This window comes from Bubalus kerabau, chromosome 2, assembly GCF_029407905.1.
Source record: "Bubalus kerabau isolate K-KA32 ecotype Philippines breed swamp buffalo chromosome 2, PCC_UOA_SB_1v2, whole genome shotgun sequence".
NCBI lineage: Eukaryota > Metazoa > Chordata > Mammalia > Artiodactyla > Bovidae > Bubalus > Bubalus kerabau.
This window is the reverse complement of record NC_073625.1, coordinates 25,423,502-25,564,129: the sequence shown is the minus strand read 5'-3', so window position 1 is coordinate 25,564,129 and position 140,628 is coordinate 25,423,502. Positions and strand designations below refer to the sequence as shown.

At 38.0% G+C, this 140,628-nt stretch overlaps 2 protein-coding genes and 1 long non-coding RNA gene across 8 annotated transcripts; 2 read left to right on the top strand and 1 right to left on the bottom strand.

The window, feature by feature from the left end:
* Positions 1-23,001: 23,001 nt before the first annotated feature.
* MICU3 (mitochondrial calcium uptake family member 3) lies at positions 23,002-118,551 on the bottom strand. Of its 5 annotated transcripts, XM_055567262.1 has the most exons (16): positions 117,990-118,551; positions 104,307-104,412; positions 74,499-74,652; positions 70,714-70,745; positions 61,519-61,597; positions 57,987-58,034; positions 54,641-54,723; positions 51,162-51,233; positions 47,973-48,011; positions 39,146-39,241; positions 34,359-34,459; positions 33,684-33,855; positions 30,194-30,302; positions 27,282-27,439; positions 26,176-26,244; positions 23,002-23,882 (listed from the first exon to the last, which is right to left on the bottom strand). In XM_055567262.1, exons 2-15 carry the CDS (start codon positions 104,367-104,369, stop codon positions 26,176-26,178), a joined length of 1,275 nt encoding a protein of 424 aa, XP_055423237.1. In that variant the 5' UTR covers positions 104,370-104,412; positions 117,990-118,551; the 3' UTR covers positions 23,002-23,882. The 5 variants fall into 5 exon arrangements, with proteins under 5 accessions (XP_055423237.1, XP_055423234.1, XP_055423236.1 ...); XM_055567259.1 differs by lacking the exons at positions 104,307-104,412; positions 117,990-118,551 and adding an exon at positions 102,848-103,480; XM_055567261.1 differs by lacking the exons at positions 104,307-104,412; positions 117,990-118,551 and adding an exon at positions 89,302-89,630.
* On the top strand, positions 112,727-117,216 carry LOC129643122 (uncharacterized). Its single transcript, XR_008710098.1, has 3 exons — positions 112,727-112,960; positions 115,628-115,803; positions 116,963-117,216. It is a non-coding gene; the product is annotated as an uncharacterized LOC129643122 (long non-coding RNA).
* A 12,489-nt stretch (positions 118,552-131,040) lies between the features above and the next one.
* On the top strand, positions 131,041-140,474 carry FGF20 (fibroblast growth factor 20). Of its 2 annotated transcripts, XM_055570161.1 has the most exons (4): positions 131,041-131,335; positions 137,097-137,200; positions 139,339-139,439; positions 139,656-140,474. In XM_055570161.1, exons 1-4 carry the CDS (start codon positions 131,050-131,052, stop codon positions 139,708-139,710), a joined length of 546 nt encoding a protein of 181 aa, XP_055426136.1. In that variant the 5' UTR covers positions 131,041-131,049; the 3' UTR covers positions 139,711-140,474. The 2 variants fall into 2 exon arrangements, with proteins under 2 accessions (XP_055426136.1, XP_055426135.1); XM_055570160.1 differs by having other exon boundaries at positions 139,339-140,474.
* Positions 140,475-140,628: the final 154 nt, after the last annotated feature.

Below are 140,628 nucleotides of genomic sequence, written 5' to 3'. Positions count from 1 at the left end.
AAAGTCTGTCACTGTTTCCACTGTTTCCCCATCTATCTGCCATGAAGTGATGGGACCAGATGCCATGATCTTAGTTTTCTGAATGTATCACTCTTACCTAAAAAAGAAAATCTAGTTCATGAATACTTGTTTCTAAAGACACACAAAGACAGGATTTAGCTCTGCCTGGGCACCTCCAGGTGGCTCAGTGGTTAAGAATCCCCCTGCCAATGCAGGAGATGAGACATAGGTTCAATCCCTGAGGCAGAAGGTCTGTCTGAGAAGGAAATGGCAAACCACTCCAGTATTCTTGCCTGGAAAATCCCATGGACAGAGGAGCCTGGTGGGCTACATACAGTCCATGGGGTCACAAAAAATGGGACATGATTAGCAACTAAACAACAACCAGGCACTAATTAGACAGGCACAAGCATGCATGCACAACTGTAAGCTCTTTGGTGAGTGGTCAACCTCTAGATAATAGTCTCTGATGAGAATGAGGAGGATAACTTAGGTTTTAGGACTAGAGAGCTCCCCCCACCGTTTTTCTTTTTATTTAGAGCTGTGCATCGATGGGAAAACAATCTGAAGGTCATCGACAGTTATGAAGAAACTTCACTGGAGATTTACTCCTGAGAGAGAAGTACAGAAGGTTCAACTCACCAATTTTAGATATTCACTAATTATATCAAATTATGAATTCCATGTAATAACTTTGATAAAACTGCTACTGCCATTTATGAAAAGGCAAGTCAACCATGGCAAAGGAGAGAGTAACACAAAAGGAAAGAAGAAGGGGATGACCTGGCAAGCAGGAGGGCAGGAGAGAGTCCCTGGGAGAAGATAATAGCAAATGAAGCAACTGACAAACAACTAATCTCGAGAATATACAAGCAACTCCTACAGCTCAACTCCAGAAAAATAAATGACCCAATCAAAAAATGGGCCAAAGAACTAAATAGACATTTCTCCAAAGAAGACATACAGATGGCTAACAAATACATGAAAAGATGCTCAACATCACTCATTATCAGAGAAATGCAAATCAAAACCACTATGAGGTACCATTTCACACCAGTCAGAATGGCTGCGATCCAAAAGTCTACAAGTAATAAATGCTGGAGAGGGTGTGGAGAAAAGGGAACCCTCTTACACTGTTTGTGGGAATGCAAACTAGTACAGCCACTATGGAGAACAGTGTGGAGATTCCTTAAAAAACTGGAAATAGAACTGCCTTATGATCCAGCAATCCCACTGCTGGGCATACACACTGAGGAAACCAGAAGGGAAAGAGACACGTGTACCCCAATGTTCATTGCAGCACTCTTTATAATAGCCAGGACATGGAAGCAACCTAGATGTCCATCAGCAGATGAATGGATAAGAAAGCAGTGGTACATATACACAATGGAGTATTACTCAGCCATTCAAAAGAATACATTTGAATCAGTTCTAATGAGGTGGATGAAACTGGAGTCTATTATACAGAGTGAAGTAAGCCAGAAAGAAAAACACCAATACAGTATACTAACGCATATATATGGAATTTAGAAAGATGGTAACAATAACCCCGTGTACGAGACAGCAAAAGAGACACTGATGTATAGAACAGTCTTATGGACTCTGTGAGAGAGGAAGAGGGTGGGAAGATTTGGGAGAATGGCATTGAAACATGTAAAATATCATGTATGAAACAAGTTGCCAGTCCAGGTTCGATGCACGATACTGGATGCGTGGGGCTGGTGCACTGTGACGACCCAGAGGGATGGAATGGGGAGGGAGGAGGGAGGAGGGTTCAGGATGGGGAACACATGTATACCTGTGGCGGATTCATTTTGATATTTGGCAAAACTAATACAATTATGTAAAGTTTAAAAATAAAAAAAAAAAAAAAAAAAAAAAAAAGAACTGTAGCTCTATCCTTACCAGGCCTCTCTGTCTCCATGCTCCACCCACTTAGTAGTTTATGGAAATCATTTGCTTTTCAAAACTCCTATTATGACACCCTGCCCCCACCGAGAAAATGATTTATTTTGTCTCCTCCAGTCAAGATCTAATTGGAAACAATCCCCAGATTCTTCAGTCCCCAGACTTCAAATCCATCTTGTCATCCTGGTTAATACTCCAAATCTTCCTCCTGCTTCCAGATCCAGATTAAAATATATGCTTATTGCCTTTCATAGTATGAATCAAGCACAGCCTGAACCAAGCCCAGGGAGCCCTGGACCCAGGCTGTCTCTAGGGAGCATGACTCTCCGCTCCTGCTGCCTATCGCAACCTCATCTCATCTTTTCAGCCAAACCACCTTAGAGCGGTCTGAAAACAATACTGATAGATCATCTTTCATTGTTTTCTTAAACTAAGCTTATCATTCTTTGGGGGGAAAAATCCCTTTAGAAGTCAGAGAACTATGACATCAATGACTCCAGTGATAATTTGCACTTTTGTAATAGTAGCCAAGATATTCTCTGTGGGACATTAATAGCATGCCCAAACCACGTGTCGTCTCCGGACACAAGTAACATAAAAGCAGTCTTAGAAAGGGAACTTGGTTTAGGGGATGCGGTTCAAAGTGCTGCTCAGATATTCTTTGGTTCTCAGAGATTTATAGTGTACAATTAACCTGGAGTGGAATAGATTGGAATATAATGGGAGAGAATTGCAAAGGCCTAACGAGTGTCTGGTGGATTGGGTCAAAACATTGAGAAAATTGTAGAGTGGGAAAAACTCTGGCTTGACTTGCAAGCCCTGTGGGATGTCTGTTCAGTCACTGAGCCATGTCCAACTCTTTGCGACCCCATGGACTGCAGCAACCAGGTTTCCCTGTCCTTCACCATCTCCCGGAGTTTACTCACTCATGTTCATTGAGTCGGTGATGCCATCCAACCATCTCATCCTCTGTCGTCCCCTTCTCCTGCCTTCAATCTTTCCCAGCATCAGGGTCTTTTCCAGTGTGGGATCTCTAAGATAGTGTTAATAGCATCTTGCCACTAGATGGCAGGCGCGCGCCATGCAGTGCAGCTCTACTGACATGGTTTCATAGAGATTTCAATGGCATCAGCCATTAGTTTAACCATGCCAATTACAAATTATGAATTATAACTTCACGACCAATTATATATACTTGTAACTAATTATAATTATATTATAATTATACAATTTTATGCTATAATTTAGTGGCTAATGATTAATAAAAGCCATATTCAGAAAATTGAAAACAATTAAGAGACCAATTTTTCAGTTTAGCAAATCGTTCTGTTTCTGCTTCCACTTCTTTTCAGGTGGCTAAGGTTAATGTCTTTAGAAATAAAGTTGGAACTTTTCCTTTAAATGAATGCTTTTGTCTACACCGACCCTCATCCCTTGCCCCTTAAACAGGGTTAGAAAGCTGTATCTATGAACCCAAAAGGTGAGCAGATATTTCCTCTTCATGGACTGGCAGGATCTTAGAGTGGGGACACAATGGCAAAAAGTTCAATTAGAAGTGATGAGACGTGGCCACTGTGGAGTTGAGAGTTCAGTGGCCAGCAGAGAGTGACCAGGGGAGGCAGTGAGGTGGCAAGTGTCCAGCGGTGGCAAGGCCAGCAGTGGTATCCTCTGAGATTGCCAGTTCAAGTTCGATTCTCCAGGCGTCCAGCTGATTCTGTGGGGTGTATACACACCTACAGAAACATTTTTTGTGTGTGTAAGTCCACGAGCATTGACTTGTATTTGCAACAAGAACTGTGCCTGGAGCATAGTTTTAACCTCATTCAGCATCCTGTTTCTTAAAGGGTCATGGAGGCTGAGGTGCTATGAGAAATAGAGACACAGGAACGGGAGCACAGAGGTTCCTACTTGGTGCTTTCAAATCAGTCTCCAGACCTGCACTGTCCAGTAAGTAGCCACCAGTCATGTGGCTAGTCAACGTTAAATTAAAATCAGTTAAAGTAAAATACCATAATCCCATTTCCTTAGTTGGAATAACCATGCATCAAGGGCTCATAGCCAGATGGCAATAGTGGCCACTGTAATGGACCGTGAAAGTCTAGAACATTTCCATCATCACAGAGGGTTCCATTCAACAGGGCTGCTTAGACATCTACTCTTGTCTGAATATTCATGAGGCAAGCCATATGTTTATAACTGCAAGGGAAAAATTATCTCTAATTATAGCTCTACTGTTTTATAGAAACAAAAAACTCAGAGCTAATAGGAAGTTAACAGAGAAGTCTGGTGTGCTGCAGTACATGGGACCGCAAAAAGTCGGAAACAACTTAGCAACTGAACAACAATGGGGAAGTTGAAGACACTTTAGGTTAATAGTATTAGGAGCTTTCTTCTCTTGAAGATGTGAATCTAAAGAGCCAAGAGCTAGCTGTACCACACCAGAGGGACAAGAGGTCACACTCTAGATTCTTCCACTTGAGGTTTATGTACAAATAATCACTACCAACAGCTAATAGAGGTGATGGAATTCCAGCTGAGCTATTTCAAATCCTAAAAGATGATGCTGTGAAAGTGCTGCAGTCAATCAGCAGCAGCCACAGGACTGGAAAAGATCAGTTTTCATTCCAATCCCAAACAAGGGCAATGCCAAAGAATGTTCAAACTACTGCACAATTGCACTCATTTCACATGCTAGCAAAGTAGTGCTTAAAATTCCCCAAGCCAGGCTTGAACAGTACCTGAACTGAGAAATTCCAGATGTTAAAGCTGGATTAAGAAAAGGCAGAGGAACCAGATATCAAAGTGCCAACATCTGTTGGATCATAGAAAAAGCAAAAGAATTCCAGAAAAACACATGCCTCATTGACTACACCAAAGCCTTTGACTGTGTGGATCACAACAAACTGTGGAAAATTCTTAAAGAGATGGGAATACCAGACCACCTTACCTGCCTCCTGAGAAACTGTATGCAGGTCAAGAAGAGAGTATTTGAACTGGACATGGAAAAACAAACTGGTTCCAAATTGGGAAAGGAGTACATCAAGGCTGTATGTTGTCACCATGCTTATTTAACTTTTATGCAGAGGACATCATGCGAAATGCTGGGCTGGAGGAAGCACAAGCTGGAATCAAGATTGCAGGGAGAAATATCAATGACCTCAGACATGCAGATAACACCACCCTAATAGCAGAAAGTGAAGAGGAACTTAAGAGCCTTTTGATGAAAGTGAAAGAGGAGAGTGAAAAAGCTGGCTTAAAACAACACTCATAAAATGAAAATTGTGGTATCCGGTCCCATTACTTCATGGCAAATAGATGGGGAAATAATGGAAACAGTGACAGACTTTATTTTCTTGGGCTCCAAAACCACTGCAGGTGGTGACTGCAGCCATGAAATTAAAATATGCTTGCTGCTTGGAAGAAAAGCTATGACCAATCTTGACAGCATTTTAAAAAGCAGAGACATTACTTTGCTGACACAGGTCTGTCTAATCACAGCTATGGTTTTTGCAGTATTCACGTATGGAAGTGAGAGTTGGACCATAAAGAAGGCTGAGTGCTGAAGAATTGATGCTTTTGAATTGTGGTGTTGGAGAAGACTCTTGAGAGTCCCTTGGACTGCAAGGAGATCAAAACAGTCAATCCTAAAGCAAATTAATCCTGAATATTCCTTAGAAGGACTGATGCTAAAACAAGCTCTAATACTCTGGCCACCTGATGTGAAGAACTGACTCACTGGAAAAGACCCTGTTCTGGGAAGTACTGCAGATAGGAGAAGGGGTCAACAGAGGGCGAGATGGTTGGATGGTATCACCGTTACAATGGGCATGAGTTTGAGCAAGTTCTGGGAGAAGGCGAAGGACAGGAAAGCCTGGTGTGCTGCAGTGCATGGGGTCACAGAGTCGGACACCACTGAGTGACTGAACAACAACTACTACTTTCAAAGGATACGCAGGGGAAAATGTATTACAATGCTACACTCAAATTCCTACCCATAAAGCTACATCTTGGGTTTAGTCTTTCATCCCAAAGTGCTTGACACAGCCTTATTTGGGGATAACTCCAGCCTTCAAGCACAGAATCATGTGTCTTCATCCAGCAGCCATCAAGACCCTTTCTGTTCTTTTGGTTGAGCAGATAATAAGCAAGGGGACCCAAAGAACAGTTGGTTATATTCAGCATTATTTCTGGCAAGCTTTAGGCTAGATTGGTCATGCTGGATTTTCTGTATGGCAGATGTGGGAGGAGGTGGAATGTCTTGCCCAGCGGTCTGTACAAACTCACACTGGCTCTGGCTCAAGACATGCTTTTGTCCTGCTATATATATTATATATATTCAGTGGTTAATATTAATAAGTATTTCAAGTGTTGTCAAAGATTTTAAATGAAACTTAAGAGATCAAGCTCACATTGCAATTTTTTACCATGGAAGGAAAAAAATCTAACCAGAGTTTTCCCAGGTCTTTTAAAAAATGGAGAATAAATATTTAATGATATTTAACAAAAAAGGCATGTTGGCTTTGAATGTGTAGTAGAAAAAATTTTGATTATTGGGAATTCTTCCATCAGCTAGAATTTACTCAGTGTCCAAGTTATGGTTTATACCTTAGACTTTTTGCATGAATGCTAAGTTGCTTCAGTAGTGTCTGACTCTTTTGTGACTCTATGGACTGTAGCCTGGCAGGCTCCTCTGTTCGTGGGATACTCCAGGCAAGAATACTGGAGTGGGTTGCCATGCTTCCAGACTCAAGGATCGAACCCCTGTCTGAGTCTTCTGCCTTGGCCGGTAGATTCTCTACCACTGGCGTCACCTGGGAAGCCCTAGACTCTTTGAGTCTACGATGTGATGCTTGGACACTCCAAATTCTGAATTTCTCTGGACGGTATCACTGGTTGATAAAACCTTTCTCCATTTGCTTATATTTCAGTCTTTTTGATAATCAGTCATGCTATGAAATGCTATAATAGATTGGCAGTGGAATATCAATAACTTTTATATGAGACAACATGGATGTTTCATTTTTCAAGCACTCTGTATAGTGGTTGAAAGTTCAAAATCCCAATGATTAATGTTCTGGATTTTATGCTTTAAACCAAGTAATGGGTTTGGGTAATACATTTTCATTCTTTTAAGCTTTCTCTTAAACTCTATAAAATAGTGAAGATAACATTTTTAATTCCCAAGTGGAAAAGATTCAACAACTTGCATGGTCATCTTGTACATTGTTCAAAATATTAATTTAATCATAATGTAGAAATTATACAATTGAAAAATATTTTCGATGGATATAAGGTAAATTGGACTTTATATACAATGTGATAATGAAACTTTCACAGCGGTAAAGATGGTCACCTATAGAAATTTATAATTACTCTTTAATTAGCAGGAATATGAACACACATACGTGAATGCAAATTCCAGTGACTTAAGCTAATGTTAAAAGCATCAGTATTCTATTATTTTGTTACATATAGAACACTGCAGTGACTTATACTGCCTGCAATACTGGAATAAAATATCTAGTTTAACTAAGAGTAGTAATTAACTTTGTTTATAAAAAGATCAGTTGTAACTATAATCATTACAAAAAAGCTGAAGTTTCCAACATGTTTATAAACTATAAAAATCATGGTTCTATTGAGGCTGCTTTACTGTCAGTAGGGGCTTTAAAAGATAAAGTCTTAATAAATCCATTCAACAAATTTTGATGGCTTCCTGTTGAGGTATTATGATGGGTGGAGATTACATGGTGAGCAGCAAAGCAAAGCAAACCAAATCAAATGAAACTCAACCCAACAAGGAGCTTACCTTGGTGAGATTCATGGTTCAGCTAAAGGATATGTCCACTTCTACATCTCTTATTTCAAAAGAAATAACTTTACCAGGGGGGTCACTGGTGTGCATTTTATTGAAAATGTTCTGGCTTGTGTACATATTGTCTAAACTAATATAAAACCTGGTATAAGACATGCATGAACAGATGCAAGAATCAGTATGAATTGCAGTGATCTAAAATGCAGGCAGTGTGTGTGTGTGTCTAAGGGTGAAAATGTCCATAACCAGTGTGATATCTGCACATGTTTATGTGAACAGTTTGATTGCCAAAATATATAGTCCTCAAACATTGTTGATATACATTTTTAGTACAGAGGTATAATTGTAAAATCTTTAGAATCTTCTCATCAGAGCATCTCCCAGCTAATTTAAATAATCTCCATATGCTAGGCATTTCCACTTACTCTTTCAGATCCAATTTCTTCCCTTCTTTGTGTTATGTATAGGCTCACCTTTTATCAGAGAAGTCCTTCCACTCTGGAGTCTGGTTGGTTCCATCAGTGGGAGGTGGGCAGGTGATCTAGAGAGTCAGAGAATAGTATGGGGTTGTTTGTTTCACTTCCTGGAGCCCGATCACTGAAGATCACAGCTTCCATGAGCTAGTCTCTCCTCTGCCTCTTCAAGATAAAGCAGGGTGAGTATCTAACCCCTAGAGTGTTCAACCATACTCTGTCTCCGTTAATTAAATTCTCAACTAATTCCCACTTTTCTTTGAGTGTGTCACCACTTTCCTACTCTTCCATCACTAACATAATTGCTCTGACTCTTTTGCAACCCCGTGGACTGCCAGGCTCCTCTGTACATGGAATTCTCCAGGCAAGAATACTGGAGTGGGTTGCGATTCCTTTCTCCAGGGGATATTCCTGACCCAGGGATTGAACCCAGGTCTCCTGCATTGCAGGCAGATTTTTTTTTTACCATCTAAGCCACCAGAGACTTAACCCCTTAGAAGTCTACCTAAAATCTGAGCACAGTCTGTTTTTTGCTACATAGGAAAAAAAATACAAAAATGCCTATTGAATCCTTATTTAGAAAGTCAGTATTATCTTAAATTATCTTTTAAAATAAAAAATAATCATAACAAAATTACACATTACAGAACAATACAAAACAGAAGTCTTGGAAACAGCTACACCACAGAAAATGTGGAAGCAGAAAGACAAACCTCCCATGATTTCACCATTGTTGTTATTTTGGTATGTTCCCATCTGATCTATTTTTTATGCATATTTTTTCAATGTACAATTTACTGTTCTTTCCTATAAATATTTCATCATAAATGTTTTTCATGTTAATATACAGGCTTCTGAGTGATTTTAAATAGTTGCACAATATTCTCTTCCATAGAGGTACTGTAATTCATCAAACCATTCTTCCATTGCTGTATAGTTAGGTGTGTTTTCTAATTTTTCTGGTAAAACATAATGTAAATAGCTTAGCTCGTATAGCATTCTCTTGTATCTTATTGTTTTCTTTGAATAAAATCAAATATTTTGAATAAATCAAGGAGTCAGAATTTGAAAAAAAAATTATGCAGTTGTACTGATTTTTAAGTATGTCTACAAATTCTTTGATACTCCTCCTTTCAAGAAGTAGAGGTTAATTCTCTTCCTTTTGAGTGTGGACCAGACTGAGTGACTTACTTTTAATGAACAGAATAAAGCAGAATCGATGGTGGATGGCTTAAAAATCTAGGTTAAAAAAGACACTGTGACTTCCTCTTCTCTCTTCCAGATCACTTTCTCTGGGAGAAGTTAGCTGCTATGTCAGGAGCAGACCTCTGGAAGGGCCATAGCAAGGGACACAAGCCTCCCGTCAACAGTCATGTGAGTGAATCTTCCTGGAAGTGGATATTCAAGCTCTGGTCAAGTCCTCAGTGTCTCTACCATAGAATGCAGTAGAAGTGAGAGAGGGAAACTTCAGAAACTAGGTCCTAAGACACTGTGCCTCTCCCCTCTCTCTTGGATCATTCATTCTGGAAGAAGTGATCTGTCATGTCGTGAGCAGCTCTGTGGGTTGGCCTAAGTGGCAAGGAACAGAGTGCTCCAACCAAGAGCCACGTGGGTAAGCTTGCTCAGAAGTCGATCCTCCAGTTCCAGCCATACTTTTCAGATGACTGTAGTCTTAGCTGTCAGTTTGACTGCTCATCATGAGGGACCCTGAGCCAGAATCACCCAGCTAAGCTACCCTTGAATTCCTCTCAGTAATTGTGTAAGATAATACACATTTTCCTAGACCACTGTATTTTGGGGTAATTTGTTACACAGCAGTAACTAACAGAGCAGCAAAGGAAATGCTGTTTTGCAGCATTTGTCTAAATAAGTTCAAATATGGGACACTTAGTGAGGATCCCAATTCGTGATAATCATGGCAAATTATTGCCACTAAAGGTATACGGAAAAAAGCTGGTGAGAGCCATGGGGAGAACAAATGAGGAGAGAAAAGAAGAGGGAAGAGGGGAAAAAAGAAAGAAGGAATAAAAGAGAAAAAGCAAGAGAGGGACATGGGAAAGGTGACTATATGTCTTAGTTTTCCCAGGACAGTCCCCGCTTGTGGTGCGATCCTGGTGTCATTATGAATGAGTTCCCTTTCATTTTCAAACATTTCCTGGTTTGCATGATCAATTATCTGACTCTAGATACAGGCCAGCTTTCTGTCTTGCTGTTCCTTTCCCCCATGCCTCATTGATCCCTTCTCAGCAGTCTGCTCAGAAGCCTGTTTCTCACCCAACCATAGCTGCCACTGACACCTCTTCTAGGTGTCCTCTTCCTAGAGGAAGTCTCTCTTCTGCTTCCCAGTAATCAAGTGTCACAGGAAGGAATTTATCACAGCAGTTAAGAGACTGACTCAGGAATTAGGCAAACTGGGGTCTGACTCTTGATTTGATACTTAATGGCTATTTGACTTTAGGGGAATTACTTAAATTTTTTAAGCCTCAGATATAAGCTGGGAAATATATTAGAATCTAGTACCTCATAGGGTTGTTGAGGATATTAATGAGATTATGTAAGAAATTCTCAGCCTCATGCCCAGCCTATAGGGAGATGTTATATACACAGAGCATGTGTATATGTGTATACTGTTCTTAAGTATTTTATATGCATAAGATATATGATGAATATATGTTAGCTACTGTCAGCATTTACTGTCACAGAAGGCAAATTCATTTCATTGTGGCAGAAGCAACTTAGTTATGTGTTTTACTAGGAAACTCTCAAGTATGTAAGTAATTGTATTTATTAGTTTTAATATTGGAAAGAAGAGGCACAGTTTAGGAAATGTGTTAAGGAGTAAAAGTAGAAGTCAGGCAAAGACTGTGTTCTTCAGGCTTGATATGCCTTACTTTATTTATTCACATATTCCATAGGTTTACCCACTTATTCTTTCAACAAGTGTGTACTGATAATTCACCAGATCCCAGGTACTATGCTAAGGGCAGGATTGAGCAATGCTTTTCAACAAGAATAAAGCTTCATTCCCATTTCTTGAATATTACATTAAAAAGATATAAAAGATGTTTGTGTGGGACTATGAGTGACAAGGGATCTGCAGGCAAATTTTAAATATATACACATTTTATGTTTTTCAGGTTGAGTGGGTTTTATTCTAAATTAGCTTTGAGCAATTTAAGCTATTTTCTGCTATAAAAAGCAATGCATTTTAGTTTTTGACTTCATGTTGTTTTTTTAAAAAGAGTCAGAAAAACCAAATTATGTGAATATATAATTTGGAGTCCTGAAATATCAACAGAAGGAACTGACGAGAGATAGAATTTTCTTTTTAGCCGTAGGCATTCCGCTTTTTTGTTTTTAGAAGCAAGAAAAACTAGTAGACAGAAACAGTCCTAGGTACATGGACTATATATTTCACATGCACAGCATAAAATATTCAGTAAAGTTAAGAAGGTGCCTGGAAACCAAGAGGATTCAGTAGACGAAGATAGTGTCAACAACTACAACAGGAACTACGTACAGGATCGGTTTAAAGTGCTTCGCTATATTTATCAAAAGAAATTTTTAAAAGATACTTTCTTTTTGCTATTTTTAGTCCACTTTAATAATGAATACCACTTCATATTTTTCAGTAGCACATGAATTTTTACCTTTGTGTTCATCCTCATGGCTAAGTTGATGAACCTGATTACAAATAAGCAAATTTTAAATGAATAGAGACATCATTAGGAATAATAATAACTAACATTCATTGTCTGTTTGCTAAAGTCAGCTCTCTACAGGCAATTTCTCATTTAATTTTCACAACTATCCTAAGACTCAGCTGCCATTGTCACCTCATCTTACATACAAAAAAGTTTAGATATGTAAAAGGCAGTAAGAGCTTTGCTTAACTACAAAGGTAGAACATGACAGGATCTGAACCACTGAAGCTGACTCAAGACCTCACCATTCTGAACGGATGGGCTAACTGTATCTCACCTGTTCATGGATATTTTCCAGTAAGTCCTTTTTGAAATAGCTATGTCATCTTGAATTCTGCCTTAAGTCTTTTCTCATTTTCTCAATTCTATTCAAGCATCATTTAACTTTATAATTATGCAGGTCCACACCTGTCTGAATGATACACTGACTCATACATTTAGTTGAAAGGTTGAAACCAAATTGACTTTTAAAAATACCATAGGAACCTAATTGAAAAATTGCATGAATCATCTTAATGAGAAAATGGCACCAGGATATCAAGCACAGACAACCTCAGACAATTGCTTTTTGAAAAGTGCTAATCAACCACCTATTCACCTTGAATGAAAAATGCCTCTCTAGCAAGACACTGACAACAGTGATTACTGAAGCACTGGATGTGAGAACCATTGCAATGGCTTTTAAAGAATTGTTCCTTATTCTTTTCTTCTGTTTGGAGAAGATTTGTCTATTTATTACTGAGGTGACCAGAATTCTTTCCAGTATTGGGTACATTACAAAGTTGACTTCATTATTTGCTAGTTCTTGCTTTTTTTCTTTCTTTTCTTTTCAGCTGTCATACATTTCCTTCCTTAGTTTGTTCCAAGGTTAGGTTATCTACTGGGGCTTTCCTGGTGGCTCAGATGGTAAAGAATCTGCCTGCAAGGCAGGAAACTCAGGTTCAATCCCTGGGTTGGGAAGATCCCCTGGAGGAAGAAATGGCAACCCATTCCAGAATTCTTGCCTGGAGAATTCCATGGACAGAGGAGCATGGCGGGCTACACTCCATGGAGTTGCAAAACGTCAGACACGACTGAGCAACTAACGCTCACTCACTAGGGTATCTGTTACAGTTGTTTGCCCAGAGCCCACAGCTCAAACTCACAGTTGAAGGTATGTTCTGTGGGTCTTTTAAACCCCTTTTTACCGAAATCCCTTCCGCCTTGTGAAATTTAAATGTTATAACATATTGCTATGATTTATTCTTTATAAATTTACATTCTGCTTTAGTTATAAACTTAACTTCATACATTTTCTAAAAAGTGAACCCAGTTGGAATTTTTTTTGTTAAGTAGGGTCCCTAAGTCACATAGTCAATACTCAAGTGGTCAGTTCAGACCATTCATCAAAACTGCTCTCTGGACATCAAGTTCTCCTAAGGCCTTAATGCTGTGCTGTTGCCATACACCTTGGGTGTCATGAGCAGCACACTTACCACCTTAGCCTTCTTTTCTCTTGTTTTTTTTCTAACACAGAAACCATTTTCTTCATTAGTGTTTTGAGAAACTCAAAGTCCACTCCCAAGTAGCATAAAATATTATTCTTTTGTTTTTTTTACCATCCTGGATCTCATCAAACCCACAGACACCCCTGTACAGTGGCCCCAGTGTCCACATTCCAGGGAAGGACTGGCTACATAATTTTTGGAGCCTTGTGCAAAATGAAAATGCAGGGCTCTTTGTTCAACAAAGCAGAAAAAAGGGCTAAGGTATTAAAATATAAAGCTTTTTCTTCCTTCCATAGTCTCTCAGAATGTCATGATGTTTTTAATTGGCTATTTAATGTCATCTTAAGTAAATAAAAATTTAAAATTTTAAGTTATTTGCATGACTCTTACCATTCACCTTTATATTATGCAGTGCATTTAAGGTGCAAATATCAGAGCGTTTACCTTCTAAGTGAAATCACTGAAATAATATAATTCATATTTAATGGCACAGCTTCTGAGAATGCTTCTGAGGCATCCCGAGTCAGACTCAGGAAGGCTGGGAGGAGGAAGAGAAGCTTCATCCAGCATGAAGCAAGCCAAGGGCATGCTCCTTCCAGTACGGGGATGCTTCCAAAGTGAGTGCGCGCCTCACAGGTGTCCTGGGCCCCCATCCTGTGACTCAGGGTACACACGTACCTGCTCATGCTGGCTTCTGGAAAGATGCACCAGGCTTCAGCTCGGGGAGCACCTTGGAGAAGTTCAGACAGTTATTTCTTCTTCCTATAGGCGTGGTACCCCAACCCATAGTGGATAAGCCACCCTCAGGGTATTGAGATGTCAAAATTAAAAAGCTCCCAGTCCTCAGGTTAGGGGCAGGTTCATCTAATCAAACCATGCCCTTTGGCTGGCTGCCTGCTGAGGCACCATGGCACCGCTAGTCCAGGGCACGATGGTCTCCACCATACTCTGCCCCAAGGCTCTGACTGGTTGTGGGTGCCCTTCCCCATTCCTACCCATACCTACACACAGACCCCTGCCAAAGCACTGGATTCTGGAGGCAGTTGCTGCTCAGGGTGGGGAAGGTGAAGCTGGGCAAAGGAGAGGGTGGCCAAGAACCCATCCTGGGGAGTGGGAAGGAGGACTGGGTGTGAGCAGAGGCTCTAAGCCCCTGAACAAGCTCCAATGTCTCACTGACTTCACTCACAAAACAAAAATCCAAGGGTAACATTATTAATTTCAAGATGGTGACTGCAGGGCTAAGCATTTTATATAAATTTACTTTCTATGAATTATCTCATCTCATCCTTATAACATGGGGCAGACACAATTTTTAGCTCTAATTTAAGAGATAAGGAACCTGATATAGGAAAGGCAACCTGTCTAAGACCAGGAAATGAAAGAATGGTCTACTGTGATCAGAGTTTATTATGACAGTGTAAGATCATTTAATACTAGGAAGGCTACAAAGCAGATATATTGCATGTGGAGATCAAACTGGAAAAATGTTTAATTATCTCAGTTGAAGCTGAAAGGCATTTGAGATGATTCAACACTCATTCCTTTTTTCAAACTCATCCAAAATAAGGAAATAAAGGATAGTTTAACATGATAAACTATTTGTCTCAGATTGACAGGAAAATATTATGCTTAATTTGAAACATTAGATATAATCCTATTGAAACAGGAAATCAAAAGATTCCTGCTATTGCTATTAGTACTTTACATTCTTCTGAAAGCTATACTCAATGCAATAATAAAGGAAATAGAAATATGAGCAGTAAGATAGGAATGGCAAAGACAGTACTATCATTTGCATATAATATGACTGACCAACAGAAAACTCAAGAGAATCAATAGAAAAAAAAATGTCAGAACTAGTAGGAGTTAAGTGGCTGAATAAATCAAATTGCTTTTCCATATACCAACAGTAATCAGATAGAAAATCTACTGGGAAAAATTCCAACTCTTAAAAGCAACTGTAAGTATGCAGTAATCTAGAAACTAGTAATCTAGATCTAGTAATCTAGATCCGTAAGTATGCAGGATCTAGAAAAAGACCTTCTAAGTATGACTTAGATAGCAAAAGCCATAAATCTTAAGAATAAATAACTGAAATAATTGTTCCTGGGTGGGACAAAAGTATTGTAAAGGCATTGTAATGTTCCCAAGTCTCAGGAAGTCCTGAGAACCAAGAGAGCTGAGGGTTTAGTTCCAGTCCAAAGGCTGGCAGGCTCAAGAGCCAGTGTTTCAGGTCCAAGGGAGGCAGGCAGGAGGAATTCTGTTTTACTTGGGGGAGAATCAGCCTTTTTGTTTTATTTAGACCCTTGACTGCTTGGATGATGCCCACTCACACTAGAGAAGCAATCTGCTTTACTCAGTCTACTGATTTAAATGTTCAGTTCAGTCGCTCAGTTGTGTCCGACTCTTTGCGACCCCATGAACCGCAGCACGCCAGGCCTCCTGTCCATCACCAACTCCCGGAGTTCACCCAAACCCATGTCCTTTGAGTCGATGATGCCATTCAACCATCTCATCCTCTGTCATCACCTTCTCTTCCTGGCCTCAATCTTTCCCAGCATCAGGGTCTTTTCCAATGAGTCAGCTCTTCGCATCAGGTGGCCAAAGTATCGGACTTTCAGCTTCAACATCAATCTCATGCAAAAAAAACACTGTCCCAGAAACACCCAGAATACTGTTCGACCAAGTATCTGGGTACTCCATGACCCAGTCAAGATGAAACCAAAAAAATTAACATTACACCTCTATAAGCTGAGTTTTCTGTTGGTCAGTCATGTTATATGCAAATGATAGTAACTGTCTTTGCCATTCCTGTATTATTGTTCATATTTCTATTTCCTTTATTATTGCATTGACTATAACTTTCAGAAGAATGTGAAATACTAATAGTGATAGCAGGAACCTTTTGATTGCCTCAGTAACTTTTCCTTTTTGTGTATCAGTTTGGATAGTCTGTATTTCTCTGCCTTCATGTTTACTCATCCTTTCTTTCTCTGTCTCAAATCTTCTATTATGTCCATGTGATGAATTTTTATTGTAAATGTTATCTATTTCAATCTTGGAGTTTCCATTTGGTTATTTTTCATAGTTTTAACTTTACTGTATGTAATTCCCACTTCTCCCATTATGCTCATCCTGTCCTTTAAACCTTTTAATACATTGGGTTCGCCAAAAATTTCGTTTGGGTTTTTCCATAACATCTTACAGAAAACCCAATACTTATAAGAAATTTTTTAAAGTTCGTATCTACTAACTCAAACATTTGTTTCCATTGACTGCTTTTTCCCCTGGTTAAGGGTCACATTTTCTTGCTTAGCATATATACTTGTTTACTTTACAGCAGGTATTATGGATATTTTTTCTTTTACTTTTTTGTTTTTGTGAGTATATGTACTGTCTTTTTTTTTTTAAATATTTATTTGCTAATTTATTTCTGGCTGTGCTGGGTCTTTGTTGCTGCACACAGGCTTTCTCCAGTTGTGGCGACCAGAGGCTACTCTTCAATGGGGTGCACGGGCTTCTCATTGCAGTGGTTTCTCTTGTTGCAGCATCGGCTCCAGGTATGTGGTCTTCAGTAGATGCACTTGGGTTCAGTAGTTGTGGCTCACAGGCTCTAGAGTGCTGGCTTAGTAGTTATGGCACATGTGCTTAGTTGCTCCGTAGCATGTGGGAACTTCCCAGACCAGGAATCAAATCTATGTTCCCTGCATTGGCAAGTGGATTCTTAATCAGCAGACCATCGGGGAAGTCCTGTTGTGGATATTATTGAAAATACGGATTTTTGCTATTTTCCTTTAAAGAGTACTGAATTTTGTTTTGGTGGGTAGTTACTATACTGGCAGATCAGCTTGCTCCTATTGAGGATTAATTTTAGGTTTTATTATGGTCTAGAGTAGTCTTACTCCTAAGGCATGTCCTTACTTTAATTCTTGGGTTGTTTGGTGAGGACTTTACACGCTCGATGATTTGAATTCCAGCGTCTCCCAGCCCTGTGTGACCTCCAGGAGCTGTTTTCACATCTCATTTCTTCCATCTTCTGTTTTCTGTTTGGGCTTCATTTCTCTCTGTTGCAATTTGGAAAGTGCTTCCAGGCAGCAAGCCAGAGTGAACGTAGAGGTCGCTGCATGAATGTCCTTCCTCTCAAGGATCAAAGCCTTGAAGTATTTGCTGCACAATGTTATAGTTTCTGCTGCTGCTGCTGCTAAGTCGCTTCAGTCGTGTCCAACTCTGTGCGACCCCAAAGATGGCAGCCCACCAGGCTCCCCCGTCCCTGGGATTCTTCAGGCAAGAACACTGGAGTGGGTTGCCATTTCCTTCTCCGATGCATGAAAGTGCAAAGTGAAAGTGAAGTCACTTAGTCGTGTCCAACTCTTCGCGACCCCATGGACTGCAGCCCACCAGGCTCCTCCGTCCATGGGATTTTCCAGGCAAGAGTACTGGAGTGGGGTGCCATTGCCTTCTCCGACAGTTTCTGACAGAACACTAACTCTAATACCAGTTAATCACAACTGGACCCACAACTCTTGATTGAGTTTTTGATTTAATGCCTGCAGGTTCCCTATCATTCTAGTTTCAAGCACCTGTGAACTTTGTTGCTCTGGCCTGAGATCCTCACCTATGTTCCTGGTTATTTCCAGGGAGTCCAATTTAGGCTACGAGCTACCTTAATCTACCTAGTTAATTGGGCTTGGCTCGTGGATTATTTAAAATTTTACTTTTACTTTTTTGGGGGAGGGGAGTCTAGTTATTGTGGAGGAAAAGTTAACTTCTTCTGAGTCTCTTAAAATATTAGGGAGCAAAAACACAAGCATTAACATTATCATCAGAAAAATAACAGAAAAGGACAACAGGTATCTGTATGAATTAGTAATGTACATATTTATGTGGTAATTAATCACTATGAGAAATTGAGTTATTAGTATAATCTACTCAGCATTTTGTGCTGCTCAATTTATTTCTCAAGTTCAGATACTAGCTAAAGGACACTTTCCATAGACTTGAATTTTTGTAAATTTTAGGAAAACATATTTAAGTTGACAAATGAAGACTGACATTTGGCCATGCTTTAATAGGCTGAACACCAAGCAAATCCTATTCCTTTATTTGTTCATTTTGCAATAAGTCTTGACATCACCTTCTCTACTTTCTTAAATTTGCTTACTTAGCAGGGCACAATGCAGTTCTAATGTGCAATCTGATTTCAAAAGAATCTTTGAGACAGCTAATCTTCTGTACACTCACTGTAATTAAATATTACAGCACAAATGGTATATAAGATACTCACCTTCTTGAGAACCTCTTAGCACCAAAGAGCAATGACATAAAAAAAAGTATAGATTTTCAGCGTGTTTTTTGGGTAGATTTTTCAGCTTGAACTTTTAACTCTTATAGCACCTAGAGCTTACAAGGAATAAAGCATTATATACCATGGATTAGAAATATCTTTATTAGTTGTCTTTCCTTCTGTCCGAAACTCTCATTTTACCACATTTTAAAATCTGCTAGAAGATGAATCTCCTCAACTGTCAAGCTGCCTGCTCCATCCTTGAAAATATGCAATAGGAAATGCTGTACTGAATTAGACTAGTGGTCCAGTTCAGTTCTTTGTCTCTTCTGTAAACATCACCAAAATACATTTTGTAAGAGAGTACGGCTGCTATCTTTAACTTTCAAATCCAATAACTGATATCCACTGGCTTTCCTTTATCAATTAATGTCTTTCTCATCCCTGCCATCCAAGCTTAAATATGCGGTGGTTCCATAAGTCCACAATCACCATTATACTTTAATTTTTCTTAAAACTGTTATTATCTGGTTCAAGAAGAGGTAACTTAACTCTGGATTTGGTAAATAAATCCATCTAGCACATGACTTTCATGATTTAGTTTCATTTTTTTCCAGTCTGAGGTCCTAAGTTTTTAAAATATGCTTTTCTCGAAAAAGTAAACAAAGACATGGTGAAAACATTCAAATTGCTCAATAACAGCTCATTACATATATGAGCTTATGGCTCCCTTCATTAAATATACCTATGGCTCCATCTTCAAAGGGCCTTCTGAAAAAAACAGTAGCCAGGCTGCGGACTACCAGGTAGGAGAAATCTGACCAGGCAAAGAGAAAAAGACCTAGCAATACTGATAGTCAAGGTGCCTCGCCTGAAACGGCCCTGCCAAAACAGCAGTGAGCAGAACCCATCAACCAAAACTCATTCCGTGCACACAGCTTCCAATTTGTTTTAAAATACAAACATACAGCAAAATAAGACCAGAGATTTGAGAAAAACCTTTAATATGAGACACCCAAAACACAAATAGGATAACAGAATGAGGCAATGAAGAGAGAAGAAAACTTCAAATAAACTGAAATTAAATAACCAGAGAGAATAAAAGCTAGGAATATACAAAACATGAACAGCAGACAATAAAAAGTAAATTCAGAGAAAAAAAGTTTTCCTATACATACATACTTATGATACAGATGAATTTACAAATTAGGTACAGAAACTAATAATAAAATAGAACAACTGTAACAATATACTATGATAACAGTTACATGAACATAGCCTCTCTCTCTCTCAAAATATCTTCTTATACAAATTAAATGACTTTCCCATCTTAATTGGGCACTTACCATGCTCTGTAACTTTTGCAGCTTGAGGTGTGACAGTAAAACTGGCATGAATTTCTTTTTCCTTCTTCACAATTTCAGGAAAGGAAGATTTGTTCTTAGAATGGTAGATCTTAGCAACCTCAGCGAATGATTTGTATTCTTTTCCTTATTAAGTTGAAAACTTTCACCTCACTTAAAAGAAGCACGGTACAGCTTCTTGGGCTTCCCTAGTGGCTCAGATGATAAAGAGTCTGCCTGCAGTGCAGGAGACCTGAGTTCAATCCCTGGGTCGGGAAGATCCTCTGGAGAAGGAAATGGCAACCCACTCCAGTACTCTTGCCTGGAGAATCCTATGGACAGAGGAGGCTATACAGTTCATAGGGTTGCAAAGAGCTGGACGCGACTGAGCGACTAATACATTCATGTTCATGGCTTCTCCTTAACATATCCAAATTGCCAGCATCACTAATCTTGTGCTTTGGGGCCATTATTAAGTAAAACAATGGTCACTTGAACTTAAGCACCATGATACTATGACAATCGATCTGATAACTAACAGGCAAGAGATGCTGACCAAAGGGCTGATTCACAACTCAGGAAGGACACAGTGGGATTTCATCCTGCTACTATGAATGGCATACAGTTTAAAACTTATGGATTATTTATTTCTGGAATTTTCGTTTAATATATTTGGACCCAAGTTAACCACAGGTAACTGAAATCATAGAACGTGAAGCCGTGGATAAAGGAGGACTACTGCAGTTTATTTTGGGAACTGGTAGATTTCTAGGAGTTGTCTTGGTAAGATGATGCCTACAAGATACCAACACTAATCAAAAGGGCTGCTGTAGTGCTGGTATTGGAGAAGGCAATGGCAGCCCACTCCAGTACTCTCGCCTGGAAAATCCCATGGATGGAGGAGCCTGGTAGGCTGCAGTCCATGGGATCACTAAGAGTCAGACACGACTGGGTGACTTTACTTTCACTTTTCACTTCTCACTTCCATGCATTGGAGAAGGAAATGGCAACCCACTCCAGCGTTCTTGCCTGGAGAATCCCAGGGACGGGGGAGCCTGGTGGGCTGCAGTCTATGGGGTTGCACAGAGTCGGACACGACTGAAGTGACTTAGCAGCAGCAGCAGCAGCAGTGTTGGTATAATTATTTTAAGCCATTTAAATGGCCTACCTACAAAGCAAAGTTGATATTCCATTCACACGTAAACTTTCTGAAAGTTTTCCAGTACCAATGATAATTCTATAATGTATGACTCCTATTAGGCACTTTGAGAGGTTTTATGGCTCTGTGATTTATTTACTTATGGAAGTGTTGAGGAGATTAATTTCTTGGCCTGTACTGATATAGCAGACGGCATAAGATCAATGGAGGTTTGGTAACCAGCAAAGATTTTCAAGGTTTATATGTGACATTTTTCAGAAAGACGTTATTTAGTTCACAAATATACATAGAAGCAAAGTACTACATTTCTTGATTTGAGAGCAAGTATATTTATTTTATGATAACATAAGAATGTAAGACAGGTCACTTTACAGTTATTTTTTATAATAAGAACAACAGACTACAACTTAAGTTAAATGAAATTCTTAGTATGAAACGATTTTTAGCAGACCATTAACCTTTTATCATAGTCTCCTGTAAACAGTATGATACTAAAATTTTATGAATAGCTTCATCTTTCCAAAGAATAATTTGCAGAAGATACTGAGAACTGCATACATGTACTTACTTAGTACAGTACTATTTTCAAAGCATTTAAAATTTCTTAAATTGATGTAAACAACAGTCCAGTGAGATATTTTTACCTCCCATTTTATAGATGATAAAGTTCAAGAGTGATAACATGGAGAATCACCATAGTTTACTACTCTTTCCCATTTCAATTGATCAGAATACTTTATTTATTTGCAGTTTAATATTATGCTGCAGTTTTAGATGAATATCATTGTGATAAGCAATAATGAGTAAAGTTTGCACAGGTAGTATTCCTTGGGAGAATGGCAGAATTATTAATAATCATTAATAATCTTAATGAGCTAATTCAGTTTTAATCTTTATTGATAGGACTGTTCTAAATATCAATTTTTCCATGTATGCAAGGTAACTTAGGTTATAATCAAAGATAAAAATAAGTTGCATTATTTCCATTATTATAATTTTCCATTAGTTCCATAAATTCTTTGCATATTTTCCATTATTTCTCCATTATTTTTGATAGTAAATAATATTGAGGACATTCAGTGTAAGGTAAAATAAAGCTGGGCATGTTAAATGAGAAGGTATTTTCATGTAGTCAATCACAACCTTCAAAGCAGGTGAAATTAAATTATACTATATGAAATCCTAACACTTATGAGTCATATATTTCTATATCAATATAATAAATAAGTCAGATAAAGAATATAAAAAGTCTACCAAATGCACTGTCAATGCTAACAGCGTTTTCTTGGAAATAATAATACTTTTATAAATAGGCTGATGCAGAACTATCAATTTCACATTTAATAACTTACAAAACCAAAGTCAGTATTTCTTATTTTCCTGTGCAAAGCAAGGTAATAGTTGGAGTGTGTGCAATTTATATTTAATACATTCTAGAAAAGAAGATAAATTAACCTATCTTCCACATACAGTATATAAATTAAATCCATTGTTCTATTTTTGTATAGTATCCTTTTATAAACTACACTCTTTAAATTGAACAAATTTCCAATAAATAGTATTGAGTTATTTTCTCCATGTGAATATTGAATTTTTTTCTTTTTCAAAAGAAAGTTTTTCTTTTATTTTTAAAGACATTTAAAAATAATGAATTATATTTAAATTATTCATCATTACTGCCTGTTGGGCTCACTATTCCATGTGGTCCTTTCACAAGAAACAAAACATTAACTTCTACCTAATATATACATCAGTCTTCTAAACCATTTTATATTAGCCTTTATAGTATTCATTTTGACACTACAGACATATAATAACAATATGCAATAAGTTACAGTGCCATAAGATACTAATTTTATTAGTGTAATTAACATGTACCATCTGCTGTCGGAGCTGCACCGTGTTTAAAACAATAATGGCAATAACAGTGACTACTGCTACAAGAACTACCACTGTTTCCACCATCAATGTATGACTTTTTTTGAGAAAAAAAGATCTACATTTTAAATTTCTTTACTGTACACATAAAAGAATACCAGATAGTCTGTTGACCTTGGTAAATGAACAAAAACTTAAAAAAAAACTTTATATGATTCAAACAATAACACTAATTAAGTACTTTTAAAAGTTAAAAGTACAATGTAAACCATCATATTGTACAGTAGCTTAACTTCTACTTGTGTTTCAAAATTATTTCAGTGTAATTAAAAACGTGGTAAGTAATGGAGATCTATTAATGATTCTAAGGGCCCTAAGATAAATCTCAAGGAATATTCACTTTCTGAAAATAAGTTCACAGTCCAAAACCAAAGGGAATATGTTGCTGTTCATTTTTAAGTTATCTAGATCCCAGGAGTCATACATTATTCAAAAATGAGACAAATTTCTAATAAATTAAAAAAACATTTAAAATACATTCTTATATAGTCACTGGAGGAATCTATACATTTATGAAGGGAATGAAAAAGTGCAGAGTTCAGTAAATCAACACAAAAGCTCAACATAACACTCAACATCTGTAATTAGTAAGAAGATGCATCTTATCTGTCTTATGTTCAAGAATTCAGTTCAAGAAAAAATTATAATTAGCGTTTCACCTTTTCCTTCATTTCTACAAGTTCTGATTTCAGGTTTGCTTCCGCACCTGAAATGTTTGCTTCTTGCATTTTCAAGTAGATAATAATCCTTTAAACTCTGCTGTAGCAGTACCTAATTAAAAAAATATGTAATAACATAAAAGTAACATTTATTTAGGATGAAATTCGGACATGATGGCATTGATCAGTTATTATAATAATGACAAGAAACAGTAAGGGGCATAATAAAAACACCCAACAATACAAGAATACAAGATAATACAAGAATCAGACTTATGAACTATTTCCTTTAACTTAAAAGTTGAATGTTTTACTAACTTATCTAATCCTCAATCTTACAAAGTTCTAGAATCTATGTAGTCATTTTTAGCTATGGTTCTATATTCTACTACACAGAATCAATGATGTTAATGGGACATTATTTTAAGTTGGTTAGATACACTATCTATAGGAACATATAAATAGTACAATCCTGCTGCTGTTGCTGCTAAGTCGCTTCAGTCGTGTCAGACTCTGTGCGACCCCACAGACTGCAGCCCACCAGGCCCCGCCGTCCCTGGGATTCTCCTGGCAAGAACACTGGAGTGGGTTGCCATTTCCTCCTCCAATGCATGAAAGTGAAAAGTGAAGTCGCTCAGTCATGTCCAACTCTTAGCGACCCCATGGACTACAGCCTACCAGGCTCCTCCGTCCATGGGATTTTCCAGGCAAGAGTACTGGAGTGGGGTGCCATTGCCTTCTCCGAGTACAATCCTACTGCTTTTTAAAAAAATGTTTAGTTTAAGTTTTTATAGTAAGGGTGATATAAAGTTCCCAGAGATTAGGAAGACCTGACTTCTGTTAGCTCAATCATGACAGTTACCACCTTAGCTAAGTAAATAAGCCTGGTGGTGGTGCTGCTGCTGCTAAGTCACTTCAGTCGTGTCCGACTCTGTGTGACCCCATAGACTGCAGCCCACCAGGCTCCCCCGTCCCTGGGATTCTCCAAGCAAGAATACTGGAGTGGGTTGCCATTTCCTTCTCTGATGCATGAAAATGAAAAGTGAAAGTGAAGTTGCTCAGTCGTGTCTGACTCTTAGCGACCCCATGGACTGCAGCCTACCAAGCTCCTCTGTCCATGGGATTTTCCAGGCAAGAGTACTGGAGTGGGGTGCCATTGCCTTCTCTGAAGTAAATAAGCCTACTTATCACTAAACATTTTAGACCAGCAATCCCCTAATTGAGTTCCATAAAACATTAGGCTTCAAAGCTTTGTGAAATATCGAATACTGCTGTTTTCTTTTAGGGAGACAAATCAATAGTGGCATGTTAAGATCTTAGTCCTATTTAAGTAACATTTAATCATGTTTATTATGATTGTTTATGTTTCTCATAGTTATTTCTAAATAGCTTTTGGTCTTCTAAGTAACATATACTGATATTATATGCATATGGACCTCATTGGTAATGATGCTATAGACAAATATAAATGCTTTAAGCTTGAGAAAAATAGGAAAAAACAGATATTTGCAAGCATGTAAATGAGCAAAACTTTCATTTTCCAGAACTAATCAGCACTCACAACTGACCAAAATTTTATAGTTGACTTTTTAAAGAAAAAAGAAAAAAACTGAAAGAAAAAAGGAAAATCAAATCTCTCATTTTGGAGATCATCAACAAGTTTAAGGTATTTCTTTGGGTTGATACAAACTGAACAAGTCTCCTGTATATTTCTCAACTATTTCATTCTCTGGTGATAGTGCAGTAAATAATAGCTAGGATGGTTTCGTCATCACATAGAATGAGGTTCAAATCCTGTTTTGCAGCTGAGTAGCAAGTTATCTTGGGTAATTGACTCACCAAGTCTCTCTTTTCTCTGCTGTTAAATGGGATTTCTATTTGTAAGGAAGAAATGAGATATTGCATGTAGAAGAACACCTAGAATAGCGCCAGGCACCCAAAGTAACTCAACAAAAATCAGTTGTTATTATTGTAGATGTTTGGACTCATGATTCTAAAAAACAGTAAAAGATATCCCTTAGAGGCTGATGATCCTTGATTATACGAATGCAATCTGGATTCATTCTACTGTACCTGCTCAGATACAGAACTGCAGGTTAAACAGAAAACTTTTCAGTCAAGACACTCCATGAGAATTTCAGCTGGATGAGTATTCCAGTTCATTTTTAGATCACAACTTAATAGTGGCAAACTAATGCTTTGTTATAACAACTATTCTTGAATTATAGTCCAAAATGAAATCCTTAAAAGACTGACTCTGAAATTGAGTCAGTGACCTAAGATTTAAAAAGAAATTATAATTCCATTTCTTTTAGCTATTACCTAAATGTTATAATAGAAAAACAAATGACCCCTTTCTTTTATTGTTACTGAGCAAATTTTGACAAATAGAGGTGCTAACATACTTATCTACTATGAAGTTCCTTCTTCAGACAGGATTTGAAAGTGGGGTACTTCTGAACTGTTTTATAACCCTGTAGAACAGAGGATTAAAAGTAAAGTATAAATAAAATATGGAGTCATAGATATGCAATAAATAAAGCAAAAATAAAAATGCATAACACCTGAGAGAGGAAGACAGTACCAGGGGTTTATAGCATATACATAATTTATGTGTTAATTTGATCTTGCTACTCTAAAATATTTGAGGAAAAAAATGATTTTCACTTGACTTGTGCCACCAATGCGAATGTTAACAACTAACCACTAGGTGGCAGTTAAATACACAGTATCTTTATCAAGGCAGTTTGGACGAAAACATTGTCTATGATGAATCTTGATTTTTTGTACATATATTTTTTTCTCTTTTTAAATGTATAATACTCAGAGGTATTCTTACCAAAGAAGGAAGACTGAATATTCTAGCTGAATAGACAACAGTTTTTTTTCTTTTTCTATTTGTGGCATATCAAAATAAATGTGTAAACATGCACTGATTTATGCACCATTTCACTCTTTAAAATATATTTTTGACATAAAAATCATTGAATTTCTTGAAATTATTTCACAGTGTGAGATGTGAACAGGAACGAACAGTTCAACAAACAAAAAAACACTTTTTACCTATTTTCCATATAAAAAGTACTGAATATGCAGTGACTTAAGAACCTCATGTTGCCTAGTGGAAATCTGCATCATATAAAATAAGAAATGGTAATATTTCTTTGTATATTAACAAGTCTTAAACAGTCAGTGTTCAGACTGAAGTAATAAAAATGTTTGGCAACACTTCCCCCCTCCCACCCCAAACTGGGATAAATACATTAAACTAACTGAATATGAAAACAAGTTTTTGAAATTTAAACTGATTTTATATTTTAAAAAGTATGACCTTTTATCACCTCAAATTATTTTTGAAAGTAAGTAGGACTTTATGTTTTACTTTTCAAATATATAACATTTCATGTTTATATACTTAAATGTTCATATAAACTATTTCTGAAACTTAGATGGATTTCCCCCCCCCCAGTTTTTAAAAGGAGAGCAATAGGCTTGAAATGTATAGGTTTACCCGGAATCCTCTATGGAGTCTGTCTTTCATAATTCCAATAAATTCTTTATAGCTTAATTGATCATCTTTGTCAACATCAAAAATCTTGAAGACTGTGTTCACTAAATGTGGTGAAAGTTTGAGGCCAGTGGCTACATAGACAGCACGCTTAAATTCATCTAGATAAATGACACAGAAAAGGGGTAAACCATTAATATTATTTTTATAATATGTGTTAGTTATCAGCAAAGTTACAATGGAAGTTTTTTTTCTTTCCCCATAAACGTGGGTCATGATCATATGTTAATGCAACTCTTTTCATTAATCATCCTATCTTTTAGAGAGCAAAAAATTTTTGTGGTTTTGGTTAAAAGGGCCTGGTATCAACCACAGATACTTTAGAGGTTATTAAAGTGAATAAGTTCTCAAGGAACTTACATTTCAGATGGGAGATGAGACACCTGCCCAAATAATCACTGCACAGGATCATGCAGAAAGCAGCAACAGAGCACCATGGAAATTTGGAAATGTATGGTGAGTGTCCTGTAGTGTGGAGCCAGGGAAGGATAGAGAAGAGAGCCATCAGGGAAGCCTGCCAGTTTGTACATGAGCTGAGCCCTGAATAGAGGACTTCATCTTGCAGAGATGAGAGGAAATGGCAGATGAAGACATGGAAGAACACAGGTGGGGACGGGGCTTTGGGGATGAACAGGAGCAGAACGCACGTTCAGAGCATGCGCAGTCTGTACACACAGAGGTTGGGACGCTCTGACTTTGAGGCTCTGACTTTGAAGAACCTGTGTGTTCTTCAACAGACAACTGGGGAACTGAGGAGTTTTCGGTGTGTCAAGAGTTGACAAATCTGTTTTATAGGAAGGTTATTCTGTGCGTTGTCCAGGAAACATGGAAGAGGAGAGTGGATAATGGCGGGAGTACCACTGATCTGGCTACAGCAATAGTTCTTTTTAAGTGGTAATAACCTGAATTAAGGTGCTAGAAGTTGCAACAGAAAAAGAAAAAGAAAAAAAAAAAGGCAGATCTATTCCTAAGCACCTGCCAAGAATGATGTTTTTCATTTCCTAGTTCCACAAAGTAAGAGCAGCCTTCCATTCTGAACCAGGTAAGTAGGTAGGCTCTTTCTTTTTTTTTTTACTGAGTAAGTAATTTTATTGATATTTTCCCTTATCTTCTTTTTTTTTTAAATTTTATTTTATTTTTAAACTTTACATAATTGTATTAGTTTTGCCAAATATCAAAATGAATCCGCCACAGGTATACATGTCTCTTTCTCTTTTTAAGGTTTACTCTCTTCCCTGACTCATTGGAAAAGACTCTGATGCTGGGGGGGATTGGGGGCAGGAGGAGAAGGAGACGACAGAGGATGAGATGGCTGGATGGCATCACTGACTCGATGGACGTGAGTCTCAGTGAACTCCGGGAGTTGGTGATGGACAGGGAGGCCTGGCGTGCTGCGATTCATGGGGTCGCAAAGAGTTGGACACGACTGAGCAACTGATCTGATCTGATCTGAGTAGATTTATTGGGCTTCCCTGGTGGCTCAGATGGTAAAGAATCCGCCTGCAATGCAAGATACCCGGGTTCAACCCCTGGGTTGGGAAGACCCCCTGGAGAAGGGAAAGGCTGCCTAATTCAGTATTCTTGCCTGGAGAATTCCATGGACAGAGGAGCCTGGCAGACTACTTGTGCAGATTTATCATGGTAATAAAACACTGGTGTGTTAAGGCAGGGCTCCCAAAGGTTTTGGTTTTAATTTTTGATAAAAAGGTTTTTTGGCTGCACTGCATGTGAGATCCTAGTTCCCCAATCAGGGATCGAACCCATGTCCCCTGCAGTGAAAGCATGGAGCTTAACCACTGGCCTGCCAGGGAAGTTCCAGGTTTTGGTTTTAAAACACTAAAATGTGTTAAGAACATCGAGATCAGTCAAAGGGTGAAATATGAAAATTTTTCAGGTTTCTTTTTACTCAGTGAAAAAGTGAATAAAGCTATGGAAGGGATTCACTGTGTTTTGGAGAAAGAATTGTCATGTAGGGGCTCCAGTGTGCCCTCTCCCTGGAACTTGGTAATAAAATAATGAGACTGTCCTCTGAAATTAAACTGGGGGATTAGCACTTACTAGGTATAACATAGGTAAAATCACTGTAAAGATATAACCAAAAAGTCCTTATATGGCAAGAATATTTAAAAATGATATGACCACAAGGGAAGGGAAAATGGCCACAGAATCCTGGGAAAGGACTTGACTTGTAAAGCCTCCCCACAGGGAAGGAAGGAGCTGGCCCTGAGGACAACAGCATTCTGAATTCTAGGGCAGCTGTAGTTTTTAGTAAATTAAGTAAAACTGTCATTTTTATATAACATTCTTTTTTTTTCTTTTTTTAATGTTTTATTTATTTTTTTATATGATATTATACATGTTTTAATGCCATTCTCCCAAGTCATCCCTCCCCCCTTTATATAACATTCTTAAAACTTGGTTAATTTAAGTCCATCTCTAAGAGGTGGCATTGCTGACAAAATTTAGGTTTCTGAGCCAGCAGAGAGTACGGGTCAAGTCAGTAATACAAACAAATAATATGAATGTCAACTTGTGATGATGTGTGTGGCATGGCTGGCTGGCCCTTCTATAGGGAGACACATACCCCTCTATGTTACTGAGCAGCCATGAGGTTTTTTCCTCTTTGAACCTTTACAAACATCATTAGCTTTTCCCCATAATGTGCGATGAAAGGCAATAATAAGTTTAATACCAAAATTTAGACTGTGCTTAGGGAAAATGAATTTCCCATTGAAGTATACACCAAACTTTCAGGCAAATGGATGATGAATATGACAGACATATCTGTTAACTTGTTGTCAAAGGTTGCTAAAGAATTGTGGTATGCTTTTAATTTTTGGAAGTTTATTACTTACCTTGTCCTATAGAACGACTTGCAAAATTATACATATTCAAAGCTATTGCAAAGTCTTCTAGGTTGTTCAAAAACTGGAAAAATGACCTGAATTCATCAAATGTAATGCCCTATATTGGGAAAAATACATGTAAATATATTTAGCATTGTCAAATTAATTAAAATAAATATCCACACTTACTAGAAATAAATACAGTAAGCCTCAGCAATATATCTTCTAAGTAAATATTTCCAGGGTACTTTCTGAAACCTTCTTTCTCCAAATGGAATGTAAAATTCCACTCAATTTTTTCCCATGGGTAATGTTACTACTATTAGCAATGATAGGTGAAAACACTGTCATATCAGCACAGAGTTTAAAAAAATGCTACAATAAAAATAAAGTTTCAATTTTATTTCAAGCCTGGGTTTTTTAAGCCTTAAAAGTAAATATGATCATTAAGAAAAAAAATTTACAAACTTTCTCCTGTACATGTATTATTTAAACATATTTTGGCATTAGGTCATTAATGCCTTTATAATGACAATGCAAAATAAAAATGTCCAAAAACCCACAGGAGTGTGTTTTTACTTGTTCCTGCTATGATAAGGCTGCCAGGACAGTGGAAGGAGGTACAATGCCAAGTAGAGCTCTGGGAGGCCCAGCATGGGGCTTGGGGTAGGATCATGGATAGGATTCAGTAATGTTATTTACATAAAATGAAATTATTACCACTGTTATAGCTTCAGTTAAACAGGAGAGTTACTTAAGGTAAGCACAATGTATCTCTGATAATACAAATTTGGACACGAAGAGGTGTATTTAATTAATGTGTTGTTCTTAGCAAAATGAACAAAACTGAGAGAGAAAAATAAACTGAGAAAGGAGCAGAGGGCCAAGAGCTTAGGCTTAACAAATTCTGATCTTCCTGCTGGGGTAGCAAGGGAGGGGAAACTTATATAAATAATATTTATATAATAGGTAAGTATGTATTAGGTTGGAAGGATAGACTTCATTGAGAAGTAATGTAGTGAGCCATGTGTGTATCTAAGAGAAGAGCTTCAGGGACTGTCTATCTCCTTTTCTAGTCCTCATGACCTTTGGTCCTCTTCATAATATTTACCATTATCTGAAAAGATATCATTTACTATTTTTCCTTTACTTCTTTGTTGTATCTCTCCAATGAAATGTATTCCATGAGAGAAGGATTTTGTTGATCTTATCACTTTATCCAAAGTGGCTAGAATAAGGCCTAGTAAACAGTAGACTAAAACCTGCTGCTGCTGCTGCTGCTAAGTCGCTTCAGTCGTGTCTGACTCTCTGTGACCCCATAGACGGTAGCCCACCAGGCTCCCCCGTCCCTGGGATTCTCCAGGCAAGAACACTGGAGTGGGTTGCCATTTCCTTCTCCAATACATGAAAGTGAAAAGTGAAAGGGAAGTTGCTCAGTCGTGTCCGACTCTTTACGACCCCATGGACTGCAGCCCACCAGGCTCCTCCGTCCATGGGATTTTCCAGGCAAGAGTACTGCAGTGGGGTGCCATAATACTATAAATAATAGCTTAATATCTCCTAGACAAATGAGTGGAAATGAAAAAGCATTTTAGAAATGTAAAGTGCTATTGAAATACTATTAGTTGTTATTCTTTTGGAGAGATGGAAATGACAGGAGAAAGGAAAGGCAGAAGTAAGATGTGGTAGAAACAACACTGGCTGAGAGTCTTGGGTTTGAATCCTTGGCAAGTGTCTTAAGTGCCTGAGAGCCTCAGGTTTCCATTTTCTAAAAGAAAGTTGTCAATATCTGGAAGGCTGCTTTAAGGATTGATGAGATAATGCAGAAAAAAAGAGAAAAAATCAGTAAGAATCAATGCTGGTTCACCTGCCATATTTTCCTTTTCTCATTGTAATGATTTGTTATGTCTAAGATGTGCTATGCTTAGTCGCTCAGTCATGTCTGACTCTTTGTGACTCCATGGACTGTAACCCACCAAGCTCCTCTGTCCATGGGATTCTCCAGGCAAAAATACTGGAGTGGGTTGCCTTGCCTTCCTTCAGGGGATCTTCCCGATCCAGGGATTGAACCCAGGTCTCCTGCACTGAAGGTGGATTCCTTACTGTCTGAGCCTCCAGGGAAGTCCAAGAAAACTGTATGTTTAAGATATCTCTATCAATTAAAAGTTTTCAGAAGCTGAATTTAACTTGAAACTTTGTTTTTTATTTTTTTGGCTATCCCACGTAGTTTGCAAGATCAGAGTTCCCTGACCAGGCCATGGCAGTGAAAGCACTGAGTCCTAACCACTGGAATGCCAGGGAATTACCCAAAGAAAATTTCTTATTTTGAAATAATTTGATATAAAAAAATAGTTACAAAGAGTTCACATGTAAAAATGTATATGTAAAAAACAGTACAGAGAGTTCCCTACACACTTCACCCTATAACTGAGTTTTTTGAATTATTTTTATAATTTTCCACTGGATAAAAGAGAAAAAGCAGATACCTCAAGGCCCTAAATAATACACCAGTAGCTTGAGAAAATAGTACAGTTTCCAATATTTATTCTTAGGGAAGTGTCTATGAATTGGAAGAAATTTAGTTCAACATGTAAAACAGATTAAAAAAAAAAAAACAAACCTAAGAGATTATATAAACTAATAGTCAAAAACATCAAATCCTTTTTTCCTCATTCCATGGGGCCTGCAGAATTGTTAGCACCGTCACAGTGTATTCATTTTAAACAAAGTCAAACTGTTTGCAAGTTTTCCTTGGATAGATTAACTTGATCCTTCTACAAACACAAATAGAAGGCAATACATCCCAAACATCCCATGCGTTGAGAGGTGCTTGTAACACCAGTTCTATTCAGTTGCAGCGATGCATTCAAATACCACTAGATAATGTAACTGCTCAGAACTGCTGACAAAATATGTGCCACTAAACAAACAGACACTCAGTTGTCCCAGGTTCTTAATCATCATGCCGTCCAAACTCTTTGAAAAACCTCACTTCAACTACTGATAAAATCATTCACTCATCAATAGCTGTCTTCCAGTGACCTTTTATTAAGGGTATTAGGGAAGTGAATAAAGTGTGACTGAAATGATGTCAATATAAACTATTTTATATGAGGTGATGCTTACATAGTAGCCAAAGCATATAGCTCAGCAGAATTCTCTTGTGATATTCATAATGTGATATTCATAATGTGAATAAAACAACTGTTGATAACATTAAAGGTTTTCAACATGTCTAAGAAAAATAAGGGTAAAAATAAATAAAAAATTTAATAATTTTTAAAAAAGAAAAATAAGGATATGTACCCAGAATTTTAAATTCATCAATTTTTAAAATTTAGCAGAGCACTTAAGACACACAGGAACAAAGAGTGGAATATATTCAAAGTATGTATGAATCCATAGGGGAGCAGAACTAACAGGACAATATATTTTACAGACCTATATAATTACAAGCTAATAACACACTGTTAACAAAATAAAAATGAGGATCAGATACCTTTTCTTCAGGTATACTGTAACGCACATTCTCCAAAAATACTGATGTATTTTCCACATTTGTATATCGCAAAAGAATATGAGCAAAGTCTTCTTCACTGATAGTATTCATCCCATTAGAGTAGGAAAGGAATTCTATTTCTAAAACTTCTGTTTGGAGGTTATCCATGAACCTATGACAAAAAATACATAAGCAATGAATAAGATAAGTGAAGAGTGATGGTAACAGATGGTACTTGGCCTCTGAAGACTTTTGCTCCTTACTCTGTAAAATGGGCATAACAACAATACCTTGCAGGGTAGTGATCAGACTTAAAGGAGTTCATGTGTCCTGCCTAGTACTTACTATCATAAACACTGTATACATGCTTATTACTAGTTATTGTTACTGTGGCTTACTCAGACTAAGGAATTGGTAATATTCTTTCATCTGAACACATAGGGAATAATCCAGATATCTAGACTTTTTTTTTTTTATCATTCAGTGACTTCCTATTATATTTATCAATATGACTACTGGTACACAGGCACTGATGGAAGTGGATATTTGTTGTTACAGAGAGTATCTTTAGCTAAAATGAAAGCAGCAAAGAGGTGAGTGTCACTGCATTAGATGACTCCTTTCTGACTTTAGCATGTTAACATTTTTCAATATGAGTATAAAAATTAGGCTCACCTATAAAAATCTTCAAAGTTGAGCTCAGCTTTTCCTTTCTTCCCAAAAAAGTGTACAAGAAGTGTAGTATCTGTTACTAAGTTTGTAATGTCATCAGCACGCTTAAAAAAAAATCACAATTTGAAAGTTAGTTATAGCAAAACAGAATAGGAATATCCAATATTCCCCAAAGAATGTAAATATATTAAAATTAGAGTAAAAAGCATAAATATGTATCAACGCATGCCATTACAATTAATAAGAAGTTCAAAATGTGAAGACAGAATTATAGATGAAATGATGTTTATCTTCAAAAAGCTTAAAGCTCTGATTAGATAAGAAGTATTCAACCTCACATTGTGGTTTGAGTCTTTCAAGGCCCTTTATGTGACAATACAGATACTAACGTGTTAGTTGCTCAGTTGTGTCTGACTGTTTGCAACCCCATTGACTGTAGCCCACCACACTCCTCTGTCCATGGGATTCTCCAGGGCAAGAAGACTGGAGTGGGTTGCCATGTGCTCCTCCAGAGGATCTTTTTGATCCAGGGATCGAACCCAGGTCTCCAGCATTGCAGGCAGATTCTTTACTGTCTGTCACCAGGGAAGCCCCTATGTGACACTAGATTAGTACAATTTTTGAGTAGTGCTTGAAAGGCACTACTACTTTTACCCATAACTTTAGGTTGAGGAGATAGACTGATGTAATGGGAAGAGGACAGGATTTGAAATCAGAAGACCTGAGCTTACTGACTTTTTTGATCATCGGCTTCCTTACCTGTAAAGTGGGAAAAACCCTATCTGTAATAACCATTTTGAGGATAAAACTAGAATGTGAGTGTAAATGAAATATACAAATGTCCTTATTGGTAGTCATAAGATGTTTTGGCAAAAGCATTACAACTTTTGGAGGGGGAGAGAAGATATCTCCTGTTAATTACAGACATTCTTCTCTGATTGTGTATAATCAACTCTAGTCAGTTTATTATCCAAGGAACAGCTTAACTTAGTAGGGGGAGGAAATATCAAGATATTGAGAAGCATGCCTAAATGGAGCATAAGAGTGGAGGCTCAAGCTGATCAGAAGTCAGCAAGAAGGACTGGAGTATCCATCTGCAGGCCAGAGGGATGGGATGTGGAAGGGGTCAGGATGGCTAAGAAGAGGAGCAGGGGACAGGTTTTAGAACAAGTTGCTACTTCACAAATAAGCAGTAGTGTGATGAGCAAACAGGAACAATGAACTCAAGAGTCAGATTTCTGAGCTTTAAATCCTGACTTTTCCCCTCATTGGTTAAGTGGCCTTGGGGAAGTTAATCTCACTGAGGATATTATTATCCTCAGGAATAACAACAGTACTTACCTTAAAGGGTTGTCATGAGGATTAGATAACCCCTGTTAGTCAGCACTATCACTGGCATATTATAAATGCTCAATAAATGTTAGCTATTATTATTCATTTCTGTCAAATCTGTATATTCCAAGAAGTTGAAAAAGGACTAGATAATACAGGAAATAATGTTGGAACTTAATGCAAAAAAATATTTTTACATGGTATACTCTTACTTCTTTTGTGTTACTGAAACTACATATATTATACAGATCTAACTAACAAACTGCCTTACAATGAGAGGATATAGGAACACTAAAAGTTAGTGAACTCAGATAACATAATTACAAATGTTTTCCTCTGGTGTTGTCATGTTCCTGACCTCGAGACATAATACGCTGAAATGAGATGGCTTTGTTTCACACAGCTTCTAAATAATGACCTCATTCGGCCAGTTTTTCTCATGCCCATTGAGCAGAGCAAATCTTCATTTACAGTCTTTCATCATCAAAATCTTATTAGACTTAGGTTGCACTTATCCAGATAATCCAGATCCACAGAGGCATAAATAACAGTTGGACATTAGAGAGAAAAATTAGAAAATGGAAATGGTGAAAACCTTTTCCCCTCATTCAGTGAAACAGAGTACTGTTGGCAGTCATTGAAAACTATACCAGTGTCCTTGGTATCCTAACAGTGTTATATAACTTAAATCAAAGGAGTACTGAGACAAAAATAGACACTTTATCCCTTTGATTCTTGTGCTTATTGTTAAAATAAAATGAATTCAGGTGTTTCATAACAAAGCAAAAAAAGAACCCCATGGGCCATTTACATGAAGAGCCATTATCTAACTCTGTTTTGACTAAAAATTACTTTAAATGACTTCATCAAAAATGAAATAAATTAAAAAAACCTGCATAAAATAAAAATATGTCAAATTATTAAAGAGTTTTAAGAAATTCTTTCAATGTATTTTTATTGATTACTATGTGATAATAATCTTATCAAGCTCTATTCAAGGGCTGGAAGAAACCTTCAAACTCTTGATATGTTAGTGAAGATTTTAAATAACCTACTAAAACTTACTAAGGGTTAGTAATGTTTTAAGTAAATAAGAAAAAAATCTAAATTTCATCTGTAAAGCTCAAAACAGTTTGTATAATTCCAGTACTCACAGACTGTACTCAACAGTTGCACAATAGACATATTGTACTATGAATTTATTATCTATTATTTTGGTTAGAAAGTGGTATAATTTTTCTGAAAGCAGCATATTCAGATTTTCATTATCACAGGGTTTTACTATCATTGAAAAAAATCTATGGTTAGAAACAGCTCTGAAATAAGCATATGAGAGGCCAATCTCAAGTTTACCTACCTTATGTAAAGAGACCTGCTTTACTCTCAATATTTACATTTTAAAAATAAAAGAAACAAAGAAATACAAATATATACAGATCTAAGCTTTCTTTCTGAACTAATTTGAATCCTGAAATACTGATACTATTAACAATTCAGTGGCATCAGTAATAACTGATAAGGAATTATAATGGGTTGGAATTTATTGGAATTTAACTACAGCTAATTCTCTATTATCCTCTCTAATGTTAGGAAGGTAGTAACAGAGATAATCCCTCAATAATTATTTTACCTGAAAACACAAGTTTTGTTTTCTTTTCATTTTTCTTCATACTTCCCTCCATCCAATTTATTTTCATGATGTTTTAATTAAATTAGCCAGCTTATGATTATAGCTGTGGATTGATTACAGTCAATGGTATGCTAGTAAACTAACTTGCAAAGTGGAAAAAAAAGCCAGATTTGTGGTGTTTCCAATGTCTAATACACTCCTATCATGGCCATTTTGAAGGTACCCAATGGGATGTCACAGAATGCTGAGTTGGGAAGAGATGTGCTGTAAAAGCCAGCCCTAGCACAGGTCTGAAAGAGTGATAAACATCTTCAAGAGATCCTATGTGAATCTTATATATAAGATCTTTGAGTATATGTATGAGCCAACTGGTCTTCTGATATTAAACCTCACAAGATTTAAATTAAAGCAGATTGTGTCTAACTGTGAGAATTTCTTTCTAGCAGAGCTAAATGAGATTAAAGATAGGCTGGAGGCTGAGAGGCGAACAGTCTGTGCTGGAGAGAGATAGCAAGACAGAACTGCTAATTTGAAGCTGGGCACAGCTGGCTTGTAGGGACTCTGAGGACTAGTGTCCCCAGTTGCTCTTACTTTTAGGCACTGACTACTATGTGCCTACATAAATGATTATAGAATTAAGCACTTCTAAAATATGTGTAAGTGGAATATCCATTAGCACTTTATGACCCCAAATAGCTAGAATTTAAAAAGGTGATTTTTAAATATTAATTACTAGCCATAATCACATCATATTTATATATCACATACAGACTAAATATAGGGCAAAATGCTTTATTTACTTGTTTTAGGATTTTAAAATTGAGCACAAGTGGCAAAATTAGCATTTCTAAGTGTCTACCATGCTCTCGAGATGTCAGTTGAGTAACACTGTATATATGGGTAACAGAAGTCATATCTGATCCAGTTTACTTCTCTAGATATTTTTAAGTGTAATTTTTAAAAACAAAACTTTAGAAAAAGAAATGAGAAGCCAACTTTAAAGACAAAAAGATAACGAAAAATACATTTCTTAGTATTTACTGAAAAAGTCCTTTACGATAAGCCAGCCAGCCATCTCTAATACAGTTCTTAAAAATTCTTAATAGGAAACATAGAACAGTATTCAACCTATAACACATAGCCCATCTTTTAAAATAACAAATTCCTATTAACGGGCAAAAAGAGAGTGGGGTGGTGGGAGCCGTCTGCCTGAGTGCAGCAAAAAGGTACATGTCTCTATGGAATTCAAAAACAATAATGAGTGATGTAATGGTCGGTCTGCTTTTAATTTTCCATGCACTGGCAATCCTAACCAATATCAAGGAAAAATGTTCCTCCCTTCCTGGACGGACTGCTCTTAGCACAATTTCCCCATGCCCACCCTTGGTAAGCTGCTCACTATGAATAGTGGGAAACTGGATTGTTTACATATATTGTAACTCTAAAGCATTAGATATCTTATACTAAGTTCATGTAACATTGAAGTTTATAAGGTTAAAAGAGTCAGTGAAACTATAAATAGTATTTTCAAATTTCCTAAAAGTGATCCTAAAGTGAAAAATAATATTTCCCTTTAATTAGGTTGGAAAGTCAAGTTTTCTACAACAAGCAGGTAGATTTAGACAATTAAAGGTGACCTTGCAGCCCCTGCCAGCACAGCTGACATATTCAAATATACCAATTTACATATAGGAATTATTGCTTTCCTAGAGAAAAGGGAAAATACAAAATACATTTTTGGTTTCATCACTGTGACTCTAAAATGAAACAAGGACCAGATTAAGAAAGTGGCATGTGGTACAAGGACCTGGTTGAGGTCCGATTATACCTCTGCAAGATCTGAGAAGAGTGCTTGGCTTGTGTTACGTCTCAGTGTATCCCAGTAGCTTCTGGAGACGAGTTCCTCAGCATCAGTTTTAAGTACCTGTGGAAGTTTTTAAGAAGCACAACTGAAATCTAAAGAACAGTCCCAAACAATGATAATTTATACACTCTAATCTCTTCTAGCCAAACTTGAAAGAAAACACACTAGCTTACCTTTTTTGTTTTCTGCTGCACACAACAGTATTGTATTACATCGCTGGTAAACCCAGGCCATTTTCAAAGCGGTAACGTATATAACCACTATTTCTAAGTACAATGTGGCTTTGTCAAAAAATCACCTTCTTCACTCCCGGGCCCCATGCCCTTCTACTGAGACACACATCACTTCTAAGAAAGTGTGAAATAAAAATTTTATTCACACCTGTGTAAAGTAAATTCATTTGGAGGAGATTTTGGTAATTTTATAGCAACCTAGGAAAATTCTGCTTAACTTAAAAATGAATTGTTAGCTAGCATATGTTAGTGCATCAAAGAATCAAAATGACCACATCCATACGTTAGAGAAAATTTAGATTAATCCAAAACTTGTCAGAAAGAAGTACGTGAGTTTCAGGCAAACCACTCAGAGCTAACCAAGGATTTGGTAAGTGTGTCTATGGTAAATAGATCAGGTACTTTCTGGTTTATCCCAGGGGCACAGCACCAGCTTCCACCTCAGCACAGGCTAGTCTGAAGGTGATAATCAAGATGAAGAAGTGTTGTCTAATCTTCATATGAACTGTAGAACTTCAAGCTTAACTTGGGCTGTATAAACAAAAGTAATTAAATCTGGTTTCTGTCAGAATTTATCAGGGAAGATTTCACCGATTCTCAGGCTTGGTCTTCTTTGGGTTACTGTGAGAAGAAAAATGCTGCATAATGAACGTAGGGGTGAGTGGCTGACGATGAGAGAATTCTCATTTCTTGTGTTTGTTAATTTTCAAAAGTCCAGGGCCCCTAATGAATTATAAGCATCTGGGAATTATTTCAAAGACCTATATTTTAATTCATAATTATGAACTAGAAAACACTGCCTACTGCCCATATTTTAATAAACTCTTAATAAAATGTTTATAATAAGGTATCATTAAGCAGGAGTCACTTATATAACATAGATGTATTTACTACCATAACAGTAAACATAGTAATATGGCAAGAGAGTGTGCTCATCACCCCCTTTAGTAACTAAATAAGCTTTCACCAAGTAAAATTAGCTGAGTGGAGAGCTAACACAGTTCTTTCTCTTTTCCATAGATATAATAGAACTTTGATAAATGGTTACTAGATTAAATACTCTGCCAAGTTATCTAAATATTTTGACCGTGGATATATTTTTAAACTGTAACTAGAAAGTTGGTATACCATAAAGAAAAGGATTGTTAAACCTAAGAAACTAGAAAATAAGGCTTACTGCACAATTATTAGGAGGATAAAAGGAGATTTGTTCTATGAAGCCAGGCCTCTCCCCTACTTTCAAACACTGGTCACCATCACCCCTTCCAGCCATCACACACAGACTTTGATGACATTAAAAATATTTACAACATATGAAGGGATAAAATTAGTTTGACAACCTATACTGACATGGATCGCTATAGGAAAAAATGTATGTTCTAAGAATAGAAAAGAGAGAGAAGAGGAAGAAAGGAAGGAAAAGAGGAAGAGAGAGAGGAAGGAAGAAGCTAGAATGTGAAGAATTCAGGTACTGGAACCCTAATCCCCAAGGTGATGGCATCAGGAGGAGGTGGGGCCTTTGGGAGGTGATTAGGTCATGAGGCCAGAGCCTGCAAAGATGGGATTGGTGTCCTTAGCAAAGGGGCCTGAAAGACCTCCCTTCCCCTTCCCACCACCTGAGGATGCAGTGAGAAGGTGCCAGGAAGTACGCCCTCAGCAACTACCGCACTGAGGCTGCTGGCTTGCTGACCTTGGACCTCCAGCTCTCAGAACTATGAAAACATGATCATTCATCATAAGTCATCCACTTTATGGTATTTTTTATATTGCAGCTCAAGCAAACATAGAAGGAAAGAAGCAAAGAAATCAAATAAGGGAGAATGGGAGGATAGAAGAAAGGAAGAAAAAAGGTGGTTAGAGGGAAAAAAGACTGATTTAGAGATGGGAATATACCACTGTGGGAAGCAGAACAGTGGTGTCCTAAGGTTGTTTATGTCCAGACAGGCAAATAAATTATATATATAGTATATTTGAGAAAGGTTATACCCAGAGATTAGGCAAACTAGAGGGAAAAAAATCCCCAAATAGCAGCCCATAGAATTGGGCAGGAAACTGTCTTTGCTATTAGTGATATTTAATAACACACAGAAACATAGAACACACAGAAAACACACAGAAAAATAGAAACAAAGAAAAGAAAATTACATCTTTATAATTTGGGCCAATACAACAACTGTGCCCTGAGACACCATAATCTGAGAATTGTAATTTAAAGTCACACGGGACTGCAGGTCTCTGCAGTGTATCACAGAAATACACCCACACACAAGTCTTCCTGGAAAACACACACCCTTAACCCAGGCCTTCAAGAATCACCACAGACACATTCCAACAAATACATGCTCATAATATGAGATCGTGTGTGTGTGCTAAGTCACTTCAGTCATATCGGACTCTCTGCAACACCATGGACTTGTAGCCTGCCAGGCTCCTCTGTCTGTAGGATTCTCCAGGCAAGAATACTGGATTGGGTTGCCATGCCCTTCCATGAAAGAACGTAAGTCACCACAAGTAGGAACTAGCAGAAAAAAACAAACAATAGAACCAGAGCTGCAGATTTCAGATGTTGAAATGATTAAATATGGAATACAAAATAAGCTTAATAAATTTAAAGAATATGAAGTTGCATGTGACAGGATTTTTTAGGAAAAACATACTACTGGAAATTATTAGGCTGATTAGAAAAAGTAAAACTTCTAGAAATGAAAAATGAATCACTGAAATTTAACTGAACTGAACTATCTACAGCTAGAGAGAAAATCTAGCTGTAAAGGTAATATGAATAAACTATACAGAATGCAGTGTGAAAAGAAACAATGTGGCAAATTAAAGAGGAGTTGACAGACATAAAACATGAATATCTATGAAAGCTCTAGAAAGTCACAGTTGAGAAAATGGGAGGGAGGAAACATTCAGAGAGACACTGGCAGTAAACATTCAAGAAATAATGAAAGCAAACAATCCTCATATTTGAGAAGCCCAATAAATTTCATGATAAGTAAAAGCAGAAAGATAGAGTGTAAGAAAATTGTAGAATAGCAAAGGCAAAGAGAACCTTAAAAGCACTCAGAAAGAAAATAGATTAACTACAAAAGAATAATTAGATCCAGAGCGGACTTTTCAATTTCAACAACAGAAGCCAGAAGACTAGAATGACATCACAATTTGCTGAGAACACATGCCAATCTATAATAATATACCTAGTAAAATTATCTTTCAAAATAATGGCATGTATACATATATTAAATAATTATACACCTGAAGCTAATATAATACTATATGCAAATTATGTCTCAATTAAACAAACAAATCCACAGAAATGGAAGAGACTGGTGGTTGCCAGAGGCAAGTGGCTGGAGGTGGCAGGGAACTGGGTGACGGTGGTGAAAAGGTGCAAACTACCAGGAATAAGGTAAGTCAGTCTTGGGGATGTAATCAACATACAGCCTGGTAACTACAGTTAACAGTACTCTACAGTGTACGGGAAGCTGCTAAGACAATACATCTTAGTTTTCATCACAAGGAAAAAAAATTGTAACTATGTGATGGGACAGATGTCAACTAGACTTACTATGGTGATTATTTTGTGATAAATACATATATCAAATTATGTTGTACATCGGAAACTGATATCATGTTATATGTCAATTATATCTCAATAAACTGGAAAAAAAATAAGGGCGGAATAAAGAGATTTCCTGAGAGAGGGTTTTAAAAAAATTATCAGAAGATCATCACTTGGGGATATACTTTGTGAGTATAAGATTATGAGATTTAAGAAGGGGAGAAATTAAAGAGGTAATTACTGAGAAAAGAATAGCAAATATATAAGTAATTTGAAACAAATATGGCTGATACATATTTTAAAAGTCTAACTTGGTGGATTAAAAAATACAAGGGTAGACATTATTGTTTTAAGTATACATGCCAGGAGCAGAAAGAATGGTACTAAAGAAATTTTAAACTCTACTTTTGAGAAAGAGAATAAAGTTTAAAAATAAAATAAAATTTAAAAAAATAAATAAAAAAATTTTTAAAAAAGAGAATAAAGATACGGTCCAATCTAAGACTTTATTATTTTAAGTATATTTACTAAAACTTCAAGAATAACTACATAAAGAAAAGAAATACAGTGAATGTCTTCTAAACTAAAAATAAATCCAGTTTGTATAAATACAAATGAAGAAAGGAGGAAAAAAACAGTATATAGAATGGCAAAAGTAAATCCAAATAAGTTAGTCATCACAGTAATATAAACTGAATTTCCAATTATAAAGCCCATGTCATCCACCCAGAAAAAAGAAACCGATAAAGTACACAAGATACACTTAAAAAAAGACATATCCAAAATATAAGGGAAAAAATAGGTTGAAAATGATAAACCACGCTTCTAGTAATGAAAAGCAAGAAAACAATGCCAATCTCCTCACTGAGAACAATTGAAAGAACTAGACAAAATATGATACAGATGTATCTTAAAGCATCTTAAAGACACTATCTGCCTTTTGTACTATATTTTCAGGTACAAAAGCAGTGGTGGGTAAAATTTCTGAAGCCTTAGGACAATGACAGCAGTGGGACCAAAGGCCAAAGTCATTACATTTTTCAGAAACTGTCACATTCTTCAGTTTCATATACTCACATGAAAATAAAATTCACTTAAGAATATACTTGCTGAAGAATAGAATTCATAATTTTGTTAATTTGATCTTTGAGCACACATCTTTTTAACATTCAGTGTGAAGGGAAGCAAGCATAAAGCACTTCTGCTAATGAAGTACTATGGTTGTCTTGAGAAAAAACATCCAGGTGGTGATTTGTGTTGCAAGGTAAATTAGCCACTTTTTTCATGAACCATCATTTTTACTTGAAAGAACACCTGATAAGACAAACTATGGTTATTTAGACCTTGGTATATGGCACACATCTTTTTGGAAAATGAACCCAGTGAGCCTGTCGCTTCAAGGGAAACAACTGATAGTATTTGTTGCCCAATTTACTGAACAGATTGAATACAGAAGCATCTAAGAGAAACTGGCTGTCTTCTATGAAGTCAGGTGTTAAAGAGGTTTGAAACAAATGTAAAAATACTACTTTTCTCATTACATTTTTGAAGTTATTTTTCATAAAAAATGTTTAGGATAACACGTGTTTATTATTTTTAAATATATGAATAACTACCTTAAAATTTCTGAGTTTTAATTTCTAATATGGTAAATATATCCAAAATATGAACAAAACTTCTTTGGATTCTCAATAATCTTCAACAATGTAGAGGGGTCCTGAGACCAAAACATTTGAGCACTGTTGCTTATAGTAATTGGAGAAGGCAATGGCACACCCCACTCCAGTACTCTTGCCTGGAAAATCCCATGGACGGAGAAGCCTGGTGGGCTGCAGTCCATGGGGTCGCTAAGAGTTGGACACGACTGAGTGACTTCACTTTCACTTTTCACTTTCATGCATTGGAAAACGAAATGGCAACCCACTCCAGTGTTCTTGCCTAGAGAATCCCAGGGATGGGGGAGCCTGGTGGGCTGCCGTCTATGGGGTTGCACAGAGTCGGACACGACTGAAGTGACTTAGCAGCTTATAGTAATAAAAATGAACGAACTAGGACCATTCATTAGATTCAATTACGTAGATGAAGCTGACAATCATGATAATGAGTCAAAGAAGCAAGACACAGAAAAACTCATATAATACGATCTCATTTAATTGAAGATCAAAAGTGGGCAAAACCAAACTGTATCATTTAAGATACATAAAAAGGCTGTAAAATGACAAAGCAGTGACTGACATAAAGGTCATGATTGTGATTATCTTTTCCAGGAGAAGGATTATGACTGGAGATATATGGAGGGGCTTCTTGGGGCATGTTTAATTTCTTGATCTATATTATATAGTAAACTTCTATTATTTTTTATTTCATATTTACATTCTATCAGCAGTAAATTTCCAAACTAAAATATATGTTTTAAAAAAAATCAAGGAAAGCTTCATCATTACTATAGGCAAAAATAGATAGTAAAAAACACAAAAAGGGAAAAGTCATATATTAACAAAAATAAAAGGTAGTATATTTGACAACTAAAATAGATTTTTAACACAAACACATTTCTAGAGATCTAGGGATAGTATTTAATCAAAGATTTAATTTGCTAAGATGATTTAAGTGATCTAAATATGTTCCTATAGAGGCAATAACAAGGCTTAGAAATATATAAAATAAAACTGGAATTACAGGTATAAATTATTAAGTCTAACATAGGAATGTATAATTTAACACACTATTTGACCAAACAAGTGGACAAAAAATTAGTAATGATAGAGATTTAAAACACATACTTAATATGTTTGATCATACATATATTATAACCCTGTACCCCAAGTTGGAGAATATACATTATTTTCAAACAGAGATCATTTATGAATATTGGCATTGTTTTAGTTCATAAAACAAGTTCAATGCGTGTTAAAAAATTATAACTGGTACATTTTTGGACTCCAATGAAATCTGGATAATAATCTTTAAAAATTTGCCAAATATAAGGCATGTCAAAGTCATGCCTTGACTTTGCATTATTGACCTCATGTTTGCCTTACTTGTTCTTCTGGATGTTTTACATTTCTTTTCACCATAATAAGATAATCAAGAGTTGACTATATAAGAAATATGAAAAGAAGTAGGGTTGTTTGGAACAAAAAAGGCTATAATGTAACTGTCTTCTAGAAAATAAAGGAGCATGTTCAATCTTACACTGTAGTAACGGATAATCTGACAGAGTAGAGGCAAAATCTACCATAAGAATGACTGAATTTTGGAACTGGCTACTGCAGACACCACAGAACTTCAATCTGTAATAGTAAAATCCAGAGGTACTGCATTTCCTGAAAGAACCTATTCCTAAAGGCAGAATCTGAGGTTATAATTAGTTCCATGAACTATACTCAAATTAGATACTTTATCACTCCAGTTGATCTACAATTCTGGAAACTAGCAAATAATTGCCAGCTAATTCATAACATTATACTATTTTTCTCTTAATGTCTAAGTAACTACAATTTGTTTATGTAGCTTAAACTAGAACCATATTAGTACCTGTTTCCTTTTAACAATACTACTCTGAAATGTATTATTTTAAAAAAATGCTTGTCTCTTATATGAAAATTATTTATGAGTTTAAAGGAAGTATATAAATTGCCACAGTTGGAAACATGGCTCATGCAAGGACAGATTAGAAAAATAAATAACGAAGTCATAATTATTATTAACAAATTTTAAGCTTCATAGGGCATGTGGCATTAGAATCTCTGAGATTTCCATCTTTCACATTCTTATATATTTTTGAAATAATTAACAGGAATCTTTAAAAAATTTTAAGAGAACAGTAGGCTTTATTCCATGGAAAACAGTGAATTTTGCAGAAAAATTTTACAGTATCTTGTAAGGAATCAAAACAACCAGTCAGTCATAAGATTACCATGGACTTGGCTTGTTTTCCAACCCATTCTAGGTCCATTCCTTGTGACTTAGATATTTTACATTTAATTTATGCTGCATCAGCCTTTAGTGTATACTTGAGTCTCAAAGAGAATTAGTTTTTATAGTTTGGAATTTTTATTAAATATCAATTTCAGGAGGCACACAGCTAGAGTCTACACTATAATGGAACCTTTCAGTAGGACAATACTGAGTAGCTCACTGTAAATTCGAGAGTTTCTCTCAGGTGGATTTGTATAATTTGAGGGCTCCATCTAAGTGACTTAAGGATGCCAGGGAAAATCAAACGGACTGTGCCTTTTACATTCAGAAGAGACCATGGCCTATTCTCAGTTGTGTAGCAACTGGGCTAATCCATAAGCTATGACTTTCTGGGAGAAAGAAAAGAACGAAAGCGTAGCATGAGAATACATCTGGAAGATCATTTGCAAGAATTCCCAACTTTTTCAGGAAAAGACGAGTTTGAAGACCATAATCCTCTTTGAGAAACAACATGATACAGTGATATATTGAACATATCAAGTGCCATCTTATACAAGACTTTTGTAGAGACCAAAGGCAGTAGGCAGGCATCAAAAGTTTTAGGAAGAAAAATGGGGAGAAATACTGAGAACTAGCAAAAGTTTATCCATTAATATCTTTGGTATTAGAATTAAGACAAGACTGTACATCAGATGATGAGATCTAGCTCTTAAAATACCTGTGTCCTGCAGGAGCATAGCCTGAGAATCTGCTCCATAAATTGTACTTAACTCTTCAAATACCACTGAAAAATATAAAACGTCAATTACTCTACCAGAGTTTTGGGTTCTTGTTCACTCACCTTCACCTTATTTTAATCTAAAGCTAAAGAGAAAGAATTGCTCTGTAAATTTATAATTTTCTTATAAATCCAGGAAGGAAATAAAAACTGGGGGCTTGGTTTCACATTATTATATTCAATAAATTCCTAAACAGTCTTGATAGTAGATCTGGCTTTATAAAAGAAATAGCATTGTCAAGTATAACAGGTGAGGGCTATTTACATAAAGAACATTTAAAGGGTTGTACATACACTATTAGTAGGAGAATGGTATCCATAAAGTTGAAGACGCTGACATAGAGCACAAAGGGCCAAATGAAGTGTCACATTTCAGAATGAACCCAAGTATAGCAAAAGAAAAAAAAGAAAAAGACGACAAAATAATCAATTAGGAAGGGCAAATCATTATGCTACATTCTCTATAGAGCACGCACACAGTACAAGTGGGATAAATGTTAAAGATGAGTAGCAAAGTTTTTTAAATCTCGTATAATTAAACATTAAGTGAACCTGTGCTCATTTCAACCACTTTCATTATAACTTTTTGATGGAACTATTGCTTTGAATTAAACATGGTACTCCGAAGTACGCAGTTTTCCTGAGACATGCTTCAGCAATTCCATGTGCGATGAGGGGCAGACCTGGATGCAGCAGCATGGCGGTGGGGATGGCATGAGACCTATGCTGGAATCCTGTTCAGCGCCTGTTAGTGCCATGGACCCAGGCAACTTAATGAACCTCTCTGAGATGGTTTTCTCTTCTGTGCAAAGGTGTGAAGACTTACCTGAGAGAAATGTAATGAGGACTAAATGAGAGTAACATGTATAATGGAGATAGTACAGACCTTAGCACATAGTAAGTGTCCCAAGAAATACTATGCTCATTTCTCTCTTCTGAAGGAGTTCATTTTGATATATAAATATTTTAAAATTTAGTCTTGCCTAATTTTTGATTTGGGGATGTACTATTTAGTTTAAAATATTCTACTAATTAAAAGAGAATTCCATGTTTCACAATTAGCTAATCTTTTTGAGTATTTATTATATTTCAAACCCTGTTAAGTGGCTACACAGTTTAACTCATTTAACCCCCATAATCATCATATGTGCTCATTACTCCTATTCTTGTACAAATGAAGAAACTGAGGCACAGAAAAATTTAAGGACCTGGTTCAAAGTCACAGAGGTAATGAATGGCAGAGCTAATAGTCAAAACTTGAAAAATCTGACTCCTACAATGTCTAACATAATCTATATATTTTCACCATAAGCTAAATTTCAGTTGCTTCAAAACTCAAAAATCTCATCAGTTCAGATATGCATTGTTTAAAATATGACAGTTCATATTGTTTAAAATGTGACAGCTATTAACAATGTTACCACTAATTATTACTATTATTGTAAAACACAGTAAAAAATATTTGTAAGAGCACTGTATTGTCCTAGAGTGTTGCTTAGTTCAGAAGCTGTACTACAGATTATTTCTGGATTGTTTTAAGAAATAGTTCGGATAGCTAAATTCTATAAGTGAGATTCCAGGAGCATTAATTGAACTGTAAGATAAACACCTCTGGGATACCTATGGAGATCAGTGTCTTTAGCAACATTCGTTTCCATATAAGTAAGTGATAGAATACTTAAAAGTTATTTTTATTTGTTCTTTAAGTCTCCTTCCCCATGTATTTGCTAGATAATGTTTCACTGATCTATGTACGTTCATATAAAATAACACAATTTAGGGTATACTGATATAATTTAGATTTCATAATTCAGATAGACTTTCCCTAAATAATCCAAGTTAATAAAGTTTTACTGTATTACTGTTATGAACTTATTTGCATTATATCATCGGTATTAAATTTACTTCACCTGGGATGCAATGAAGCTTTTGTTGCTGACATGGTAGCTTTTCCCAATGTGGGTTGACTGCTATTATTATTCCCTTTCCTCTCTCCCTTTGTTACTCACTTAGGTATTTTAGTAAAGGTTACTGATTAGAATAGGATTGTTACTTTACTGGAAGATCCATAAGTCTTTTCTGGAATTAGTATAAACAAACAAACAATTAAGTGTGTATTCATTGAAACACTATCTACTTTATCACTGAGGTATACCAAAAGATTTATTAACATAATTCAACCTCCTAAATGATATTTTATCAACAACTTGCCTATCCAGTCAATCATTGGCAATCCATGAAAGTTAAAATAATTGTTTACTCTTTTAGTATATTATCAGTAGAGAGTGTCTTCTACAAGTGTCTTCCATAATTTAATCTATCGGGGAGGTTAAAAAAATACTGATAAATATACCATAGTCAAATATTCTGAGAAATAATAAACATTAATAATCCTGATAATCTGCTTTTATTAATATAAATACACACTTTGTAAATCTACTGGGATGAAAATGACACCCATCTGCTACAGATAACCCATGTTTAAAAAAACCTAATATATATGCTTGTAACAGTGAGAAAAATAAAAAGTGTTGCAACTCTTTGAGGTTAATTATTTGAATTCCAGATAAACCAATTAAACTATTTCACAGGGCCACTAATTTGCAAATGGAACAATTATCAATTACATACTAACAAAATTCACCATGTTTCTACTATCTAAGTACCAGAGGAAGAAATATGATACAGTGGGTAAAAGTATAGGTTTTGGAGTTGGCCAGCCATGGGTTTAAATTTTGGCTTTGGCATTTAATAGTTATGGAATTTTGGACAAGATACTAACCTTTCCAAGTGTCAGTTTTCTCATCTATAACTATAGATAATAACAGAACTGTTTGGTAGATCAAAAGAGAAAATGCATGCAAAGCGTCTAATATAATGCCTCATACTAAAGTCTTAGTACCTGTCTGTTACTTTTATTAAGTGAACCTAGGATGTTGTCAGGCTGTAATATTTACTTGGGACAAGCAAAAAGAAAACTAGAAGGAAAATGGAGGGAAATGTTGCTAACTCTACCTTCAAAGTAAAATGAAACATTACTCTTCCCAGAAGAAGAATCTATAATACATATTTCTATGAATGCAAAGAAACATATTATTTCCTTGTTTTCGCTTCAACATTCATATTATTATAGTACCACTAAATTTACTCACATGTATAATTAAATCTTTGCAATTCACCTTTAAATTTTTATATGCATAATGATCTGTATTAACCTATTATATGATATACCCTTCAAATCTCATGGATAACAACAATATGGATGAAAATGATTTAATGAATATGGTTATGGATACAGATGTTTAATATCAATACTTGATATAAATATTGATATCAAAGCATATAAATACTGAAGTTTTTCTACATAAGAACTTCAAGAAACAGACAGATCCAAAGTTACAGGCTTTAATTACTATTTCTCAACATGAATAAAATAATTCTTACCTAGAAAACCCACCTGAAACCATTATAAATTATTCTTACCAGCATTGCACGCTTTTCTTCATCTCCTTTAGTTTCTCTCTTTTCATTTTTTTTCCTGAATATTTCTTGAAGCTGAAAAGAAAACCAATCAAAAATCAAACACCTGATAAGAGTTTCTGGGAACCTATCTAATACCCCATGCTAGATATATTCTAAGAACAAAGAAAATAATTAGCTTCATATACACCAAGAACATTAAAACTAGTATGAATACATTTTCTGATACTAGTTTTTTTCCTAAGAAAAAGTTTTAGGTCCAGCATTTAGTTTTACTTTATGATAGTATCTCCTACAGTTTAACTTTATTGCTAAGACACAAAGACATGGAGCCTGTGGCATATACATAAAAAGAGATGAAGCCTACTGAGGAATAAAGGACACTGGACCAGAAGTCAGGGGTCTAGGCTTGAGCCCATCTTCTGTCATAAACCAGTTTCATGGATGGGGGACAGGACCTCACTGGGCTCCAATTTGCTCATACATGAACAGAAGATGGACTGAATGACCTCTAAGGTCTCTTTCAGGTAATGGTAGGAACATGGGCTCTGCATGTCTAACCTTTTGAGCAAGTTACTCTAATCATTTAAGGCTTATTTTCTATATGGGGAATATGAATAATTTCTTACCTTAAAGCAATATTTTTTTTCTTCTAGCTTTACTGAGATATATTTTTTCCTCTAGCTTTACTGAGATATATTTTTTTCCTCTAGCTTTACTGAGATATAATTGATAGGTCTTATACAAATAATGTTGTGCAGAGTAGACATTACAAGTAATTACTTAGCACAAGCACATTGCCTGTTCCAGTATTCCTGCCTGGGAAATTTCATGAACAGAGTAGCCTGGTGGGCTACAGTCCATGGGGTCAGAAAAGAGTCAGACACAGCAACTGAGCACACATACCCTGTTATACATGGCATTATTTCCTGTTTAAAATCCTCTTTTACACATGGAAGCTTAATTCTATCTTTATCTCAGTTTTCTGGTGAGGTCCCTGTTCTTGTCTGTGTAATTTGAACCGCTATCTCAATTCTTTTACTTCACTTAGTATGGCTAGAGCTGAAATCCAAAATGTATTCTCTCCCAAGATATATAATAACAATTTAAAACTACAGTACAAACAGTAAATTATTTTATTAACACATATATTGCATACTTTATCTTAGTGAAAAGTTTTTCTTTTTAGCAAGCATTATTAATATTCACTTTATAAACAGGCAGGAGGATCATAGATTTTACAAATCTATTTTACAAGTCTACAAGTAACTCTGCCCAACTCCACCTCTGCTTTTAGGAACTCCTAGCTGTTGATGTGCGTGCGTGCTAAGTCACTTCAGTCGTGTGCAACTCTGTGCGATGCTATGGACTGCAACCTGCCAGACTCCTCTATCCATGGGATTTTCCAGGCAAGAATACTGGAGTGGGTTGCCATTTCCTCCTCCAGGGGATCTCACCAACCCAGGGATTGAACCCTAGTCTCTTACATCTCCTGCACTGGCAGGCAGGTTCTTTACCACTAGCACCACCTTGGAAGCCCTTAGCCATCTACAAACAACAACAAACAATAAAACATTAGCATGGCCACTGCAGAGTAGACCATTGCTTTAAAGGAAGAGCAACTTTTTTAAGAGTGTAGAGTAAAAACAAACTGAAATTCTACAAGAATGTTTTACCTCCCACCTCCACAAACAGACAGGAGTCCCACAGACATCTACACAGGCAGCTTCCAATGCACTGAGTTCCAAAAGGTAACCTTTAAGACAGTGGGGTGGAACTTGGCCGTGTTTCCATAGAAAGTCTGTTGAAGGCTGTTTCGATTACAAGGCCCATTCTGAAAGTCCTAAAGTACAGCTGTACACTATCATGACAGAGCTCTAGTGAACTAAGTCTGCCCATCTTAGGATGTTAGCAACATCTCTCTACTGCAATGAAACTCCCCACCTCCGCACCATCGTGAGCAGCACTACAGTAAGGGACCCTTTGTGGGCCCAGCTCCCCAGACTTGCTCAGGGGCTGTACTTGGCCAAGGGCTACACAGAAGCCTTTTGACAGATCCCAGTAATTAGTTCCCTGCTTCCTTTTGAGCAGCTGCTAATTTGTTCTGGTGAGGATTTCCCTCTCGCCTCTTTCCTACCATGGGAAAGAATGATTTCATAATTTCTCTTCTGTGCTCCAGCCTCTGAAGAAAATACTAAGCTATCTAAGAGGTTTTCCAAAGGATTTTTATTGGCTTGTTACAAAGGAAAAACAGAAAATGAAATGGCTATTTATGTTATTTTCTCCTCTTTTTGCTAAGAGAGTAGAGGTAAATATTGAGTTGCACAAAGAGGCTAAAGCTAGACCTTGTTACTGGGAGGAGTAAACTAATGTTAATCTCTGTTTTGGAGAAAATCAGAAAAGGCATTTTGCCACAGACATAGATATAGGATACATGGGTTAAAAGAGAGAAATTCCAGAAGGAGAGGGTGGTTAAGATGAGTGAGTAGCTGATGATGCTGCCAGACCAGCACCAACATGGGACCAGTCAGGTAAGAAAGCCTGAAAGGCAAATACCAAGAACATGCTTATCAGCCCTTGGTCAAAGACAAGGGAAGGCAATGGGAGAATGGGCTAAGACTGGAATACAAGGCAGGAACAAGTGGAAGAGAAAAAAAATATTGTAAATCCTTTAAAGAGAAGGAAGGGAAGTTTCCACAGGCAGGCAAAGAGCTGCCTATGGCTGGGTGGCTGATATGAAAGGTCTGGGTGTGTAACAGCCCAGGATTGCCTGTCTCTCACTCCATGGAAAATATACATTTCAAACCTCCAGAATATGTGTAAACAATTATAATTATCTTCATGTGTGTGTGCTCAGTCACTAAATCATGGCTGACTCTCTTGAAATCCCACGGACTGTAACCACTAGGTTCCTCTGTCCATGAGATTTTTCAGGCAAGAATACCACAGTCAGTTGCCATTTCCTTCTCCAGGGGATCTTCCCACCCAGGGATCAAACCTGTGTCTCCTGCACTGACAGGTGGATTATTTATCACTGAGCCACCTCAGAAGCCCTATAATTATCTTTATACACTGAATAGATTTATATAGTGTAAAAATAATTCAAAATAAAGTACATGAGTATAATATACTTTATTAAGGTAAAAGCATAATACTTCTACTCTTTTTTCAACAATGTGCTGTGCTTAGTCACTCAGTCGTGTCTGACTCTTTGCGACCCCATGAACTGTAGCCTGCCAGGCTCCTCTGTCCATGGGGATTCTCTAGGCAAGAACACTGGAGTGGGTTGCCATGCCCTCCTCCAGAGGATCTTCCCAACCCAGGGATCAGACCCAAGTCTCTGGCATTGCAGGTGGATTCTTTACTGTTTGAGCCAACAGCGGAGCCCTTTTTCTACAGCAGTATTCTAAATAATGCAAAAACATAAAAAATATAAGTAAGCAATATATGTATTGATAAAATGTAACCAATAATATACATACCACCAAAAACTCCTTTTTATCCACCATCTCATTGCCATCTGTGTCAAACATGTTGAAAGCTATTCTAAAACCTGCATGTGGCTCTGCCAGACAAAAACAGGAAAGTATTTGTGAAATGGAAAAATGTTTTCAAAGTTCAAAATCCACATTAGTTGTAAACAATTCATATTCTGTGCAGAAATGCTTTAACCAAGAAATTAAAAGCAACATGTTACTATTAGTTAACTATAATAAAAGCTATAGGTAAGTATATATACTTCTGCTTCATATATTAGCACACTTAGTAACACAGTTGATAAATAACTTGAAATCTACTTGTGTGATACTTGCTGCATATCATTAACAGTAAAATCTGATTACCTTCCTTCCAAAAATAAATATTTCTTTCTTTTCCAAAGTCTGTCAGTTTGTTTGAAAAGAAAATATCATCTCAGTACATTTGAAATATTTTTAATATGTCAGCTAGTTAGAGCAGAAGAAAAAAAATGTACAACACAATGGACCAGCCTAAAATCCTGGGGAAATTATAACAGAATGACCCACACACAAAAAAAGTCAGGCATGAGAGATTACATACTTGGGGTTGAACTTCCAGAGGCTTCAAATACAGAAATATAAAATAAAAAGGACTTGAATAATTAATTCCTTATTTCCCCCAAATACAAGGAAAAACTGCTTTTCTGAGAAAGACTTTCATACACTATGAACTGCTGTAATTGTATGAAAATTATAATAAGATTCAATATCTCTTCTCCTTCCATTTCTAAAGCAAAAAGAAGAATGCTTGGACAGAAGAAAACTTGAACGCATCCTTCAAAGCAGATCTCAGTGTACATGCCTTTTTCAAAACATTTGACCTCTTTTGAGATGACTGGCAAAAAGTTTAAAAAGGGACCTCCTACAGGTACACTTGCCACTATGTGTTTTGAAATTGTGAACCCAGCAAAGCGAAGCACATAGACTTGCTTTCTTAACCAGTAATAGCTGTCTCTGAAAATAATGGAAATGAAAGCGTTTTATGCAAGTTCATTTTTTGCATGTATTTTAGGAATCTAAACTTACTTTCATTCTCACTCACTTGAGGAAGAAATAAAAAGTTACACCATCTCCAATGACCAAGTTTTAAGCTTTAAAAAGATCTTGAAGATACACACAGAAAGAAGTCCTCACAAGCATTGTTTGGAAGGGAAAATAAAGTAATAAAAAGTAAAGGTGGAGGGGCGGGAAACCATAGACAGCTAACATGGGTTATCTAGCTCACTTCCTGTGTGCTTAGTCATTCAGTTGTGTCCGACTCTTTTCAACCCCATGGACTATAACCCGCCAGGCTCCTCTGCCCATGGAGATTCTCCAGGCAAGAATATGGGAGTGGGTTGCCATGCCCTCCCACAGCGGGGATCTTCCCAACCCAGGCATCGAACCCAGGTCTCTCACATTGCAGGCAGATTCTTTACCATCTGACCCACCAGGAAAGCCCAAGAATACTGGATTGGGTAGCCTATCCCTTTTCCAAAGGATCTTCCTGACCCAGGAATTGAACGGGGGTCTCCTGCATTGCAAGCCAATTCTTTACCCGCTGAGCTACCAGGGAAGACCCAAACAACACCCATAATTACAGAAAAGTTAGGGTCTTTGAGTGCTGTGACTTCATTTGGAATTCAGAACTCATCTTAGAAAAAGAGTTTAAATTGAAAAATTATAATTAAATAACACCCATAATGTTTTTTGGGTTTTTTTTGTGTGTGTGTGTGTTAAGAGTCACAGCACTCAAATATCCTAACTTATCTGTAGCAAGCAAAAATCACTATATGGGATTTTTTCTAACATGCTAAAACCAATCCTGTCCAAACCCAACATGTGGTTTTCCTCACCAGTTTTGTTTTACTTGTACCTACCACTATGCTGGTTCAGACTTGTAACTTCTAATTTTGCATCCAAAGTTGTTCTAGCTAACAAGATAACTTTGGAAAAAGTCTCTGAGATACTCCTTGGCACCCACTCCTCTAATTTCCATGGTGGCATTCATCCTTGACTGGACTCAAAATCCATGGCTTTCCAGTCTGGAACGTCCTCAGGCAGTACTATTATTAACTGCACAATACTTACTTTTCTTCAGTCATTTTAAATGATTTTGAGCCAGGAGAAAAAAAGCAAGGAAAAAAAAAAAAAGGCAGTAATTTTTGAAACACGCATGTGTGCACACATACACAACACATTTCCCAAACTTCCGGTAACAGAACTCCAATATAACATTATCCATCACTAAATTCAGAATAAAACAGTGGCTGTGTCATCTTCCAATCATAGAAGTACAGGAATTTTAAGGCTGGTTTCTAATGATGCAGTTTTATTGATGTTCTTTTTTCCAACACATCTCCATAAATATCCACAATTGGAAATTCCAATAGTCACTTTCTTGTGTTCATTTGCCAGTTAGTTTTTGAGAGGCTACCATGCGCCTGACACTGTTCTTAATACAGAAATGAACAAAAAAGATAAAATCTTTGCTATTGTGGACCCACACAGACAAAAACATGTAAACCAATAAACAAATACTTTAAAATAGTTTCCGTGCTATGAAGAAAATACAACACTGGACAGGGAGAAAAAGGGAGAGGTAGAAGAGGGAGCTATATTAAGGAGAGTGGTTAAGTAGGGCTTCCCTAAGCTTTCATGTTTCAAAGAAAACCCGAATTATTTTTATTATTCGGAGGATCTTGAGGAAAAGCATTGATGGTAGAAGGAACAGAAAGTACAAATGAGACTTCAGGGATTTAAAATGTCAGATAGATGGTTGGAGCACAGTGAACTAGAGGGTGTAAGTTCCCCCATTAAATGCAATGAAATTTAACTGAACGCTTTAGTAAACTCTTCATATATTTCAAAAGAATTGATGCATATGAAAAGAAGAGAACAATGAAGCGGTTGGAGGATGTATGATGGGTCTCCTGATAGACTCAGTAGTTAAAAGACTCATTCTTTCACACTAATCTTGCAGAAAATGTGATTTGAATTGAGTGTAGCAGAAAATTTACAAATTATTACCCGTCCTTACCTTTAGGCTTCCACATAGATTAAACCACAAGGATTGATGTAGGATATTAAATTCTTAATTTATGAGCATTTTATTACTATACCATAAGCCGTAATCATATTTATGGTTTTGACACTTGACAATACTATTCTTAGCATTTTCCACTGGCATTTAGACATGAATTTTGCAAGACAACGTGGATAGAACTAAACTGATTTTCAAAGTAAGAGAATCTAAAAAAAGATTTATTTCCCAAGGTTATGCTTGAGAAAGAAAACTGCATCCAGAAATAGATTTAAGGAGTACACTTACTTGTTAAAATACATAAAAGAAAAAGATACTCTGTGTAAGAAATCACACCTAGAAGAAAAATAGTATTAGTTATGCTATATATAAAATATTTCTCTTTCATATTTATCAAGTAAAATATTATTCTTATAATAGCAGTAAGTAATAGTTACAAAAAATTCAGACTTTAAAGAAGATGCTAAATATTGTTTTAAATGAGACCAATTACCATAAGATCAGAGCAAAAGAAGCAAGAAATAAATTTTACTTTGTTTCATATGCCTCTTAGAAACAAAATTCACATTAATGCTTCCAGATATATTGACACAAAAGCAAAATTATTAATATTTACATATAGCTGTAAATTTTAAACATGTTGCTAGAGCTTTCAATATATGAATCTAATTAAAGATTAGAAGGTTGAAAATGGTTAACTCTGTGAAGTGCTTAATGACATCTTAGACATCCTTGAATAAAACATTTAGATATTCTTGCTTAGAGATTTGACTGCTGTATTGCATTCAAAAAATACAACTCTATAGCTATTACTTTTCGGCCTTTAAGTTATCATTCATTATTCTTGACACATTTCATGCTTCTATTAAGTCTAAGAAATTTTAATTTTAATTAAATGGCTTACACTTTCTGCATATTGCATCCTGAGTTCTCTGTAATCTCATGATTATAAACTTTAAAAGGAGTTTGTTAAGTAAATAAAAATATACATTCTGTTACTCAAATTCTTGCTTTTGAATGATAACACCCAAAACTAGAATTAATGGCTTAACTGATTTTCCAAGCAGATCCTGAGAAAATTAAAATCAGGAATAAGGCAATAATACTTATCCAGATACGAGACAGTTCTCATGTTTGGTAAAACAGTATAAAAATGATCAGATCGTGAACCTTAAAACTCCACTTTACCTGATGCTCTTTGAGGCTATCCTCTTTGTTACAGAACAAAGAGAAGAGGAGGCACTGTCAGGCGGTCTGTCAGGAGAGGTGAAGGCACCGAGCTAGGAGGCCTGAAAGCATTCCCGTCTTTTGTTTATACTAGAATATTGTGACCTATAGACATAGTTCTGGTTGATTGCCATGAATGTTATGGGAGAAAGATTCTGGAATGGTCAATGTGTATAAAGATACAATACCTAGATTCCATAGGGATCCCTCAAAAAAAAAAAAAAAAAAAATTGGAAATGGGCTCTGTAGCTCCACAATCCAGTCTTATTGACTGTTGTTCTAACTGATGTGGGGGAATACACAAGAGATGCCGGTTAGTGAAAAGAAGTTCAATGTCTGCTGTACATCTTTTAATTGGTAATCAAGTCAAAAGTCCCCTCAGTGAAGGATTACTTAACAGTAGGTATCTTGATCATGAGTACTACAGTAGACACTTGTTGGAAATATGGAGTTTTTGAGCTGTTTTGAGGAGTTTTTGGTTTTTGAGGTGGTGTCATCCACAGCAGAGAAAAAAAAAGTGAGAAGCTCATGATAAAATTTAATAAAAATGGTCAAGGAGAAGAGAAACTACTACTAAACATGAACTGTAGATTCATGCTTTTAATTACTAAAATGGAGAATCATAGACTAATCTTTCAATTTGTTTTAAGGTCACCCAGAGTCAAAAATAAAATAACAGTAAATGCTAAGCAAATAGTAAACTTGTGATCTTTAGAAAAAGAGGATAAGAAAGATGGCCAACTAGGTTTCCTTTGAAAGTTCAATTTAAAAAATTCTAAGGGAAGTTCCTTTAAAAGCACCACACTGTTTAGTTCCTATATCCTGATACATTACAGCTGGCTATTATAACTAAGTCTGTGTAATTCATGTTTCCATAAATGTTACATACCAATTAAATTTTTGTAAAACTATCTAACATTTTCTTGCTGGGTTGTATTTTAAGCTGATAGAATTCTTTGTAAGTTAGTCTTCAACAGCTCTAAAAACTTTAAGATTCCTCTTCCACCTAATCTCTTTATTAAAAAACAAGACTGTAACTCTTTACTTTACCTAACCCAATGGTTCTAAAACTTGGGTACATGGATTACCTTGATAATCCCATCACTATGACATAGATCTGCACTGTTCTACAGGGTAGCCACTGACCACACAGGGCTACTTAAATTTAGAAATAATTAAAAGTAAATAAAATTTAAAATTCAATTCCTCAGATACAGTAGCACCATTTCAGGTTCTTCATAGCCACAACTGACTCAAGGCTATGGGCTCTAGGGATATGGACATTCCGGCCACCGTAGACAGTTCTATTGGATAGCATTGAATAAATTACCTTCCCTGAAAAAAATATACAAATCTGCATACAACTTAAGTAGGATTAGGACTTGCCTAAACCTATAGCTTCCAGATTTAAGCCTCCCTTTAACTAAAAAGAATTTCCTTCTTCCATCCATTTATCTTTCTTAGATTGTATTTGATCCAATTTTATTTTCCCATGAGAGGTATCAAGGAAATACTTTTTACATTCACCAATTTACCCCATTCTTCTGAGCTTTGACCTTTCTTGATCCTATCATTCCACTCTAAGATTTGAATGGCAATCTTTAACACAACTTCCAGAAAAAAATTTCTAAGAACTTTAAAGATATTGTAGCCCAGACTTCACAAAGATGTATAAACCCTAGTTATGAAAAGCCTACAATTAAAGATTAGGTGTCTCCTCCATCCAGAGTCCATGAGATGTAGGTACAAGCAATTTGAATTTCTAATTCTACTTAGATAAACATATATGACTTATAATTACTCTTTTAAAGTATTTATCTTCATGTTAAATATATTATTTTCAAACCAGTATTGGTTAAAAGTGATAGAAAAGAAAAAGGTAAGTTTATATAATTGCTTTATATTTTTATTTTGTATATTCTTATATTTGAATATAAAAATATATATTTCTAAGAAAAATTCCTTGCTAAGATTAAAAGAAATTATATTGATTAGTTTCTACTATAAATATTTATAAAAAGTACACTGTAAAAGAAAACTGCAATAACAGCTATATAATTTGATTGCAAGACATACATGAATTAATGAGTTATATATATATAGATGTGGGTAATACAGTAAGTTGAAACAATTGGATTTTGCAGTGAGTTTTGTCTTTAAAAAATGCTCAAATTGTATAGCCAAAAGATATATCCAATAAGCTTTTCATACTGATTAAATTTAAGAAAATCTGTAATTGGAAGTAAACGGATAGAAGAAAAAATAGATTTGGAAATCAGTATTTCTGAAAAATGCTTTCTGTAGGTAGATATAATGTATACTTCTCAATATGGTTAAAAAAGGGTTTTTTTAAACTGTTAAAGTTTACTTTGTTGGAAGATATGACTAATGTATCATAAATAAAGTAACCTTAACCTCACTATCAAGAAACATTCATTATTAATATTTTGGTATTTTTCTTTTTAGTTTTTTTCTCTCTGTACACACATATATAACTGTAAAATTATTTAAGCATGAGGCAAATATACATGTATAAATAGTATAAGCAATACAGTGTCAGTACTAAAATACATAAATACTAAAGTTAACTTACCTTTTTCTTTAAGATTTCGAAATAACTTTGATGATCCTTTCCAAACTGGTGGTGTTTCTGATAGCATTTGATTTAATTCCTGTTATATAAAGTATCATTATACTGATTAACATAACACATATAACATAATATATAACATAGTATATATCATTATACTGATTAACAGGTAAGCCACTATTTATAAAATAGACCAAAAATATTTAAATGCCAATGCAAAAAAAATTCTCTGCTTAGAAGACCTCAGATAATGGCAGTATTTATACTACTATCTCTGTGGTCCATTCAACAGTAAAACCCAATGACCAAAAGTGTAAAAGTAAAAATGAGTGATAAAGATGCTACATTAAATTCAATTAGAGCTACCAAAAATTTCAGATAAATGTATTAATTGGGGATATATAGTACTCTTGCCTGGAAAATCCCATGGACAGAGGAGCCTGGTAGGCTGCAGTCCATGGGGTTGCTAAGAGTCGGACATGGCTGAGCGACTTCACTTTTACTTTTCACTTTCATGCACTGGAGAAGGAAATGGCAACGCACTCCAGTGTTCTTGCCTGGAGAATCCCAGGGACAGAGGAGCCTGGTAGGAGGCCATCTATGGGGTCGCACAGAGTCGGACACGACTGAAATGACTTAGCAGCAGCAGCAGCAGCAGGGCTTCCTCAGAGAAGGCAATGGCGACCCACTCCAGTACTCTTGCCTGGAAAATCCCATGGACGGAAGAGCCTGGTAGGCTGCAGTCCATGGGGTCACTAAGACACAACTGAGCGACTTCCCTTTCACTTTTCACTTTCATGCATTGGAGAAGGAAATGGCAACCCACTCCAGTGTTCTTGCCTGGAGAATCCCAGGGACGGTGAAGCCTGGTGGGCTGCCGTCTATGGGGTCACACAGAGTCAGACACGACTGAAGTGACTTAGCAGCAGCAGCAGCACCTCTTTAGGCTAAGTGGAATGACTGGATTTTTCTTTAGGGGAGGACCTTAACTACCTCCTAAAAAATCATCGGTAAGATAAGGCACAGACTGAATTTACACCAACACCATTTGTTTTTTTTTTAACTTTGTGTTGTGGACATTATGAGAGAATAATATAATTACTTCCTACCTTTAGCAGCTATTAACACTTTACCAATTTTGTTTCACTTATTTCTCTTTTCCCACTTTTCTTTTGTGAGGGACTGCAGGGCTTCCTAGGTGGCGCCTGTGGTAACGAATCTACCTGCCAATGCAGGAGATGTAAAAGACGCAGGTTTGATTGCTGGGTAGGGAAGTTGCCCTGGAGTAGGGAATGGCAACGCATTCCAGTTTTCTTGCCTGGAAAATCCCATGGACAGAGGAGCCTGGCTGGCTAAAGTCCATGTGGTTGCAAAGAGTTGGACACGACTGGGCACCAGCACCACCACATATATATATTATAAATGTGTATATATGATAATCTAATTAAGATAAAACACTGAATTTAAGTTCTGGGGCCAGTTAGAAAAGGATGGTTCCATGGAAGCCCTAGAAATGGTGCCCGCCAGGTATGATCAGCAGGTTTCACATACTGTCTGTTTTCTGTAGCCCATTTGGATTTAGGCAATTCTGGGGTAGATGAAGCAACTGGGCAACAGATTATACTGGGAAAGAATGAAGAGTATTTTATAGTGACTTAAAGAATGATGATATCAGATGAAGTGGGAAAACAGGCTATTGAGTTATTACAGTCACTGTTGCAATTTTTTCCTAATTTTAACCTAAATATTCAGTGAAGAATACACACTCCAATTGCTGATTAGTCAGCTTTTTTTTTTTTTTAAACCAAGCAGAAGTGGGACTATTTTGGAAAATTTAAACATTTGACTCATTGCTCGGATACTAAAACAATTTTGTATTTATTGTGCATACTTGTGTTAAGAGCAACTAAGTGAAAATTATAAATAGGTTAATTGTGAAAAATTATTAAGGATTTGGTGAGATAACTTGAAATAATTTGAAATAAAAAAAAAAATTAGTCTGCTAAGTAACACACTGAAAAACAAACACTAGCAAGTGCCTCTTTTCCAGATCTGATTTTTGCTACTTAAAAGTGTGGTTCCCTAAAAGGCCCTGGCATCATTACCTTGCCAGACAGCTTGTTAGAAATGCACAATCTCAGATCCCATCCCAGACCTACCGAACCAGAATCTACTTTTAACAAGATCTATGAATGACTTTTATGTACACAAGTTTGAGAAACACTTTAGACGAATCCTTTCTGATGTGTGTCCTAAGTCACTTCAGTCGTGTACAATTCTTTGCGACCCTGTGGACCATAGCCCATGTATATCAAAATGCTGTCCATGGGATTCTCAGGCAAGAATATTGGAGTGGGTTGCTGTGCCCTCCTCCAAGGGATCTTCCCCCCTTTCCCAATGTCCTTGTACCTTAAAAAGCCCTGTGACATTTATAAACCATCTTTTTCATCAAATAGGGAATCTCTGGGATGCCAAAGGCAGGAGAGGTATTTTTAGGGGATTTATAGAGGCCCTGAAGTCCATCTGTGAGTCCTTGCTCTCACTTCCTTCATACCGTTATTTCCGCACGGCAGGTAACAGATGCCATCAATGCTGAGTACTGTCTCACTAGGATAGCAATGGCACAGAGGTCAGAATTCACACAACTAATGATGCTTAATGTTTAAACAACAGTAAATTCATAAAGATTTTTGTTAAAACAGGAGATTAAAAAGTATTTTGATCAATCAATGTAATACACCACATTAACAAATTGAAAAATAAAAACCATATGATTATCTCAATAGATGCAGAGAAAGCCTTTGACAAAATTCAACATCCATTTATGATAAAAACTCTCCAGAAAGCAGGAATAGAAGGAACATACCTCAACATAATAAAAGCTATATATGACAAACCCACAGCAAACATTATCCTCAATGGTGAAAAATTGAAAGCATTTCCTCTAAAGTCAGGAACAAGACAAGGGTGCCCACTTTCACCATTACTATTCAACATAGTTTTGGAAGTTTTGGCCACAGCAATCAGAGCAGAAAAAGAAATAAAAGGAATCCAAATTGGAAAAGAAGAAGTAAAGCTCTCACTGTTTGCAGATGACATGATCCTCTACATAGAAAACCCTAAAGACTCCACCAGAAAATTACTAGAACTAATCAATGACTATAGTAAAGTTGCAGGATATAAAATCAACACACAGAAATCACTTGCATTCCTATACACTAATAATGAGAAAACAGAAAGAGAAATTAAGGAAACAATTCCATTCACCATTGCAACGGAAAGAATAAAATACTTAGGAATATATCTACCTAAAGAAACTAAAGACCTATATATAGAAAACTATAAAACACTGGTGAAAGAAATCAAAGAGGACACTAACAGATGGAGAAATATACCATGTTCATGGATTGGAAGAATCAATGTAGTGAAAATGAGTATACTACCGAAAGCAATCTATAGATTCAATGCAATCCCTATCAAGCTACCAACAGCATTCTTCAGAGCTAGAACAAATAATTTCACAATTTGTATGGAAATACAAAAAACCTCAAATAGCCAAAGTGATCTTGAGAAAGAAGAATGGAACTGGAGGAATCAACCTACCTGACTTCAGGCTCTACTACAAAGCCACAGTTATCAAGACAGTATGGTACTGGCACAAGGACAGAAATATAGATCAATGGAACAAAATAGAAAGCCCAGAGATAAATCCATGCACATATAGACACCTTATCTTTGACAAAGGAGGCAAGAATATACAATGGATTAAAGACAATCTCTTTAACAAGTGGTGCTGGGAAATCTGGCCAACCACGTGTAAAAGAATGAAACTAGAACACTTTCTAACACCATACACAAAAATAAACTCAAAATGGATTAAAGATCTCAACGTAAGACCAGAAACTATAAAACTCCTAGAGGAGAACATAGGCAAAACACTCTCTGACATACATCACAGCAGGATCCTCTATGACCCACCTCCCAGAATATTGGAAATAAAAGCAAAAATAAACAAATGGGACCTAATTAACCTTAAAAGCTTCTGCACATCAAAGGAAACTATTAGCAAGGTGAAAAGACAGCCTTCAGAATGGGAGAAGATAATAGCAAATGAAGCAACTGACAAACAACTAATCTCAAAAATATACAAGCAACTCCTACAGCTCAACTCCAGAAAAATAAATGACCCAATCAAAAAATGGGCCAAAGAACTAAATAGACATTTCTCCAAAGAAGACATACAGATGGCTAACAAACACATGAAAAGATGCTCAACATCACTCATTATCAGAGAAATGCAAATCAAAACCACTATGAGGTACCATTTCACGCCAGTCAGAATGGCTGCGATCCAAAAGTCTACAAGCAATAAATGCTGGAGAGGGTGTGGAGAAAAGGGAACCCTCTTGCACTGTTTGTGGGAATGCAAACTAGTACAGCCACTATGGAGAACAGTGTGGAGATTCCTTAAAAAACTGGAAATAGAACTGCCTTATGATCCAGCAATCCCACTGCTGGGCATACACACTGAGGAAGCCAGAAGGGAAAGAGACATGTGTACCCCAATGTTCATCGCAGCACTGTTTATAATAGCCAGGACATGGAAGCAACCTAGATGTCCATCAGCAGATGAATGGATAAGAAAGCAGTGGTACATATACACAATGGAGTATTACTCAGCCATTAAAAAGAATACATTTGCATCAGTTCTAATGAGGTGGATGAAACTGGAGCCTATTATACAGAGTGAAGTAAGCCAGAAAGAAAAACACCAATACAGTATACTAACGCATATATATGGAATTTAGAAAGATGGTAACAATAACCCTGTGTACGAGACAGCAAAAGAGACACTGATGTATAGAACAGTCTTATGGACTCTGTGGGAGAGGGAGAGGGTGGGAAGATTTGGGAGAATGGCATTGAAACATGTAAAATATCATGTATGAAACGAGTCGCCAGTCCAGGTTCGATGCACGATACTGGATGCTTGGGGCTGGTGCACTGGGACGACCCAGAGGGATGGAATGGGGAGGGAGGAGGGAGGAGGGTTCAGGATGGGGAACACATGTATACCTGTGGCGGATTCATTTTGATATTTGGCAAAACTAATACAATTATGTAAAGTTTAAAAATAAAATAAAATTTAAAAAATAAATAAATAAAAAGTATTTTGAGTATTCTTTATACACTTTCATTTATACTGTCTCTATTATATTGATATTACCTCTCTTTCTCCCTTTGAACTCTTTCCATGTATTAAACTCCATTTCTTCTACTCAGCAAAAATTTAAGACCAAAAAATCAGAGCTACCTTTTATTTGAGTTTCTTCTATGTGCTTAGCAATGGCCTAATACACACTTCTTTTAATTCCAAAAATTCTCATTATGCATATATTACTGTGTCTTAAAGAAGATAAATAACTCACCCAGGATCACACAATTAATCAGTGACTGGCCAGATCTTTACTCACTCTAAGCAGTTTATTTTTGTAATAATTTAGTTCTGTCTGGTCTAGATCATCCAACTGACACATTGATCTTTCATATCAATTTTAGGGACTTTTAAATTTTATTAAAATTTGTATTTCCGCTCAGGCTCGGACTCTCTCTCCCCACTCCCAGTGCCTATCTTAGTCTCTTAAAGGCAGTAGTATTGAAGACAGAGAATTTGATTGGCTTTTGTCCCTGGTTTCTGGGAGAAAGACTCCATATCCTTAGACCACACCAAAGTTTATGCTGAGGAGAAGAATCAGGATCGGGGCTGACCTTCAAAAACAACCCCGTGACTCAAGGGTTGGGGGTGTGAGCTAGCCTGATCTCTGGGGAGGGAAGAGGAGAGGAGAAGGAACGGAGATTGAATTCGTTTGTGTGGTCAATGATTTGATCAAGCGCAGCTATGCAATGAGACCACCAATAAAAACTCTGGACACCAAGCTCAGCAGAGCTTTCAGGTTTGTAAACACATGGGTGTGCCAGAATGGGGCCATACCCTGATCCTCAGGGAGAAAGCACAGAAGCTGTGTTCGGAACCCTCCTACACCTTGCTGCGTGTGTCTCTCCATTTGCCTGGCCTTGACTTGTTCCCTTATAATGATAATTATAAATTGGAAATCGAAGTGTAGAATGTTCCTGAGTTCTATGAGTCGGTCTAACAAATTATTAAACTTGAGGGAAGTTGTGGGAACTATCTGAATTTGTAGCCACTTGGTCAGAAGTGTGGGTGGTCTGGGATCCCTTGAAATGCAGCTGGCATCTGAAATGAGGGCAATCTTTTGGGGGATTGGGTCCTTAAATCTGTGGGGTCTGATGCTAACTCTGGATGGTCAGTATCAGAATTAAATTGCAGTACTGCAAGTAGGGACTAAATAAATATTTGCTGGATTGAATTCATTTACCTAGAATTACAGACCTTTGTTGGCTAAGTAATGTCTCTGCTTTTGAATATGCTATCTAGGTTGGTCATAACTTTCCTTCCAAGGAGTAAGCGTCTTTTAATTTTATGGCTGCAATCACCATCTGCAGTGATTTTGGAGCCCAAAAAAATAGTCTGACACTGTTTCCACTGTTTCCCCATCTATTTCCCATGAAGTGATGGGACCAGATGCCATGATCTTCATTTTCTGAATGTTGAGCTTTAAGCCAACTTTTTCACTCTCCTCTTTCACTTTCATCAAGAGGCTCCTCAGTTCCTCTTCACTTTCTGCCATAAGGGTGGTGTCATCTGCATATCTGAGGTTATTGATATTTCTCCCGGCAATCTTGATTCCAGCTTGTGCTTCTTCCAGCCCAGAGTTTCTTATGATGTACTCTGCATATAAGTTAAATAAACAGGGTGACAATATACAGCCTTGACGTACTCCTTTTCCTATTTGGAACCAGTCAGTTGTTCCATGACCAACCTAGATAGCATAGTGAAAAGCAGAGACATTATTTTGCCAACAAAGGTCCGTCTAGTCAAGGCTATGGTTTCTCCAGTAGTCATGTATGGATGTGAGAGTTGGACTGTGAAGAAAGCTGAGTGCCGAAGAATTGATGCTTTTGAACTGTGGTGTTGGAGAAGACTCTTGAGAGTCCCTTGGACTGCAAGGAGATCCAACCAGTCCATCCTAAAGGAGATCAGTCCTGGGTGTTCTTTGGAAGGAATGATGCTAAAGCTGAAACTCCAGTACTTTGGCCATCTCATGAGAAGAGCTGACTCATTGGAAAAGACTCTGATGCTGGGAGGGATTGGGGGCAGGAGCAGAAGGGGACGACAGAGGATGAGATGACTGGATGGCATCACCGACTCGATGGACGTGAGTCTGAGTGAACTCTGGGAGTTGGTGATGGACAGGGAGGCCTGGCATGCTGCAATTCATGGGGTCGTAAAGAGTCAGACACGACTGAGCAACTGAACTGAACTGGACTGATAGATGCCTTTTAAAGGATTTATACAATTTTCTTGAGTACAATTTTTTAAGTAAATAATATATATGTTATAGGAAAATTAGGAAGTGCAGAAAATAAAAACAGATTGTGATCCAGGGATTAACCATAATTAAAATTTTTATTTAATCTCATTTTAATTTCATTCTTTATCTATTTATTTTTTGTTATTCTTGTTGCAAATATTGAATAATTTTCTATGTAAAGTTTTGTAAGCATGATCATATTTTCCTGCCAAACATTCTTCATTTTCATTTTAATGGCTACACAGCAGTTCTGAGTAACTTTTTATATTCTTAAAATCTGTGAACCCAGAAGACATATTGCTTATGTGAATTATATTTAATTATATTTAATGCATGTGGAAATAGAAATGATACTTTTCTTATTGGTCACACCCCATAGCTTGTGGAATCTTAGTTTCCTGACCAGGGATTGAACTGCAACCTCAGCAGTGAAAGTGCTGAGTCCTAACCACTGTGGTGGTGGGAGTTTAGTCGCTAAGTCGTGTCCGACTCTTTGTGACCCCATGGATTTAGCCTGTCAGGCTCATCTGTCCATTGGATTTCCCAGGCAAGAATATTAGAGTGGGTTGCCATTTCCTCCTCCAGGGAATCTTCCTGACTCAGCGATCAAACCCGGGTCTCCTGCATTGCACGTGGATTCTTTACCAACTGAACTACCAAGGAAGCACCCTAACCACTGTGCCACCAGGGAAACGATATATTCCCAAGAAATGATATATTTTTAAAACACAAAAATACATAGCACATATTCTATTATCTCTCAGAGTGATGATGTCATCACTCATCATGAAGCCTCTAGAAAACTCCACTGTACCCTTGTGAGAGAATGAGAGTAACAGAACAAGCAACTTCTCTGTTCATTATGAAGATAGTCTTGACTTTATGGATGCCCTGAAAAGGTCTTTGCACGTTAAGAAAAATCAGTTTATATTATTTTACAATGTGCTTTATTCAACCCTATGTTTTTAGGCCTATTCATGTTGATAAACATAGGTCTTATGTATTATTCATTTTAGCTCTTCTTCATTTGTCCTTCATATGCCTACTTCACATTCTTTTATTAATCTTCTACTAATTGACATTTATATTGTTTCTGATTTTTTCAGGACTCCTGGTATAAGCATGCAAATGTTTCTCATATCTAGAAGTAGAATTTTTGATATGCATAAGATATTGCCAAATTTCTCTCAAAAGAGAAAATACCAACTTCCATTCTCACCTGGTTCCTCCTTTCTATCCTTGATAATTACTGGTATTGTTAGATTTCTGGAAGCTGACTACTTGATGGGTGTAAAACAGTATCATATAATTGGTTTAACTTGCATATCCCTGATTACTGGTTAGGTTTGCATATCCCTGATTACATACATTTATTGGCCTCTCTGGCTATGTCCATCCATTATTTTCTTATTATCTTTTTTATGTTGATTTACAGGACTTCTATATAATTATAAGATACTTAGCCTTTTCTGTTCATAGGTTGCAAGCATATTCTCCCACATGTCATACCTCTTTTAACATTGTTGACACTGCCTTTTGTGTGCCAAAATTTTTAATATTTAATTTAGCAAAATTTGCCAATAATCTCCTTTGAGTTTAGCTTTATGTATATTTATACATGTACATATCACAATGTATGCATCATAAACATATATATATGTGTGTGTGTGTATATATATATATATATATACACACACACATTTAATTGGGTGCATGCATATGTATAGCAAGAGCTTTAACTTACCTGCTTGGAAAGTGACTTCCATGTTTTAGCAACTATAAAAAACAAACATAAAAAAGTGGATAATAAATACTTCATGTAATGTATATAAAAATCCAGTAACCATCTACATCATAACTCATGACACTGACTTTTATATCTAAAAGGCAAAGTTTTTTTTAACCTCAAGATGTGGACCTATGTATGTTATACATTTTGTATTTGTCTCATGTACTATAAACTACTCATAATAATATCAGTGGAGTAGAAAACATATTTTCCATAATCATCATCTCACTTTGGGGACTTCTAGATTTACAAAGTAAATTAACTTACTCCAAGTTAAATATCCTATGGGCTTAAAACACAAATAATGATATTCATTAAATGTTGTTAGAATATAAAATAATAGAGAAATTATAATTTTAAGGTGTTACCTGTGATCTCTGTTGTATTAATATCTCTGATTACAATTTGAAGGTTGGCTTTCTCTACAGTGAATGGGAAGGACAGGGCAAAGATAAAAAGAGATGAAGGAGAGAACAGGTGATGTTCTAGAAAGACTCAGCCTGTTCTCCACTCTTCTCTAAGAATGTTACAGTTGAATAAAATACCGGAGGTCACTTTCTCTTTCTGATTTCTCCTCACATCCCTGAAGACCTCACACACTGTAAGTCTTATAATATTAAAATAAGTACCGTCAACAGTGTTGTTACTTTGCTCAGATTTGAACACTGTGAATATATAATGCCTGTTCAAGAATTATCTCCAGGTCTGGATGTGATTAAGTCCTATAATACAGCTGTGTTAGCAACTAGTAAATATTAACTATTTCAGCTACAGCACAATAATGACAAGTAATATTTTTTCTCCATGGTCATGTGGGTTTTTTTATATAATTAACCACAGTTAATATAAATAATATATCAAATTCAAGGTTATAAGATAGGCATTTTTTGCTATGTACTTTTCTCTCTTTTAAGCAATGTAATAAGTCATTTTAAGATCACAAGGGAAGAACTATATTCTAAAAATTAGCAAACTGATTCCTATGAAGATAGTTTTCTTCTCTATGCAGTAACAACATCCTTTCTTTACCTAAGATAGTTAATATGGAACCCTGTAATCAAGTGATTAAAATCACAGGTCTATAAGGTAGACTTCAGCATTTAACCTTAATTATAATACTTTATACATTCACTGCATAGACATCTTCGTTTACATAGTGAACATAACAATGTAAATAATTTTATTATTCTGTTGCTTTTGAAATATAGCAGTAAGAAAGGAAGAAAAGTAAATGGTACAAAAGTACATGCATATGCTCTTATGCAATGTTCAGAAGGTATTTATCAGAAGAGGAAGTTAGACACTCTTGAGTTTTGTAGGGTTTATGAGATTTCCAGGGTAAATTATTCACAAAAGACATATTCATTCTGCCGGATATGTCATCATGTTCAGTATTACTGGCTTTTTTAAAAATAAAACTAAAGAGCCATTAAGATTGTTCTTCAAAGGATTTTCTGATTTTCTAAATTCTTTATTTCAAATGAAGTTATTGCATATATAAGGTAAAGAGAAACTTCATTCTTTTGGACATATTTTATTTCTTAGGCTATAGGTTGATGTTCATTATATTTTTAATACTTTTAAGTCTGAACTTTTTAAACAATAAATTCTTTAAAATTAAAAAGTACTTGAAGCTACATGAAAATAATTACTTATTTTAGTTCTAGATGGAAATTTTACCTTTTAGGTTCTATATAAGTAGGTAAAATAAATTTTCTTGATTTCAAACATAAAGTTATAATCAGTGATCTGATGTATAATCTCAATTAACATTTATTTGAATTATAATTATTAAGCAAGTGTTTACACGGCATAGCATTTTCCTGTTAATGTTGCCATAAAATTAAGGATTTTAAAAAATAATGGTCCTGAATTCAAGTGATAATGATGATGATAACAATGACACCTAGCAAAGCTTATTAAGTGCCTACTGTATACTGGTATTACACTAAACATAAGTGATATCATTCAATCCTCAAAAAACCTCCTAAGACTTTGTTACTTTCACTTTTATAAATGAAGAAACAGAAGACTAAATAACTTACTCAGGTTCTCAAAGCTCATAAAAAATGCCAAGGTCTAAACACAAGTCTGTCTAATTTTAATATGCTACTTTGATATGTATATGATTTAATATTCCATCTCTGAAGCATATTTTCTTTTTAGAGGTAAATATTTCTTTTTAAAGCCCTATACTTTAAAAAAAAGTTTTTACAAATATCTTGATCTTTAGTTATCATTCTTAATTACAGCTTAGAAGTACTGATTAGAAATTAACTGATGTTGACAGAGAAGGAAAAATATCATATGACATATGACATCTTTTATATTTGGAATCTAAAAAGAAATGATACAAATGAACTACTTATAAAACAAAAAGAGACTCACAGACTTAGGGAATGAACTTACGGTTGTCTATACAGACTGTTGTTCTGTTTAAAATGGATAATCAACAAGGTCCTATGTATAACACCTGGAACTCTGTTCAATGTTATATGTCAGCCTGGATGGGAGGGGAGTTTGGGGGAGAATGGATACATGTATATGTATGGCTGAGGCCCTTTACTATCCACCCCATCACAACATTGTGAATCGGTTATACCCCAATACAAAATAAAAAATAATTAAATATAAAAAATAAGCTAATGTTAATCTGAGTTTCTTGCTTAAAGAAAACACCTGACAATATTTGTTGTCAATAATAACATCTGAGATTTCAAGTGAAAATTAAAATTTTGGAAAGCTTGTATATACCATGCATTTGACAGCTTTCCAACAAGCAAAGACTTTTCTGATAAGATTCTGATGGTATTAGTGATTGTGATTTTTAAAAAACATTGTACAATGAAATATGGCAATATTTGACAGATCGATGTAATTTAATGAATCAATAGTTTCCAGCTGATAGTACAAAATTATATTAATGTAAAGAAAAAAGAGCCATTCAAATATGCAATGTAGGCCAATGGATTTTAACAAAACAGATGACAAAAATGTCAGAGTCCACATTGCAACTAAACTTTAAGAAACTACCAGCAGCCAAGTATTGATATAATACCAAAGAAGAATATCTATGATTATTTGAAAAGGCTTTTGTAATACCCTTCCCTTTTCCTCCTTCAATATCTGTTAGGCAGATTTTGTTCATTTGTCAATACTTTCTGAAAACAAACACTGCAACAAATTGAACACAAAGGCAGATATAAGAATCCAGATGTCTTCTATTAAGTCAGACATTAAAGTGACTTTGTAAGAATGTACATAATGCCAAAAAGTTTGAGAACCACTGCCCTAACACATGGAAAAGTGAGAAACAATCAATCTACATTTACACTGTAGGAACCATGACATATTCAGAAAAGATACAGGAAGAATTCTTGTCCAAGTCTAACTGCAAAGCCAGTTCTCTGAGTTTTTCTGTCCAGGCTGGATATAAGAATTGATTTGGCAGAATAAGAACCTTTATCAAGAATATTAAAAATAAGGTGGGTGTTTAGTCTGATGTACTGAGAAAGAGGGAACAAATGAAATTTCTGAAAAGAAAAGATACTAGTAGGGGTTTATAAGAAGTATTAGTCATTATATCTTTTGATACATAGTATCACAACATCATATCTTTTGAAGTACTACATTACTTGGTTAGTTGTTCTGAAAAACTTACACTGCTCTACAATTTTAAAAAATAGAGATAAGAAAAAATGTTATAACATTGTTGAGATAAACTTGAGAAGTATACTTACTTTTGGGCTCATCTGTTGTAACAGCCAAAATAAAATCATATGGAGTCATGAACAACTGCCCTTCACATTCTATAGAAGCAAACAAACGAAATCGCCTTTCCCGAGATGTAGCATAGAGGTCCAGGTCTTCAACTTCTGTTCTGCCAACAGCAACCTGAAGTTAAGAAGGCAAATAAGTCTGGACTGTGTGAAGCGACACTTCCTTCTAGAAGATACATGTCTTCAATTATGTTGAGAGGGAATTAACAGAGCAAAAGAAAAAAGGTGAAAATACATAATCATAAACAAATATCCACATGAATAAAATGAATTAACGCTCAGAAGATCCTACTATGACTATCATTCAGATTCTGAAGACTTTACACTGGCTCTTTGAACTTGTGATTTCTTTCTTTAGTTTCAGTCTCGGAGAACGTTAAATTTCTGAGCTAGTAGTTTCTTCAGAAGGAACACCAACACTTGCTGAATGCCTACTATGTACTCTCTATATAGGCCTACTTATTTAATCAGAACTCTTTTCACTGTAGTCTATTAATCTTCTAAAAGAAGAAAGGGAAACCCTGACAAGCTGTTCATGGCAACAACTAAGGAAACCATTTAATGGCAGAGTTTAGATTTGTGCTAAAGTCGCTAACTCTAGATCACTAGGGTAGAGTTACCACCAATGATCACTCTGAATTCTACCCAAAGTTAAGATAAGCAGAATGAGGAGTGTTGTGTGTATGGGGAGAAGGGAATCTCTTTTGTTTTCCTTAATTTTTAAAATCTTTCCTTGTAGATAGATAAACAATTTCTATTATTTATTTTCTTTGAACTGTAACAAAACTGTTAATGTTTTTCTTCCTGATTCCAAAAGCAATGCATAGCTACTGTATATAATTCAGAAGACAGAATTTAAAAACTTGTAATTGTTTATGAGTTTTTTGCCAAAAAAATCAGGGTTATACTATACTGTCTGGTTATCTGATTCTTTTTACTAATTAATATATCATTTTTCCATGGCACTAGTCTAGTTTTAGTAACAATGCAATATTACATAGTAAATGTTTGTTGCCTAACTAAATTAATGAATTCCACATGGTTGAATATTTAGGTAATTCATAGTACTTCACTACTATAAAACAATGTTATTAACATAATGGCCAGCCTTGAAAATATTTAGATGTATCTATAAATAGTTCCTTGGGATTAATTCCTGAGAGTAAACTTAATTGGTCAAACAGTCATTTCATACACATTATCGAGATACTTCCGGGAAGCTTATGGCAATTTACATGGCTATCAACAATATAAAATTATACCTTCACACATTTCACACAAAACATTTTATATCAGAAAAAAATTATTCTTTAGGATGACAAACTTAATCTCCTTATTGCCTCTTCTAAGTCATTCCAAACTGTGTACAAACTTAAAATTATTTAAACATCCACTATTTTGAGAAGTTGTATCAAAACAGACCATAAGAACTTTCAGTAAGGAAAATACATTTTATATTTCTAAGTTACACCTTATTAAATGAAAAGCTAGGCAAATTATTAATCTTTTCTACTACTCTGAAGACTAAGACTTTTAAAAACATAATGGAAATAGTCAAATAAAAAATTTTTTAAATGCCTTTTTTAAATGGCCTGTACAACAGGTAGAATCTAGTCTCAGCCCTTAAAGAATATACGATCTATATAGGTGGACAAAATGCTAGTTGGAGGGACAAAGGTACAAACATGGAAAAGAAAGTCAGAGTAAACAGAAGAAAAGCACAATAGACTGAGGTTAGTAAGAAGACTTCCCTGGTGGCTCAGACAGTAAAGAGTCTGCCTGCGATGCGGGAGACCAGGATTTGATCCCTGGATTGGGAGGATCACTTGGAGAGCATGGCAACCCACTTCAGTATTCTTGGCTGGAGAATCCCTTGGACAGAGAAGCCCTGGCAGGCTACAGTCCATGGGATTCCAAAGAGTTGGACATGACTGAGCAACTAAGCACAGGAAGAACAACATATGAATTTTAATGTCAGGAAGAGATATGAGCATTCTAGGTTTACACAGCATATGTGAAGGTGGAAATCATCTTCCTGCAACAAAAGTTTTGCATTCATGGAAAAGTGTAGGTAAACTGTTAACAATTTCTGAGTGAAAGACTAAAGGACCGGGATTTAATCTGACAGAAAACAAAAATGGCCTTAGGAGATTCTTAAGTGAAGTAATGACAGAAAGAAAATGGTACTTTAGAAAGACAAAGCAACTTGGTAACAGAGATAAGATAGCTCAGCAGTTTATTAATAGCAAAGTCAGATAATCCATGTATTGGAAAGTTATCTGGGCTCTACCATGGGTAAGGAGGGCTTCCCTCATAGCTCAGTCAGTAAAGTCTGACAGCAATGCACGAGACCTAGGTTCAATCCCTGGGTTGGGAAGATCCCCTGGAGAAGGAAATGACAACCCACTCTGGTATTCTTGCCTGGAGAATCCCACGGACAGAGGAACCTGGCAGGTTACAGTCTATGGGGTTGCAAGAGTCAGACATGACTGAGCGACTGAAGTGCACATAGGTAAGGAGTCACTCAATCACTCAGTGTCAATAATGAGCAATAATTTCCCTGAATACTCCTCAGGGGTCCATCTACCATCTTAAGTCCCCTTCTACATCTATATCTCAGGGGCTTTTTCTTCCTCTCTGGGCAGGGGAACCAATCTTATCTGTGACCATAGTTTATTCTCCTGTTTTCTTCTTGCTAAGCCATTTCCTTGGGTCGAGGTGGCCCCTATCAACCATGACTCATCTCCAGTGAATTTCCTAGAGGACCACTCGATGTGGGGCACTCACTGCTTCTGCACCATAATCTGAAGTCATGCTTCAATCTAACACCCAGAACCACAATTTTTGCCTATTTCCTGTAACCTAACATGAACTTTATGTGTGACTTCCGCCCTTACCTGGTGCTGCCACTACTGCTCATGAGGTTCCTGTTGCTTTCTCATCAAACTATCCCTCCTTAGGCCTGGTCCCAGCACACCAAGCCTGCCTGCCTGCTGCAGCTGGCAATTTGATCTACCTAGGAACTGATGCTGACAAATCCTCCTTTTCCTTAACTTCTACCAACAATCAATTAACAAAGCCTGTTGTTCTCCCTCTAATTTCTCACCTCCACCCACTGCTACTACCTTTGTTTAAGCAATCACTACTTCCCTAAAATTTTAGTCATGGCCTGTGGTTTTCGCCTCTATTCTATCCTATGTTGAGAGAAAGAAAGAAAAAAACACGTGGAATTGTGGAACAATTTGTATTCTTTGAACATAAGAAACAGTTTCAGAAGAAATCTGAGTTAAAGGTTTTCATTAAAACATCACTGTATGCATGAGTTCTACCTCTTCTTGCCTTAGCAGAAGTACCCGTCATTTTTGATAATGGCACTAGGTGCCTACTGGTCTATTTATCACCTTAAGAGAAGGTGTGGGGAGGAGTTTGGGAACGGTTTGTGCCACAAATACATATATTTATAAATATGTATTTCTATCCCTAAAAGGGATATATATACACACACGCACATATTTGGTATACATATATATGGCATATATATATATATATATATATATATATATCCTAAAGGGGAAGAATATGATTTACATATAAAAAAGATAACCAGAGCCTGAGTGCTTAAAAGGGCCTCCAGCTACTGCAGTTGTGTAGGTTCCTCCATTGCCTCTGCTCAATTTAGTGTGATAAATCACATGGTGTAATAATACACATTGTTGTTGTTCAGTCACTAAGTTGTGTCCAACTCTTTGCCACCTCCTGGACTGCAGCGTGACAGGGTTTCCTGTCCTTCACCATCTCCTGGAGCTTGCTCCAAACTCATGTCCATTGAGTCGGTGATGCAATCCAACCATCTCATGCTCTGCCACCTCCTTCTTGTCCTGCCCTCAATCTTTCCCAGCATCAGGATCTTTTCCAGTGAGTCAGTTCTTGGCATCAGGTGGCGAAAGTATTGGAGCTTCAGCTTCAGCATCAGTCCTTCCAATGAATATTCAGGGTTGATTTCCTTTACGATGGACTGGTTGGATCTCCTTGCAGTCCAAGGGACTCTCAAGAGTCTTCTCCAGCACCACAATTTGAAAGCAACAATTATTTGTCATTCAGCCTTCCTTATGGTCCAACTCTCACATCCGTACATGACTACTGGAAAAACCATAGCTTTGACTAGACGGACCTTTGTTGGCAAAGTGATGTCTCTGCTTTTAATTACTCTGTCTAGGTTTGTCATAGCTTTTCTTCCAAAGAGCAAATGTCTTTTAATTTCATGGCTGCAGTCACCATCTGCAGTGATTTTGGAGCCCTAGAAAATAAAATCTGTCACTGTTTTCACTTTCCCCCATCTTTTTGCCATGAAGTTGGCACTGCTCTAATGAACCATAGATTGGTAGTAAGCAAAAAACAATTTTCTCACGCCATCACACTAAACTGGCCTGATCCTAGAGCATTCTAGGTATTATGAGCTGGTAGGACAGGGCTCATCTGGCTGGAGGATCTAATGGGATAGAGAGCAAAACAGAAAATCAATACTTGGGTCGGTTTTTATACTTTCTGTTCACTTCTACTGACTGATTTGTCTCTTCATACTCAAATACCATAATGCTTTAATTGCTATAGCTTTTGATCATGTTTTTGACTTTAGGTAAAGCAAGACTCCATATGACTGTCAAGCTTTTAAAAATATTTTTGCTGACTGATATGCAATCTTTTCTTCTATGTGAGATTTGAAATTAATCTATCAGGTTCTGTTTTTAAAATTCCATTGATACTTTGGGAGTACACTGAGTTTTGGTGCAATTTAGGATGACTTGACTACCACAAAAAAGCAGCAGACTCACAGATATAGAGTACAAACTAGTGGTTACCAGTGGGGAGAGGGAAGGGAGGCACAGTAGAGAGGTGCTAGAGTGTGAGATACAAACTCTTGGATATAAGACAGGTTACAAGGATGCACAATGCAACACAACACAAGGAACACAGCCAATATTTTGCTGTAACAGTAAATGGAGTGTAACCTTTAAAAATTGTATAAACAATTTGAATTTTTTTCAAAACTGCCTTTGCATTTTACAGCTGCTGGGAAATTGCATTTTACACATTTTAGGAAATTATTTCATGGGATTTGCTTAACATTCTTTTCAAGTTTGCTGAAAATGTTTAGGGAATCTTCTTCTAGCTCTAAAAAAAAATGCTATCTTTTATTTTACTGAGAAATTATAAAACATTCTACATTCGAGTTCTATAATCTCAGTCTTGTTACTTACAAAAATAGAACATATACATGTGTCTGTATATATATATATATATATGGAAATAAAATTTTCAAACACACCTGTAAAATAACAGCTATAATTTAGTCATAAAAATAAATAATGATCATTTTCAGGTAACTGTGGATCCTCTAAGTCATGCCAACATAAGTAAGACAAGTGGTTTAAGAAACAATAGAAATGATAAAAGTTACATTTTTAATTACCTCATCTTCCCAAAAGAAATAAAAAATACTGTGTCAATGCAATTATTTTCTCTGGAATTTCCAACCTCAGACCTTTGCAACTAGTACTTGGATGTTACTTCTTAAGGTACTGAAACAAGGGCCTTCAGGCCACATCATTATCCTTCCTGTGAATAACAGAAAGCAAAGGTTCACTGCCAAGGCACCGGCTCATATTACTTCAGGTCAGCAATTTGAAAATTTACTCTGTAGTAAGGTCTGGTTTTCCCAAGGAGGTAAGATTAAACGCCAGATAAAGGATTCACTACTTAACAATTAGAGAAACTGATGCCTACAAGCTGATAATAACCTAAAAAGATAACTTGAAACAATTATATCAATTATCTAAACACCATAAAATGCATTACCTTTTAGCAGCTGAGAAATGGAGACCCGAGAAGAAAGGATGGAAGAAGGAAAAATAAAAACCATTTGTACTGAGTAAAATTATTTCAATTACCCATGCTTAGTAGTTTATTTTTTAAATGTTTTATGAAATCAAATCAGTACTAATTTTTTAAAGTAAAGAATGATTAAAACATGCATTTGATTTCATGTAGGATGGTGATCATTTGGTATGAGGCCCTACTTGATATTGGCAAATGTACCAACATTTTTATAAAACATTAAAAAGCAAATATCATTTGAATTTATATCTTTATTTTATATTTTCTGGGCAAGAATCTTATGAGATGTGCATGAGATTCTATTCACATCTATTTTTATTCTAGCTAAAATGATGTTCATGGAAGTATTACATTTGGCTTTCTCAAATGGCTTCAGGCTGATTTAAAAGCTTCTAAGAAGATAAAAGGGGTAACATTTTCTTTGCTTGTTGGGTGGTCGAAAGGTTAAACATCAAGTTCTCAGTGTGGGAAAATCCCAAAGTCCTCTAAGGGAAATGTTTTGATGCTTGGTAAATATGTCCATTTGGAAATATACACAACTAAAGATCAGTCAAGAAGCACTTCCCTGGCTGAGATCACACTGGGAAAAAAAAGTAACTGACCACTTATTTTAAAGTCTCCACTTGCACTGTTACATAAGCTTACATTACAGGATTCTTTATAAGTTTACAAAGTACCTTCACATATATCATCTCATTATTTGATAGGACGGTAGGTGAACGTATCTCTGAGGTGTTAGTAATCACAATAGTTTCATATGTACACCTAGCCTCTTCCTAGGGCCTTGCTCCAGCAGTGACCTCCCCTGCCTTTCCTACCTCACTGTTTTCGCCTCTTCCACTCCCACTGAGTGCTTCCCTTCAGCGCACACACATTTCTCCCATTTTGGAAGCTTTCCGACCCACCTCTCCATCCAGCTTGTCACAGCGGATTTCCTCTGTTTCAGCAAGTTCTCCCCTTCACCACTCCGCTAATACTGCTTGTCAAGGTCACTGATGACCTCCATGTTGCTAAATCCAGAGGTCAATTCTCAGTCAATTCAACTTACAGCATCTGACCCAGTTGATAACTCTCTTTTCCTTGCAACAATTTTTCCTGCCTAAGTCCACCCATTCCTCATTTCCCTCCTATTACCTAGGCAGTTCCTTTTTGGTACTTTTGTTGATACTGCCCTAGGCCAGTCCTTGGACTTCCTCTCTTTTTTGAATCTATACTTACTTCCTTAATCATCTCATCTAGCCTTTACAGATTATAAATATACTGACAAATCCAAAATTTCCATCTCCAGCATTCTGTGATAATATAAATTCCATGAAGGCAGGAATTTTTGTCTGAGTGGTACACTTTTGCTTCCCCAGTGCCTAGAAGAGTTTCTGGCTTTGAGCAAGCTCTCAAATATTTGCTGAATAAATGAATGACTGAATATGGTTGTAAAACTTACTGTAATTGTTAAATAAGGAGTCCCTTAAAAGTTAAACATACTATTAAAAAACCCAGTTGATAACTCTCTTTTCCTTCCTCAGCATTCAATGCAAGCAAATAAAGGAAAACAACAGAATGGGAAAGACTAGAGATCTCTTCAGGAAAATTAGAGATACCAAAGGAAGATTTCATGCAAAGATGGGCTCGATAAAGGACAGAAATGGTATGAACCTAACAGAAGCAGAAGATATTAAAAGGTGGCAAGAATACACAGAAGAACTGTGCAAAAAAGATCTTCAAGACCAAGATAATCATGACGGTGTGATCACTCACCTAGAGCCAAACATCCTGGAATGTGAAGTCAAGTGAGCCTTAGAAAGCATCACTACGAACAAAGCTAGTGGAGCTGATGGAATTCCAGTGGAGCTCTTTCAAATCCTGAAAGATGATGCTGTGAAAGTGCTGCACTCAATATGCCAGCAAACTTGGAAAACTCAGCAGTGGCCACAGGACTGGAAAAGGTCAGTTTTCATTCCAATCCCAAAGAAAGGCAATGCCAAAGAATGCTCAAACTACCACACAACTGCACTCATCTCACACGCTAGTAAAGTAATGCTCAAAATTCTCCAAGCCAGGCTTCAGCAATACGTGAACCGTGAACTTCCAGATGTTCAAGCTTGTTTTAGAAAAGGCAGAGGAACCAGAGATCAAATTGCCAACATCCGCTGGATCATGGAAAAAGCAAGAGAGTTCCAGAAAACCATCTATTTCTGCTTTATTGACTATGCCAAAGCCTTTGACTGTGTGGATCACAATAAACTGTGGAAAATTCTGAAAGAGATGGGAATACCAGACCACCTGACCTGCCTCTTGAGAAACCTATATGCAGGTCAGGAAGCAACAGTTAGAACTGGACATGGAACAACAGACTGGTTCCAAAGAGGAAAAGGAGTACGTCAAGGCTGTATATTGTCACCCTTCTTATTTAACTTCTATGCAGAGCACATCATGAGAAACGCTGGGCTGGAAGAAGCACAAGCTGGAATCAAGATTGCCAGGAGAAATATCAATAACCTCAGATATGCAGATGACACCACCCTTATGGCAGAAAATGAAGAGGAACTAAAAAGCCTCTCGATGAAAGTGAAAGAGGAGAGTGAAAAAGTTGGCTTAAAGCTCAACATTCAGAAAACGAAAATCAAAAAAAAAAAAAAAAAAAAAAAAAAAGAAAACGAAAATCATGGCATCTGGTCCCATCACTTCGTGGGAAATAGATGGAGAAACAGTGGAAACAGTCTCAGACTTTATATTTTTGGGCTCCAAAATCACTGCAGATGGTGACTACAGCCATGAAATTAAAAGTCACTTACTCTTTGGAAGGAAAGTTATGACCAACCTAGATAGCATATTAAAAAGCAGAGATATTACTTTGCCAACAAAGGTCCATCTAGTCAAGGCTATGGTTCTTCCAGTGGTCATGTATGGATGTGAGAGTTGGACTGTGAAGAAAGCTGCGTGCCGAAGAATTGATGCTTTTGAACTGTTGTGTTGGAGAAGACTCTTGAGAGTCCCTTGGACTGCAAGGAGATCCAACCAGTCCATCCTATAGGAGATCAGTCCTGGGTGTTCATTGGAAGGATGATGCTGAAGCTGAAACTCCAATACTTTAGCCACTTCATGCAAAGAGTTGACTCACTGGAGAAGACCCTGATGCTGGGAGGGATTGGGGGCAGGGGGGGAAGGGGACGACAGAGGATGAGATGGCTGAATGGCATCACCGGCTCGATGGAGATGAGTTTGGGTAAACTCCGGGAGTTGGTGATGGACAGGGAGGCCTGGCGTGCTGCGATTCATGGGGTCGCAAAGAGTCGGACACGACTGAGCAACTGAACTGAACTGAACTGATTAAAACACCAATAATTACCTGATACTAACAGGAGTGGGGAAAGTGATAAGAGGAAAACATGTTCAGTGATGTGTCTTTTTTTGGAATGGTAAATTTTCTTATACCAATTTATATCAAGTTTCAGATGTATGTATTAAAATATATACAGTTTGTTAAAGTGATATGTAACCACTTGGAGACTGGAAATAGGATGTATAACTTTCAAACCACTAGAGGAAGAGAAATGATATAGGAAGAAAAGACCAATCTAATGCCAGGTGATAAGGGGAAAGAGATAATAACACATATACATAATACAGCAAAAACTCATGCAAACATGTCCACAATTATAATAAGCAAGATTGGGTTAAACTCCTCCATTAAAATGAGAAACTCTCATATTGTGTTTTTAAGAAGAATTATTAAATGTTCCTTACAAGAATAAAACAATACCAAGAGTGTTTGAAAATACATAGAATTAAGAACCAAAAGTGTTAAATGGGACAAAGAAAGATTCACCAAGAAGATACTACACACATGAACAAAACAGCTTAAAATTATATGGTAAAAAAATTGTTAAAAGAATGCAATCTGGTCAACTCACAATCATGGCTGAGATGTCAATACTTCTTTACTAGAAATGGATAGGTCAAGTGGAGAAACAAGAAAAAGGATCTGAGTAATAAACAAAGAAGGTGCTTATTAACTTTGATTTCAGTAAACAGAGAATATATAAACTTTATTAGTCATCATGAAAACATCAGTAAGATAAAACTGAAAGTTATACAGGTTTAATGAAATATTCATATAGTAGAGGATTATACAGGAGTGAAAATAAACTAGAAGTACATGTGTCTAGATGGATACACTTCTTAAACATTAACTTAAAAGACAAATTATAAAAAGGTAGGTACTGTTTATATAAAATGTTTTAGTTGCAAAATAAGTGTATACTATTCAGAGATACATTTGCAATAAAACTATGGAAACTTATGGGAATGATAACATGATTATCTCTTCTGGGAAGAGAGGATCATGACAAGAGAAGGTACATATGTTGGTAGTTTTTTCTTTAAGCTGCTAGTACATACACAGCTAATATGCACTATAGCATTATTGTCTATTTAAAAGTTAGATATGTTCCATTTTAAAAAACAAATTCTTTCAAGGCTTATTCCCTGATGCACATGGGAAAATGCTAAAAAGACTAAAAGAAAAAAGGCCACTTCAGAAAATTTAAGATACACTATTAAATAATGATTGGATTAAAAAAAGAAATAAAAACTGAGATTATAAGCTTTTTGAAAATAAATGACACTTAGGAATTTACAAAGAGCCCTCTGTATAATTTGGTCAATGCCATTACTGACATAAAAAAATTCATCTATGCATTTATTATAAGAACAATTAAGAATTTAAAATTAATGAACTAAGGGTTTATTTACATAGAAACTAAATAAGAGGATAAGAACTCAGGAAGTTAAAAAAGAGGATAAGATAAATTTGATGAAAATAGAATGGAATAGACAATAAAGATAAAAGCAGAAATAAAGTCCCCCAATAAAACAGTAAACACTAAAAGTGGCATTTGAAAAGATGTAATAAAACAGACAAACCTCTATCAAGTCTGATTTTTTAAAAAAACAAAATGAATAAACATTAAACTTGAATTATGACTTATCCATAGTTTGGAAGAGCATCCAAATATAAGAAGAGACCTATAATATATTGATATCTCAATATAATATCAGTTTAAAAGGCAAGAACAATATGTACAGTATGGTCATATTTCTGCTAAAAAGGAAATGATATTTGTTTAGTTTACAGGCCTGTAAAATACAGTTTTAACAGCACTGAGGGCAGAAAAGTATTTGTGACTTATAAACTAGAAACAGGATTTAATATTTCATATTCTAAAAATCAGTCAATAAAAAATAAAAGTTGGCAAAGGATATTAATGGGCAATCCCCAGGAAACTATAAACAAACAAAAAATTCTCCACCTCACTAACAATCAGAGAAGTAGAAATTATAACAATCATGGTAAATTTTTCATACTCAAATTTGGAAAACAAATTTGACAAAGTGAAAGGGGACACTGGAAGCCCATTACTTATTGCTAGCAAAAGAATATCTTAGTATAACCGTTTTAAAGAACAAATTGATAGTTTCTATCAAAATATAATAGCTATGGACCCAGCAACTTAACATTTGCATCTACAAAGAACCCTGGATATTCACTGTAGCACAGTTAACAGTGGAAAAATAGAAACAATCAAAATTCCCATCAGTAGAGCAATGGTTAATAAATTATGGCACATCACTGGAGTGGTCTGTGGTCATTTAAAAAGGATTCGATTAGGTAGATCTAGAAGTGGTTTTATGGTAAGAGCCACAAGACACATAGCAGAGTGAGAAAAAGCAAATTACAGAAGAATGGGTAAAAAATAAAAAGCTAAAATCAAAAAAAGCTCATTCTTAAACATAAATCATTTATATATCACATAAATACATACACATATACACATGCATACATAGACATATGCGTATAGACAGAAAAAATTGTGGAATGGTGCATTATTTCTTAAAAAGCAAACAGAACATATATTAGCTCCACTTTACAAAAGAGTTAGCTTAGCCCAGCATCTAGAGAGGACTTAATCAGGGCCACTCAGGCAGCAAATGAGTCTGAGACCAAAACTCAGGTTTCAGGACACTCAACTGAGTGTTCTTCCACATTACACAACTTGGTACACTGAAATACAAGGGCACCGATTTTACAATCCTCCAGGCCTATGTTCAAATGCCAGTTTCAATACTTCCTAATTAGGTAAGCTTGGGAAAAAGAGATTTCTAAACTTTAGCATTTTCACTGTAAAATGGACAAATTAAGACTAACTCTGCTGGCTTCCCCAGTACCTGCAATGCAGGAGACCCAGGTTCGATCCCTGGATTTGGGAGATTACCTGGAAAAGGAAATGGCAACCCACCCCAGTATTCTTGGCTGTAGAATCTCATGGACAGAGGAGCTTGGCGGCTACAGTCCATGGGGTAACAAAGAATCAGACACAACTGAGTGACTAAACAGCGAACGTTAACCACAAAGTGTGAACGTTACATGAAAATTAAATGAGAACACTCCCATCTCCTCTGGTCAATAAAATCAGTTTATGCAGAGTATCCTATGTGTTAATCAGCAGGGTCCAGAAATAGTCTTTGACACCTCAGATCCACGCATATATTTGCCAGCTCAGTACTTCCCTGTCACTCTAAGTTGGGAGTTCTCTAAATACGTCCATGGTGACCAAACAATTCCAATTGCCTGACATTTCCTTGTGGCTCCCATCTGCTTCATGTGCTACGACCTTTCTCTCAATCATCCTGACTCAGCTCCAAACATCTAGATTATGCAATATGTGCATATTGCATATGTGGTATTATGCTATACCACATATTCTACTGATATCTTGAGAGTGATGGCTGACCCTCAATGACAAAACCTCTGGCTATGCAGACAGCCATTGTCTTTGGGGCCTGATTACATAATCACTCCAAACAGTTTTTCTAGGTTACAACTGAAAGAAACAAACACAGCATACCATTAATAGTTGGCTATTTTTCCTTAAATAAGTCACATTGAATTTACCTGCAGCTATAACAAAATAGCAGAGACTGGATGGCTTAGCGACAGAATTTACTTTGTCACAGTTCTGGAAGCTACAAGTCCAAGATCAAGGTGCCAGGACTGACGTGGTATGATCTCTCTGGTTTGTAGATTGCCACGTTCTTTCTACGTCCCCACATGGCCCTTCTGCAGGGTGTGGGCACTGAGAGAGAGGGCAAGCTCTCTGGTGCCTCTGCTTACACTAATCCTATCAGATCAGGAGCCCACTCTCCCGACCTCATTTAACCTTAATTACTCCCTTGGAGGTCTCACTTCCTAATACAGCCCTAATTGAGGGGTTAGGGCTTCAGCATATGAATTTTGGGGAGATACAGACCATTCAGTCCAGAACACCAACCACAGAGCAACCCACCTGCCTTGTCCTTTACTCACATATATAGTTCTTAAAAATGTTCTTTTATAGGCAATTTACTCTCTGGAAGAACTTGAATATTTGGAGATTTAACTATGTTCCCTCTCTTTTGGATAATTTATAAACAATCAAACAAAAAAAATTAAATAAAATCAGTCTCAGACTCCTCAATCTACCTGTACCCCAGTGAGGGTGAGGGTGGCGGATCCCTGCTTGCTAGTAACAACTTGAGATTCCCGGCCCAACTAGCCTTGGCCTGTATGCTTCCCAGCTGGGGGTTGGGTCGGGGGTGGGGGCAGGCATTTCCAGTCCAGGATTCCATGTCTGCCAACACCGGCCCAGTGGTACCCCAGCAGGAGGCTTGCAGGCTGCCAGTCCCAGCCTGTGGTTCTTTCTATGCCAGCCTCGGCCCAGCAACTTGGACAAACTCTAGCAGTGAACACACCTCCTCCAACGAGGCCTGATTCCCAACCAAGGGAGGCCGCCGCTGCTGCCCTTCCAACTTTGTTCCTTCCTTGAGTACCCTCTCTTAGCCCAAGGGTATTCTTTATAATCCTGATTCCTTCTTAGTAGCTAATCCTTGTAAATGGTTAATATTTCTTTATACTGAGCCTTAACTGTTCAAGTTACCATGTGGCTTTTGTTTCTGACTGTTGAAATTATTATTGAAAAGGATAAACAAGTTTTAAAATGATGTAGTTTGGGTAGTTTATTCCCATTACCCTGGCATTAAATTTTTTGGAAGAACTTAAATGTTATCTGAATTTAATAGAAAGGAAAGCTGAGAAGGCATTATCTGGGACAAAGCTTATAAAACTACTGCCTTCATTTATAAAACAGATTTAAAAATTAAGTTTGGAGAGGATTAAGGGATGGGAACAAAATTAAAGCAACTACTAATAATAACCCAATAAAGTATTAAGTTCAGTTCAATTGCTCAGTCATGTCTGACTCTTTGTGACCCATGGACTGCAGCACATCAGGCTTTCCTGTCCGTCACCAACTCCTGGAGCCTGCTCAAACTCATGTCCATCGAGTCGATGATGCCATCCAACCATCTCATCCTCTATCGTTCCCTTTCCTCCCGCCTTCAATCTTTCCCAGCATCAGGGTCTTTTCAAATGAGTCAGTTCTTCATATCAGGTGGCCAAAGTATTGGAGTTTCAGCTTCAGCATCAGTCTTTCCAATGAATATTCAGAGCTGATTTCCTTTAGGATTGACTGGTTGGATCTCCTTGCAGTCCAAGGGACTCTCAAGAGTCTTCTCTCAAAACCACAGTTCAAAAGCATCAATTCTTCAGCGCTCAGCTTTCTTTATAGTACAACTCTCACTTCCATACATGACTACTGGAAAAACCATAGCTTTGGCTAGACAGACCTTTGCTGGCAAAGTAATATCTCTGCTTTTGAATATGCTGTCTAGGTTTGTCATAGCTTTTCTTCCAAGGAGTAAGTGTCTTTTAATTTCATGGCTGCAGTCACCATCTGCAGTGATCTTGGAGCCCAAGAAAATAAAAGTCTCTCACCGTTTCCATTTTTTCCCCATCTGTTTGCCATGAAGTGATGGGACTTGATGCCCTGATCTTAGTTTTCTGAATGTGGAGTTTTAAGCCAACTTTTTCACTCTCCTCTTTTACTTTCATCAAGAGGCTCTTTAGTTCTTCTTTGCTTTCTGCCATAAGGGTGGTATCATCTGCATATCTGAGGTTATTGATATTTCTCCTGGCAATCTTGATTCCAGCTTGTGTTTCATCCAGCCTGGCATGTCACATGATGTACTCTGCATATAAGTTAAACAAGCTTATAAGGTGACAATATACAACAAGGTGACAATATACAGCCTTGACGTACTCCTTTCACAGTTTGGAACCAGTCTGTTGTTCCATGTCCAGTTCTAACTTTCTAATAAAATACTAGAAAGAGTAAAATGATTTTGAAATTAAAAAACTATATAGGTAAAATAGACCTTACAGATTCAAATCAACCGTCCCTACATCTAATTGGTAGAGTGTGTTTCAATATAGTTGTATTTCCCTGTTGCTAGTGATATTAAGCCAGAGAAGGCAATGGCATCCCACTCCAGTACTCTTGTCTGGAAAATCCCATGGATGGAGGAGCCTGGTAGGCTGCAGTCCATGGGGTCGCTAAGAGTCGGACTCAACTGAGCGACTTCCCTTTCACTTTTCACTTTCATGCGTGGAGAAGGAAATGGCAGCCCACTCCAGTGTTCTTGCCTGGAGAATCCCAGTGATGGGGGAGCCTGGTGGGCTGCCGTCTCTGGGGTCGCACAGAGTCAGACACGACTGAAGTGACTTAGCAGCAGCAGTGATATTAAGCATCTTTTCATGTATTTATAGGTCTTTTGAATACCTTACTCTTGAATTGCCTATTCGGACCTTTTGTCCATTTTTCTATTGTGTTGTTTTTCTTATTAATCTGTAGATCATCACTATATATTCTGGATACTTACTTCATGGGAGTGCTATGCATCTTAAGTATCTTCTTCCATTTCAAGACTTCTTTGTATTTTCATAGATATTTTTGTTTTAATGAAGTGAATGAGAAAAATGAGTGTTTTCCATCCGAAATTGTGTTCTTTGCCTTATTTTGAAAATCCTCCTCCTCCTAGGGTCAAAATTTCATTTTCATATATTTTTCTCTAAATGTCTTAAAGTTTCACTTATCACCTTTAAGGTTGTAATCCACCTGGGTTATTATTGCAATGGGGTAGGCATCTAATTTTACTTTTGCTTCCCACACAGAACACTTCAACTCTAATCAAGTCCTACCGCTTTGTGTATCACTGTTATCCAATATTTGAGATCCAGTTTGGTTTAGCTTTCAAGATAATAATAATTATTGCTGTGATATGTAGTCAATATTTAAGATTTACTTTATCTTTACCAATTTCTTTATTTACTGTTGCTTCTTAAATTTCACCCTTTTTTCATGTTCATTTCTTCCTGATAGTCACTCTTTAATCGTTCCTTCAATGATGATCATAGATTGGTAAGCAATCTCAGACTTATGAAAAATGAATTTATTTTATCCTCATTCCTAAATGATAATTTATCTAGGTAAAGATATCTAATGGTAGTTATTTTCTCTTACCTCTTTGAAAATAGTCTAGTTATCTCCTGACTTCTATCCATTGTCACAAATTAGTCTTCAATAAGGCCAACAGCCATGCCTTTCTAGGAAACTGGTTCTATCTTCCTTTATTTTTGATTTTCAGTTCACTATAATCTGACCATTTTTATTTATCTTGTTCAGGACTGTTTATGCTTCCTGAATCTGAGGATTAATGTTTGTGTTCCTTCTAAGAACTGTTCAGGTATTCTCTCTTAGAATACTGCTTCTCATTCTCTCTGTTCTCTGAGCCTGTAATCCCTAATTGAGGAATTTTAGACCCTTTCAGTCTATCTTCCACATCTCTTAAACACGCCTTAGTATTTGTCATTTCTTTTTTTTTTTTTTTTAATTTTATTTTTGGCTGTGATGGGTCTTGGTCACTGTGCCGGCTTTTCTCTAGTTGAGACAAGTAGCGGCTACTCTCTAGTTGTGACCTCAAAGGCTTCTAATTGTGACGGCTTCTCCTGCTGCAGAGCATGGACCCTAGGGAACTCAGGCTTCAGTAGTTGCGGCCCACAGGCTGTAGAACACAGGCTCAGTAGTTGTGGCACACGGGCTTAGTTGCCCCACAGCATGTGGGATCTTCCTAGACCAGGGATCTAATCCATTTCTCCTGCATTGGCAGGTGGATTCTTTACCACTGGACCACCAGGGAAGTTCTGAAATTTCTTTAACTGTGTTACATTCTGTGTAGTTCCTCAAAATTATCTTCCAGATTACTAATTGCCTCTTCAGTTATGTTTTATATGCTGCCTAATCTATCCAACCTCAAAGACCATATTTTACATTGTGGGAAGGTCTATTTGATTCTTTATTATAATCTACCATTCTTCATACTGATTTCCCATTATGTCTTTAGTTAGTTCAGTTGCTCAGTCGTGTCTGACTCTGCGACCCCATGAATCGCAGCACGCCAGGCCTCCCTGTCTATCACCAACTCCGGGAGTTCACCCAGACTCACGTCCATTGGGTCAGTGATGCCATCCAGCCATCTCATCCTCTGTCATCCCCTTCTCCTCCTGCCCCCAATCCTTCCCAGCATCAGAGTCTTTTCCAATGAGTCAACTCTTCGCATGAGGTGGCCAAAGTACTGGAGTTTCAGCGTTAGCATCATTCCTTCCAAAGAAATCCCAGGGCTGATCTCCTTCAGAATGGACTGGTTGGATCTCCTTGCAGTCCAACGGACTCTCAAGAGTCTTCTCTTTAATCATTCTGAATATCCTTAACTGACAGACTCAACCAAATGATCCTATTATTAAACTGTGAGGAATATAATCACTCAGTTTGCTGAGTTTATGAGTTTATCCTCCTAGAGGCCTCTGTAGAAATTACAGCTGGCCGGTGTTTGGGGCATCTCCCTCAAAGAAGTTTTGCATTTTTTTCTGCCGGCTTTATCAGTTTGTTTTTTTTTTCACCCGGGGTAATAGAAGTGCTAACTCTAAACCCATATGAGGCAGTGTTGTTGTTTATTTGCTAAGTCATATCCAACTCTTTTGCAACCTCATGAACTGCAGCTGACCAGGTTCCTCTGTTCAGGGATTTCCCAGACAAGAATACTGGAGTGGGTTGCCATTTCCTTCTCAAAGGGATCTTCCCAACCCAGGGACTGAACCCACATCTCCTGCATTTGCAGGCAGATTCTTTACCACTGAGCCACCCGGGAAGCCCCATGAGGTAGTGTGGGATCATTTTTATACATTCTCAGGAGAGTCCTTTTTTCCACTTAGAGCCCATGCAGACATCTTCAGGCTTCCCTGTCATTGCCTAGTACTGGGATGGAGGGAGGGGTCTGGGGAATCACTCATTCATCATTTGTTCTGTTGCTGTAGGCTATGGCATTAGGGAGATGGAATTTCAGCTCCAGCTTTCCAAGGTCTTGTCTCCTGTCCCCACAAAGGCCTTAAAATCCAAACCCCCAGGATTCTATGAATACTGACTCACTGCTCTCTCACTGAAGCCACAGCTCACACTATTCTAGTTCCTAGTTTCCTCTTTACTTCTGCCCTGGCAATTTCCTTTAGTTTCTTAAAAGGGCAAAATGGTATTTAAAAGGATGTTTAAAATATTTTGATGTCAGATTATGGAGCATGCTGTATGGATAAAACCAGAAGTCTAAACCATTTATTTTATTAAGTGAACATCCCATACTTTATTTAGGAGCATTTTCTTTTCACTTAAAAGCTGTTCTCCCAACACAATATATTTCACAACCAACAAAGACCAATATATACCAACTGCTCATTCTCTAGTTTTTCCTTAGAAAGAGGACTCGTGTTTAGCTGGGCCCAAGAGCACACAGAACAAGGTCATACCTCTCAGGCTTTGTTGCAGTTGGATAGGCTGTTTGATTAAGTTTTTGCTAATGTAAATAAAACTGTTTTTTGAGACTTCCTGGAAAGTCAACTTAAAGGCTGCTGACTCAGCCAGACAAGGCACAGGAGCGTAAAGGCAAGGTCATCATTCTGACTTCTTTCTCCTGACCTCAAGCCAACTGCTCCCCATGGCACTTTGCTTTTACTTATTTCAACCTATGTTATTTCCAGGCACAGGGCAATCAGTAGTCATGTACAGATGTGAGAGTTGGACCATAAAGAAGGCAGTTCAGTTCAGTCGCTCAGTCATATCCGACTCTTTGCGACCCCATGAATTGCAGCATGCCAGGCCTCCCTGTCCATCACCAACTCCCGGAGTTCACCCAAACTCATGTGCATTGAGTCGGTGATGCCATCCAGCCATCTCATCCTCTGTCGTCCCCTTCTCCTCCTGCCCCCAATCCCTCCCAGCATCAGGGTCTTTTCCAATGAGTCAACTCTTCGCATAAGGTGGCCAAAGTACTGGAGTTTCAGCTTCAGCATCAGTCCTTCCAAAGAACACCCAGGACTGACCTCCTTTAGAATGGACTGGTTGGATCTCCTTAAAGTCCAAGATTCTCTCAAGAGTCTTCTCTAACACCACAGTTCAAAAGCATCAATTCTTTGGCACTCAGCTTTTTTCACAGTCCAACTTTCATATCCATTCATGACCACTGGAGAAACCATAGCCTTGACTAGACAGACCTTTGTTGGCAAAGTAATGTCTCTGCTTTTGAATATGCTATCTAGGTTGGTCATAACTTTCCTTCCAAGGAGTAAGCGTCTTTTAATTTCATGGTTGCAATCACCATCTGCAGTGATTTTGGAGCCCCCCAAAATGAAGTCTGAAACTGTTTCTACTGTTTCCCCATCTAATTCCCATGAAGTGATGGGACCAGATGCCATGATCTTCGTTTTCTGAATGTTGAGCTTTAAGCCAACTTTTTCACTCTCCTCTTTCACTTTCATCAAGAGGCTTTTTACTTCCTCTTCACTTTCTGCCATAAGGGTGGTGTCATCTGCATATCTGAGGTTTATTGATATTTCTCCCGGCAATCTTGATTCCAGCTTGTGCTTCTTCCAGCCCAGTGTTTCTCATGATGTACTCTGCATAGAAGTTAAATAAGCAGGGTGACAATATACAGCCTTGACGTACTCCTTTTCCTCTTTGGAACCAGTCTGTTGTTCCATGTCCAGTTCTAAATGTTGCTTCCTGATCTGCATACAGGTTTCTCAAGAGGCAGGTCAGGTGGTCTGGTATTCCCATCTCTTTCAGAATTTTCCACAGTTGATTGTGATCCACACAGTCAAAGGCTTTGGCAGAGTCAACAAAGCAGAAATAGACGTTTTTCTGGAACTCTCTTGCTTTTTCCATGATCCAGCGGATGTTGGCAATTTGATCTCTGGTTCCTCTGCCTTTTCTAAAACAAGCTTGAACATCTGGAAGTTCACGGTTCACGTATTGCTGAAGCCTGGCTTGGAGAATTTTGAGCATTACTTTACTAGCGTGTGAGATGAGTGCAATTGTGTGGTAGTTTGAGCATTCTTTGGCATTGCCTTTCTTTGGGATTGGAATGAAAACTGACCTTTTCCAGTCCTGTGGCCACTGCTGAGTTTTCCAAGTTTGCTGGCATATTGAGTGCAGCACTTTCACAGCATCATCTTTCAGGATTTGAAAGAGCTCCACTGGAATTCCATCAGCTCCACTAGCTTTGTTCGTAGTGATGCTTTCTAAGGCTCACTTGACTTCACATTCCAGGATGTTTGGCTCTAGATGAGTGATCACACCATCATGATTATCTTGGTCTTGAAGATCTTTTTTGTACAGTTCTTCTATGTATTCTTGCCACCTCTTAATATCTTCTGCTTCTGTTAGGTCCATACCATTTCTGTCCTTTATCGAGCCCATCTTTGCATGAAATGTTCCCTTGGTATCTCTAATTTTCTTGAAGAGATCTCTAGTCTTTCCTATTCTATTGTTTTCCTCTATTTCTTTGCTGAGCAGCCAAGAATTGATGCTTTTGAACTGTGATGTTGGAGAAGACTCTTGAGAGTCCCTTGGACTGCAAGGAGACCCAACCAGTCCATCCTAAAGGAGATCAACTGTGAATATTCATTGGAAGGACTGATGCTGAAGCTCCAACACTTTGGCCACCTGATGTGAAGAGCCAACACACTGGAAAAGACCTTGTTGCTGAGAAAGACTGAAGGGAAAAGGAGAAGCGAGTAACAGAGGATGAGATGGTTGGATGGCATCACCGATTCAACGGACATGAGTTTGAGCAGACTCTGGGAGATAGTGAAGGACAGGGAAGCCTGCCGTGCTGCAGTCCATGAGGTTGCAAAGAGTCAGACACCACTTAGCAACTGAGCGACCACAACAGGGCAATCACAAGCAGCCTTGGGCAGAGATCACTGTAGAGGGAGGACAGGAGGGAAAGCAAGGGGAGGAAGATCTGTACTTTCCCAGGCAGAAGCTAAACATTAAGTGAAGATCAAATTGCTTCTGACTAGTATGTGATACTGTGAGTGAATCAGGAGTTACACCACAGTGTCTCCACCCATTTTTCTAGGTCAGGTAACTGTTCCATCTGTCCCCCAGTAACTTTTTTTTCCAAAGGAATTAAACTTCCTAGGGAGTCACTGTACCCACCTACAATTAAGAGAGCACAGCTGCAGGTAGCTGAATTACATATGCACTGAAGAATGCCACTTTCTCTACAGATTTTAAAAGAATCTAAGTCCTGAATAAAACATATCACCGAAACGTGGAAGAGTCATGTTTCTAGAATTTTTCTATCAGCTGATCATCAAACTGGAGAAGGAAATGGCAACCCACTCCAGTGTTCTTGCCTGGAGAATCCCAGGGACAGGGAAACCTGGTGGGCTGCTGTCTATGGGGTCGCACATGTCGGACACAACTGAAGCGACTTAGCAGCAGCAGCAGATCATCAAACAATGCACCCCCTATAATCCCAGCAACTTCTGCCCTTATAAATCTTGACATTTAGATCACTCCACTCTGGTTCATTTTTCCATATCCTCCCAGTTTTCACCATTCTACTGAAGATCAATGTTCAACTTGATCTATGGCTTCAGCCAAGTTTCGAATTCTGAGAGATGAGGGGTGTGGGGAGGGGTGTGGGCAGAAGACACAAGTGCTATTCTCTTAAAATTTGCCAGCAGGTGGCAGGCACCTTGAGAAACTTGCCTCCTTGCCTAGAGTTTTATAAAACCTTTTAAGTAACTACCATAATGACTCAGGATAAGTTCTAGATTTTAATTATTTGGTGATATATAGGTGCAAAATTTTTGAAAGTTAAATACTTAGTTTATGATAGCACTTTTGAGTAATAAACTTTAGAATATTTGAATTGCAATCTTTTGTTGGCTTCCGCGACCTTCCTGGCTTTCTTTAATCTGTCTGGGTCTCAGCTTTTTGCAGATTTCCATTTCTCTGTTGGTCTTGTAAACTGCTGATGCTCACCAGGGCTCTCTCCTTAAGTGCTTTTCTCTTGTTATGTGTATTCTGAATAATGTCATACATTTTTACGACTTTCAACACTTGACAACTCCCAAGTCAGTATCTATAGTACAGATTTCTCTTCAGTGCTTCTGACCTATGTATTGAGCTGGAAACATCCCTTCAGCTGTCCAAAGATCCTTTGATCCACTATGAAAGTTAGAAATTCATCATCCATGTACACTACCCCTAACCTGTCTTTTTGTTATTTCTCTTGAGGACCTAGTCTCAGTGAACTGCTGCACTACCCACCCAAGTCACCCAAAACAAAAACTTGAATCTCATCCTAGACACATCCATCTCTCTCATTCCTGAAGAGCAATCAACTGCCAATCCTGTTGACCTCCTAATCTCTCTCCCATCCAGCAACTTCTAAGTGCCTCACTGTCATTTTCCTAGTAAAGCCACAACCATCTCGTCTAAAGAAATGTCACTGTTAAAAACTGCTTGCCATGGAAATTCCTTGGTGGTCCAGTGGTTAGATCCCATGCTGTCTCTACTGAGGCCCTCAGTCAGAGAACTACCATCTCACAAGCCTCAAAGCACAGCAAAAATGAAACAACATAAACTGCTTGATGTGTATTTTCTTTTTAACCAAGAATGTGGAGAACCATACCCTCTAACATTCTCTCCTAAGAGGCAATAGCATCTCACCTGGCCACCCTGTGACAAATAAATCTACCAGATCCTGAAAGTGAAAAAGTGAAGGTGTTAGTGGACTCTTTGTGACCCTATGGACTGTATGTAGGCCATCAGGCCCCTCTGTCCATGGAAGTCTCCAGGCAAGGTACTGGAGTGGGTTGCCATGCCCTTCTCTAGGGGATCTTCCCAACCCAGGGATCAAACCCAGGTTTCCTGCATTGCAGGCAGATTCTTTACCATCTGAGCCACCTGGGAAACCCAGATTCTACCAAGAAAACAAAAGAGAGGATCACCTAGTTTAACTTCCTATACAACTAGGTTATTCTACACAGAATTTAGCTATCTTCAGCTTCCCATCTCGGAGAAGGTGATGGCACCCCACTCCAGTACTCTTGCCTGGAAAATCCCATGGACGGAGGAGCCCGGTAGGCTGCAGTCCATGGGGTCGCTCAGAGTCAGACAGGACTGAGCGACTTCACTTTCACTTTTCACCTTCATGCATTGGAGAAGGAAATGGCAACCCACTCCAGTATTCTTGCCTGGAGAATCCCAGGGACAGGGGAGCCTGGTGGGCTGCTGTCTATGGGGTCGCACAGAGTCGGACATGACTGAAGTGTCTTAGCAGCAGTAGCAGCAGCTTCCCATTTATGTGACTCCTCTCATAAAATTCTTCTACATTTACACATCTGGCAAGTTCTTCAATATTCTGAGAAAGAAGAAGCATTACCTCAAGTATCAAAATGTGTTGCCTTAAAAAGAGGTTGGAAAAGGTATACAGCCAAAGAAACTTAAAAATACATGATCACTGGCCTTTATTATAGAAATACACAAAAGAAGATAAAAAATAAAAAAAATATTTTTTCTCTTTTCCTCTTAAGATGAACAAATCATAAAATAGGTCATGCCTTACAAATAATATATAAAATAGTAGGTTAAGGTATGTTAAGCAACCTATGCTATGCTAAGTCACTTCAGTCGTGTCCGACTTTGTGTGACCCCATAGACGGCAGCCCACCAGGCTTCCCCATCCCTGGGATTCTCCAGGCAAGAACACTGGAGTGGGTTGCCATTTCCTTCTCCAATGCATGAAAGTGAAGAGTGAAAGTGAAGTCGCTCAGTCGTGTCCAACTCCTAGCGACCCCATGGACTGCAGCCTACCAGGCTCCTCCGTCCATGGGATTTTCCCGGCAAGAGTACTGGAGTGGGGTGCCATTGCCTTCTCCTAGCAGATTTAAAAAATTCTGACCCTGAAACAGAAAGGCAGTTTGAGAACAAAAATTTTTCCACTGATAAAAATAGTGCTTTAAGGTTAACTGTAGGGTTCTAAACAAAATCCTGTCAACATCTCTCTATAACATATAACATTCAAGTCCATATTTACAGAAAAATTTTGGCAAGTCAAGCTTGCACAATTAAAATAAATACAATGTCATGTGGTCTGGTCTCCCAAAGCCTGGAATTTTGACCCTGGCTGAAGTCTTCCCAATTCTAATGCTATAAATAACTACTTTACTTGAACAAAATATGAAACTATTAATTCTCACAGAATGGGGTTGTGTCTTTTCAAATGTGTATGTCCTGGGCAAATATTTAGCATGGGTTTATTTGCTCAACAAATATTTACTGTGTGCCTACTAGGACTAGAGGGCTTCCCTGCAGGCTCAGTGGTAAAGAATCTGTTTGCCAATGCAGGAGACACAAGAGATGCGGGTTCAGTCCCTGAGTCGGGAAGATCCCTGCAGGAAGAAATGGCAACCCACTCCAGTATTCTTGCCTGGAGAATCCCATGGACAGAGGAGCCTGGAAGGCTACAGTTCATGGGGTGGCAATGAGTTGGACATGACTGAGGGACTAAACAACAAGAAACCAGGAATAGGCTCCATACCAGGCAATGAAGATATAAAGGTGATCAAGACCAACACTATGCTGCTCCTTAAAAGACTAAGACAGCAGAGAAGACAGTTAACAAAAAATTGCAAAAAGTCATCATCTGGGAATACAGGATAAGCAGGGGTATTTGAACAAATCTATCAGGGAAGGGCTTCTGGAGGAAGTTCAGAGGCAGTGTCTTTAAAACAAACATCTTCAAGGTAACAGAACTGTATGTCTGTACGTTACTGTTGTTCACTCCCATCAGTTATATTATTCTCCTAACAGCTACAGGTTAATTTATATGCTAGGTTTATGTTCAGTATAAAATGAAGCTTAAAAGAGGCTTTATAAATCAAAGTTTCTTAGCTATAGTATGAAACATCAAAAGGAATCACTTCTACCACTTCAGGGAAATCAAATATAAGCATAATAAACGAAGAGACAACTCTAGTTGAAACTATTTCTGACACATGGCAGATTGAACTCATGACTTTCAGCCCCTTCCTCCTCTAACCACATTAAGATCACAATAAATGAATCTCTCAAAAGGTGTAAACACACAAGGACTGAAAATGCAAAAAAGGAAAGGAGACTTAAACACTCAAGAGAATTCATCAGACTTGTAAAATTGAAGGCCTGGAGGGGTGATAATCGACCTAGAGAAGCAGAGGCACTTCCTGGGTGCCGTGGAGGAGGAGGCCAAACAGAAGTTGGCTGACTGTCAGCACAGACCCCAGAAAGGATGAAGCCCAGGGAACACATGTTGTCATGGAAGCAGAGCAAGCAGTGGGGCTGAAAAGAGAGGATGAGATAACAGGATGGAAGCCCATCCCTGGACATTCCCCCAGCACACATGCTCTCACACGAACATGCACCTGTGCCTGAATCCAGAGGACAACTGCTCCTCCCAACTCACCTTTTCTTTACAGACGTGCAATGACACCAGAGAAAAAGACTTTTAAAATACTGACATTTGGATGAAAAGCCCAGAGTACCAAATGAAAAGTCATGCTCAGGTACAAAGAGCTTCTCAAATTCAGACAGGCAACAACCACAAGTAAGCAAGGAAAACCTCCAAAAAGGAAGTGAGAGCTTAGAAAATCAAACGAAAAAAAAAAAAAAAATCTGGAAGAAACAACACAATGCATGGAGTAGACAATTTTTTTAAATCCTATAATTAATATTCTTATGATACAAAGAGAACTTTAGCAGCCATAAAACAAAACAGAATGCTGAAACACATGAACAGCAGAGAACACAAAATAGTTCTTTGAATTAAAAAATTAGGATAGTTGAAATAAAACATTTAAAAGGCAGGTTGGGAGATAAAAGTCAAAGATACTTCTCATATCAAATAAACAGATTAAAAAGCTAGAATGTAAGTAAGATTAGAATTTCAATTAGATTAGGATCTGTCAGGAAGTGTAACTTCAAACTGACACAGATTCCAGAAAAAGAAAACAGAGAAGAAACTGTCCAAGAAATAATACAAGAAAAGTACGAAGAACTTCCAGATGTGAATTTCCTTACTGAAAGGATCCTTAAGTATAAGGCACAGTAAACGAAAAAATGCCCACACCAAAGCTCATTATCCTGAAATTTTCAAACACCAGGGATAAAAAGATTATACAAGTTTTCAGAGGGCAGGAAAAATAAAATGCAAAAGGAATAAGGGTAAGACACAACTTCAGTATTATTTGATTTTTAAAACAATGTACAAGAATTTTTATAAACAGCAAGCAATAATAATGTAGGTAAATAAATACAGACAATAAATAAGTAAAAAAATGAATAAAATAAAAATACAAATTTGCTGAATGCTCACTACATGCTAGGAGTACCATTCTAACTCCTTTAAATATATTAACTCATTTAACTGTCACAACTCTATGAGACAGACTATTAATTTCACAGATGAGGATACAGGCATTGAGTTTCAGTAATGACACAACTAGGAAGTGATAAAACCAGAGTCCCAGCTCTCTGAGTGTGGGCTTTCAAAAACTGCACGACACTCTCTCAACTTTAAAAGTAAAACTGATTTGTTAGAAAGAAGAAAATACCATTTGAATCTTCAATGTTTCCGGATAACTGAGGTTGATTAAAAGGCTTCCCTTGTGGCTCAACTGGTAAAGAAATCCCCTGCAATGTGGGAGACCTGGGTTCAATCCCTGGGTTGGGAAGATCCCCTGGAGAAGGGAAAGGCTAGCCACTACAGTGTTTTGGCCTGGAGAATTCCGTGGACTGTATAGTCCATGGGGTCGCAAAGCCTCCGACACGACTAAGCGCCTTTCACTTTCACTTGGTTAAACAGGACACAAGCTTAACATGTGTTTGTGATGTGGGGAAGGGGGTGAAGGTTGAGGGTATTTGCTAGTATTTTAAGCATTCACTGTATAAATATACTTTGCGCTATGTATTTGTGATTTGCTACTAGAACGTCCTTAACATAGATTCCCTGCTCTAAATACATCAACAATCTCCACCAAAAGAACTGATGAACTTACATCAGATCACCATCACCGATTTGGGCAAATAATAAAGAGTATATAAATTATATTAAAGTTCAAAACAGAATAGCTGTCTCTTTCCCCAATTATTGTCATCTAAGCCCTTCACACTCTTCCTGTCTTGCAAGAGTTTTCCTAAATGACTTCCTAGTCATGTATGATTCTTGATACACTAATAAGACAAAAGCTTCCTGCCCCTCTTCTCACTCTTGCCTTATACTCATCTTTACCTTATATTGTCAACCACATGATGATACCTGAACAGTTTCCTCTGAAGTTTCTCTACAAGAGTTAATCCTCTTTCAGTTTCCTACTTTTACTGTCCTATCCATCTTCTCGCTTATTGACCGCAGTTAAGAGTATCTGGCTTTACTAGGGGAGGAGGGAGAGAAATATACTTCTTGAATAATTGTTGTTGTTTAATCTGGTGACATCTTCACTTGTTTTTTCTGACCTATGATAAGGAGGCTACACAGTTTTGGCATTTCCGCTCTTGGGACTCATAAACCTCCATACAATAATGCAGTGGCCTCTGGGATCTCAGACCACGCCTTTGATGCGCTCCTAAGGTGCTGAACCTCCTTGATCATGCGCTGAGGCCCGGCTCTGCCTGGGAGTACGTTCTCTCGCTATGCAGCCTTTTCTGCCATGACTTTCAGCCTGTCTTGCCCTTGGCTTCTGCTGGGTCAGGGTTTTTTATTTTGTCGTGGGTTTGGGCTTTGGTGGCTAGGTGGCGGCTGCAGCAACCTAAAGGTCCTGATGTGATGCGTCAAGACATGTGATGCACCAGGTGTGTCTTCCCCACGCTGGGTGAACAGACTCGGCTGCCCGGCCTAGAAGGTTTCGGTCTAGCTCACAGGACGTCCCTGATCGGCGGCCCCAGAGTCACACCGCGACAACCCCCAACGTCCGGTCTCACGCGCGCCCCGCGCGGCCGTCACCCCGTCTCTCCCGGCGCTCAGGTGTTAACACCTGGCGGTCCTCACCCCGGGAGTCACCTGCCGGCCCGCCCAAGCGCGCGCAGGCGCTCCCACGCACGTACCGTCTCCTTGGCAGCGGCGACCGGGATGGGGAGCAGCCCCCCGCCGCCGGGCGGGTCCTCTGGCTCTGCGGCCGCGCTCTCCGAGGGGAGCCAGTGGCCCGCCGCCCGCGTGGAGTCGGCCCTGGGGTCCCCGTACAGCTGGTAGCACACCAGGCCGACCAGACCCCCGCCGGCCGCGGCCGCGAAGCTCAGCTCCCGCCAGCGCCGCCGCCGCCTCCAAGCCGCCTCCGCCACAGCCCCCTCGTCCTCCTCCCTGCAGGAGAAGGGCCGGCCCGGAGGGCCCGGGGCTGTCCCCGCAGGCCGCCCCCACGGCCCAGGGGCGGGATGATGAGGCGAGCACGGAGGCGGCAGCCGAGGCGGCGGCCACAGGAGCCTCCGCAGCGCAGCCATAGCGGGAGCTGCCGGCGCCTCAGCCAGGAGGGGGCGGATGAGGGGGCGGAGGGGGGCCCGAAACCTCGCGAGAAGTCGGTGCGCCGAGCTTCGCGGCTGGCTGAGAGCGATCCTAAGATTGCCGCCCCTCACTGGAGTCACCTGTCGGAGCGCCTTCGGCTGAGGGGTGTAGAGGAGGGGGATCTCTGGCTGCGAATAAGCCTGGGGAGGAGGCACAACCGGCTGCTCCTCGGCCCTGCATTCCCGGCCCAATCCCGCGGTCATAAATATCTTGAGCCTGCCTCCAGAGACACCTGACTGCGCGAAAACCCAACACCGCAGGCGACAGCCCGGGTCGGCGGGGCTGGGCCGAGCCCTCGGTTGCCAGGGTGTCCCGGCGCCCCTCCGCTGACTGGGTCCTCCGCCTCTGCTTCTCGGGGGTGGTTCTCCGTCAGCCTCGCGCCCCGCTAAGAAAGTCACAACCCCTAACGGTATCCTGATCTTCAGATAGACCGTGAATAATTTGCGATTGTATCTTCAGGCGTTGCGACAGAAAATGGCACATAAAAATTTGGCTCAAGTCATAAAACTATTAAGTCAAAGAATTTTTTTATTACGTGACAGTTTCTGATATTTTGACGGGAGAAGGCTGATACTGTTTGAGGGGAGAAGGCTAATACTTTTTTTTTTTTTGAAGGAGGGGGTACAACTGCTTTACAGTGTTGCGTTAAGTTTCTGCTGCGCGACAAAGTGAATCAGCTATACTTAAACATGTATCCCTTTTGAGCTTCCCTCCCAGCCGCCCCTTCCCATCCCACCCATCTAGGTGATCAGGGCACAGAGCTGAACTTCCTGTGCTGTACAGCAGCTTCCCACTAGCTATGTGGATGGTCTTAGAGTCTTGTCACTCAGAGTTAAGTCAGAAAGAGAAAAACAAATAGAGTATGTTAACCAGTATATGTGGAGTTTAGAAAAATGGTACAGATAAACCCATTTCCAGGGCAGGCATAGAGAAGCAGAGTAGAGAACACACACGTGGGAGGCGTGGAGAAGGGGAGACCAATGATCTGGGAGATTAGGATTGGCATACCTGCTGTTTTTTAGTTATCCTCCATGTGTTTAAAAAACATTGCCATACCTGCGGTGACTTCATTCAATACAACAGAGCTGTCTTGAAAGATAATTTTGGGAGGAAGCTGTTGATATAAAATAAATAATGGGTAAGCACATTGTGTCATTTTTGTTGTTTCTGTACTTGTTTGTCTGCTACACTTCATGAGAACGTGTTTATGACATTTTTATCAGTTTCCTACTATGTATGTTTTTATCAGTTTCCTATGTATGATTTACATATTGGGGAATATTCTGGAACCGCTGGAGACTCCCTTACTGGAGATTTTCATCCTGAAGTGCAATGGTGGGCCAGTCACCAAAGAATGAAATTCAGCTTGTGGGACAGAGATAACGACAACTACGAAGGGAACTGTGCGAAAGAGGATCAGTCTGGCTGGTGGTTTAACAGGTTTGATGTTTCATAAACACAGTTGCAATTGCATTGATGATATCTGACTGCTGCTGCTGCTGCTAAGTCGCTTCAGTCATGTCCAACTCTGTGCGACCCCATAGACGGCAGCCCACCAGGCTCCCCCATCCCTGGGATTCTCCAGGCAAGAACACTGGAGTGGGTTGCCATTTCCTTCTCCAATGCATGAAAGTGAAAAGTGAAAATGAAGTCGCTCAGTCGTGTCCAATTCTTTACGACCCCATGGACTGTAGCCTATCAGGCTCCTCCGTCCATGGGATTTTCCAGGTAAGAGTGCTGGAGTGGATTGCCATTTCCTTCTCCAGAAGATTTTCCCCACCCAGGGATCGAACCTGGGTCTCCCGCATTGCAGGCAGACGCTTTACTGTCTGAGCCACCAGGGAATGTTTAGAGGAATCCTTCAAATACTCTGGATCTATAAAGCAGAAGTAGATGTTTTTCTGGAACTCTCTTGCATTTTGGATGATCCAACAGATGTTGGCATTAGCCTATATTAAAATAAGTAATTGAGGTGTATCTGATAGATTACTTATAGGCAAGGGCTTTGTTAGGAATGGCAATTTCAGAATCTGGACCAGAAAAATCTCATTTTGTTTGCCTCTGAAAACCCTTAGCCTTCATAAGAATTGCCAGGATCCAAACCCCGTGTGGATGTTTCCCTGGTGGCTCAGTGGTAAAGAATCCATCTGCAATGCAGACACCGTAGGAGAACTGGATGTTCGATCCTTGGGTTGGAAAGATTTCCTGGAGAAGGGCATGGCAACTGACTTCAAGATTCTTGCCTGGTGAATACTATGGACAGGGGAGCCAGGCTGGCTACAGTCCATAGGGTCACAAAGGGTCAGACATGACTGAAGCGACGGCACGTACTTTGAGCTGTAGTCACAAGGGGTTTGAGTGCGTGCTGCCGCTTCAGTCATGTCTGACTTTGTGTGACCCTATGGATTGTAGCCAGCTTGGCTCCTCTGTCCGTAGTATTCTCCAGGCAAGAATCCTGAAGTCAGTTGCCATGCCCTTCTCCAGGAAATCTTTCCAACCCAAGGATCGAACATCCAGTTCTCCTACGGTGTCTGCATTGCAGATGGATTCTTTACCACTGAGCCACCAGGGAAACATCCACAAGGGGTTTAGATCCTGGCAGTTCTTATGAAGACTAGGGGTTTTCAGAGGCGAACAAAATGAGATTTTTCTGGTCCAGATTCTGAAATTGCCATTCCTAACAAAGCCCTTGCCTATAAGTAATCTATCAGATACACCTCAATTGCTTATTTTAATATAGGCTAATGCCAACATCTGTTGGATCATCCAAAATGCAAGAGAGTTCCAGAAAAACATCTACTTCTGCTTTATTGACTACACCAAAGCCTTTGATTGTGTGGCTCACAACAAACTGTGGAAAATTCTTAGAGATGGGAATACCAGACCACCTGAACTGCTTCCTGAGAAATCTGTATACAGGTCAAGAAGCAACAGTTAGAACTGGACATGAAACAACAGACTGGTTCCAAACAGGAAAAGGAGTACATCAAGGCTGTATATTGTCACCCTGCTTATTTAACTTATATGCAGAATACATCATGTGAAATGCTGGGTTGGATGAAGCAAAAGCTAGAATCAAGATTGCCAGGAGAAATATCAATTACCTCAGATATGCAGATGATACCACCGTTATGGCAGAAAGTGAAGAACTAAAGAGCCTCTTGATGAAAATGAAAGAGGAGAGTGAAAAAGTTGGCTTAAAGCTCAACTTTCAGAAAACTAAGATCATGGCATCCAGTCCCATCACTTCATGGCAAATAGATGGGGAAACAATGGAAACAGTGACAGACTTCATTTGGGGGGGTGGGGCTCCAAAATCACTGTCAATGGTGACTGCAGCCATGAAATTAAAAGACGCTTGTTTCTTGGGAGAAAAGCTATGACCAACCTAGATAGTATATTAAAAAGCAGAGACATTATTTTGCCAACAAAGGTCTGTCTAGTCAAAGCTATGGTTTTTCCAGTAGTCATATATGGGTGTGACAGTTGGACCATAAAGAAGGCTGAGCACAAAAGAACTGATGCTTTTGAACTGTGGTGTTGGAGAAGACTCTTGAGAGTCCCTTGGACTCCAAAGAGATCCAACCAATCAATCCTAAAGGAAATCAGTCCTGAGTATTCATTGGAAGGACTGATGCTGAAGCTGAAACTCCAATACTTTGGCCACCTGATGCGAAGAACTGACTCACTAGAAAAGACCCTGATGCTGGGAAAGATTGAAGGCAGGAGGAGAAGGGAATGACAGAGGATGAGATGGTTGGATGGTATCACTGACTCGATGGACATGAGTTTGAGTAAGCTCTGGGAGTTGGTGATGGACAGGGAAGCCTGGAGTGCTGCAGTCCATAGGGTTGCAAAGAGTCGGACATGACTGAGTGACTGAACTGAATGGAATTTTTCTTTCTTAAAGCTAATAAAAGTGATAAACAGAAAAGTCCTCTATTACATGAAACAAACGTGTCTATTTCAGGATGCTGTGTCTGTGTTTCTTTCATTTTCAGCCTGTTGGGTTTATGTATTCAGTACCATAAGGAAAACTCTGTGCTGGGTCCTGGTTTTATCACCAAGATTCCTTCAATTTCTGCTTCCTCTGAATTCTGAAAATTTCAACAGAAGCATTTATTCTCTGCATATATAATCCAGTTCTTCTTCTGGCATTGTTTACTTTGAGCTAAATACAATTTGTGTATTTTCTCATAAATTTCTCACATGGCCTAATAGCAGAGTTCTTGGACAGACTGATGAATTTTTATTAGATGCATATGAAAAGCCAAGTAGGTATAAAAAGAATTAGGGAGGTAATACAATAAGGTATTACAGATAAGAAACATGACAGAAATTCTCTACCTAACATGATTTCAGATATATATCTAACTCTATATAATTTCTCTCTAGTTAAAAAAAAATTTATAGAGTTCCTAAAAGCCATTTCTTTGGCTCAAAATCAAGTTCCGCTGTGAGAGTTGCTGGGTTTAGTAGGTTCTCCAAATACTCAGAAGGCTTTGGGTAAAAGGTCTCTCTGCATGCAGAAGTTATTCTAATTATAGCTTTCCTTCGTACCTCCCTCCTTAAAGCTGTGGTGGTGCTGATTTAGTCACTAAGTTGTGTCTGACTCTTTGTGACCCCGTGGACGGTAGCCCACCAGGCTCCTCTGTCCGTGGGGATTCTCCAGGCAAGAATATTGGAGTGGGTTGCCATTTCTGCCTCCAGGGGACCTTCCCAACCCAGGGATGGAAACTGTATCTCCTGTGGCTCCTGCATTGTCAAGCAGATTCTTTATCACCCAGCCACCTGGGAAGCCTTCTTTGGAGACTCATTTCCTACAAAATAATGGAATATAGGTGATCACCTTCTGAACCCATGAGCCTAATTAACCAAAACGCTCCAAGCTTATTAGTAAACCGAATATAAATACTTTCTTCATAGCATTTTTCATATGTCATTTCCCTTCTCAAAACCCATGCTGCTGTGCTGTGCTTGTTCGCTCAGTTGTGTCAGACTCTTTTCGACCCCATGGACTGCAGCCCGCCAGGCTCCTCTGACCATGGGGATTCTCCAGGCAAGAATACTGGAGTGGGTTGCCATGCCCTCCCCCAGGGGATCTTCCCAACCCAGGGATGGAACCCAAGTCTCCCGCATTGTAGGCAGATTCTTTTACCCTCTGAGCCACCAGGGAAGCCCTTCAAAACCCATAATTGCCCTACAGTTGCTTTTTTCTTTCCAATTACAATTCCATCCCATGACCCAATTATTTTCACCTTTTAATACTTTTAAAATTGCAAACAAAATGAGTGACTTTTAAATTTTGAAAATGTGATATTTAAGTGTAATATGTGTCATGCCTAAGCAGAAATGTCCTGTTTAATAAAAACTCCTATTAAAAAAATCCTGCTTGTCTAGTTTTATTCATTCTGAGCACTAGAATCTTGACTGGTTGGAAGAGGAGCAATTATATCTGAGATCCTACATCAGGGCAGATGCATCCCGCCCCCACCCTCAGGCCTACTCAATTCTGACAGAGGGAGGCCACCAGCCAAAGGCTGCACCAAGCCACTGCTCTCTTGGGAAAGTGGTCCTCATCTTCAGTGCTGTTTTCCTTGGGGGAATAATTGGCAAAGTCAAAAGAGAAAGTGATGGGAAAGTATGTTCTGTGGAGTTGCAGCCTTTTCTTGGTCATTTGTCTTCAGAGAGCCAGCCTCTGGGAGCCTAGAACTTTATTCCCCAGCATCCAGAGCCATGGAAACCCATTTATGGAGGGTGCTAAGGATTCTTTTTCTATTTTGACCAGCTTCCACTGCCAAAGACAGGTTGATAATGGTTTGCACTCTGACCTCTCCCCTTGGTCAAAGTAAAGCCTCCTAGCTCCACGAAACCAGATCATCTACTTAGTCCAACTGCTTGCACATAGTAGGACTTCAACAAATGTTTATTAAATGAAGAAGGGAATTTATTATTGTTGTGAGGGGTAGAGGGAGAGGCTAAGATAGGAAGGTGAATTAGGAGACAAGAAAATGAAGTAGGTCATCTGATGCTAAAAAAGTTGATAAAGTAAGCAACACATCCTAAAATATAATTAATGCAAATAGAAGGATAAAAGGAGAAAGCAAGAGGTCGGCATGGAAAGGTTGTGGTCTTGACGAAGGACAGATTCAGAAACAAATTTTGTGATTTGAAGCCATCCTCTTACATTCTGTAATTTGGCATAATCTAGCAACATTTAGCAGAGAAGGCAATGGCACCCCACTCCGGTACTCTTGCCGGGAAAATCCCATGGACAGAGGAGCCTGGTGGGCTGCAGTCCATGGGGTTGCTAGGAGTCAGACACGACTGAGTGACTTCACTTTCACTTTTCACTTTCATGCATTGGAGAAGGAAATGGCAACCCACTCCAGTGATCTTGCCTGGAGAATCCCAGGGACGGGGGAGCCTGGTGGGCTGCCGTCTATGGGGTCACACAGAGTCAGACACGACTGAAGCTACTTAGCAGCAGCAGCAGCAGCAGCAGCATTTAGAGCCTTAAAGCAGTAAGCTTCTACTTGGTTCTTTCTGTGCTCTGAGAAATTCCAGCCTGCTCCATGGACAAAGTTCAGTGACTTGACCTTGATACTTTCCTTTTGTTCTTACATGTCTCACTGGTGACACCACCAAGCTGTTAGTGGTATACATTTAAATACCTAACATCAAGACCAGTAATAATATTACTTTGACCATTACATTTGTCCTATCTGATTTGTGTAATTTCTGGTTTTATATAAGTTCCACAATCTTTGCTGATAGTGTATCACCATTCAATTCTTATTGTCTTTATCCTCCATTTGGTGGCAGGGACATCTTTTTTTATGTCTTTTGGAAACAAGGACTAGTAAAGCTGGCTGCCTGAAACATGTGAGCCCTTTCTCAATAGTCCAGTTCTCATGCCTGATAGTAATTAAAGTTTTCAAGCCCACATAAAGCTGTCTTCTAGTGAAGAATGGCCTCTGAGTAATATATCCGTCATCCATTATGCAAGCATGACACTTGGGTAAGAAAACAAAAACCATCTTTTTAAAAGTATTGGCTGTAACTACTAGAGTTTAGCATATGCATATGCTATGACCCATTAATTTCACTCCTATATGAAATATTCAACAGCAATGAGTATTTATGTGCATCAAAAGATATATAGAGGAATATTTGTAATTGGCCAGAAACTAGAAAGTATTCATAAGTTCATCAACAATGCTCTGGATTTTTAAAAATTGTGATATAGTCACAAAATTGACTGCTGTTTAGCAGTGAAAATTACTAAAATGCAGCTCCATGTAATTACATGGTTCAAAGAAGGCAGGCACAACAGAACTGTGTTATTCTATTTATAATGTTCAAACACAACAACATATAAACATATACATGTGGTGTCAGAAATCATGATGGTGGTTTCTTTGGGCACAGGGTAGTGACTGACAGTGGAAGAAGGGGGGTCCTAGAGTTCTGTTCATGTTCCGTTCCTTGATGTGGGTGCTGGTTAAACAAGGATATTCCCTCTGCGAAAATTCCTAGAACTATCCAGTTACAATGGCTAATTGTATATCATTTTAATGCATATAATACTTCAACAAAAAGTTTATATATTAAGTCAATGCAAACTTAACTGCGGTTTTGAACTGTGAATTTTAAATCATTATCAGTTCAGTTCAGTTGCTCAGTCGTGTCCGACTCTTTATAACCAGGCTCAAACACACCTTTATTAATCAAAACAGGAACCATTACAATCAACACATTTTTGCCAATGAGAAAATAAGTTAGTTTATCCCTGTACTGTAAAAATCCTTCAAGATTCAACAAACTCTTGGAATATTTCTGCCTCCTGCTGGTTGTGGAAGCATTTCTTCTGCAAAAAGTTGTCGAGATGCTTGAAAAAATGGCAGTTGGTTGGCAAGAGGTCAGGTGAATATGGTGGATGGGGCAAAATTTAATAACCCAATTTATTCAACTTTTGAAGCTCTGGTTGTGCAATGTGTGGTCAGTCATTGTTGTGGAGAAGATTGGGCCCTTGCTGTTGATCAATGCTGGCTGTAGGTGTTGCAGTTTTCAGCGCAGCTAATCAATTTGCTGAGCATACTTCTCAGATGTAATGGATTCATGGGGATTCAGAAAGCTTTAGCAGATCAGATGGGCAGCAGACAACCAAACAGTGACCATGACCATTTTTTGGTGCAAGTTTGGCTGTACAAAGTGCTCTGGAGCTTCTTCTTGGTCCAACCACTGAAATGGCCATTGCTGGTTATCCACTTTTCATTGCATGTCACAATCGATCGAGAAATAGTTTGTTGTTGCTATGTAGACTAAGCAAAGACAGTACTTCAAAACAATGATTTTTTGATTTTCAGTCAGCTCATGAGGCACCCGCTTATTGAGCTTGATCTTTCCAATTTGCTCCAAATGCTAAATGACTGTAAAATGGTTGTCGTTGAGTTCTTTGGCAACCTCTTGTGTAGTTTTAAGAGGATCCGTTTCAATGATCCTCTCAATTGGTTGTTGTCAACTTCCCATGGCCCACCACTAGGCTCCTCATCTTCAAGGCTCTTGTCTCCTTTGCAAAATTTCTTGAACCACCACTGCATTGTATGTTCATTGGCAGTTCTTGGGTCAAATGTGTCATTAATGTTGTGAGTTGTCTCTGGCTTTATGACCCATTTTGAACTCAAATTTTAAAAATTGCTCAAATTTGCTTTTTGTCTAACATCATTTCCATAGTCTAAAATTAATATAAAATACAATGCAAGTAGAAGTTATTAGCAAAAAAGCATAAAGTGAGAAATGCACATTAAAATGATGTATAACATAACCATATGTGTTTAAGAATGTATTCCAATATCAAATGGCAAAATTTAACAGTGAAAAACTGCAATTACATTTGCACCAATCTAATAAAAAAATAGATTTTCTTCCTAATGCTCTTGAATGATATGCTACTTACTATGGTGTGTTAAAACTTGCTTAGTTATGTACTATGTGACTTAAAAGAAATTGAGATTATAAAGCATTAAGAGGAAAAATTGAATGAAGAATTGGAAACTAACAGAAAAGGTAGATAATCTTGATACAGCCTGAAGAGATTTTTTTTAGCATCTATAATGATATCTTCTGTTTAACTGTTTTAAACTTTTCAGTTTGTAAGGAAGTATAGCTAAATAACAGTGCTGTGATAGTTTCAGGTGTGTAGCAGAGCGACTCAGCTATACATATGCATGTATCCATTCTCCCCCAAACTCCCATCCCATCCATAGCCTAAAGAGATTGAATGAAAGAGCATCTTAAAAAGTGTTCTAATAAAAACAAAAAGTGTTTTAGTACTTGAAAATCCTTAAGAAGCTGCTCATGAACTATTTTCCTTATTTAGTAAGGAAAGGTATTTTAAGAAACAACCTAGTGTTTTATCTTCTTTGACTTCCAGCACTCTCTCCTGTGAGATGTCCATATGGACAGGCTCAGTAGGTACCTGGTGGTAGGGCCTAGTGCAACCAGCATATACCCTCATCTCTGGCCTTAACCCCAGACTGTCAGGTGTTGGATGGGAAATTGTTTTAAGGGCAGATAACCAAACAGAAGGGCAGCCTTCAGAACAGATGGAAAGCTCAGCACCAAGAGGGAACCATTAGAGAAATCAAGCATAGCATAAGGTAAGTCTGTGTATGTACGTGCAGAAGCTTAGCGGGACAGCAAACCAGTCTCATTTCTTGCCAGCTCCAGTTGATCTTTACGTGTTCCCCAGAACACTGTGCTGAGCAACATTTTCAGACCAGGTCCAGAATTTCCAGTAAATAACACCAGAGTGTCTCTAGTTGAAAACAGGAGGACATCTGGATCCTGCCTACTTAAAGCTCTCTTTAAACACCCACAGTCAGGCCTGAAGCATCTTGGTACAACCTTTGGACTTAAAATCCATGAAAATGTGCACACATTTAATTTTTTTCTGATGAGTGAAAAAATTAAATAATTTTCTCTGGGTCATGCAACCAGAACTGGAGCCTTTATATTCTGCCCTCCATCTACATAGTTTCTGTATTGCAATCAGAAACTAAGAATTTAAGACAATTTCTCTTAAGATGCATTAATTTGTGAACAGTAGACTAGAAATTGCATTAGCTCAAATAAGAGATATTCTTTATGGATAAAATCCACATCAAATTGGGGAAAAGTGGTACCATGAGATAAAAGTGGTACTGTAAGTATGTAAGTAAGTAAGGTAATCAGGTAGGCTCTACAAACCCACATAGTAAGAGTTCAAGGACATTTATTCTAACATACTGCTGTGACCATGTCACAGTCTAATTTCATCAATCTCTATGAATCTTAGTTCAGAGGCTAAAGAGAAAACGTTGGTTTTGTCTAGCCTAGAGGGGCTGTATATTTTAGTTAGTTCCTTACTCTAATACTGATCTGCTGTGCCTGGAATGAAAGAGGTGGAGTCACATGTAGGAACGGGTTTTTGGAAAATGCAGGAATTGCTTTTCTTAGACAGCTCGGTGTGCAGGCCCCTGTGCTGTACTGGTAAAAGTTTAACAGCTGGTTCTGGGGTAGAAGGCAGGAGAGCCCTGATTTGTAGTGTTTACAGATTTCCACAGTATAAATACTCCCACCATGGCTGATTTCAAGCTACCAACATGACATTACCAGTGGTAGAGTTGTAAAAAGATGCACAGAAGCACCACATTATATAGAATTTGCGTGATACACATATCAAAAAGGTAATAGGAATAGTAAAATAATTGGGGAGTGATGAGTTTCTAGCACTTACTCCTTTTGATTTTAATATAATTTATCTACTTATAAATTTATATAACATTTTAAAATAATGCCTCTTACAACTTGGCTCACTAAATGCCTGAAAATGTAACAATCAGTTCTTTTGAGCTAGAGCAAGCAGGTTGCAGAACACTGCTACCGGATATTTAAAGATTACTATATCCATTAAGGGGGGCTTCCCAGGTGGCTCAGAGGTTAAAGCATTTGCCTGCAATGCGGGAGACCTGGGTTCGATCCCTGGGTCAGGAAGATCCCCTGGAGAAGGAAATGGCAACCCACTCCAGTATTCTTGCCTGAAGAATCCCATGGACGGAGGAGCATGGTGGGCTACAGTCCACGGGATCGCAAAGAGTCGGACATAACTGAGAGACTTCACTCACTTCACTCACTATATCCATTAAGGAGTCTGGGAGATCTTGAAGATCAGTGTTTGACACCAGAAAGAAACAGAACAGGAAGGATGTATTGTGTAGCACAGGGAACTCTACTCAGCGCACTGTGGTGACTTGAATGGGAAAGAAATCCAAAAGGGAGGGGATATATGTACATTATGGCTGATGCATTTTGCTGTACAGTAGAAACTAACACAACATTGTAAAGCAACTATACTCCAATAAAAATTAATTAAAGTAATTTGAAGGATGTAAATAAAAATATGAACACAGTATGGGGAAAAATAGAAGGACACGAAACTAACCCCCAAAAGATCAGGATTAAGAATTTGCCTTTATCCACAAATGGCAAGTGAATTTACCCATCCTTTAATCAAGAAGAGGGTTAGAGACTTCCCTGGCAATCCAGCAGTTAAGATTCCACACTTCCACATGCAGGGGCCGTGTGTTCAACCCCTGGTTCCTGCCTGCTGTGAGGTGTGGCCAAAAAATAAAACTAAAATTAAAAAAAAAAAGAAGACGGTTAACAACCTTCTCTCTCTTCTTGGGGTTGTTCATTGTTTTCGAGCAACCTGCATATAGATATTACTATGGAATTATTTTTATTCTTTCCTATAAATTCTATTTGTTTTTCCAAAGAGTTGGAGTTAAAGAATCATCTCAGGTATGGATGAGTACAACTGACTACTTAGAACCAAATAAAGACTATTTTTGTTTTGAATTTGCAGCTACTTAGATGAAAAGCATTGCATTAACAGCTGATACCAAATAGGGATGAACTTCATTAGATATTGACAGGTTGTTGGGTCTTGCTGTATGCTAATATTAATCTTTAGGTTTGAATAAAATATGTTATTTCAAATTTAAAACACAGCAATATAATATACCTAAACAATACTTGAATTTATTATGTTTAAAATTCAAGGGTTTTGTTCACAAGAAGGTATTCACTCTTAAACCAAAGTAATAATCAAGTGGTTTTGGTCACTATGTAGTATCTTTTTATGTTAGAATAAATCAGTTTGCCTCAAACACTAGAGATTAATCTAAAAACAAAATGTCTCAAAATATGGGTGTTCATAAATTTCTTGGCAACTGAAGCGTATAAAAATTCTTGTGCTTTGAAAATGATTGTTTTTTTTTTTTCAGGATTGTCTCAAATCTTGTGTTCAGGAATCTGTAAACCTCAGACCACCACATCAAGGGAAATAAAGCGAACCTTTCACTTGGTGACAAGACTTTATAGAACATCACTACACAAGTTGCTCTAAGATCATCATGCAGGTGCAGGGGGCTCCTTGAACAAATTATTCAAGAATAAGGAGGTCTGTTCCTTCATCCTTCCAGTGTTATACAAGAAAACAATGTTTGATTAGAATTTCATTGTGTGTAGTATTTGTTTCAGGGCATATGCTTTGATCAAAATCTATGTAATGGAAGCCTGTGTTCTATGATATCCAGAATTAATCATTGAACTCTTGACTATGGTTAAATATAATAATTACATTCACTTACTTATTAAACACCTATGAGCCTGTGAAGAGTTTGTCTCTAAAGTGAATTTTAAATAAAGAGGAACATCAAACAGCGATAAAACCAACATATGAAACTCAAGGTCATTAATACAAACCAGGTGCTTTCTCAAAGTGAGAATGAATCAAATTAAGAAAGAGAAAGAGCCAAAAGTTGAACAGATGTAGTAATTCATCATTTTTAGTTTCTTAAAAGTAGAAACAAATGAGAAATAAATTTCAGAACACGGTGTGAAGATTCCTTTTTTCTCATTTCTCATGTAGGTTAAAATTAAATTTCCTTCTAATCTTTCTCCGATAATTGTGTCTGATTGATATAACACCCAAGTGGAAGAGGCCACCAGGCAGTCAGAGATGTGAAACCGGAGAGAAATCTTAAAAGTGGTACCACTATGCAGCTTTGTGTTGAAACTTAGAGTTTTAAATGTTATTTTAATTAAAAATAACATACTTTAAAAGAAAGTTTATATATACTGAAAGTGGATTATGTTAGAGTCAAAAATTATAAAATTATGTGATATTTACATAATAATGGTAGCTTGCAGATACATCTAAAGAAATACTGTGTTGTGTTTAAGAGCACTTCAGAAGTTGGAAGTGCATGTATAAATATCTTTATGTACACATTTGTTTTGCTAAAATATCAGTATTTGAGTCTCATAACTAGAATCACTCATCTTCTTTACTCTCTAGTTTTAAGGGATGAAGAACTGAAGTAATTAAAAAAAATAGGTTTGTGAAAATCAGTTTATAAAGCAAAGTTACTGAATTCTATCTTCCAATTAAATTTTACCTTGAAATTTGGATAGAGAATCATAAAATGTTAGGTTGAATGGGGCCATGGGGATAATCTAGTCCAAAACCTGTGTTTTAGAGGAGGAAATTGAATGGATTGTGCCTTATCAGGAGGAATGCTGTAGTCTGAATTCTGTTTGCTTCCCCTCTTTAACAGGACTCTGCTGGATTCAACTTCTTCCTGAATGCTTCTCCCATTCCAAGACTGGTTTAGTCTACCCTGCCACCTGCTTTCAATGAAATACCTTGAACTTTTCCATCATAACTGACCCCCCCCCCACACACACACACAGTATAATGTTCTCCTTTACTTGTTTGTTTATCAGCCAATTAGAATGTGGGAGACCAGGGCTCGATCTCTGGGTCGGGAAGATTCCCTGGAGAAGGAAATGGCAACCCACTCCAGTACTCTTGCCTAGAAAATCCCATGGACGGAGGAGCCTGGTGCAGGCTACTGTCCATGGGGTCTCAAAGAGGCGGACACAACTGAGCAACTTCACTTTTACTTTTCAGACTGTAAGCTACAGGAAGATGATGTGGAGATGGTGTTTTGCCATTTAGCAAACACAGACAGTGCTTATTACATAGTGAGAACTTATGCATTTTTTGAATGAAAGGCAAATAATTGTTTTCATAAAATTATGTAGAAGGCATGCAAATTCAACATGAACAGAAATTCCTAAGGATGTTAAAGATATACATTAAATTGTTCAAAGTTCAGAAACCCACTATTGAACTACTAGGTTAAAATGATTCCCCTGAAAAATACATCACAATCATAACAGCTCACTGAAATACAATATATTATATTGATAACTTTGAGGAACTTGTAGTGGGTCTGAGTTTACTGAAGTCAGTCGTGAAAGGCTGTTGTCTGAACCTTTCATCTCTTATTTTTTAAAAAATACACATAAAGGTTATTTGCTGTTGTGATTGTGTCTTTTTTCTTGTGTATTTTGGTTCATGCAGTTTTATGGGTGATACAATTCTCAAAGAAGAACTGCTCTTTGAAATTTCCTGGCCATCCAATGGCTGGGGCTCTGCGCTTCCACTTCAGCGGCACAGGTTCTACCTCTGGTGGGTGAACTAAGATCTGGCCTGCCCCGCGACTAGGTCAAAAAAGTCAAATGAAAAAGGAGCTGCTCAGACTACTCTAGAATCCAGTTCCTTGCTGTTTCACTTACTTGGCTCGGCTCCTTGTCCTTGAACTCGTTGCACAATTTCATTGCCAGCGAGAAACGTACAGCCTTGTTCGTAGGAACGGCTTCAGTCAAACACTTTCAGCGTCAACACTTTTACGATGTCCTGACAGCTGCATCGAATCGGCTGAAGCTGCATTTTATTCCCCATCAGGATTATTGACATTTTCACAACTTTTCCTGGATTTTTTTTTTCTTTGCCAAGGACCTCCTCAGAATGGTGCTGTTTTTCTGTTTTCATATTTGGAAATGAGATTCCCATGAGGAATTTACCAACAGCAAACCAGGAGCTGGAGAAGTGAAACTTGGCAGAATTCCTTCCTCTTTGTCAAGGTCCCTCTTGGCCTTATCAAGGGTCTGGCAGTGACTGTGCCCACACCGTCCCCTAGTGGCTGGCCCCACAGTGGGCCCCTCAGGGCCGGGCATCTCCTGTGCCCTGGTGACTGACAGCAGTTTCTCTCAGAATATGGCTTTTATGCCCAGGGGCAATCTTTCAAAGATCTGTTTTCTCTTGTGTGCAAGAGAAATATATTTATTGCTCTTGTGTTTTCTGACAGTTTTACATCTTTGAATAAACATTCTATGACTTAGAACCGTTCTAAGTGGAAATAGAAAAATAAGTTCAAACATCATAGTGTGTACTATAGGTTTCTGAAAAAGTCTTAGAGTGCCTGTTGATCAACCAACAGATATTTCTCAAGCTTAAAAGTTTACCAGATACTGTTGTGGGCACTTGTTATACATTCATGAACAAAACAAAGATCCCTGCCCGATGGAGTATATGTTCTAGTATCAGAAAGTATGAGAAGAGCGCTATAATGAACTTTTCCTTAGAGTAACATTCAAACCAGGTTACTTGTAAACGTGATGTATTCAATAACTGTGCTATTGTGAGCTGTGTTTTTGCATCCAGTGATGTAGTTGATATTTGTTTCACCTTCTCTAACTTGCAGTCAGGGTAAGCTGTTAGTGACCACAAGGTGGTACCCGCCCCAGGCCATACAAATGTGTTACTCGGCTCCCATATGCTAATTTTCTCACTCTAGGGTGGCCATTATGGAGAGATTGGTATGTCTTCCTAAGTTCAGTTCAGTCGCTCAGTCGTGTCCGACTCTTTGTGACCCCATGGACTGCAGCATGCCAGGCTTCCCTGTCCATCACCAACTCCTGAGCCTACTCAAATTCATGTCCATTGCATCGGTGATGCCATCCAATCATCTCATCCTCTGTTGTCCCCTTCTCCCCCTTTCCCAGCATCAGGGTCTTTTCCAATGAGTCGGTTCTTTGCATCAGGTGGCCAAAGTATTGGAGTTTCAGCTTCAGCATCAGTCCTTCTAATGACTATTCAGGACTGATTTCCTTTAGGATGGACTGGTTAGTCTCCTTGCAGTCCAAGGGACTCTCAAGAGTCTTCTCCAACACCACAGTTCAAAAGCATCAATTCTTCAGCTCTCAGCTTTCTTTATAGTCCAAATCTCACATCCATATATGACTACAGGAAAAACCATAGCTTTGACTAGATGGACCTTTGTTGGTAAAGGTTTTTACCTTCTCTGATTTTTACTATGCTGTCTAGGTTGGTCACAGCTTTTCTTCCAAGGAGCAAGCATCTTTTAATTTCATGGCTGCAGTCACCATCTGCAGTGATTTTGGAGCCCAAGAAAATAAAGTCTCTCACTGTTTCCATTGTTTCCCCATCTATTTGCCATGAAGTGATGGGACTGGATGCCACCTTAGTTTTCTGAATGTTGAGTTTTAAACCAACTTTTTCACGCTCCTCTTTCACTTTCATCAAGAAGCTCTTTAGTTCTTCACTTTCTGCCATAAGGGTGGTGTCATCTGCATATCTGAGGTTATTGATATTTCTCCTGGCAATCTTGATTCCAGATTGTGCTTCACCTAGCCCAGCATTTCTCATGATGTATCTGCATATAAGTAAATAAGCAGGGTGACAATATACAGCCTTGACGTACTCCTTTCCCAATTTGGAACCAGTCCGTTGTTCCATGTCCACTTTTAACTGTTGCTCCTTGACCTGCATACAAGTTTCTCAGGAGGCAGGTCAGGGGGTCTGGTATTCCTATCTCTTTAAAGGCAAAAAGCTACGTCTTCCTAAACTCTGTGCCAAAATGCAAGTGGTGCCCTTCCAGTCTTCCTTCCTGGCCACTTTTCCCAATGCTCTGCCCACCGGGGGTGGACACTCACAGCCCCCCTCCTTCAGCATCACTTGCCTGAAGAACTCCTGGGCAAGCGTTGCCTGGGGCCAGGCTCTGGTTCACATTAACAGGCTTAGTTATCTCAGGCCTCTATGGTTGAAAAAATGGGTAAATAAAGCTTTAGTACTCTTATCTCATTACTGTGCTTAAAAGACATGAAATTGCAAAGTAATTTAAGAAATTACTTTTTCATTTTCTGACTTTTAAAGGAAATGAGTGCATGTGTGCCTGCTCAGGCATGTCCAATTCTGCAGCCCTGTGGACTGCAGCCTGCCAGGCTCCTCTGTCTATGGGATTCACCAGGCAAGAATACTGGAGTGTGTTCCCATTTCCTTCTCCGCTGGATCTTCCTGACCCAGACCCAGGGATTGAACCTGCATCTCCTCCATTGGCAGGTGGGTTCTTTACTACTGAGCCACATAGGAAGCCCAAAGGAAATATAATAATTTATGTTATTAATGTTGTAAAAGATTAAACACTTGTATCTCCATTCTTGTAATGATGTCTTTTATTTCTAATTAATTCTAGGGACAATGAACAAACTCATCAATTGTTTAAATTTATTGATTTCCTAAATTTTATAAATAAATTTTCTTATTTGGAAAGGTGTCATTCAAAAAAATCAGATGTCAATTCTATAACCTCCAAAAATATACTTTATTTTTAATATTGTTGATTTAATTTTATTATAATAAAATATCCTTTAGTGTTTATATGGTATTATGTTTCAGTAGGCTGAAGCACATTTGTATAATTTAAAATACTGTTTCTTTATTTGTTTTTTAGAAAAGTATTTATTTTTATTTATTTATTTGGCTGTGCCTTAGTGTGGCATGTGGGACTTTTGTTGTGGCATTGGAACCCTGAGTTGCAGATTGAGAACTCTTAGTTGCTAGGATTCAGTTCCCTGACCAGGAATCGAACCCAGGACCCCTCCATTGGTTGTGCAGAGTCTTAGCCACTGGACCACCAGGGAAGCTACTTGTTTCTTTACTTAGAAAATGGAGAAAGGAAAACAAAGAGGCTTAGTGGCATCTGTAGATACATTCATAGTAGTTCAGTTCAGTTTAGTTGCTTAGTCATGTCCGACTCTTTGTGAACCCATGGACTGCAGGGCTTTCCTGGTTCCATGTCAGGCCTCCCTGTCCATCACCAACTCCCGGAGCTTGCTCAACTCATGTCCATCGAGTTGGTGATGACATGAAACCATCTCATCCTCTATTGACCCTTCTCCTCTTGCCCTCAATCTTACCCAGCATCAGGGTCTTTTCCAATGAGTTAGTTCTTCATATCAGGTGGCCAGAGTATTGGAGTTTCAGCTTCAGCACCAGTCCTTCCAATGAATATTCAGGACTGACTTCTTTTAGGATGGACTGGTTGGATCTCCTTTTAATCCAAGGGACTCTCAAGAATCTTCTCCAACACCACAGTTCAAAAGCATCAGTTCATTTGTGCTCAGCCTTCTTAATGGATGTGTCCAACACTCAAATCCATACATGACTACTGGAAAAACCATAGCTTTGACTAGACAGACCTTTGTTGGCAAAGTACTGTCTCTGCTTTTTAGTAGGCTGTCTAGGTTTGTCACAGCTTTTCTTCCAAGGAACAAGCAGCATCTTTTAATTTTGTGGCTGCAGTCACCATCTGCAGTGATTTTGGAGCCCAAGAAAATAAAGTCTCTCACTGTTTCCTTTGTTTCCCCATCTATTTGCCATGAAGTAATGGGACTGGATGCCAAGATCTTCAATTTTTGAATGTTGAATTTTAAGAAATCTTTTTCACTCTCCTCTTTCACTTTCATCAAGAGGCTTTTTAGTTCCTCTTGGCTTTCTGCCATAAAGGTGGCATCATCTGCATATGTTATTGTTATTTCTCCTGGCAATCTTGATTCCAGCTTGTGCTTCATTCAGCCTGGGATTTTGCATGATGTACAACCAGTCTATCCTAAAGGAGATCAGTCTTGGGTGTTCATTGGAAAGACTGATGTTGAAGCTGAAACTCCAATACTTTGGCTACCTGATTCGAAGAGCTGACTCATTTGGAAAGACCCTGATGCTGGGAAAGATTGAGGGCAGAAGGAGAAGGGGACGACAGAGGATGAGATGGTTGGATGGCATCACTGACTTAATGGACATGGGTTTGGGTAGACTCCAGCAATTGGTGATGGATAGGGAGGCCTGGAGTGCTGAGGTTCATAGGGTTGCAAAGAGTCGGACACAACTGAGTGACTGAACTGGTCTGAACTGAACTGAACTCTCCATAGAAGCTAAATAAGCAGAGTGACAATATACAGCCTTGACATACTCCTTTCCCATTCTGGAACCAGTCCACTGTTCCATGTCTGGTTCTAACTGTTGCTTCTTGACCTGCATACAGGTTTCTCAGGAGGCAGGTCAGGTGGTCTGGTATTCCCATCTCTTGAAGAATTTTCCAGTTTGTGGTGATCCACACAGTCAAAGGCTTTAGTTTGAATGTAGTCAATGAAACAGAAGCAAATGTTTTTCTGGAATTCTCTTGCTTTTTCTATAATCCAGCGGATGTTGGCAATTTGATCTCTGGTTCCTCTGCCTTTTCTAAAACCAGCTTGAACATCTGGAAGTTCTTGGTTCATGTACTGTTGAAGCCTAGCTTGGAGAATTTTGAGCATTACTTTACTAGTGTGTGAGATGAGGGCAATTGTGCGGTAGTTTGAACATTCTTTGGCATTGCCTTTCTTTGGGATTGGAATGAAAACTGACCTCTGCCAGTCCTCTGGTTACAGTTGAGTTTTCCAAATTTGCTGACATAGTGAGTGCAGCACTTCCACAGCATCATCTTTTAAGATTTGAAATGTCTCAGCTGGAATCCTATCACCTCCACTAGCTCTGTTTGTAGTGATGCTTCCTAAGGCCCACTTGACTTTGCACTCTAGGATGTCTGTCTCTAAGTCAGTGATCACACCATTGTGGTTATCTGGGTCATTAACATCTTTTTTGTATAGTTCTTCTTTATATTCTTGCCACCTCTTCTTAATATCTTCTGCTTCTGTTAGGTCCATACCATTTCTGTCCTTTATTTTGCCCATCTTTGGATGAAATGTTCCTTTTGTATCTCTAATTTTCTTGAAGAGATCTCTAGTCTTTCCCATTCTATTGTTTTCCTCTATTTCTTTGCATTGATCGCTGAGGAAGGCTTTCTTATCTCTCCTTGCTATTTTTTGGAACTCTGCATTCAGATGCTTATATCTTTTCTTTTCTCCTTTGCTTTTCACTTCTCTTCTTTTCACAGCTATTTGTAAGGCCTCCCCAGACAGCCATTTTGCTTTTTTGCATTTTTTTTTCCATGGGGATGGTCTTGATCCCTGTTTCCTGTACAATGTCATGAACCTCATTCCATAGTTCATCAGGCACTCTAACTATCAGATCTAGGCCCTTAAATCTATTTCTCACTTCCACTGTATAATCATAAGGAATTTGATTTGGGTCCTACCTGAATGGTCTAGTGGTTTTCCCTACTTTCTTCAATTTAACTCTGAATTTGGCAATAAGGAGTTCATGGTCTGAGCCACAGTCAGCTCCCTGTCTTGTTTTTGCTGACTGTATAGAGCTTCTCCATCTTTGGCTGCGAAGAATATAATCAATCTGATTTTGGTGTTGACCATCTGGTGATATCCATGTGTAGAGTCTTCTCTTGTGTTGTTGGAAGAGGGTGTTTGCTATGACCAGTGAGTTCTCTTGGCAAAACTCTATTAGCCTTTGCCCTGCTTCATTCCGTATTCCAAGGCCAAATTTGCCTGTTACTCCAGGTGTTTCTTGACTTCCGACTTTTGCATTCCAGTCCCCTATAATGAAAAGGACATCTTTTTTGGGTATTAGTTCTAAAAGGTCTTGTAGGTCTTCATAGAACCATTCAACTTCAGCTTCTTCAGTGTTACTGGTTGGGGCATAGACTTGGATTACTATGATATTGAATGGTTTGCCTTGGAAGTGAACAGAGATCATTCTGTCGTTTTTGAGATTGCATCCAAGTACTGCATTTTGGACTCTTTTGTTGACAATGATGGCTACACCATTTTTTCTAAGGGACTCCTGCCCACAGTAGTAGATATAATAGTCATCTGAGTTAAATTTCAAATCCTGGAAGATGATGATGTGAAAGTGCTGCACTCAATATGCCAGCAAATTTGGAAAACTCAGCAGTGGCCACAGGACTGGAAAAGGCCAGTTTTCATTCCAATGCCAAAGAAAGGCAATCCCAAAGAATGCTCAAACTACCGCACAACTGCACTCATCTCACACGCTAGTAAAGTAATGCTCAAAATTCTCCAAGCCAGGCTTCAGCAATATGTGAACAGTGAACTTCCAGATGTTCAAGCTGGTTTTAGAAAAGGCAGAGGAACCAGAGATCAAATTGCCAACATCCGCTGGATCATGGAAAAAGCAAGAGAGTTCCAGAAAAACATCTATTTCTGCTTTATTGACTATGCCAAAGCCTTTGACTGTGTGGATCACAATAAACTGTGGAAAATTCTGAAAGAGATGGGAACACCAGACCACCTGACCTGCCTGTTGAGAAACCTGTATGCAAGTCAGGAAGCAACAGTTAGAACTGGACACGGAACAACAGACTGGTTCCAAATAGGAAAAGGAGTACGTCAAGGCTGTATATTGTCACCCTGCTTATTTAACTTATATGCAGAGTATATCATGAGAAACACTGGGCTGAAAGAAGTACAAGCTGGAATCAAGATTGCCAGGAGAAATATCAATAACCTCAGATATGCAGATGACACCACCCTTCTGGCAGAAAGTGAAGAGGAACTGAGGAGCCTCTTGATGAAAGTGAAAGAGGAGAGTGAAAAAGTTGGCTTAAAGCTCAACATTCAGAAAACTAAGATCATGGCATCTGGTCCCATCACTTCATGGGAAATATATGGGGAAACTGGAAACAGTGTCAGACTTCATTTTTTGGGGCTCCAAAATCACTGCAGACGGTGATTGCAGCCATGAAATTAAAAGACGCTTACTCCTTGGAAGGAAAGTTATGACCAACCTAGATAGCATATTCAAAAGCAGAGATGTTACTTTGCAACAAAAGTCCGTCTAGTCAAGGTTATGGTTTTTCCAGTGGTCATGTATGGATGTGAAAGTTGGACTGTGAAGACAACTGAGCGCTGAAGAACTGATGCTTTTGAACTGTAGTTTTGGAGAAGACTCTTGAGAGTCCCTTGGACTGCAAGGAGATCCAACCAGTGCATTCTAAAGAGATCAGTCCTGGGTGTTCATTGGAAGGACTGATGCTAAAGCTGAAACTCCAGTACTTTGGCTACCTCATGCAAATAGTTGACTCATTGGATAAGACTCTGATGCTGGGAGGGATTGGGGGCAGGAGGAGAAGGGGACGACAGAGGATGAGATGGCTGGATGGCATCACCGACTCGATGGACATGAATTTGGGTGAACTCCGGGAGTTGGTGATTGACAGCGAGGCCTGGCGTGCTGCAATTCATGGGGTTGCAAAGAGTCGGACACGACTGAGCGACTGAACTGAACTGAGATAGCCTCTTCTTTATCAAGCTTATAATACACTAGTCTAACCCCAAACACTGAGAAAAGCAATCTTTTATAACTTAAATTCAGTATCAATGCATATGTTCATTTTTATACTTTGATTGTACAGCACAAGAATTGTATTTGAAAGTTACTTAGTTTTTTAAAAAAAACATTATTATTCCCTTCATTGTGGTTAATGTTATTCACTTGAATTTAGTTAGGTTCATTTGTTCCTGGTTTTAATCCATCCTCCCTCCCTCCATTCTTATTTATTTATTTAAAAAGATCTAAAACATTAACATTTTTCTACAAGTCAAAACTCTATAAAAAGTTTTCAAAGATAAGTCATTCTCCATCTCTTCTGCTCCATTCATATCCAACTACGGTAAACAATTAACAACATAACCAATTTCATTAGCTTCTGATTTATCCAACCTGTATGTATTTTGGGGGGAAAAAAGCATATATAAAAAGCTTTTTATTTTCTTTCTTTCTTAGAGAAAAGATAGCACATTACATATAAAGCATGCTAAAACTTTGCTCTTTTACAAATAATACTATTTTCTGGGCCCATTCCATGTTAGTTTATAGAGGTCTATCTCATTCTTTTCTGATCACTGAGGAAGGCTTTCTTATCTCTCCTTGCTATTCTTTGGAACTCTGTATTCAAACGGGTATATCTTTCCTTTTTTCCTTTGCTTTTCACTTCCCTTCTTTCATCATGAGAAGCGCTGGGCTGGAGGAAGAACAAGCTGGAATCAAGATTGCCAGGAGAAATATCAATAACCTCAGATATGCAGATGACACTGCCCTTATGGCAGAAAGTGAAGAGGAACTGAGGAGCCTCTTGATGAAAGTGAAAGAGGAGAGTAAATAAAGTTGGCTTAAAGCTCAACATTCAGAAAACTGAGATCATGGCATCTGGTCCCATCACTTCATGGCAAATAGATGGGGAAACAGTGGAAACAGCAGCTGACTTTATTTTTCTGGGCTCCAAAATCACTGCAGATGGTGATTGCAGCCATAAAATTAAAAGCTTACTTTTAATGCTTACTCCTTGGAAGGAAAGTTATGACCAACCTACATAGCATATTAAAAAGCAGAGACATTACTTTGTCAACAAAGTTTCATCTAGTCAAGGCTATGGTTTTTCCTGTGGTCATGTATGGATGTGAGAGTTGGACTATAAAGAAAGCTGAGAGCCAAAGAATTGATGCTTTTGAACTGTATTGTTGGAGAAGACTCTTGAGAGTCCCTTGGATTCCAAGGAGATCCAACCAGTCCATCCTAAAGGAGACCAGTCCTGGGTTATCATTGGAAGGACTGATGTTAAAGCTGAAACTCCAATACTTTGGCCACCTGATGCAAAGAGCTGACTCATTGGAAAAGACCCTGATGCTGGGAAAGATTGAGGCCAGGAGGAGAAGGAGGCAACAGAGGATGAGATGGTTGGATGGCATCACCGACTCAATGGACATGGGTTTGGGTGGACTCCGGGAGTTGGTGATGGACAGGGAGGCCTGGTGTGCTGTGGTTCACGGGGTTACCAAGAGTCGGACACGACTGAGCAACTGAACTGAACTGATCTCATTCTTTTATTCCAGCTATATAATGCTCCATTGTGTGAGTGTACCATAATTTATCCATTCATTTTCCCATGTGTAGAAATTTATATTGCTGCCAATAACTTGTAATTACAAATGATAAACAATGTTGGGCAAATGTTCTTGTAATTTATTGAGAGTATAAGCCATGACTTATACTCTTAAATCAGCTCTTCTCTTTTTCTCAAGTTAGACACATGTAGAACTATTCAAAGACATTACTTCCTTTCTTATGTGCAAAAGATTCCTTTTCCATTGATTCATAACACTGTGCTTGCTGCAAAACTACATCAGAATCATATAGCCTGGAAAACTGTAAGGACATTTTGTGGAAGTAGACATTGTACCACGTATTTGTATAACAGCAAGGCAAGTGTGGTCTCTAGGAAGTATAGGTAAAGTTGATTAGATTGCAGTGTATACTTAAAAGCTGAATAATGCACTCTTGTAAAACACTCTTCAAAATTATTTAACTTCCCATGATATCATCACAGCATGTGCAGAAAAAATCTTTAGTGTTATCTTTTCCTGTCACATGACTAGTGCAAACAAAAGAAATCCTTATCTTTTTGTTTCTATTCTGGCCCTTCATAAAATGGCATTAAGCACCATTCAAAATTTACACAGTAAGGACTTAGTTTGAGGAAAAAAGATTCATTTTGTATTTCAAACAAATTGTTTGATGCTAAATTGTAAAGCAAAAATTTTCTCAACAACTGTAGGTTTCTAGCATTTTACATGTGCAGAAAATATTTTAGCTTTAAAACCATTTTCCTAGATATTTTTACATGTAAGTCTCATAGCAAGTCTTGGCATAGAGAATTATGCAAGAGTTCTTATTGTATAATAAGAGTTCTATAAGTATAATATATTATACTTATTTTGCAAAAGAGGAAAGAGAGGCATTTAGAGAGTTTAAGGAAATTTCTGTGGGATGTAAGATTCTGAACTAAACCCTGAACTAGAATCCAGTACATTTTCTTTTTCGTTAAAAAGTGAAATATGCCTATTTCATAGCATTATTGTGGTCGCCAAATAAGGTCATAGACTTGAAAATGTTAAAGTTGTACAGAGGTAGTAATTTTATTATTAAAGTTTTGGGGCTTTTGCAACTATGGGTAAAATTTATATTTTACTATTTTATATACATATATATTTGTATACATATATGTAATACAAGAGACTTAACAGTTGGAGAGCTATAAATTCCACAGTAAGACTCAAAGTGTTCATGTGGGGAAATATTTTATAGATTGAACTGGTAACTTTAGGAGCAAATGATGATGTTATATATCCACTGTGGAATAATTAACAGCATTATATATTGTACAGAAGTTAGACCTTGAAACAAACCTCATTAAAGGTACTTGATCTTAGTTTTAAACCTTTAAGTATCTTCTTTAAAAGTGATCAATGTACGTACTGGCTACTTTAGTTATCCTGCTGTGAGATTCATATAACTTTGATCTAACTTTCTTTGATTTAACTCTGCAATTAAGAAGATTTGGTTCAAAGTAAAAGCTCATTGGTTGATGTTTTCCACTGATGTGATAATGTTTACACAGATGTGCTTTGAAATCTTGATTATGGTGGATTTGGGGGTCCTACCGCAAGACAGATTGCTGTTATTTGAAAGGTGAAATAATATGACACTTACCTGGTACAACCTTTAAAACAGACTTAGCTGCTTACATTTCTAAAGTGATTTATTTGTTTATTGTTTTAAGCCAGTGTTTTTGTTTTATTTCATATCTATCAACAGTAAATCACTTGCTTTAAGGACTCTTTTATAACTTGGTTGCACAAGGGTCAGTACTTAGGGCTGTAGTGATGAAAAGGTGTAACTTTACCTACTTTAAAGCACCTGCCAATTAATTAGCAAAAATCCCTTCACAGCAAATAAAATAAAAAATCCCATCCATCTGCACTCCCAAGTTGAGGCCTTTGTTAAGCAGACCGTGAAATGGGGCTGAAAAACTCATTTTCAGTGAGTCCCTAAAACTTTTTTGCTTAGAGGAAGTGTAAAAACCTGCCAAATGATTCTCAACACTTTGGCCACTGAAAAACTGTAACATAAAGATCTTAAATTTAACTAGTGGTACAAAACCAAAGTTTGAAGTTTTAAATGCATGTGTATCCAGCTCCTTCACCTCAATGACTTTGGATCTGACAAATATGCACTGGGCAGTTCCACATGCAATTTTCAGGGTCTCAAAAACACATCAAGAAGCAACACCATTTTCCATTTATTTGTTTTTATAATTCAAATGTGAACAATCAAAAAAATTTAGTCTGAAAGCAAATGCAACTAAGAATAGGGAGGTATTCTTAGACTGGATAAGGATCCCAGAGGTCACCTGTCATTTATGACCCTATTACAGATATTCATTTTCTGTTTGTGATATCCATAAGAATATGGACCATCTCTTTTCAGCCTACTTGGATTTATTCTTAATCCCTAGATTCACTATTAGATTATGTTATTATATTAAGTTGCTTAAAAGTTCACAAACTTAGCACACAATTTTAAATTTCCATGCAGATAGAAGGTTATATCATGTGTTATCTGAGTAAAGATAAACATTAAAGAGAACCTGGGTAGGGGGCGGTGTGTGTGTGTTCCTAACCTAACCTTGATTATGTAAAGAAAATCCCCCATCTAAATGATAAAAGAAACGAGTAATGCTTGTACATTTTATTAGTGTTTTAAAATTAGTGAGTTAAACTGTCAAAGCTTTGATTTTCCTTTCATGTGTGTCTGGGCAGGTCTAAGCCTCGGGTAACGCCCTTTTTCCTTCTCCCTCTCTTACCTTTTTTTTTTGCACCTGTCCACTGCAGGCTCCCAGCAGCTCCCAAGGGGTCCAATTCTCTCCTTTCCTTTTCCTCCTTCTACCCATCCCCTCCTCCCTGCTTCCCTGCTCCAAGTTTCCCTCCCCCCCGCACCCCTCCTTTCCCTTCTTCAATCTACCTGCCAAGTTGGGCTCCTTTCAGCAGCGATCTATCACTGCAAAGGAGCTCACATCAAAGGCGATAGCACGGCCGCAGCCGCACGGCATCACGGTTGTTCCAGAGACGACCGCAAAGAGGGGCCTTGACTGCGCCTCCCCGAAGTTGCTGGCCAGCTCTGGCCAATAGTGGGAATGATTTTTTTTTTATTTTTTTTTTTTGCGACTGCCACTGATAGAGAGCCGTCAAGGGCCCCTTCTGGTCACTTCCGAAGAGCAAAAACGTGTTGAGAGGAGGCCGGTTTAAGATTTCAAACGGAAACCTCCCCAGCGCGCATGAAAGGACTTGATTAGCATATGTCAAGAGGACCCGCATATATACTGTGTGTATGTACACAGGACTCTGATCTGATCAGTTTGCGGAGTTGGAGCCCCAGCCCCCAGCCCCAGCCTTAGTATTGGCAGCGGCAGCCTATAGATGTTTCTGCAAGGCCAGCAGCCGGCTCCCACCTACCCCGGGAGAGAAGATCGCTCCAAGACAGTGAAAGCGTCCCTGCTCTCAGTGCAAAGCCCATCCTGCGACCTCACGGGAGTAACCGGGCCTTAACTTTTTTTTTTTTTTTTTTTTTTTGGCGCTTGTTTGGCCATCATTTTTTCTCATCCAACTCCCCATCCCCGCTACCGTTTTGCTTGTGGGGTGGGGGTGTCTTTTGTTTTCCGGATCGTCCGCCTCGCCCTCTGGCCGCTCCATGGCTCCCTTAGCCGAAGTCGGGGGCTTCCTGGGAGGCCTGGAGGGCCTGGGCCAGCAGGTGGGCTCGCACTTCCTGCTGCCTCCTGCCGGGGAGCGGCCGCCTCTGCTGGGCGAGCGCCGAGGCGCGGCGGAGCGAGGAGCCCGCGGGGGCCCCGGGGCGGCGGAGCTGGCGCACCTGCACGGCTTCCTGCGCCGCCGGCAGCTCTACTGCCGCACCGGTTTCCACCTGCAGATCCTGCCCGACGGCAGCGTGCAGGGCACCCGGCAGGACCACAGCCTCTTCGGTACGTAAGGGCGCCCGCATCCCGTGCTCCTCCCTGCTCGCCTGCTGAGTGACTCCGGCTTGCGCGGGGCCGGGAGCCCCAGAGACCCTTTGGGTGCCAAGTGCGGGCTGGGACTTACGGGACCCCAGGATTTTGCCTGTCCGCCGGCCTCTGCGATCGCCGGCAGGCCTGCTGCTCCAGACGCTGGAGGGGGCGGGAGGGGAGAGGGAGGTGCTCCTCCCGCACCTGGCTGCCTGGGACGCAGAGCCCTGGACTCGGAGCCACATCTTTCCCGCACTTCTTACCTCGCAGTTTTTTAATTTATTTTTAATCCCTATTATTTTCTCCTGAGCCCCCCACGTTTTCCCCAGTAACTGTCCACTTAACAAAAGTTAACAACAGAAAGCCTTCCGCTTCTTTCGACCGGCCTTACAGCCAGGCAGTTGATGATGCTTTTATGGTTACTGCTCAAAAATAAGAAGCGAGCTTTTACTTGTGTACCTAGAGCACCACACATGTTGAGCAGGTAACAGATTAACTCTCCATGGGCACCGTCGCTCCTGTCAGGCTCACCTGCTTGCAGTTCTCTGCGCTGTTAAAGTTTGGTGAGAAACAAACAAACAAAAAGCTTATCGGGCTACAGAGCATGCCCAGTCCCTTAACCAAGATCCTCTTTAGAAATTATGAAATCCTGAAGCAAAGATCTTGGTATTGACCATAGGTAAGAGGAAGTAGGGAAGCGAAAGAAGACATGGGTGGGAACACAAAGAAACATGTTTCTAAATACCTCCAACAGTGCCTGGGAGCAGAAGGAGTTAAAAGAAAGGAAAAAAAAAAAAAAAATCCCAATGATTGTTAAGGCAGATTGCTAAGAGACTAGATTGGGAAACCATAAAGTCTCTACTGCAATTCCTCCTTACTTAGCTATGTGACTAGCATGTGCTCTAGCCAGTGAGCCTGAGTTTTCTTTTCTTGTCTGTACAATGATGGGGTTAAATCAGGTGATTCTTTTTAAGATGCTCTCGTGCTCTAACAGCCCAGGATCTTTCCTCTACTGTGGAAGTGTTCATCATATTCGAGTTAACTGGCTAACACTCTTGAAGGATTTTGATCATCCAACTTGGAACTTCACTAGATAGAATCATTATACCTCTTTTTAAAGACTCCGTTTACCTGTCAGCAGCAATGTGAAAGGGCCTACCTAACACAGGGTCAGTTTTCCTTCTCGCTTCCTTAGCAGTGGAATTCTCTGAGTCTTATCTCTGAAGGGCCCTCTCTTGTTCTCATCCCTTGTTCTTATTTGGCTTTCTCTTTTTGACTTGAAGTCCTCATTAAAACTTTGGAAAAGTGTAAATCTCAGTTTGAGGGGGCATTTGTAACCCTAGATGTGGAAATGAGCATGTGGTGGTCATTTGGTAGCACTTAAAGGCTTAGAAAATTAACTTTTTAAACCCCACATGTTTGCAACTTCCACTGATCTCTTCCAAATTCCCACTGACTATGAGTCCAGAGTGTCATGACCCAGTGGCCAACCTTGGGGTCACTTTCAGAAAGTGGTTTCTAAATTGAAGAGACTGAAATTCCACATCTAAAGAACTTTGCTGACACCAGGTGGCTCAGTTCCCTCGTCTTGAGTAATTACTGAACTTCACGTGTTACAGAAAAACCTTCCAGCTACCAGAAAGATTTGGAAATGAGGGCAAATGTGTTAATGCCTATAAGTAGAACAGGTAGAAGTTAAGCTTAGGTAATAGTCAGGCTCCCCCACCCCCCAGCCCCTCTGATATACAGTGGTGGTAGTGGTGATGTTACTAAGTTCAACTCTTGTGACCCCATGGACTGTAGCCTTCGAGACTCCTCTGTTCATTAGATTTTCCAGGCAAGAATACTGGAGTGGGTTGCCATTTCCTTCTCCAGGGCATCTTCCCGACCCAGGGATCGAACCTGTCTCCTGCTTGGCAGGTGGATTCTTTACTGCTGAGCCACCAGGGAGGTCCATGTGATACATGGTATAACTTTGGAAATTCTACTTTTAAGATACTTGTAATTTAACTATGTCAAGTAGTTCTTCTACTTTGTGTCTTTTTATAAGACTGACTCTATGGGAAGGAATTAGTAAATATTTGCCAACTTGATAACATTCATTAAACTGGTATTTTATTCCATTCTTTAAGATACAGATGTTGCCTATCAGAATGACCATCTTAGTGGAAATTTTGTTTTTGCTAAAATTTTGTATGCTTATTTAGTAATTGCAAAAATATGACTTGGACTGATTTTTGTACTGGGTTAAGTCACTCTAAGGTGCAGGGGTACTTATAGGAACAAAATATTTACTGTTACACAAAGGAAGGATAACCCAGATTAGTATGGTAGCTTAAATGAGTAACAAGCTCTAGAGTACATTACGGTGCATCCCAGTGGCATTTGATAGCTAAAGCACCATAATTTACCACAAGGAAGTGTAGATGAGAAGGAAGTATATATTCAGCATGCATGTGTCATATTGAATGGACTTCCCAGGAGGCTCAGTGGTAAAGAGTCCACCTGCTAATGCAGAAGTGAGTTTGATCCCTGGGTCAGGAAGATCTTCTGGAAAAGAAAATGGCAACCCAATCCAGTATTTTTGCCTGGGAAATCCCATGGACAGAGGAGACTGGCAGGCTGCAGGCCATGGGGTCACAGAAGAGTCAGGCATGACTTAGCAACTAAACAACAACATCAACAGCAATATTATATGATTCTCTTTGTCTTTGCCTTCTTTTCTTAGTTCTTCAATGATTAACTATGAAATTATTTATTCTCTCTAAAATTTATTTCTTTGTCATCAAAGTAAGAATTCTGAAAATGCTTAAGGTGTACTATTTGAGATGTTAAAGTAGATAACATTTTTGATTATTTATACTAATTTGACCATGATTAAATAAAAAATTCACAATACTGTGTTTTAAAATTTTAAAACCACATCAATAGAATAAAAACAAAAAGTCCCAGTGAGGCTTAAAAAATTCCCTATCTGAGTTAGCTCTGTATTTATAACAGAGTTTTTCTGCACAGTAGTGTAGTAGAAAGATTTTACCTAATACGTAAACATGGAATCATTACTTTAAAAAAAAGTTTAGCCTGAGATCAAACATATTCCTTTAAAGGCTTTTCCTTTCTTCTCCCCTATTCTCCATAGATTTGTCTGATGTGGTTGCATTGTGGGTTGACTCACCTGTTTATTATGATTTTTTAAAAGGCTAGCTTTGAAAATGATACCAGAAAGACAAAGTACCTCCAAGTCTTTTTATGGGACACTGGGCATTAGAAAATCTATCTAAAATCTGTGATTACCTCTAAAGGAAAGTTTTTCATGTCTACTCTTTGTTAAGGAATTAGCTTAGTTGCCACCTCATATTATAAATAAGAAAGACTTGTCAAATCTCATTTAAGAATCAAATGATTACAAATTACTGTGTGGTATACTATTTCCTTGTGGAGAAAAAGGATCAGAATTTAAAAGTGTGGCTAAAATCTTTAAGAGGAACATGAAAAGCACATAACCTTTTTCCCATCAGCTCCCATGAGAAACCACAAAATTATTTCGACCTTGTTATATGTATATGAGGCTTTGCATATCGTTTAATGAAGTTGAAGCTATTGAATATAATTATTCTAAGAATATTTGTAATTGCTTGTCTTTCTAAAATTAACATGTTTTTTGACAAGATAGCAGCATTATTTTAAGATTAGACTTAAAGTGCAGGTGGTTTACGATTTAGTTGTGAGAAAAATGAATACATTATAAGATCTGTTTTATAATTAATTTATATGGAAACGAAACTTTTATTGTACTTGAAAACTAGTTCTACTATGCTGTCTAATCAGTTAATCAGTTCCTGTTCTTTGAAAGACAAGAGTGTCTTAATGTAAATCAGATACCTAAAGAGAGTTAAGTTACAAGTGAGCCACAGTACACTTTCAATTTGAATGTAATATTCAGTACAACTTCAAGTAATTATACATTGTAAGTATATCCTGGATGAAATTCCATCAATGTGTCTTTTTCTACCAGTCATGTTTAGGGTCTTTATTTTTGTTTCTAATAGGGATCACTGATGAGCTTGGTAGTAAGTTTAATTTTCCTCTACTTCCTACCTCTCTATCAGTTATCATAATGGCTATCCTCTGGGGTCTGTGTCTTCCTACTATATATCTTTTCTCCTCTGGGCCTTGGGCAAGCTGCTTACAGGAAATTTGGCAGTATATTGTTGCTGTTAGATCCTTGTTAGGTCTAGTGTTCTACATGATCTCCTAATAGTTTGAAAGAGCTCCTTTGAGCTCTTAAGAATCTATGTTTAGAGCTTAAGCATCTATGTTTCTGCCAATGAATGAATTAGGATCTGGGCAGAACAGAGCCCTTCATATAAGCAAATAGCCAGATTTTGTATTTTCCCTTGGCCTTAGTAATATCATGTGTCCAAACAGAAACTTGTAGTACAATAAATCAAGAAATGACTTAAGAGCAAGAGTTAGGCTAAATGGTACACATTTATACTGTCATGGATCTTAAGACAAGGTGAAGGGGTGAAGGTAGAAAGCTATTGAGGAAGGCAGTTCCAAGCATAGAAAGTCTGTCTATATACTTTTTCAGCAAAGAGTCTAAAGAGAAGAACAAGACAAAGACACTAGTCCAAAGGTTAGTGTGTGCCAAGGAAAAGAATGATGCAAAGGGAAGCATTAAGGGTTTTATTTGTTGTTGTTGTTTTTGTTTATAGTGTATTAATAGTGTTGAGTGGAGAGTTTTTTTGTACTAATTTACCTGTTTGTTGTTGTTTAGTTGCTCAATTCTAGAAAGTTTCTGAAAGTGAAATCTATTTGCATGTTAAATTCTTGGTATTTAGCTATCATATTTCATGAATTATAAAATCATTTAACTTTTGGAACCATAAAATTTATCTTTAAGAATCATGGGATGAGAAACAGCATATTATATAATCTATAATTTTTGAAACTACTTTCTTGAAGCAGTGTTCCAAAGTATAAACACTGAATTAGGACTCAGAAGATATGACTCCAAGTATCTGTTCTGTTAATTACAAATATCATTATCTTTACGCAAACCTCAGTTTCTTTGTATGTAAAATGGAATAATAATATCTTCCATACTTATTTTAGGAGGTTGTTTTTGAGGACCAGATGGGAAAGTAAAAGTAGAAGCCCTTTATAAACTACTAAATACTAATGCATCCATATAAAGTATATTGGCTGCTGCTAGAAAAAAATTTACTTAGTTCATACTAAGCAAAAGCAAAGCAAAACAATTAACAGGACATGGTTATAATTAGTGGAATCAAGGAGGACCAAGAACATCTCTATTATATACTAATTTATGGTAATAATAGCTTCCATTTATTGGTTGCCTAAAAATGTTAGTCCTTACCACTCTCTTGTAAGGAAGCATTTCACCCTTTTATGTATGAAGACATTGAAGTAGAAAAAAGACAAATGACTTATGTACTCAGTAAGTTACTAAACTGGATTCAAACCCTGGTTAGTTTTGTTTAAGGTTTTATACCTTTAACGCTATATCACAATGAACAATTTTTTCTTTTTTTAGTTTTTTTATCTATAAAATGGGAGTTTCATCATAATGACAATTGTACAGCACTTTTCAGTTTATGAAGGACTTCCACACATAGTATTTTATTTAGCAATTTGATCTACTACTCTTTGGAAGATTTTCATTAGTTGTATGTTCTTTAATAAATGCAAATCATTGTTTTGTTTATAAATTCAGGTATCCTGGAATTCATCAGTGTGGCAGTGGGACTTGTCAGTATTAGAGGTGTGGACAGTGGTCTTTACCTTGGAATGAATGACAAAGGAGAACTATATGGATCAGTACGTATTTTTTTAAAAAATTACTGTAATTCATTAAATAATGACTATCCATTTTTTAAGTAAAATAGCTACCAATAATGCATATCAGAAGAAATATATAAATATACATACTTAAGTAGAAATGAAAAATCTTTATCTTGATAAATTTCCATATGTTTATACTGTAGTATAGCATTAATAACTCACTTCTACTTCTTAAACCCTAAACCTTTATTGCTTTTAGTTCACTAGTTCTTTCTGCCCATTATCCTGGGACCAGAGATAGGAAAATGAGAGCAGTTTCTTCTTGCCTTGTTAGATTCTTTACATTCATTTAATATAAATTTTCTCTGCCCATTACTACCTTCGTAGGTAGGTAATTATATATCACTGACTTGCTGACCTTTGCAATATAGGAAATGATTTAATGAAATCTTAGGATACTGTAAACAACAACAGACAATGGCAATACACTAGTTGGGCCATATCTGATGTCTTCATAATTATAGTAGCTGTGCTCTTGGAGTTGCATTGGGAAGTTTTTAAGCTCATCACTGGGGATAAGTGCACACATTTGTAGGTCTACCATAAATATTTTAAATATGGAAATACTTTAAAATTTTTAAACTTTTCAGGTTAATATTTCATCAGTGTAAGATTTTTTTCTTTTCTTTTTTAAACGACAAAACAGCAACAACACAAGAATTAGAATAACAGGATAATATAAAGTTCAATCTGCAGTATGATGTAGATCTTTATCTTTCATGGTAACATTATTTATTTGCTCACAGTTGCTTATAATTGATATAATTTTAAGAAAATTGTTACAGTGTAAATGTGTGCCACTCCCTCCCATCATCTCACATGAAATTCCTTCTTAACATCTCAATTTCTGTAGCTATTTCCAAAGAGAATTTAGCTTTTATGGTTTATCAGATGACACTATTGGGTACTTTCTTTTTTCTTAAAATCTCAACTGAGACCACAATGTACAGTTAGAATCTTAATATACACTGAGGAAAATGGGTTATCATATTTCAGTAAATGGTATTCCACTTAATATCTATCGTTTTAACGGTAAAACTTGCCCTTCCTGGGCTTTATGTCAGCTCAGAAGAAGGATAAAGAATGCATTTTGTAATCTCGTAAGAGTAGAATCACAACTGAAAGAGAAAAACATGCACGTGGTGGCTCAGATGGCAGAGAATCTGCCTGCAGTGCAGGAGACCTGGGCTCCATCCTTGGGTCAGGAAGATCTCCTGGAGAAGAGAATGGATAGCCACTCCAGTGTTCTTGCCTGGAGAATGCCATGGACAGAGGAGCCTGCTGGGTTACAGTCCATGGGGTTGCAAAGAGGCAGACACAACTGAGCGACTAACACTTTCACTTCAGTCTTCCCTCTTCATGTATGTGTCAGATTTAAAAAAAAGCAACTGTAGTCAGTGTCTTGGGACAATATGCAGTCCATCTTGAAATGACAAGAAATTACTGGGCTTTTACTACATTTGGTGCATTTACCGAATAGTAATATCCAGACACAAGTTAATCATGGGTATTGTATAATTAAATAATTAATTCCTAAAGGGAGGATATATGATTTGGAGTGGTGATCTTGAATTAGGAATTTGAATGTTAGCAATGTTGAATTTAGCAATTTGAATGTTAGCAACATCTTGAAATGTTTCAAGATGATAGTAGAGATTTGCTGTGTAGAACTTTGGCATCTAATGATGAAACAAGATAAACTACAAGTCTGTTTGGTGGTTAAGGTGTGGGAATTGAGATAAAATGAAGCATGGTCAAATTTAGAATATTTATTAAGTATTGGGTTGGCCAAAAAGTTCATTTGTGTTTGCTGTAACAGCTTATGGAAAAACCAAATGAACTTTTTGGCCAACCCAATATTTGGCAATAAAATTGAAAATTGACATTCAACTTAAAGTTCTTTGAATTAAATAAGCTGCTGGATAGAGTCACCTGGGAGAAAGAGTTCCAGGTAACATGAGAACTAGAACAGAACAAAGCAGAAACAGTTTATCCTTTCTCCTTCTTTGACAAGGATATAATTATAGACAAATAAAAATATAAAAGTTCAGATTTTTCTAAGGAAATTTTCTTAGAAATATCATTTTTGATGGTAGCTATCTTCTGTCTTGTAGGAGAAACTGACTTCTGAATGCATCTTTAGGGAACAATTTGAAGAAAACTGGTATAATACCTATTCATCGAACATATATAAACACGGAGACACTGGCCGCAGGTATTTTGTGGCACTTAACAAAGATGGAACTCCAAGAGACGGTGCCAGGTCCAAAAGACATCAGAAATTTACACATTTCCTGCCTAGACCAGTGGATCCAGAAAGAGTTCCTGAGCTGTACAAGGACCTACTTATGTACAGTTGAAGGGGGTTGGTGTCTACTGAAGAACCAAACTACAACTATTCTTTCTTGTTTCTGTTCTCATCATAAAATAGGAACCCAGGACAACATTCAGAATGTTATGGAGTCTGTTTTCCACTGGGATACTGACTTTGGAAAGAATATTGAGAACAAGAAACAAAAAATATTTTCACTTGAAGTAGGTCAAGATCTCTTTTTACAAGTGGATTTAGTTTCCTCGGGTACACGGCTCAGTCCTCACTCATAGATTGAAGCTGAAAATCTGTTCAACTGTGATCCTGGGAATTCAGCCTAGTTTGCTGCTGGTGCCTCACCTCTCTGGAGTATGTTTACTTTGAAGGTTACATTACACATAGATACTTCATGTTTAAGAGATGGATCGACATAGTTGGCCAAGATTATTGCTATATAAATTCTAAGAACCTTCTAGGATTTTGCAGGTGATGACATTATATGTAAAAAGTTGGGGTGAAACATGGACTAGGAAACAGGCCACAGCAAGATGGACTGTTTTTTTAAAGGATGGACCTATTTATACATTTTCAGTTGGCAAATATTTATTATATATATTTATTTATTAAAGAGTATATTTTTTACTGGTATATGAAGATAATACGAAGAGGAAAAAAAAAACAACCAAAATTTCTTTATCGTGCCATTCTTTCTTGTGATGTCTTTGGCCGTCAAGAAGACTTTGTTATTGCTACACATTAAGCATAGAATAAGATCCTGAATTTCTTTTAAAAAATGAAGTATAGCACAGATTATATATTTTTTGCAATCAGTTGCCTTCAAAATGTAACATTGGTTTCTTTGGCCTAGAAAAATTCTGTATCAATTTGTATTGAATTCAACACACATTCAAAAAGGGAATTAAACACTGATATTTTAATGTTTTGGTGTCATTCCTTTTGAGGTGAAGTTATTCTACGTATATAACATATTTTTATGGTGACATAATTCTAAGTTCCTGAGAAAAATGTTATATTTAGCAAACTTCTAATGTTGAAAATTACTGGACATTATAAATCAGCTATGCTTACTTAT

Excerpts from the sequence above, each read along its gene's own strand:
- MICU3 (XM_055567259.1), bottom strand. The coding sequence starts at position 103,237 with ATGGCTGCGCTGCGGAGGCTCCTGTGGCCGCCGCCTCGGCTGCCGCCT. Across the intron at positions 74,653-102,847 it reads TCGCCGCTGCCAAGGAGACG|GTTGCTGTTGGCAGAACAGA; the intron begins GTACGTGCGTGG and ends TCTTAACTTCAG. Across the intron at positions 70,746-74,498 it reads TACAACAGATGAGCCCAAAA|TTGCTAAAACATGGAAGTCA; the intron begins GTAAGTATACTT and ends TGTTTTTTATAG.
- FGF20 (XM_055570160.1), top strand. The coding sequence starts at position 131,050 with ATGGCTCCCTTAGCCGAAGTCGGGGGCTTCCTGGGAGGCCTGGAGGGC. Across the intron at positions 131,336-137,096 it reads GCAGGACCACAGCCTCTTCG|GTATCCTGGAATTCATCAGT; the intron begins GTACGTAAGGGC and ends TTATAAATTCAG. Across the intron at positions 137,201-139,338 it reads AAGGAGAACTATATGGATCA|GAGAAACTGACTTCTGAATG; the intron begins GTACGTATTTTT and ends TCTGTCTTGTAG.